The 142,881-nt window shown below is 47.0% G+C and overlaps 1 protein-coding gene, 2 long non-coding RNA genes, 1 other non-coding gene and 1 pseudogene across 7 annotated transcripts; 2 read left to right on the forward strand and 3 right to left on the reverse strand.

The window, feature by feature from the left end:
* LOC109568253 (large ribosomal subunit protein eL8 pseudogene) overlaps positions 1 to 221 on the reverse strand; it is a 796-nt pseudogene extending 575 nt beyond the window's left edge.
* A 14,825-nt stretch (positions 222 to 15,046) lies between these two features.
* Positions 15,047 to 46,015, forward strand: AZIN1 (antizyme inhibitor 1). 3 transcript variants are annotated; one of them, XM_019973756.2, is made up of 13 exons: positions 15,048 to 15,427; positions 20,460 to 20,597; positions 28,331 to 28,476; positions 33,787 to 33,984; positions 35,288 to 35,461; positions 36,618 to 36,790; positions 38,368 to 38,502; positions 40,093 to 40,174; positions 40,540 to 40,614; positions 41,204 to 41,366; positions 42,586 to 42,701; positions 43,277 to 43,491; positions 43,698 to 46,015. In XM_019973756.2, the coding sequence occupies exons 4-13, from the start codon at positions 33,883 to 33,885 to the stop codon at positions 43,807 to 43,809; spliced, it is 1,347 nt and encodes a 448-aa protein (XP_019829315.1). In that variant the 5' UTR covers positions 15,048 to 15,427; positions 20,460 to 20,597; positions 28,331 to 28,476; positions 33,787 to 33,882; the 3' UTR covers positions 43,810 to 46,015. The 3 variants fall into 3 exon arrangements, with proteins under 3 accessions (XP_019829316.1, XP_019829315.1, XP_019829312.1); XM_019973757.2 differs by lacking the exon at positions 28,331 to 28,476 and having other exon boundaries at positions 15,047 to 15,427; positions 42,589 to 42,701; XM_019973753.2 differs by lacking the exon at positions 28,331 to 28,476.
* Positions 46,016 to 63,226: 17,211 nt separating this feature from the next.
* Positions 63,227 to 83,890, forward strand: LOC109568672 (uncharacterized). The gene is made up of 3 exons (XR_011570644.1): positions 63,227 to 63,880; positions 73,699 to 73,912; positions 77,232 to 83,890. It is a non-coding gene; the product is annotated as an uncharacterized lncRNA (long non-coding RNA).
* An 18,018-nt stretch (positions 83,891 to 101,908) lies between these two features.
* LOC109568292 (uncharacterized) lies at positions 101,909 to 107,473 on the reverse strand. Of its 2 annotated transcripts, XR_002182222.2 has the most exons (3): positions 107,107 to 107,430; positions 102,548 to 102,706; positions 101,909 to 102,314 (listed from the first exon to the last, which is right to left on the reverse strand). It is a non-coding gene; the product is annotated as an uncharacterized lncRNA (long non-coding RNA). The 2 variants fall into 2 exon arrangements; XR_011570645.1 differs by having other exon boundaries at positions 101,909 to 102,706; positions 107,107 to 107,473.
* A 13,455-nt stretch (positions 107,474 to 120,928) lies between these two features.
* On the reverse strand, positions 120,929 to 121,000 carry TRNAE-UUC (transfer RNA glutamic acid (anticodon UUC)). Its single transcript has one exon. It is a non-coding gene; the product is annotated as a tRNA-Glu (tRNA).
* Between the last annotated feature and the right edge of the window lie 21,881 nt (positions 121,001 to 142,881).

A 142,881-nucleotide genomic window follows, 5' to 3' on the forward strand; every position in this document is an offset into this window, starting at 1 on the left:
GTCCAAGACCTGGCTGAATTGAATTAATCACAGGAGGCACTCTCAGCCGCTTATATAAGGTACTACATGTCACTGCAGCAGAATGCAGCAGGGTCACTTTATGAAGCGGGTGAGGTCCCTTTGGGGCTGGATGTCCAGTTCACTTTCTCAGCCTCCTGATTCTTCACGACAGCAGGGGCCTGGTCTATCTTTTGCCCCTCAGCCTTCTTTCCCCCCGGCATCCTAGTGGAGAGCCCTTGAGCTAATTTTGTCTATGGGATAAAGTAAGGTCCAACTGCATTCTTTTGCGTATAGATGTACAGTTTTCTTAGCACCATTTGTTAAAGAGACTGTCCTTTTCTCATTGAATGATCTTGGCATCTTTGTTAAAAATCATTCTTTCTGGGTTCTCTATTCTCTTCCACTGGTCTGTATGTCTGTCCTATGCCAGTACCATATTGTTTTGATTATTGCAACTTTGTAGTTAAGTTTTGAAATCCAGAGGTGTGAGTCCTTCAATTTTGTTATTTTTCAAGGTTTTTTTTTGCTATTCTCTTGAGATTCCATACGAATTTTAGGATGGATTTTTCTATTTCTGTCAAAAAAAAGTCATTGAGACTGATAGCAATTACATTTGAATCTGCAGATTGCTTTGGGTAGTATTTACACAGCATTTTGAATGTACTAAATGTCACGAAATTTATACTTTTAAATGGTTAATTATATCCTATGTGAATTTGAGCTCAATTAAAAAAAAAAAGATTGGGCAATTATATCTGAAGAGCAGGTATGTATGTGGCATGAGGCAGCTGGAAGGTAGAGGAGGTTGTGATCAGAGGGAGGAATGTTGGGATTAAAGGCCCCAGTACTGTATAGTTTAGAGCTGGTGAGGGCCCCTGGAGTTAGGCAGTAAAAATGGATAAGGTGATCCAAAGCTTATCTACAAAGACCCTGACTTCACAAGGTAATTCAAGACAGCAACTTCAGGAGCTTTCCTGGTGGCTCAGTGGTAAAGAACCCAGCTGCCAATGAAAGAGACGTGGGTTCCATCCCTGATCTGGAAAGATTCCACATGCTGCAGAGAAACTTAAGCCCGTGTGCCACAACAATCGAGCCTGTGCTCTAGAGCCCGCAACTACTGAACCCGTGTGCCACAACTGCTAAGGCCCTCGCTCCCTGGAGCCTGTGCCCCACAACAAGAGACGCCATCGCAACAAGGAGCTAAAGAGTAGCCCCCGTTCACCACAACGAGAGGAAGCCCACGCAGCAACAAAGACCCAGCACAGCCAAAAGACTGCAACTTCAGAAGGATACACGCCCAGCTAGGGATGGTGGTCATCACAGGAGTCGGGTGGGGACAGCTGGGATTATAGGGGAATTTTATTATTATGTCAATGGTATCTTTTTAAAGAGAATACTGAAAGCTTTTTGAAAAGCTATGATACAGGAACTATAATTGAGGAAAAGAGGACAATGACCTAAGTCCCTTTAAAAAAAAAAAATCATCGTGGGAGTGGCAGGAAGGTGTTATGTGACACATGGGTAGGGGTATGTGTGGGCCAGCTGGCTTCATCTCTTCTTTAGTCTGGCAGTAATACTGGTGAGCCGGGAAATCCCACCTCCCAACCCAGAAGTATGTGAGGCTTGGTAAACACCTCTCCATTCAAGACTGAGGCAAGGGAGGCTATGTTCTTATAAGTTCTTATAAGGGTTCAGTCAAGGCAGGAATGGGAGGCAGACTGGGGATGTGGAAGGATTTGTTCATCATGAAGTGGGGGTTCCAGAGAAAACAGAAAAATGTGAGAAGGAAAGGAGCAGCTGGGGAATGAGTGTGGGAAGGCACCAGGCAGCCTGGGGACCAGTGCACAGGATAAGATGGGTGACAGGAGGCATTAACATTTTGGCATTTATGTGGTATGGGAATAGCATAGTTCAATGAGGAATAGGCCTTTAAGGCCCAGCAAGACCTGTGATGTCAAGTTTAGTAACAGTGAAACAGGTCTCCTGGGATCCAAACAGGATATTGGACTTCAGCTGGGACAGTAAAATTTGGGTAGACAATAAAACAACAGTACAAAGTCACAGAGGCAGACACCAGCGTGGATAACTCTTGAGGGCCCATGAGCAAACCAGACAGACTGAAGTTGCAGGTTTGTGTGGGGGATTAGACACTGGCTCTCAAGGGTGGGGCTAGATTCTGAAGAGCTTTATAAGCCAGCAGAGGAGTCAAGACAGGATTGGTAAGAAAGTTTCATTATGAGTTTTTTACCACGAAAACAGCATCTAGGGAAGATTAGTACATCAAATGGACTTCCCAGAGGGCACAGTGGTAAAGAATCCACCTGCCAATGCAGGGGGTGCAAGAGGAGTGGGTTCGATCCTTGGGTCGGAAAGATCCCCTGGCGTAAGAAATGGCAACCCACTCTAGTATTCTTGCCTGGAAAATCCCATGAACAGAGGATCCTGGTGGGCTACAGTCCATGGGGTCACAAAGAGTCAGACACGACTGAGCACTCACTCACTCAGTATAAGAAATAGCTACACTAAGTGGATTGGGACAGGAAAAATTAGATTTGCCACAGATTTTGCAGTTATCTAATATGAAGAGATAATAATAATTTCAAAATAAAGATGAACAGAACTTGTTTTATATATGGGAGAAATAAAGAAAAGAAGGAACTGAAAGTTTTCAAGCATGGGCAGGGGAGACATGAAAGAGGAGGATCCGTTTAGTGGGATGGAATGGATGGTGATTAATTTAGTTTGGGACCTAGATTCATTTGAATCTTACAGCTAAGTGAGACTTTGCAGTTAACCACATGGAACAACTAAGTTTCATGTTTTACAGATAAGGAAATCTTGAGTTTGAGATAACAGAGGATATCCTAGAAAAGGTGTCCTAGAGGCAGTTGACCATTCATAGATGCATTTTTAATGATAGATCAAAACTAGTCACAACAATGTTGGAGCCATAGGCATATACCTGTCAAATAATTCTGTAGGAATGAATAAATTATCCAAGGCAGAGGACAGAAAGTGGGAAGAGAAGAGGAGACTAAAGACACAGGGAAGACAGCAGAGAATTGAATCAAGAGGTAGATGAGAGACAGGAATTTTGGCTTTGCTATTTGTTAGCTATAGGAACTTGACAATTTATTGACCTCTGGGTCTCAGACTGCAGTCATATCAAGGCTTAATAGAAGGGGGTTGGGAGAGCTGGGGAATCTTCTTCCAAGATCACTCACATGGCCTCTGGTCCCTAGCTGTTAGCTGGGACAATGTTATCTTACTATGTAGGCTTCTCTATAAGGTCACTTACAACATGGCAACTAACTTGTCTCTGAAAGTAAGTGAATGAGAGATGGTCCCAGTCTCTTACAACCGAATCTCAGAGCTAACATCTCATCACTTTTGCCAAATTCTATTCATAGAAACAAGTTAAGGGGGAAGAGTAATATAAGGGTGTGAATACTAGGAGGCAGGATTATTGGAGGCTGTTTTAGTGACTGCCTGCCATAATATCTAACAGTTATATTCTTAGACTGTTTTCTACTATTGTAGCTGGTTCACCCAAGTTGGTGACTCAAAAAATATTGAATCCACTGAGGTAGGCACAGGCACAGGTGGTGCACAAAGAAGGCAATTTTGCCTAAAAGGAAAAGCCACAGAAATTTCCACAGGAAAAATTATGCTTGCATTATTCTTAAAGGATAAGCAGGAGTTCATCTGGTGATAGCTGGACTAAAAAGGAAGGCTGAACGCCAAAGAATTGATGGTTTCGAAGTATGATCCTAGAGAAGACTCTTGAGAGTTCCTTGGACAGCAAGGAGATCAAACCAGCCAATCCTAAAGGAAATCAACCCTCAATATTCATTGGAAGGATTGTTGCTGAAGCAACACTGTGCAACTGAAAAACTTGCCTGCAATAGTTCAGAAATTTTCTTAAGGTTACAATTAATATGCTCTTGGGAAAAATACAAAGGCTATCCTCCCATTTTCAATGCTATTACTCTCTTACAATAAAACTGAAATTCTAGTTTTGTTTTTCATTGTTGACTTTACTAATTCTGTGAACTTTGGAGGCCCTCAAGGTTGGCACATTCTAGTGCCTTCTTGCTTTCTTCACCTACACATTCTCTATGTGTGACTGAATGTCAAGTAAGCTGGTTTGGCAGTTTCCCAAAGTGGCAAAAATGACAGAAGCCAAGGAGCTTTTCCAAGGACTTCTCTCCTCATGACTAGAGCTGTCACTGTAGAATACGTAGTCCTGGTTCTTCCCTGCAAGTCTGGAGTACTCTTCGGGGCTCTCTGATCACCCAAGCTTTGGTCCAATCCAATCTGACTCCCCAGACCAAAGCAACCAGAGGGCAGAACAAGCAGTGATCAGAGGCCCTAAGTAATGCCAGCTCTTCATATTTGAAGAATATTGATTTTGCTTTTTATGACCATTGTTCTCTAACAACTAAAAGGCTTGGATCATCATTTTACTGTGGTATTAGCCACCAAATGTTGGATCCCAGTGTTTGATAGTCATATAACTCTGCTGCCAGTGGGTACAGTGCCTGGGAAGTAAGAGGCATGCCACAACACAGACCCTCTGTGTTAAGCAATCTTCCACTCAAGGGTTGGCAGCTGGAAATTTGATTTAGGAATCAATGGTGCTGTTAAGCACCATTGTTTCTGTGCACAAAGAACAATGACTGACTTTTTTTTTTAAGCATTCTTGATGTTATACTATTATAGTAAACCCACATTTTCCATTCTTTCACTTTCTTTGAAAAGCAAACACTCTTTTTTTGGTAATTAGGCACACAAGTAAAAAAACACACCCCAGTTTTTCTTGGACAGCTTATCTCTACTTTATGACTACCATTTAAAATTAAACAAAATAAAACAAACAAACAAAAAACCCCTACTATTCAGTTCTCTCAAATTAGACAGGCATTTTCTTTTCTTCCTCCTCTATTGCAGACTACTGATTTTCTTGGAAAAGAGAAGGAATCAGTAATGGCTAATCACAGATAAAACACATCCTAATTTTAGTACGAGTAAATAAAGCATTATAAAGAAATAGAACTTCTTTATATGTTAATATGTAACCATCATATTTAAAGTTAAAGTAATGCTAAATTTTGCTGGTTTTTAAAAAATAATATTTAATGAGTAGTAATGAATATGTTCACTTTTACTTTGTCATTAAAGGAAGTGTCTAAGAGGTCCCTTTTCTCCAATATCCTCCCAGGGCAGAATCCCATCTGTATCTCCGAGCTAGTCCAGTCACAAGACAGCCTTTTGCGCCATGAGACAACCCAGGGCACTGCCAGTTAGTATGTTGTTAGGAAGTAATCAGAGGTCTACGTTCAAGGCACTGTGCTGAGTGTTCCATCAGATTAAAGAAAAAAGAATAAAATGCTTGCCATAAAGAAACTTAATACCCTGTTGGCAAAGTTCAGAAAATAATTACAATAACATAAGACAAGAATCTAAAGGGGCCATAGAAAGGCACAAACCAAACCTCTTAGAAACTCAAGGCTAGGAATGAGGTAGAACATAGCCAAGGGAACCCTCTGGACCTAGCTCTGCTGTCTGGACTGACACTGTGGTTTCTCTTGTCCATGTGTAGAGGTGACATATTTATAGATGAGTCAAAGAGGCAATGTAGTTGAGCAGCCTGAAGCTGGGTCTAGGGCATTAGACATCTTTGGATATGAAGCTGGACCTTTTCTTTTTTAGCTGCGTCACCTTGAGCAAGTTACATAATCTCACTATACTTCCAGTGTTTGTTATTTTTTTAAATATTTAGTTATTTATTTAGTCTGTGTCGGGTCTCAGTTGCAGCACATGGGACTTTTGTTTCGGCCCGTTGTTCCCTCTAGTTGCAGCCTGGGGGCTTGGTTGCCCCTTGGAATGTGGGATCTTAGTTCCCTGACCAGGGATGGAACCTGCATTCCCTTCATCGAAAGGTGTACTCTTAACCACTGGACCACCAGGGAAGTCCCTGTACTTCTGTTTTTTAATTTGTAAAATGGGCATAGTAAGACCTACCTGAGAAACTTATTGAAGAATTAAATGATAATATAAGGGACTTTAGAGTAGTGCCTGGCACCGGGTATATAAAAAAATCATAGCTGTTTGCTTTTCTGTTTTTCCAACCGCCCTCTGATTTTCCCATTTTTTACACTATATTTGACTATTAAATTTAATGCCTATACAATGCCTGGCTCAGAACAGATCTATAGAAAATGTTAGGTTAATTCCATGGGGACTGTTAATAACAGAATATCATAAAATGGACAAGCAACAGAACTTTATTTTTCGCAGTGCTGAAGGTTGGAAGTCTCAGATCAGGGTGCCAACATGGTTGGCTGATGGCTCCGTTTCAGGGGGCAGACTTCTTGTATCCTCACTTGGCACAAGAGACTTGGGGTCTCTCTGGAGTCTAACATTTTTATCACTCCTATTAGTATGCTGTTGTCTAGACCTCCTCATCTTTTTGGCTGTGCTGTGCTGTGCTGTGTTGCTTCAGTCGTGTCCGACTCTTTGCAACCCTAGAGACTGCAGCCCGCCAGGCTCCTCTGTCCATGGGGTTCTCCAGGCAAGAATACTGGAGTGGGTTGCCATGCCCTCCTCCAGGGGATCTTCCCGACGCAGGGATTGAACCGGCATCCCTGATGTCTCCTGCATTGGCAGGTGGGTTTTTTACCAGTAGCGACATCTGGGAAGCCTCCATTTTTATGGTTATCCTCCAAACTATCCAGTTTTCATTCTCCTGTATATTATGCTAGCTAGAACTTTATAACAGTAAAACCTTCCCTTCCCAAATTTACTATTTTCTGACCAAAACAGTAAACCAAACTGTTACCTTCCTTCTGACCTGTAATTTGTCAATGCATTAACTTATTGAATGTCCCAAATTATTGTATTCAGGTGTTTTTAGTTTTGGGTTTGTTTTTAGCAATTCAACCCATGCCTTATTGGTTCATGGCCAGTTGTGGTCAACTATCTTTTAGCATTTCTTTTTATTTTTTTAGGTAGTATTTAGATAATCAACAATCAGGTCTCTCCTGTCTTGTACTTATGCAATTGATTCTTGGACTCTAAATGAAGATCTTTTCTTTTCATTCTTTTGTGTAGGCCAGGATTCTTGGTTGCAACTAAGAGAAAACTAGTTGGAACTCAGGCAAGAAAAAACAAATTTTTCTGTTGGTATAGCTGAAGAACAAGAAAAATGGGACAACTGGATTGTTGACTATTCCTTTTTCAAGATGAGTGGTGGCTTCATTTTCTCACATTGCTTTCTCCTAGGACTTTTGTGCCAGCAGCTCCTGGTTCATACTGTCATGAGATCACAACAGAAGAAATGATTCCCTCATCCACTCCTCCTTCTTCCAACCAAGGTCTGAATCAAATATGTACCAATCGTTATTGAGCTGCCTCTACAATCAAGATAGGGTGAGAATCTATCAACCTGTAAACCAGTTACTGCGTCCCAGGAAGTCAGAGGGTTGAAAAGATAGTAGTGCCCAGCAGAGCTCAGGGTATGGCAAGGAAGATGTTCTCCCAAAGGAATGAGGAATACATTTTCTGTAAGCAATGGAGGTGGTGTGACAGGAGGGAAGAGGGCCGAGCACAACTTTCAAAAGAATGACACAGCCCAAGGACACAATATAAACTGATTAGAATCTAATGGGACAAAGACAGCAGACAAGACTCAATCTTGATCCTCAATCAGCAAGTGAAATGACACACCCAGAGGTGCCAAGACCAAGGAGTGGGTGGTGACCAAAATCCTGGAAATCTCCACCCGTTCCCAAAAATAGTTAAAATAATCCTCCCAGTTATTAGCGTATGAAATTACCCAGCCTATAAAAACTAACCATGCCACATTTCGCGGCCACACTTGCCCTCTGCGATGGCCCACACTGTCTGGAGTGTGCTTCTCTCTGAATCTAAATAAATCCACTTCTTACCTATCACTTTGTCTCTCACTAAATTCCTTCTGTGATGAGACATCAAGAACCTGAGCTTCCTGAAACCAGGTACTGTGGTTTTAGTACCTGTGGTTTCAGTACCTACTGTGGTTTCAGGTACTGTGCTTTCAGTACCTTCTGTGATGAGACATCAAGAACCTGAGGACATGAAACTAGGTGCTGTGGATTTTGGCTGGGTTTGAGTGCCAGCCACGTGGGTTCAAGTCCCAAGCAGGGTTTTGGCTTGGGTTCAAGTCCCAGCCATGTGGGTTCAAGTCCCAGCACAGGGGTTCAAGTCCCAGTCTGTGGTAAATGGTTTCAGCAGGGCTTCCCTGGTGGCCCAGTGGTTAGGACCCTGTGAGCACAAGAGCATGGCTTCTAACCCTGGTCAGGGAACTAAGATTCTGCAAGCCATTCACTGCAGCCAAAAGATTAAAAAAAATAAAAGCAGTGGCTTAAAATTAAATGACTTAGCTAAGAAGGACCAAGATGAAAGAAGGTTTTCAAATTACTACTAGCAACAATGAAGGTTGTTACAGATGGTTGAATGACACAAAAATATTAGTTATTTTTGTGAAATCAAACCATTTATGTTTCTTCTCCCTATTTTAGTAAAGAAGCAACTAATCTTTTTTTGTTTTTATGGCATGAGTTTTTCTCCTTTTCATTAGTATTAGGTAGAGCGAATTTAAATAGCCATATATGTTTATCACAGAACTTGCAAAAGTTCAAATTTTAAATGACAAAGGAACAAAATGTAGCCTGCAGTTACCACTATTAACAATCATTTAGGTGCTTATGTGGCAGCACCTAGGCTATTTATTTTAAAAAATAGAGCATATCATAATTAAATTGGACAAAAATACATTTCAGAGCTCCTATTTTCTATGACCTGTACCAAAAAGCTTAGGGTATCTGCCAGGCAGTTGTTTGGAGACAAGCCTATCTTGCTATGTATTACCCAACAAACAAAACACTTATCAGATAACACCTGACAGTAAAGTGAAAATGAGATTAATTTTCCAAGGATTTCCTAACTCCCAAAGATTAGAGGAAGATATGAGGGAGCAAACTCATGTGTCAGCCCATTGATTATTCTAGTCATGTGTGTTTCATTTAATTTGTAAAACTGGATTACTGCTTTGCCCTTTATTATGGGTTTCAAAACAGTCCTCTTAAATTAACGGTGAATAGTTTGTTATTTCTCAAAGTAATAAAAGATGTTAGTGTACAGCTTATGACTTGCTTATCTTAGAAACCACCCAGAATCACTTGGGAGATACACTGACCTGTATCTAATGACATACATAGCCACTGACATGAAAATAGAAATTCTTTCCCTTAAACTGGGTTTGTGTCTGGACTCTATGATCCTTTGCTTGCCATGCTTACCACTGTATAGTTCAAATTATCCTGTGGACAACGATATGCATGTGTGTGCTAAGTCGCTTCAGTCTTGTCCAACTCTTTGCAACTCTCTGAACTGTAGCCGCCAGGCTCCTGTGTCCACGGGATTCTCCAAGCAAGAATATTGGGGTGGGTTGCCATGCCCTCCTCCAGGGGATCCTCCCAACCCAGGGATAGAAGCTGTGGCTTCTGCACTGCAGGCGAATTCTTTATTTCTGAGCCACTGGAGAAACTCAAAGGACAAAGACTTGGGTGATATCAAAGATACCAGTGCTGGAATGCAGGATGCCTGTTTTGGGATGCCACAAAACCCTACTGACCTGATCCCTAAATTTTGTGAGAAAACAAAAACATGACAATAAAGTCTCCTTCCAAATTAAGTGAGTCCTCATTGGAGGTGAAAATCAACCTAGGTAAAGGAATTACAACTCTTAAGAGATTATAACAACAGATGCTTAGCAAATAAAGGATAGCATATATCAATTCTATTTGAAGAGAGAATGGTACATAATCTGAACTCTGTCTTCCCAAAGAAATTTACAAAGCAAGTAAATGATTAATTACTCATTTTTCAGTTCAGTTCAGTCAGTTCAGTCGCTCAGTCGTGTCCAACTCTTTGAGACCCCATGGACTGCAGCTCACCAGGCTTCCCTGTCCATCACCAACTCCCAGAGCTTGCTTAAACTCATGTCCATCGAGTCGGTGATGCCATCCAACCATCTCATCCTCTGTTGTCCTCTTCTCCTCCACCTTCAATCTTTCCCAGCATCAGGATCTTTTCCAATGAGTCAGTTCTTTGCATCAGGTGGCCAAAGTATTGGAGTTTCAGCTTCAGCATCAGTCCTTCCAATGAACACTCAGGACTGATCTCCTTAAAGATGGACTGGTTGGATCTCCTTGCAGTCCAAGGGACTCTTAAAGAGTCGTCTCCAACACCACAGTTCAAAAGCATCAATTCTTGAGCGCTCAGCTTTCTTTATAGCCCAACTCTCACATCTAAATGTGACTACTGGAAAAACCATACCTTTGACTATTGGACCTTTGTTGGCAAAGTAATGTCTCTGCTTTTTAATATGCTGTCTCGGTTGGTCATAGCTTTTCTTCCCAGGAGCAAGTGTCTTTTAATTTCACGGCTGCAGCCACCATCTGCAGTGATTTTGGATTTTTACTAGTCTATAAAAGACACAGTGCCAGATTCTTGATAAGCAAGTTGCTTTCATGGAAGATTATCAGTGTACAAAAAGATGTGGTGGACAACTGAAAAAGTGTGAATGTGTCAACTATTCAAAACCTATATATTTTGGTTTTCTATAAAATAAAGTGTACTCTAAGAATGTATCTTAGCAGTTGGTGACAAAAGCTCAGCTTCTCTGTACACTGGTGCTGAATCAAACCTCAGAGACAGAGTTTTGGGTGAAGCAGAAAAGTTAGCGTAATTGCTTTGCCAGGCAAAGAGGGACACAGCGGGCTCATGCCCTCCAAACTAGGTGTCCCAACTTGGGGAAAATAGTGACAACTTTTATAGTAATTATTCAAAGAGAGCATGATCAGCTTGTGGACATTCTTCTGATGGGCTGGCAGTGAGCTAACTAGGAGTCGGCATGATCCACCTTCAAGTCCAACAGGTCTGGGGTTTACATATCGGTAACTTCTCCCTCCCGGAAGGGATTTCAGTATCTACAAAATAGCTTGAAGATATTGCTGTGTATATCCATTGATGGGTTTCTCTTGTGGCTCAGCTGGTAAAGAATCCAACTGCAATGTGAGAGACCTGGGTTGATCCCTGGGAGATCCCCTGGAGGCTACCCACTCCAGTATTTTGGCCTGGAGAATTCCATGGACTCTATAGTCCATGAGGTTTCGAAGAGTCAGACAGGACAGCGACTTTCACTCACTCACTCATATCCATTGATGGGAAAATAAGACCTTGCCCCAAGGCTACTCTTGACTATTTCTCCCTGGTCTTGCATTCCCCTCCCTTCCTTAATTAACAACAGCTTGAATCTGCCTCCTGCACACTAAGGCAAGGTTATGGAGGCTAAATGAAGGCTGTTTTCCATAATCAAAGAAATGAGGGACACAGAAAGGCTCTGTGCCCAGGTGCTCCTCAGGGCCCTGCATGGTATCACAATAAAAATTCTTATTAAGCTCTTTTCAAACATTCCAATTAAATTATGATTTTCATGCTCAATTACCATTGGACTGTTTGTCACATTTACATATGTGACTACAAGATGTTTCTATTATAGGCTGATAATTTTAGGGTTACCCATTGTTTTTTGAGTGACTTGTCTTTATCAACGATCTAATTCATTCAGTCTTTTACATCTATTGGCACAAAAGCAAACAAGTTTGAATCAATAAACTAGGATGATCTAAGTGTGAATGGTATTATTTTATCTTAAGGCTCTCTATTTAATAATAATACTTTCTCTGGCACTACCTGTGATTTGTGTATGAGTAACCTGACTTGGCAAAAAACCCCAAACCTCAAACCCGAAACACAATTAAACACGCTGTTCTCATTAGGCAGCTATCATTCTGTTAAAGTTACTATGCTGTCTAGTTCATTGCAGTAGTTTTTAATGCTCTGTTATATGCAATCAAAGCTAGTATGATTTAGATTTGAATACACAAATACTAATTGTGAGAGTACATAGTTTGAATAATAAATTGTTGAGTTGCTTCACTGTATAAACAATGATGGAGTAGGGTTTAGTCCAGTTGAAAGAGTGGACATTCGCTGACTTCATCTCAGTTTCTCTTGACTCGAATCTCTGCCATGCGTCTGTACCTCTCACTGCACTGAAATTATTCAGTTAAAGGTCATGCATAACTTCTTTTCAGGCCCTTATCATTCTCCTACTGGATCCTTATAATAGCTTTCCAAGTGTTCTCCCTGCCACAAATATATAGTCCCTTTTCTTCTCACCCTTACACTCTCCCCTTTTCTAAAATTCAATTCACTCTTATGACAAACATTTTTGGCTAAGAATCCAAACTTCTTAACATGAGTTTGGAGTTTACCGATGACATGCCATTTTCCCAAATCAGAAGAATCCCTTTCAGGAATATGACATTCCGATCATTCATTCCATCTTGGAACACCCTCCATGAATGGCTTGACCTCACACTACTGTGATTCTTCTCCTACTCTTGGGCTGGTCCTCTTTCTCTCCTCTCTGTCATTTCTCTAAGTCCAGTGCTTAGATCCCTGTTCCTTTAGACCTTAACATTTCCTTAATTACCATGTCTAAAGGAGAGGGTCCCAAATTTACAGCCAAAAGGGCTCCAGATCTCTGTGTTTTCAGGGGCCTTTGGACCATTTTTACATGAATATCCTATCGACAGCTTGGACTATGCTCAAAGAAGGCTCATAGTCTTCCCCCCCAAACTGGGACATTCTATTTCTCTCTCCATTTGTGACTCCAGAATTCTCCCTGTTGATTAGTTTCATATCCCCAAATCATTTGATAACTTCTCCTCTCACTTCGATTTCCTTATAGCTCAGATGGTAAAGAGTCTGCCTGCAGTACTGGAGACCCAGGTTCGATCCCTGGGTCGGGAAGATCCCCTGGAGAAGGAAATGGCAACCCACTCCAATATTCTTGCCTGGGAAATCCCATGGATGGAGAAATCTGACAGGCTACAGTTGGTGGGGTTGCAAAGAGTCAGACACGACGGAGCGGCTTCACTTCACTTGCTCTCCCTTAACATTCAAAATTATCCCTTCTCTCTCTATGCCTTCATCTATGCCTTCCTCTCTTCTATTCCACATTTCCTGCTTCTCTTAACTATATAACAGTCGCCTTCATGGTCTCCTCTCTTCCAAACTTTCTATTTCCCATTGATGCTAGAGAAATCTTAAAAAAAATCTTTGAGTATATCATGTCCCCAATTAAACGGTACCGAAATGAAATCCAAGCTATGATCCCTACATTTCACCTCACCCTCCTTTTCAATCTCATTTGCAATCGTACCTATGTTGGAGCCAGAAAGCTAGTTCACAGTTCTTTGAACTGGCCCATTTCTGTGCCTTTTCTTAAAGTAGTTCCCTTGCCTGGAATATCTGCTCTCAAAGTCACTTATTTCCCATGTCTGGAGTGTCTGCTCTCAAAATCTCTACCTTTCTCCAGTAGCCTTTCTCTCACTGAGCTGCGGTTATTTCCCCCTTTCACTAGATTCCACACAGCATTTTCTCTGTTTACAACAATTACTTAGTTATTTGATGTAGTCTTAGTTCCCCTGCTAGACTGTTATCAAGATTCCAAGTGTATTCATTTCTAGCCTTCTTCCCTCCAGCAGGGGGTCCAGTAAAGTGCAGTGCTTGTAAATGTTCTGAAACGAAAAGACTTTTTAAGGAATGAAAGAGAAAACCAAGAGACAGCACAGTGAAATATGGAAATATGAAATCAGGAACAGAGTCCACAGCCTCTAGTTTTTACCTAGTACTTTCACCTCAGAACCTATATTCAGCATTGCTACCTTCTTACCCAGGGAAGCTCTCTCTTTCATATCTGATTTGTAGCAACCACAGTGCTACAAAGTAAACAGATGGTCGGGAAATGCCAGTGGAAAAAAGTCTCAGTCTTTATCGCAAAGATTTTGGAGTGTGTGTCAATATATATTTCATTTGTGCCGTTGCGTCTGAGTTGCAAGACATTAGCACGGGAGGACTCAGGGTTTCTGATGGGGAGCGCGAAGACATTTTAAAAACATGAGAATAAACTAAAAGCCATGTAGGTCGTCCTAGGTTCCCCAGTAAAAAAAAGTTTGCTCTGGAGTTGTAAAATTAAAATGACCGCGCAATGAGACGCAGGGAATTGAAGTACTGTGCCCTTGTAACGTCGGTAATGCCCTCTCCAATACAGGTCCTTCATGAATAAGGACCGGGTCGGCCGGCCTCAACCCTTCTAAAAACAAAGACATAAAAGCCACACGCCTTAAAAAAAAAAAAAAAATCCCTACTGCACCACACTGCAACGTGCGAACACTGGGGACATGCCCACGCGGTCACGAGCCCCTGCAACCACCCGAACACTGGGCCGAGCCGTTTTGGCCCTTAGGAACTCGCTTCCAAAAAAAGGAGCGCCGCATCCCGCGGGGGCTGAAGCTTCACCCCGGGAGGGCAGTCCCCAGGCGTAGCCTACAGAGGCCGCACAAAGCGGAGAGCTCTCGAGAAGGTAGGGGGGCGGGAAGCTCCGGGGGTGGCCCCTCTCTTTCACCCTCTTCCAGGCAGAGCAGGTTCCAAGCAGTGCAGGCGTCGCGCCAGCTTCGGGCCCGGACCGCGCTTGGCGCCGCGGCCGCCGGGCCCAGCTCCCAAAGCGCCCCGGCCCGCCTCGGGCGTGAGCGCAGGCGCCCGGGCGTCGGGGGCGCGGGCGACGCCGAGCTCTGTCCAGGTCACCTCCCTTCTCCCCCGCCCGCCCACGTCCGCGCAGCGGGCCCTCCACCGGCCGGGGAAGCGGCGGAGGGCGGGAAGTGGCCGAGGGCTGGGGGCGGGGGAGACAGGCACCTGCACCGCGGGGTCGCCCCGCCCCGCCCCCTTCGGCTCGCCCTGAGCCGGCCCCCTCTCTCTTCCGCCCGCTTCCCTCCTCTCCGCGCCGCGGCCCCGCGCCGTCCGGCTCGCGCGGCTGGCTGTGACGTCACCAAGCCCCGCCCCTCGATATAAAGCCTGGCGTTGCCGGCGCCGCCTTCCCACACTCGCTGGCTCTTCGCTGGGTTGCTGTGTGTTTCCTTTTTTCTTTTTTTTTTTTTCCTCCGCCTTCTCCGCCTCTTCTCATCCTTTCTCGCTCTCCGGCTCTGCGGTGTGACGAGGCCGAATCCTCTCCGCACCCAGCCCTCTCGCCTTTCTTCTTCCTCTGCCCGTGCCGTTGTTCCATTTCTCTCCCTCGGCCGCCGCCGCCGCTGCTGCACAGCTGGTGTCGGTGCCGCGCTTTTCCCCCCACGTCGTCCCCGCAGCCTATGGCCCAGGCCGCCTTGGGTATTTCTGCTCAAGGTAACCACATCCCTCTTTAAAAATTCCGCCGAAAAAGAGAAGACGCTTTACCCGACTCTTTGGGCCGTTATCTCACGTGAGTAGTGACCCTAGGGGCGCGGGCTGGGCCGGGGCCGGGGCGCGGGGCGCCGGGGGGTGGGTCGGCCTCGGGGAGCTGTCGGCCGCCTCAGGCTGGGCCCCGCCGACCGGCCGGCATTCCCCTGCAGCGTCCCCGCGGCCGGCCACCTCGAACATGGCGGCTGGCGGCGTGTGTGGCGGCGGCGGCCGGTGGCTCGGCGGCGGCGCGGCGGGCTGGGGCGGCTGGCGCGCCTCGGGTGGCCGCCGAGCCGAGCCCCGAGCGGCCGCGGTTGGGGCGAGGGGGCGTGTGCGTGTGTGTGTGTGTGTGGACTGGGGGGCGCGCTCGGGGGTCTCGCCGCCGCGGGGCTCGGCGTCGCCTCCCGGCGGCAGGCGGCCCCCACCCCGCTCCCGTGGTGCATTGCTGTTTCCGGGGAGGGGGCCGGGCTGCAGCCCCGAGGGGCCCTGGTGCCGCCGCCCGGCCCTGAGCGGCGCCGCGCCGCGCCTTCGTCTCGGGATCCTGGGCTGGCGGCGCGGCTGGCTGCAACCGCCGCGGCCTTAGGTTATGAATGGAGCGGGGCGGGCCCGGCGCCGGCCTCCTGTGACAGCTGCCGGGGGAGGACGGGTGCCTGAGGGTGGGGACAGCGCGGCCCTCCCCTCTCTGCCGGAGGAAAGTTGACGCCGCTAAGGGGCCTGGCGGCGGGGAAACCCGGTGTCAGGTAGCGAGCAAGAGGCCTTTGGCCCCTTCTGGAAGCCTCGGGGCTGCCGCCCCGCCCCCTGCGGCGCTGGCGATTGGGCCGAGTCGCCTTCACTCACCCCGGGCCGCCTCCTGGAGCCCAAGAATTAGTCACGATGGCTTCGTTTTCCCGTCCGCGCCACGATTCCTGGGCCGAGAGAGGGAGAGCAGTAGGCTTGGATGGCTTATCAAGTACTATTTTGGCAGTTAACGGTGGTGTTTCAGTACTTCCCTGGTTGCTCAGACGGGTCAAGAATTTGCCTTGCAATGCAGGCAACCCAGGTTCGATCCCTGGGTCGGGAAGATCCCCTGGAGAAGGAAATGGCAACCTACTCCAGTATTCTTGCCTGGAGAATCCCTATGGACAGAGGAGCCTGGCGGGCTACAGTCCTTGGGGTCGCTAAGTGTCGGACGCGATTGAGCGGCTAACAATTTCCACCAACGGTGGTGTTTTAATAGCCTTACCCAGAGTATATCTGAAACGTGTGTTTCTTAGGCTAAGCTACTGGTTCGGCAGCCTGAAAAGGTCGGGCGCACTGTTAACGGCCCCATGATATTTTAGCAGGTTTAACGGGATTTTGTGGTTGCATCGTGGACACAGTAAGATATTTTGTGTCCAGTCGTGTTTCCACCCTTCAGCCTCCAGCTTGGATGGGAACCTGAAGGCTCAAGGGAGAGAGTCGATATGTGATGAGGAAAGGTTGTTACAGATGAGCCTGGCAGAAATACGGCGAATGACTATAGGGCAGAGCCCTGCCAACCCGTTGATTTCTTTTACAAATATAGGAGAGTGCAGATACTGGTTATGAAGGCAAATAAGCCCTGAAGAGTTTAGTGGGAAAGATATAGGCTCCTGATGGTCATAGGTGGTAGTGAAAGGTACCGTAATCAAGTAATCAGTGCCGTCCCTCTTGCCACTCAGGTTTGACTTAAACATTTTCAAACATATAGAAGGAGTGAAAGAATTGTACCCTCACCTGGATTCAGTAAACGATTAACATTTTGCTTTGCTTGTAATTGCTCTATTCATTTATCAATCTTTATTCTGTGTATTTCAAAGTAAGTTGGAGACACCAGAACACTTTACCCCTCCAACTTCAGTATGCACATATCATTAGTCTAACACTGTTTAAGTATTTCTTTAAAATCGGGTAAATTTTACATAACAGCAAAATGCACATGTCTTGAATATACCCTTTGACGAGTTTTGACAAAAATACAGCTGTGTAATACAAACCTTTATCAAAGATGAGAAAAGTGCCATCAAACCCAGAAACTTCTCTTTTGCCCCTTTAAGCTCCATCCCTTACTACCCACAAAGGCATTCACTGTTCTTTTTATTAACCATAGATTAGTTATTATGGAAGTTTATTCTAGAACTTCCATATAAATGAAACTATATATTGTGTGAAAGGTTTCTTTAACTCAGAGTGTTTTTGATATTCATCCATAGTGCACTCACCAGTAAATTGTTCCTTTTAACTGCCGAATAGTAGTCCATTATATGAATACCTTGCCTTTTTTTTTTCTTTAAACAACTTTATTTTGGAATAATTACAGATTTGTGGAAAAGTTACAAAGATAATACAGTTATTACTTCATACTTCTCACCTAGTTTACCTTATAAGAGGTGGTACCTTTGTCAAAATTAAGAAACTGACTTTGATACATTCAGTTCAGTTCAGTTGGCCACTCCTGTCCGACACTTTGCGACCTCATGGACTGCAGCATGCCAGGCCTCCCTGTCCATCACCAACTCCAGGAGTTTACCCAAACTCATGTCCATTGAGTCGGTAATGCCATCCTCTGTCGTCCCCTTCTCCTGCCCTCAATCTTTGCCAGCATCAGGGTCTTTTCAAATGAGTCAGCTCTTCACATCATGTGGCCAAAGTATTGGAGTTTCAGTATCAGTCCTTCCAGTGAACACTCAGAACTGATCTCCTTTAGGATGGACTGGTTGGATCTCCTTGCAGTCCAAGGGACTCCCAAGAGTCTTCTCCAACACCACAGTTCAAAAGCATCAATTCTTTGGTGCTCAGCTTTATTTATAGTCCAACTCTCACATCCATACAATAAGACCACTGGAAAAACCATAGCCTTGATTAGACGGACCTTTGTTGGCAAAGTAATGTCTCTGCTTTTTAATATGCTGTCTAGGTTGGTCATAACTTTCCTTCCAAGGAGTAAGCGTCTTTTGATTTCATGGCTGCAGTCACCATCTGCAGTGATTTTGGAGCCCCCCAAAATAAAGTCTGACGCTGTTTCCACTGTTTCCCCATCTATTTGCCATGAAGTGACGGGACCAGATGCCTACCACCTAAACTCGAGATTTTCTTAGGATTTCACCAGTTTTTAGTGTCCTTTCTGTGTAGAGGCCAATCTCAGGTGCCACATTGCATTTAGTTGTCATGTCTTTGACAGTCTAGAGAAGTACCAGCCAAATATCCAATAAAATGTCCCCCATTTGAATTTGTTTGATAATTTTTCTCATGATTAGTCTGGGGTTTTGGAGTTTTGGAAAGAATACCAAAGTCATTGATAAAGGCAGTGTAAGGTGAGACATACTGATAACTGGGGATACTAAGTTTCTGGGTAGTTACTGTCAAAGTGATGGGAGGTTTTTAGTGCTTTTTATTGGTCACCTGCTGACTCAGTTAACTCTAGTTCTTTCTGTGCTATTTGCCAAGATAGTGTAGCAAGGGACATTCTCTTCAATCAGCTAAGAGATTTGATTGCAGTGTTGTACATGATCCAACTGATATAAACACCACTCTAAATGAGAAGAATTTAGCGTTCCCTGTGTCTTCTCCATGCCCCCACTCATATTTTTATTTAACCTCCTCTTATGGTTGGTTAATCTTGACTGTACAAATGAGCATTCTGTTTATCCTGTAAATAAATGACCCTGTGCCCCCTTTATTTATATTAAAATGTGCCTTTGGAAATTCAGAGCCTTCATTTCCTACTAGTGTCTTTTCTGTTAGATGGAAATGTTTTAGAGATACTACTGAAGAACATTCATGAATTTCTGAAGTTTAATGTCATTAACATTTCACAGCACTGCTCTTCAGTTGTGCTGAGCAACAACTGATATATAGGGGGAGGGAATATCTCACCTAGGATAATTATCCTGTTCCAAAGAATAGTTGAGAATAAACTCTGTCTCCAGTGGCTATGGCTTTTAATTTACTTAAATTACGTTGGTTTGGGGAGAATTGGAACCTTTGTTTTGGAGTATTTAGTTGGAATCTAATGTGATGTTAATAATCACTGTCACATGTTGATAGGATTCTTTTCTAATTATCCGTAAGTGTCATTGAGTATGTGATCAGGATACCCCTAGTAGATTGGAAGAACATTTTACTTCCCCTAAGGGTGCCTCTATCCTGGTTGAGATATGAGATATGCTGAAGATGTGTCTAGAGTGCTTCTGGAATCTTGGATTCTTATGATTCCTACGTTTCATCATTTTTCTGGTTTCATTCTTACTCCCTATCTTCTAGAAATACTGTCAGGTTATATTACTTTAAAATAGCAATGACTGAAGTACAAGTAGAAGTGTAGGTTTAGTTGTTTAGGTTAGAAGTGATAAGTCTGTTCAGTCAAATCTTAATAGGTAAAAACCATTTCTAAAACTTAATTATCATTTTGTAGAGGGCCAAGCATGTTTACATTCATATGTTGTTCCTAGTGATAGTAGAGTGACTTAGATGTAGAAGGTTAGGAATGAGAAGGAGGTAAACATCTGTTACTTGTCAGATATGTAAGGCAGGTCTCAAAAGTTATTTCACAGGTACACATAGTATATTAGCTAAGTCACAAAAAATGTTTTTCTTTTTAATATGTAGTAGGATTTTATACTTAAGCAAAGAAAAACTTGGAATTTGTAAAGGAAAGGTTCTGGTTAGTTTCAGATTATTAGATACACATAAAATCTTGCATACATGTTAGGTTAGTGAGAGCACTTGTACATTTAAAAATTTTAGGCCACTTACAAATATGGGTTTTGGAGTAAGTAAAAGCAAAACTGAAATTGGGTGAAGCCTGGAAACTGAGTGAGGTAGATAGAGCAACTTGTAAGGTGACCATGGTCTCAAATTCAGTTTTGTATTCCTGCAGCTTGGAAATGCTTACTGTATAAAAACAGCATTTGATACTATGATAAACCCTTTGAAAACCTCATTTTGTGTAATGTGCTTTAATGAAACACTTCAAACTGAAACTTTTTCCTGAACTTAATCTTTACATCAACTTAACCTTCTTGAAGCACAACCTAGCATTTTTTAACATATGACTTATATATTTTTATTTTCTTTAGGGCGAACTTTCTGACCAAGTATACAACTACCCAGAGGGCCTAGGAGAAGTGCTGTATAGAGAACAGTTCGACTTCAACGCTGAGCCACCTTGGGAACCTAGCTGATGATAGGGGGGTTCCATCTCCTAACTTGTCCATGTAAGTATTTTCACATCTGTGCAGAGGGTGAGGGAGGGTCTTATAGAAGTAAAGGAGAGTTGTTGTTCAGTCTTTTCAGAACTCTAAATTGTGTTTACCACTTACTCCCTCCCCAACTATTTTTGGGCCATACATTGCAGCTTGCGCCGTATCAGTTCCCCTGACAAGGGGTTGAACCCAGGCCACGCCAGTGAGAAAGCCTGGAATCATAACCACTAGGCTACCAAGGAACTTCCCTACTTACCCATATAGTTGATTCAGTTGTGCACATTATTACTATATTTAAGTATATACTGCAGGCTAAATTTCAATTAAATCTTATTAGTCCAGATTTTAATATAAGTTGGAGAGATGGTTTTTTATTTTTTTAATTAAATGTGGGTGGTAACTTATCACACCATTCAACCATTTAATTTGGTAGATTCAAGTATTTGGGCTTAAGTCAGAAAAGAAAGTTTATTTTTAAATATAGTAAAAGATTCTACTCTCCATTCTACTCACCAGAGCACTGGCCTAAAGCATTGCATTTAAGAGATGAATCTTAATTCTTGTTTTCTGGTTATGAGCTTCTTGCCAGATACAATGTGATTTCTAGAGTTGATATTCTTTTTCACAAAATGACTGTATGCTACTCATCTGGTGGAAAAACTGGTTGTTTTCAAAGGTCTTACTGAGAGGTGATGATGCATGCTTAGCTCCCAGCATATTGCCTTACCAAGAGATTTTTAAGAATAGTTTTTGACTTTGCTTACTTGATTTTCTGTGTGTGGATTTAACTTTGAATTAAACCTCGGTGCAGAATGCAGTTTCATAGTAAAGTGTTTGAATGTGTGCTGCTAAATTTGTGTGGGTCATTAATTAAAATTGTTTTATTATTTGTAGATTTTTTTAGCTGTTGAAATTTGGGTTTAGGTGTTGAGATTTGGGTGTTTTTAAATGGGCTAGAGAACCTAGAGGGAGTAACACAAGAAAATTTCAAGAAAGAGATCTAATTGGATAGAGTATGTTAAAGGAAACCTTTTCAACACATTTACTGTTAACCTCAAATTACAATTTTAGATTTTTTTTTTTAAGTCTTATACAGAGAGAAAAATGATTTCTGAAAAGTTCTACTGATTTAAAATCCAGATTGGGGGGTTTCCCATACTGATCTTCTAGCTGTGTGAATTTGAGCAAACTGCTTATTTTTTAAATCACAGCTGAGAAAATCAAACTAGAACAGTTCCTTTAACCCTAAATAGGTTGATTTCTCTTTCTTTGAGTATTTTAATCATGCTTTGTTAATGCAGTCTCGTCTTTGGAACATTAGCATAACCTAGAATAGAACTGCAGACACTGGATTCCACCCAGACCTGAATCAGAAATATGCATTTTAACCAGGTGGCTTGTATGCATATTAAAAAGTATAGTTGTCACCAATTCAGTGCCAAGCCAGTTAGTTCTTACATTTTATTAGTCATCTATTCTACTTCCAGCATATCTGATATTTTCTCCTAAGTTGGCTTGAAGATTTAAAACTTTTTTGGGTGGGATATACTTGATTCCATAGTCAGAAGTAGATTCTAAAGTGGAAATTTCATAGCAAATTTCTTGTTTTAAGCAAGACCATATTAAAGGATGACTTCTTTTATTTCAAGTCTCTCTTAATGAAAACTTAACTTTGCATTATATGTCATATTTCTAGTGGTATTTCCTCTTAGACTTGAAAAACCAATATCATTGAGCTCATACATTGATAAATGATTCAGCTTAAGGAAAAGTCTGTAGGGTAATTAATACTGTAGAATTCAGAAAGTTATAATTTCCTGCCTTTTTATATGTGGAGGTGTTGTGGTTATAGGCACAGATAGAAAATGCTAACAGTATTCATTCTGCAGGTTCTGGCAGCCAGAGTGACTGGCTTATTCATTCTGCCCAGGTACAGTATATATTAAGTGAAACTTTTAACTCATAGTACTTTGCTACAGCCACTATCTCTTAATCATACAATTCTAAAATCAAAAGGTTAAAAAAAAAATTTATAGCTTCCTTGATATGACCTAACCTGATTTGGGAACAAAAAGTTGACCTGAATCTGAGCTGAATTTGAAGCTATTTTTATTTTGACTTATCCCATTTAGTGCTAATATTCCTGAATTTTGCTGCAGAAGTATTCTGATAAGCATGTTGACTCGTAGCCTCATGGAGACTGTTAAATAATATATTAAAAGTATATAGATTAAATTGCTATTCTAAAATCTGAGAAATTTTGAAGTCAGAAAGTTGTCTATCCCCAAAGGTTTCTTGACTAGAATTAGTAAAGATGGCAAGAGAAATTTTACATTCCAGAAATGTCCTTAGATATCAATAGCAGTTTTGAGGTGCTAGACATTGAAATCCTGAGATGTCTCCTGTGGAGCAACAATATTATTTGAAAAATTTTAAGTCATTCAAAAGACTTAACACACTGGCCTTTGTGGAAAACAGTTGGCACATAGCACTGCAAAGTGTATAGTTAAATAAGCTCTATTTGAACTGCATTTTACTCCCAATCAGAGAAGGAAATGGCACCCCACTCCAGTACTCTTGCCTGGAAAATCCCATGGACGGAGGAGCCTGGTAGGCTACAGTCCATGGGGTCTCGAAGAGTCGGACACGACTGAGCAACTTCACTTTCACTTCACTTTCATCCATTGGAGAAGGAAATGGCAACCCACTCCAGTGTTCTTGCCTGGAGAATCCCAGGGACAGAGGAGCCTGGTGGGCTGCCGTATATGGGGTCGCAGAGTCGGACACGACTGAAGCAACTTAGCAGCAGCAGCACATACTCCCAATATTCCAATAGGATTTCTTTGCAGGTGGTCTAAGCTCTAGGATTGACTTTTAGAGTTAGGTTTTCAAATCAGGTTTTCAAATCAAGTCATCTGAATTTTTAGATAGTAATTAAGTATCTAGAAACTTTATAAATTGCTTACATAGTAAAGTGTTTTTTTGAATAGTGTGTGGTGGTATGTGTGAGCACTGTAAAGATATCTTAATGCTTAACTAATATCTCTGATTAATGAAGGGCTCAAATTGTAGAAAAACTTTGTGGGGTGCCTTTTAAATTTCTTAGACTCTATGCTGCAGTAGTTTTTCAGTGGGCTAGATTTTTCAAGTTATTTTAACTAGAGCTCTGATTATGATTAATAGATTAGCCCAGTGCAAAAATTCTAAAGACTATTTCAGAAAACCAAATTCTCCTAACCAGCAGCTTCTATTAGCAGATCTAATGACGAAGTCAGATAAATTATTAGTATATTCCTTTTAATGTTTTGTTCCTGTTGATAAGAATGGAAAAGGGATTTGATTAATTGACTTATCTAGATGGAGCTTTCTGTTTGTTAATATCTGCCTGCTTTATTTAAAGGGGCTGCCTTACCTAAATTGAAGTTATTTTAAGTAGGGACATAAAATGCTCTTTATGAATTTACTGTGTAGAGCTGTTCCTTTGTGTTTTACTGTTGTCAGTAGGAAGGGCAGGTTTTTGGCTCTTTATGGAGAATAGATAGGGTAATTTAAAGATTCTGTGATGCAAGTCAATTCAGAATCTTTATTAATGATTGTTGATAGTCATCAACAATCACAGTGATGAATAAAGCTATCATTGAAACACACTAGTTTAGGGACTAGTTTTTAAAGTAAGTGTATCCCCTTGGCATGCAAACAGCAGTATTCAGTGGTATCTTATTGCCTGTGTAAAGTAGTGCCCCCAAAAAAGCATTCTGTATAAGCCCAGTGGGAATAATAGCCTGTTACTGGATAAAACAGGGTTTGGGGGACATGGTACTCTTTCTTTAGGCAAATTTAGACTTTCCTGGGAGGGCCAAATAGAGCAGCAGGCAGTGTAGACCATTCTTAAAAGGGAATAAAAGGTTCTTGCATTTATTACAGAAGATAGTTGAGCTGAGAAAATTAAAGTCACTACCAATCTGTGTATTCCATTACATTCTCTTTAGTCTTAATTTCAGAGTTTTTGAGTTTGGGGTTCTTTGCCCTGAAAAAAAGCATTTTGAGATACTTAATTCTTCTGATTAGGAGTAAATAAGATATTGTTACTGTAAACTGTGTCTTATAAACTATAAAATCTAGGTAAATTGTAGGCTGCTTTTAGGCTGGCCAATTGTTCAGACCAGCATAAGGAGCTGTTGCAAGTGAAATGCTCTCACCTACTAGAAAACACAGATCCTTTTGTCCTTCACCTCCATTCCAGGGTCATCTGTGCACACTTAATTAAGCAATTTGTCACAAGCTAACTGAAACAGCGATTTGGCCATCCTTTTTTTCTAATCCAGTGAATAATGTGAAGAACATTGTGGCATGAATAGAAAATACTTGTACAGCATGCTGAGTTTCGAAGGATTAGGCCGATGATGTTCAGTCTGCCCAAACCATACCCAGCCACCACAAGGTCTTCAGTGCCTGTATCTGAGTGACTTGTAGCAGGACCCAAGATGATAAACTCTTCCGGAATGCTCTGCTCTAAACTTTTCCCACCTTTATTATCTTATGTAAGCATGCATTTCATTTCTCTAGGATTTACTTGGTGTGAAGTTTTGACTTTTTTTCCTTTATTGTCTAGTTTTGTAAACTTGTGAATTGAAATCAGTTGTTCAGATGCTCGATGCATTTGAGTGCTTGGGAACTATATATGACTAATGGCTATTGTTTTGGATGGTGACAGATCATCACAGAAAATTCTATTGGACAGCATCATTGAGTAGTATTAGTTGTATTAATCTTAAAATATCTATTAGTAAGAATCATAGGAATTACACACTCTCATCTTTCTCCTTAGATTTGTCTAGTAAAAAGCTATTCCTCAACTGTAGAGGCTTTTCAGTCTCATATTCTTGTTGAAGAATTCTTGCATTGCCTAGCATGTTCTTAAAATCAAGCTCCCTGCTGCCTTCATGTGCTCATCAGACTGAAATTAATATTAGGCTTACATTAAATATATGACTATGGGTTATTGTTTGGCTACACTTTTCTTGCGAGACCTTTGTTCCCTAACCAAGGATCGAACCCATGGCCTCTGCAGTAGAAACAGTTTTAAACACTGCACTGCCAGGAAATTCCCTATCTCTTGTTTTGTATTACAAAGATCCTTCAGTGCCAGTTTGTAAAGAGCTGCTAAATTAGTATATCTTAGCAAATCATCTGGGTTCAGTATGATTGCCATGTGATATTTGACATGACCAAAAGCAGGATGGGATGTCCTAGTATGTTCAACATGGCTACTGATAGCAAACTAAAACTCAAAGTGAGATTTGCTATCCTAAGTTCTGGAAGAGCTCCTATAGGTCAGTAAGAAAAAGGCGAAGAAAAGAAAAAGACATCCCCCCACCCCCACCCCACACACAAATAGGAAAATGAACAAAAGGCTTAAAAACAGTTTTTCTGTAACAGACTAGCAGTTTCACTCCCAGGTACGTGGCCCTAGACTGCAGCACCTAGACTGATGCTCCCTAAACTCCCAGTCGGTAACATAGACTCTTGTTGCAGAATGTCAGGTGGCACACTTCTTGGCTGTTAATTTGTGGACCAGCTAGTTTGCAGGTAACATTTTTTTTTTTTAAATATTTATTTTGTTGTGCCGAGTCTTAGTTGTGCCAGTTGCAGCATGTGTCTAGTTCCCTGACCGTGGATTGAACTTGGATGCTCTGCATTGGGAGCACAGACTCTTAACCACTGGATCACCAGAGAAGTCCTATGGACTGTAATTTGAGTAACGCTCCTCTTGGGTACATAAATAATCGCAAGAGATTATATGGTGTTTAGGGCTTCCCTGGTAAAGCGTCTGCCTACAATGCGGGACACCCGGCTTTAATCCCTGGGACGGGAAGATCTCCTGGAGAAGGAAATGGCAACCCACTCCAGTACTCTTGCCTGGAAAATCCTGTGGACGGAGGGGCCTGGTAGGCTACAGTCCGTGGAGTCGCAGAGAGTCAGACCCAACTGAGCTACTTTACGTATGGTGTTTATAGACAATATAGCCCATAGGTCCTGTTGTACATCTATAAAGAATAGTGCACAGCAGTGAAAATTAACAGACTCCAGTCCTGTCTGTCTGTGTGAAGGAATTGAAACTTCAAGTTGAGCAAAAGAAGTTATAGTAGGAAAACAGTGATTCCATTCATGGTTCAAAACCAATAAAGCCAATGTTTTATGGGCATATAGGGGAATAAAAAGATTAAATAACAGGGGAATGATGATTAGAAAAGTCTGAACATGTTTATTCTATAGGAGATGAGGGGATACAACCACAACTGCCCAGTAATGATGTACAGGGGCTTCTAAGGTATTCAGTCCTCTGCCTGGTGTGTAGTGCAGTAATTGTAATGTACATGTGCTTTGTATAATAAAAATAAGTTTTCCTCTGGGTGAGGTGGCAGTGAGATCTGCCCTTGGGTATTCAAAACAGTAGTTCAGTGCATTTGTTTAAAGGGAATTTCCCCGTGCTGCAGCAGGAAAACTAGAAAGCTCGGAATTAAAATGATTATGTATTTGGTGCTGTTCATGTTGCATTACAATAGTTATTTGCAGTGTTACTACATTTTAATTACCGTAAGGATTTACATAGTTTACTTCCATGCAGGTACACACTTGCTCTAGAAAAAAATTTAGTCTTCACATCAAATAGTGAAGACACTTTTTTTTATTAAGGGAGCCTAATCTTGTCAATCACTTGCAATAGTATATTGCTGTGAAATTCTTTTCTCATTAAGATGTATTATAGAATTTAATGGGAAGCATTTTGCATTGAGCAGCCTTTACCTGAGCATTTCAAACTTAGCCTGTTGGGCTAATTTCCTTTAGGATTTGTGTGTCACCTCCCCCTTTATCTACCTCCTGTTCATTCTTGTTCTTGTCTTCTGGGTTTTGTTTTTTTTTTTTTTTTTAAGTAATTCTTCAGCAGTCACCTTAGTGTTCTTACTCTAAAGTTTTTTTCATCCTTATCACCTGAAAAACTGAAGGGTATTTATTGTCATTACTGGCTTTCCTCTTTAACTGTCAATGAAAGCAACCCCTGTCTTGATATCTTAAGTACTCAAAATAGGCTGTTACTATCCATCACTTTTTTTTTAAATCCATCACTTATTTTTGATCCAGCATGGAAAATTTTTATATGGGCTTATGATCACACAGATTTATTGGCACTTCTCACCTACCAGTTCTGGTGTGTGGCTTCCTGGAGCTCCTTCCTGGAGGCCTGCTCCAGATCTCATGTTTTTAGTGCCAATGTCATCCTTCTGCTCTTGTGACCAGTTATTTCTAAAGGTATGCTGTGTGATAAGTAACATTTTTTTGTGGGATGTAGAAGGCAAAGGTGATTTTTGACAGCTTTTTTTTTTTTTTTGCAAGAGAGATCTTAGTTTCCTGACTAGGGTTGGAACCTACACTCCCTGCAGTGAAAGTGTGGAGTCTCAACCAGTGGACTACCAGGGAAGTCCTGCATTGTGTCTAGTATTAAAGCTGTGAGCTGAGTGCTAAGTCATCAAATGCCTATGCAAAAAATAATTAAAAAGGTAGAAATAGCCTTAGGCTTCTCCAGGGTAATAGTAGTAGTGTAAATTTCAAAATATCTTACATTCTCATTTTTAATGAGTAAAACTCCTTTTAGAAAACTGGTGATGTGTTAAGGTTGGGTTTCCTGCTTAGATGTCTCTGAAACAGTACTCTCAACTTTTCAGCTCTCCCTGTTCTACTTCCAGGGAGGTCTTCACTTCAGAAATCCGAGACTCATATTCATCCAGCTTGGTGTCAAGTGGGCTGTTGCTGCCAGAATTATCTTGTGATTATTTGAGAGATGTATCAGTTTCTTCTGAAGTACCATCAACTGTAGAAGCCTTTGTAGCAGGTGTGTAACAAAGCAGGTGCCCAGCTGCTGCAGCCACTCCTGTTGGAGTTTCCCTCTCCATGACATGAGGAGTCATGAAGGCTCTAGGGAGCAGTGTGGTTCTTGGGAGCCTTTTCTTTCCTTGGCAGCTCTTTGCCTAAAAAATGTATTATCAAAAAACACCAATATAAAGGTGTAAATAAGGACTGTTAAACACTTTTTTCTTCCCAGCTATGATGTCCAAGAGGAAATTACTTATTATAAATGTAGTATTGTGATTGCAGCAGTTGTATTGGTGTAAAATAAGCTGAGCTTTCTTTCACCATATATTAAGATGTTTGCTTGTCAAAATAGCCTAAAGGCTGTTGTGAGTAGAGAGCACGTTCTAGAGTCTGTTGATAATAATAAATTTGGGAGCGTCTATTAAAAATGGATTTGCTATTAAGTTACAAAGCATTTTAAGGAGAACCTAAGATTTAAATGGAGTAGATTTCCTAAAGTTTAATGTGAAAATAAATCAATGTCCAGCAACACTAGGCTGTAGTATATAGTGGTCTATAACATGCTAAAATGAGTAAATCAGTTCTATTTCTGATTTATACAGCATTTTAAAAAATGGCACAGTAAGTTGTGTTGGATCAAGGTGAAGGAGTTTGGTATCACTTGGGTTTGAGTCTGCTGCTTTTTTTTTTTTTTTTGGACCTTGCACCTGGCTTGGAGGATCAAACCGAGGCCCCCTGCAGTGGAAACACAGAGTCCTAACCACTGGGTCCTCAGGAAAGTCCTTAAGTCTGCACTCTTAACAGAGAGATTCCTATAAATTCCCTGTTTTGTAGATTAACTTGGCCGATCTGGCATAGAGTAAACTCTGCTCACCCCCAGCACATACAGACTTATTTTCATTCTAACTCCCTAGAACATGCTGTGTCAGATTTTTGGTTTAATGTTATCACCAAGTAACTATATGCCTCTTGAAAATATTTCAGTCAAATATTTCTTTACTTCAGTGTCTTGTAAAGCAGAAATGTAGCACATAAGCCTTTTTGCAGCAGTGAACTTTAAACTATTTTTGCTTACATGTGAAGAAAATTGCAAGCATAGACTTCTGAGGGTATGATTATGAACTGCTTTTTAGGACTGCTTCAGTGAGATTGGGCATAGGAAAGACTCAAGCAAGATCAGCCTACGCTTATCCACCTACTTAAGCCTTTTCAGTTGTTGGAAATACTGGGCTTCCAAGTGAATGTTTCTTTTGAGCACAGGGTTTGTTGGCTTAAAATTTGTTAGAAACTAGCTTTCCTGAAGGTTTTTGTGTTTGGTGGATTCTTTTGAGGAAACAGTTTTTTCCGGACATAGCTTTTAGTTTTTAACTGACTTTTGCTTTTACATGTGGGTCACTTGTGTATATCAAGGTTTTGGCTCCTTTTAAGATGTGAGAGATGGACCTTTTTTTCCAACACACTATAGGGCATTCCTTGCTGTTGCCACCACAAACTTTAAGTTTCAAAACTCCCATTCTTAGAATCAGTTGTCCTTGGTCCATCTGTTTGTCAGCACCTACCATGCGCCAGGAATCTCAAGACCTTCCTAGGGAGCATCTGAGAAGATAAACCAAGATGGAGCTCCACATGTACCATCTTTTAAGGATAGATGTTATTAGATTGGTTTTAATCAACTGTTACTGCAGCGCTCAGTATAATTAAGGAAGTAAAAAATACTATGTTAACACCTGTTTTAGTGGTCTCAAGTGTGTTAGTCCCCAAATCCTTTTTGTCAGTCCTGCCAATGTGGCAAATTGTATTTTTTTGTCACAGTCCTTTTGTGAGTCAGATTGGGATTGGTAAACTAACCCTATGGTTACTTCAGAAGTGAGAGTTCTATTTCAGTGATGGGAATACAGCCACTCTACATGCACTCTTAAGTCTTTCCTTTAGAGCAAGGAGTACTTTAACATATTTTTATTTGTATTAATAGTACATTTATTTGTCAGCTGTTTTAGTTTGACCTTTACTATTTATATTTGAAATTATTGCACTTCTACAAGAGTCTGTAATGATAGCAGATGTTTGCCTGAGGTGGACAAAAGGACATGAAGAAATTTATCTTTATGATAGTGGTGATTATACTGGTATATACATTCGTCAGAATGAGGTTGTACATTATTGCATGTAAACTCTTGATAAGATTAAAAAAAGGAAAAAGTTTAGGGTTTACCTGAATTTAGGCAAGTGATATAGAAGGAACAAGGTTGTTATGTAGGAACTAGTCTTAAGAAAGGTGTGAAGACTGTAAGAAGGCATGATAGGCTGTTTTGGTACCATATATGAATATAGTGTAGAGTTTATTAACAACTGTGGGAGTTCATATGTCTGAGAAATGGTTAATTGATTTGGGGATGTCATTGTCTCTATCAAAGAGCCTGAGAGTTGTGTTGGATTTATTACACTTGGCAAAGGTTGCATTTTTTATACATTAAAGGTTTGTGGCAACCTTGTTTTTGGCAATCTGTTGGTGCCATTTTTCCAAGAGCATTATTTTTTAGTTAAGGTATGTACATTGGGGTTTTGGTGGGGTTTGTTGTTGGTTTTTTTTTGTTTGTTTTTTTTTTTGCACACTTGATAGACTATAGAATAGTATAAACGGAACTTCTATATGAATGGGGAAACCAAAACATTTATGTGACTTGCTTTAATGATATACTCACTTTATTATAATGGTCTGGAACCAAACCTGCAGTTTCTCCAAGATATGCCTGTAATTTTGTCATCAGCATCTCCCAAGCTAGCCTGATTTTTCTGTGCCTCAATAAAATGGAATAATACTGTCATAGTGGTTTTTGAGGGTTAAGAGAATATTGTACAAAGTTTTTGGCACACTGCTATAAAAAATGTTTGCTTTTAGATTAAGCTAGTTTAGCAGGCAGTGAGATTTGACTGAATCTGTAGATTATATAGTTTGAAAATAGTTTGAAAAAGTCCTTAGGAGAACCCTGGTTCGATCCCTGGGTTGGGAAGATCCCGTGGAGAAGGGAATGGCTACCCATTCCAGTATTCTGGCCTGAAAATCCCATGGACTGTATAGATGGTCACAAAGAGTTGGACACTACTAAGCAACTTTCACTCACATAACCATAACCTTACTTAATCTACAAAAATTTGTGAAGAATGTGGGCATTCAGCAGATAAGACTGGGATGAATGGACCTGATGTTTTTGTGACTATTTAGGATCATAATGTCGGAGGAAAATTAGCCTGTTCAGTCATTCAGTTGTGTCCAACTCTTTGCGACCCCATGGACTGCAGCATACCAGGCCTCCCTGTCCATCACCAACTCCCTGAGTTTACTCAAACTCATGTCCATTGAGTCGGTGATGCCATCCAACCATCTCTAGCTGAAGGAAATTGAGGTTCTTCTTGTCCTGACTTTAAAAACTAGAACTTTACTTGGTAGCAGTTGCCTGTGATGGTCCATAGTTGATAAGGTTCCCAGGTAAATACTGCGTAGAGAGTAGAAACTCCTTAGGAATCTGATGAGCTGAAACACTAGGCTAAAGATCTTGATTAAGTATTTTTCATTATTAATAGGATAAGTGATCTTTTTTAATGTGTAACCTTTATCGTTCTGTTTGCATTAGTGCAGTTGAATATCCCCCTAAAATTGATGTTCTGATTGGTCTTACATTGCTTAAAATAAACATGTATCCTCAAGCCTAAATGTCTACTTTATGGGCACAGATTTAAATCATTTCTGGTATAACAATTTTAAGATTTTCTCAGTAAACTGAATATAGTTGACTCCTTGGAAATACAGCTGTTGCTGTTTTTAAAATATTGTGTGTATTTCATGAAAATGACTAATGCTGTGGCTTATTGACGAATTGTTTTGGTGCAACCAAAAAGCTGATACTTTTGAGAACCATTGAAATGAAGTATATTTTTAGGACAAGGGCCTCCACTTGAGGTGAACTCTGGCATAGAGCATGGGGAGGGGAAGAGAAAGGGGGTAATCAAAGAGGCAGGAAAAGCTGTGTATGTTGCCAGGATCTGGTCTAAGTCCATTAAAATTAATGTGGCACCCAGAAATCAGTCCCAGACAAGGAGCGACGACAGCATCTGTCTCGAGAACTTGTTAGGTTTATAGACTTTATGTTAAAAGAAATCTTTGCCTAAAGTAACCTTGTATGTGTGTGTGTGTCAGTCACTCAGTCGTGTCTGACTCTCTGCGACCCCATGAACTGCAGCCTGCCAGGCTCCTCTATCCATGGAATTCTCCATGCAAGAGTTATGGAGTGGATGCCATTTCCTTCTCTGGGGGATAAGGACCAGTAAGTTCAGCAAAGAAGATAGACTTAGGCATGGGCTGCTCCAGAGGTGATGTGGGGAAAGAGGGAAACTTTATTTGGGGAAGAGTTGGATTCAGTATGATGCCTTTTTAAAAATCAGAGTTCTTAGTAAATAAATGTTCATGATGTATATATAGGTCCCTAACTTATACCTAGTTTCAAATTGCCGTGACATTCTTGGATTTCTGGCAGTTAGCTCTTTCAAGTCAGTACTTAAACAAGTGATTGTAATTTTTTTTTTTAACAACAGTTTTTTGAAGTAGTTGACCTTGGATTGCACAGCTATTAAATGACAAAGCCAGGACTAGGTTTTCTGACTTATGTTCCAGAAACATTTTCACCAAATAAGCTTACCTCAAAGAGACTTAATTGTTAACTTGATTGAACTAGTTCTGTTGTAGCTTGTGGTGTGGGATCCAGATCAGAGCTACAGATGTCCTCCTGAAGTCAGCCTCCACTTTTACCCATTCCTGTTGCTTACACATCACCTACTCTAGAATTTTACTTAGAAGACGTTTATCTGCAGTTACCTGGTATCACACTGGTTACGTGACTGGCAGTGTATTGAAGTTCAGACTGTTTTGATTGCTTGGCTGCAGATATTTATTTCGCTAGCTTTCTTTACTTAAAATGAGTAAAGTTGTTTGTGTTATATGGGAGAACCACAAACAAGATGAATAAAAAGACTGGCTCTGCAACTCTATGTAAATAAGGTGATGGTGTTGATTTGTAACATTCTGCATGTTTCAGCTACCTTCCCAAGAAACTGTCATGTTAAGCTTGTCTTTTTATGTATAAATTCACATTTGCTTTAAAATGGGCACTAAGGAAAGGATTTTGGTGATCTAGGGTTTCTGAAAATGGTAAGTGATTACCCAGATTCTTCACTAAATTAGGTTCCTCTTATTAGCACACTCCAACTGACAGCTCATATATTAGGTTTAACTAATGAAATAATACAGACTTTGAAATAACTTCTATTTTGACAGTTTGTTGCATATTCTAAGGACCCAGACGTAAGGCTTGGTGGCCCGTCTCTTGTTTTTCCTGGTTTATGACTTTCGGCTTTGTGGAATACGGCTGAGATGAAAGGATTTATTGACGATGCAAACTACTCCGTTGGCCTGTTGGATGAAGGAACAAACCTTGGAAATGTTATTGATAACTATGTTTATGAACATACCCTGGTAAGTGTGTCATATTGGATTTCTTAAAATACAGTGTTTATAATAATTTCTGAAATATGAAGCATCATTACTGCTACTTAAGATCATTTTTGTTTTGTACTTACTGATACAGTAATTTTTGTTTATTGCTTTACGGAAAGAATTTGTTTTTGTTGGAGCTAATTTCCTATATTCCCCAAATTTGAAGAAGTTTCCAGGTTAGTGATGTTCAGTAGCAGGATACCCAAAAAGCTTTCTCTTGACCTCTACAGGTATGTTTAAGTCTTCTCTCACACCAGCAAAATCCTGCTGCTCTCTTCTGTCATCGGAATTCTTTTTTGGGGGGTGAGGAAGAATGACACTTGTCCTACCATTCAGTCTATTCTGTAGCCTCTCATGTCACTAGTCTTAGTCAATTGTACATTTCCTGGGTCAGAACATTAGGGTGGCAGCCTGTCTTTGGTCAGTATATTCTAATAATGTGGATTATAGAAAACAGTAATATTTTCATGACATTTCAAATAATATCTGAATGTTGTATGTTTTAAATAAAGATTATTTTGTCTGCCATCTAACATTGGGTAATTTATTCTCTGGATGGTATGTGTAGTCATCTCTCTACCTCCAGGGTAGCTCCAGCTTCAGAATCAATCATGATCTTTTCCCAGATCATAATTAAAATCAGTTTACTTTTTCTTTCTTTCTTTCTACGGCTTGTGGGATCTGAGTTCCCTGACCCAGGGATTGGACCCCAGGCCATGGCAGTGAAAACTGAGTCCTAAACACTGGACTTGGATTTATCTGGCATTTAGTGTACTTCCGTATTTTTAAATTTAGTTTTGTCACCTCTACAAATACTACCAACTTACCTCCTTAAAAATTGATTTCTTTTGTTCCCTTTTACTGTCTTTAACTGCAGTTCATGTTGGGGATACAGCTTTTTGTTTAGCATTCCTCATTCTACTCACCTTTTTAGGGAATTAGATCCTGTACTGTTAAAGTAGGTTTAAACAATTAAGGAATGCATGGAACGATATAAGTAATCTCCTTCCCTTCCACTCACCAGAAGTAAAATTGGAACAGTTCGGAAGTAGAAAGTCACTCTAATTGACACTGTTTTTTTTTATTTTTTTAATCTAAAAGAATATTTTCTATGTCAGCATAGCACAGCAAACAGTCAAGTTTAAAAAGAAACAAGCCTTAAATGTGATGGTATGTTAGTATTTATCTTGGCTCATTTGTGGAGGAAAAGGGGAGTTCTTTCCTACTTAACAATACTCTGTTTTCAGTGGTTCTTATGTTTCTTTTTTCATAACTATAATAGACAGGGAAAAATGCATTTTTTGTGGGAGATCTTGGAAAGATTGTGAAGAAGCACAGCCAATGGCAGAACATAGTGGCTCAGATAAAGCCGTTCTATACGGTGAAGTGCAACTCCACTCCAGCTGTGCTTGAGATTTTGGCAGCTCTTGGAACTGGATTTGCTTGTTCTAGTAAAGTAAGTCATTTTCATTACTTTGTTATTGAACTGCAACATTTTAAAATTGACCGTGTTTGGTGGGGCTTCCCTATTGGCTCAGTGGCAGAGAAATCCACCTGCCAATGCGGGAGACTTGGGGTCAATCCCTAGGTTGGAAAGATACCCTGGAGAAGGAAATGGCAACCTGTTCCGGTATTCTTGTCTGGGAAGTTCCGTGGACAGAGGAGCCTGTTGCAGAGTCAGACATGACTTAGCAACTAAAAACAACATTTGGTCACCAGTAGCAGTAGGAGAATTGGAGGAGGAAATGGCAGCCCACTCCAGTGTTCTTGCCTGGAGAATCCCAGGGACAGGGGAGCCTGGTGGGCTGCTGTCTATGGGGTCGCACAGAATCGGACACAACTGAAGCAACTTAGCAGTAGCAGCAGCAGCAGCAGTAGGAGAACAATTGCAAGGAAGTTTGACTTGTGGATGCATTTTTTAACTTGTTTAAATTTGCCATTTAATACTGGAAATTTACAAAGTTTCAAGTATACCAATGAAAGGAACATTACGGTGAGATGAGACTTTATAAGCTTTATCTTTAATCAGAAACTTTTATTTGTTCCTCATTCTTAGCCTAGAGCTAGTTTGATCAAGTTACTTCTGATGACAGCAAGATAATATCCTAAACTGGGAGATTTCTCTGATGGTAGTGACAGGCGTACCTCAGAGATGCTGTGGATTGAGTTCCAGACAACTGCAGTAGAGCGAGTCCCGTGAATTTTTTTTATTTCCCAGTTCGTATAAAAGTTATGTTTGTACTATGTTGTGGCCTATTAAGTATACAGTAGCGTTATGTCTAAAATATAATGTACATACCTCAAAAAAGAATGCTGTTGAGAAAAATGGGTGCCTGCAGACTTACTCAACACAGGGTTGCCACAAATCTTCAATTTTAAAAATGGAATTCTCTGCAGAGCACAATAAAATGAGATATGCCTGTATACCTTTTAAAAGGTTTTTAACAGAGTGTAATATAGCAAGCATTACCAGAATATGAACTGTGATATACGTAATCCTAATTTAATCTTACATAATTTGAATTTAATCAGAAAATAAAGGTATATGGCAGTGATTGAAAAGTAATAGAAAGCTTACCTTTTAGATGACACTGTTTAAAATCTGTTTTTAGACTGAAATGGCTTTAGTGCAAGAATTGGGTGTATCTCCAGAAAACATCATTTACATAAGTCCTTGCAAGCAAGTGTCTCAGATAAAGTATGCAGCAAAAGTTGGAGTTAATATCATGACATGTGACAATGAAGTTGAATTGAAGAAAATTGCACGTAACCACCCAAATGCCAAGTAAGTGTAAAAATTAGGTACAAAGGCATATTTTTTTACCTAGGATTTGGGGTTGTCTTTAGTCTGGGAAAGGGAGGGGGCATTTATATAGAGCAGTGGTTATATGTTGTAATTATTGCAACTTACTACATGGAAAATACTACTAGCATTTTTATTGGCTACTTCTGATCCTTCATGGGCAACTAGGATGAGATAAGGATATGTTGGGATATTGTGTATAATCTTTAATTCAAGGAGGAAAATCTGGTTGGTAGAATGATCAAATTAAAGCTATGGCTATATTTTCACAATTATATGAACCATTCTAGTTATTTGTCATATTAGGAACAGAATATGTTCTGCTCAGCCTTTTTCCTTTTAACTGAGGGTTTAATCTGCCCTTAGCCTCGGTTTCTTAGATGGTTGTCCTTTGTGTCAGTGTCTTAGGAAACTAGTCCTTAAGTCCCTTCTCCTCAAACAGGAAGTTTAACGTTTTTACTTGTATCCTACATGGGTCCCAAGATTATTTTGCAACTAAAAACTTTACTGTTTAAAAACAAAACTTTGGGATTTCCCTCGTGGTCCAGTGGTTAAGACTGAGCTCCCAAGGCAGGGGGCATGGGTTTAATCCCTGGTTGGGGAATATCCCACGTACCACACAGTGCAGCCAAAAAATACATAAATAAAATGTAAGTTCGCCATGCTTTAAACAAAAAACAAATTTTAAGGCAAAATAAATATTACCATGAACTGGTATATCAAGAAGATTTTATATGCCTATGCTAAAAGTATACTAGTACACAGTTTGCTTTTCAATAAGTTACTGTGTGTTATATGTTACCAAAAATGTGTATCATGTCCATATTTTCCTTATATTGATAATTTTCTTACTGACTTTAATGGTATTCTTTGAAAGGTATTCTATAGGTAGAATAATTTTGCTTTTACAAATAACAGTTTTGTATAATTGTTTTTTTAAGTGATTTGTGGTTACTCAGAGATTGCCTGACAGTCTTGATCACTTTGTCATGGTTGTCATGGTTTGGAAGGAAATACCAAATATATTTGAATCAGTAGTCTAAAAGGCTGCTGTTAAGATACGTTAAAAAAATTTTTTTTTCTTGTTAGATCTATGTGATTAATTGGAGGAATGGTTCCGAATAAGTGGTAGAAAGTTAGCTAGCTAGAACTTTTTTAGGAAGTTTGAAGCGTTTAAAGCCCTGATCGTTTTTACTGAAAGACAGTAATGGCATTGCTATTCAATTTAGTCTTTCTAGGTGGATTTATGGACTGATGGACTTCATTTGAAAGTAATGTCGTCTTTCATTACAGAGCCCAACCAACTCTTGCTGCTACAACAGAGTCTTAACTTCCTGCATTTTCCAAATTCCCATCCTTGTAAGCGTCATGCTTTAGTCCCTAATTGCTAGTTTTTTCTCTATACAGGATTGTTTCTCATTAGGTTCACTTGATTCATCCGACGCTGGATTATGGAGCACTGACAACATTATCAACACACTTCCTACAATCTTCAGGCTTCACATGTGCTGATGATGATGTAAACCAACTCTGCCCCAATCATCTTCCCCTTCTCTTAGGGTCTTACTACATATTGCAACAGAAGATAGTATTGGAGGTGGAGAGGGTAACATGAAGTTTGGCACTACCCTGAAGAACTGTAGGCATCTTTTGGAATGTGCTAAGGAACTTGATGTCCAAATTATTGGAGTTAAGTGAGTAGTTGTTTTAAACTTCATTTTGTTGTGATAATCTTAGTCTTTCTGTTTACCAGTTTAAGTTTTCTTTTGTATAAACATTAATAGATTAAATTTCTGATTTACGATACATAGTTTTCTTAGTTTAGGAAAATAAATGTTTATCTTTATACTATTTTGTACTTGTATGTACCTCTCCTTCACCTAGTTAAGAGAGGAAATAGTAAATAACAGTTCAGTTAGTAATTTAAATCACTTCTTTTTAAGTTGAATGGAAGGATTTACTAGAATTCTGATGAATACCAAAATGGTTGTTGGACATGTCATTTCAGTTTTTCTTTTTCCCATCCCAAGACTTTTTATTTTCCCCTGTTTAATCCCTCAGAGGCACTTCAAAAAATCAGTAGACTATTTTATCCTCTCAGTTTTTATGTATGAGGAAACTAAGACCCAGAGAGTTAATGATTTGATAATAGTTTCTGAACCATGATCTGAATCAGATTTGGAGCAGTGACTGCCAGATTTTAAAATTGTTCATAAAGATGGATAAAGAATCACCACTGTTAAACTTAATTCTACCTTAGCTGACAATATTGACAGTATTTGAGAGTTTTCATATTTCAGTTAATTTTATTGTTAACACACAGGACAATTGATTTGAGGTGTATTCTGTGAATTTTAACGTTTTTGTAACCACTGCCACAATTGATACGGAAAGGACGATGTTTTAATTAAACTTTTAAATTTAATTTTATTTAATTTTTGGTCTTGCAGCATGGCTTGTCAAAGTTTAATTTCCCGACAGGGTTCAAACACAGGGTTCCACTGCAGGGTCTGCAGTGGAAGGGCAGAGTCCTAACCACTGGACCACCAGGGAATTCCCTCAAATTTAAATAGTCCGAATCTTTGATAAATACCACTATTAATGAGCAGTACTAACAATTATCAGTATTGCTCAACTGAATTAATGTTCACTTGTATTTATTTCTCAATAGATACTTTTTTTAAAAAAAGATTTGTTTGGCTACACTGGGTCTTTTGCTGCAAGCTGGCTTCCTCTAATTCTGGAGAGTGGAGGTTACTCTGGCTTCTCTTGAGGAGCACAGAAGACGCGTGAGCTTTAGTAGTTGCAGCTCAAGGGCTTGGTTGCTCTGTGGCATGTGGGATCTTCCCGGACCAGGGATCAAACCTGTGTTGGCAAGTGGGTTCTTAACCACTGGACCACCAGGGAAGTCCCACAATAGATTTGTATATTTTCAGGTAATATTGTGCATTCAAAATTGAAGATTTTGTCACCCAGTTTTATTGGGTGATTGTTACTTTTAGTAAAGTAACAATTTATCATTACTTTACCATATGAAAAGCGTGTCCCTGTCTGATAGCTGTGAAATATAACTGATAACTTATTATTAAAAAAATTATTACCCAAACACTACCTTTTCTAAAAGGCTGGTATTGTAACTTGGGTAATTAGAGGTTCATGTTTCTAAAGCTTTAAATATTGAGTAAAGTTAATGTGAATACTTTTTTGTGTGAATATGGTGAGTTAGAAAGGAACGGCCTCTAAAATTTGCTGCAGCTTCAAATTTATTACTCTATGTCTTTCAGATTTCATGTTTCAAGTGCTTGCAAAGAATCTCAAGTATATGTACATGCTCTATCTGATGCGCGATGTGTGTTTGACATGGCTGTAAGTTTTTCGCTTAAATTATTTTGATATTTAAGCCAAGATGTTATTTAAGACAAATATTCAGCTTCTTTTCTACTTCTAAAGTATTCTGATCGTACTTATTTAAGACATGCACATTTTAAAACCTGGGTGTAGAGAGAGGCAATAGTTAACTTACTTGTATGTGTCTAAAGACAGTACAGAGAATAGCAGGAAAATACAATGAAATAATCCGCCTCTGTTAGTAGAAAGCAATAAATTTACTAAAGGTCAGAACAGAGATTATTTACCTCCCTTAGAGGATTTTTGTGTGTGTGTGATGTCCCTATATGCATTACAATTTGGAAAAGCGTTTAAAGATTTTTTTTCCCCTCCTGCATCTCTAGGGAGAATTTGGCTTCACGATGAACATGTTAGACATTGGTGGGGGCTTCACAGGAACTGAGTTTCAACTGGAAGAGGTAAACATTGTTCAGTGGGTCGACATCCTGGACTGATCTCTCTTTCCTTTCTACTTACATGGTGGATATGTAGACTAGAGTTTTCAGAGCAGAACTAAAGCTGTAACATTGTGTAAAATTTGTAAGAAAATGAAGAGCTAATGGAAGACCTTGGAAAAGTTTAAACTCTGTAGCATAATTTTATCATGGAAAGTGTGTTTTCAGTGCTTGATGACAATGATTCATTCATTCATCACTTACAGAGCTTGAATTGTTTTATCCATGTACACATCAGTTCTCACCTTCCTCTGGTATAGAAATTGATTGGAAATTTGCTCCTTCATCACTAGTTATTGAATATAGCTATAAACAATGACTTTTCAATCACCAGGAGCCATTTGCCACTGGAATTATAACTTTTTAAATTAATGCCATTCTGATAGTTAGAAAATCAACTTGGATGACTTGAAAGCCTGCTTTATTTCTAAGCGTCATAGTCTATAATTCAGCTACTTAATTTTCCTAAAAAATTTAATTGCTGTTAATCTCTTAATGTTGTGAATTAACCAATCCAATATTAAAACCATAATATGGGTTTTAAAATCCATAGGTTAATCATGTTATCAGCCCTTTGTTGGATGTCTACTTTCCTGAAGGATCTGGCATCAAGATAATTTCTGAACCTGGAAGCTACTTTGTGTCTTCTGCATTTACACTTGCAGTTAATATCGTTGCAAAGAAAGTTGTTGAAAATGATAAGTTTTCCTCTGGAGGTAAGTTACAAAGTTTATAGTTTTCTGTTAGTAAATAATTCCAATTAGTTTGAAGATGAGTTCATTAGATACTATCACATGTAAATATAATTTTGGACATTTGATGGGTTTTGATGTTATGGGTGTTCTTCATCCATCTGTAGGGAGGAGCTAGGGAGCTTTTCAAAAAGCTATAGCTTTTGAATGCCATAGCTAACATTCCACTCCATCAGACTCTTCTCGAAGCTGATGTTTAGATAGGCTTATGTTAGATAAACTTCCACAGGTGATTGATTCCCTTTAAGAACCAGTACAATCTTATCCCTATCAAAATAAAATAATTTTCCTCAAAGCTGATGTTTAGATAGGCTTATGTTAGATAAACTTCCCCAGGTGATTGATTCCCTTTAAGAACCAGTACAATCTTATCCCTATCAAAATAAAATAATTTTCATATCTTAAAATTTATTTTAGTTTTGTTCAATTTTTATTATTTTTGCAGCATAGATTAGTTTGGACTGCCCTTGAACTTCTTGTAAGTGGGATCATGTATATTCTTCTGTTTAAGACAGCTCAGTATAATATTTGGTAGAGCATTTCATTTTACATTTATTGCCAATTAATATTCCACTGTTTGAATGCATATACTTTGTCTCCAGTCTCCTGCCATGAATATTTGATTGTTTCCAGTTTTTGGCTATTAAGGGCAGAACTACTGTTACTACATTATTATACAGTACTACAAGTATTGTGGACATTTTTCTTAGGTGAATGATGTAAGAATAGAATTGCTGGGTCAGAGGGTAGGTGCTCACAAAGATTTCAAAATGGTGTTGCTATTTTACTCCTCTGCTGGCAATGTATATATGCAAGTTCTGATTGCTCCCACCTTTGCTAATTTCTTTTTTTGGTCATTGTTAAATTTTATCCACTCAGTAGGTGTGTATTATGGTGTATCAGTGTAGTTTTAATTTGCATTTACCTGGTGAGTAATGATGTAGAGCCGTTTTTTTTTTTTTTTTTTTTAATGTGTTCATTGGTTATCCTTGGTGAAGTGTGTTCAATATTTTAAGTTAACAGTTTTAAGTTATGTCAGTATATATCAGTATATTTTGAAGAATGTGAAACCTATGAGTCAATTCTATAAATACTAATTCAGACTTTGATGTGCCTTTTAGCTGTTTTACTGTAAGTTCATCTTTGCTTTTCCTGTTTTTGTGTTTTGTTTTTTTTTAAACAGTAGGAAAGACCGGAAGTGATGAACCAGCCTTCATGTATTATATGAATGATGGTGTTTATGGTTCTTTTGCAAGTAAACTGTCTGAGGACTTAAATACCATTCCAGAGGTTCATAAGGCAAGTTTTATTACAAATATTATAAAACCTGCTTATTTGGCAGTTTCTGAATGGAGCTGTTATTTTTAGGATGCATCCCAGTTTAAAAATTGTATTTATTTTTGGATATGCTGGGTCTTCGTTACTGCACAGGCTTTTCTCTAGCTGTGGCAACCAGGAGCTCCCAGGCTCTAGAGCACAGGCTCAATAGTTGTGATGCACGGACTTAGTTGCTCTGTGGCACATGGGGTCTTCCCAGATCAGGGATCAAACCCGTGTCTCCTGCATTAGTAGGCGGTATTCTTTACCACTGAGTCACCAGGAAGCCCTCATCCCAATTTCAAAGAAATATTTTAGAATGGGGGAAGGTTGCCCCTTTTTTGAGGGTTTGTATTTCTCTGAGTCCTATTAAGTCTTTTGTTCTCTAAATTGCTGCCTTACATGGAGTTAAGGAGGAGTATCACTGCCCTTGGCTCTAGGCCTTTCTTCAGGGCCACATTTGATTTGAAATGGTGAAAAAACGCTCTTATCCACCTTCAAGTTCATTGCCTGCTTGAGTTAAAAGCTTAACAAAAAAATACTTTTTTGTCCTACAGAAATACAAGGCAGATGAGCCTCTGTTTACAAGCAGCCTTTGGGGTCCATCCTGTGATGAGCTTGATCAAATTGTGGAAAACTGTCTTCTTCCTGAGCTGAATGTGGGAGATTGGCTTATCTTTGATAACATGGGAGCAGATTCTGTCCATGAACCATCTGCTTTCAATGATTTTCAGAGGCCAGCTATTTATTACATGATGTCCTACAGTGATTGGTAAGACGGATTATTTTTTTAAAGCAGATTGGATATTTGAGGTGACAGGGTTTGCTGGTTTTAATTCTATAATGAATGCACAACTTAAAAGTAATAACAGAATGACCTTTTAAGCGTAATTGGAAGACTAGTTATTTTATAGTTCTTTTCATTGTCTGTTGTGTGGTCTTTGTGATTAAACTCAGATGTCTTGATTTTTCCCTTAGGTATGAGATGCAGGACGCTGGGGCAACTTCAGACACAACAATGAAGAGCTTTTTCTTTGTGCCTTCTTGCATTCAGCTGAGCCAAGAAGACAACTTTCCCACTGAAGCTTAAGCAGGCGTTAACGCTTCTGTAGATCTGAAGTTGCAGGTTAATAAGCTTGTCTGGTCTACATTCCAGTGTGGAAAAAATTTGAACAATCTTATTCTGTTAATTCTCTTGGAAACAAAAACTACTAGTAATAGCTATTTGGGACCAGACAAAATCAGCTCTATAATTCACTGGGGGTAATTGGGAGATTAAGATAATGTATCCAGATTTAAACCTACCAGTTTGCCCTACCCCTTAAGCGTTTAAAATAAAATATGCAACAAAATGGATGACTTAGTGGAGATGGAAGCCCATTAATTGGGTTCCCCATTAAACCGTTTACATACAAGTACACAGTTTTTATACTAAGGATTCGTGTTAAAAAGTCTTGTAAAGTTAATGTCTTTCACCCAGATATATCAAATGTCAGTGGAAGACCAGTGTAACTTCATTAGATACGTTTAGTGTATTTAGAATGTGTAAATTTGTGCTTTGAACTGTAGTTTAATAAATGTAAAATTGCATCATAGTATTTGTTGTATTTGACCTAATGTAACCCTTGTATGATTGCAATAAAATTTTGTGTAGATTTTACTGTTTTTTCAGGCTAAAATTTTGGGAAAGGGGCTAGCTAGCAAAGGTAGTTTTGAAATAGATATGTATCTGGGCTGTTTCGAAGGTTATTTTCCTTTATAGCCCATTTAAGTTTAGTTTGGCTTAGTACATTTTTCAGTTATTTAATTAGTAATTTAAGTAAAATGTTTGGTAAATCATTGTGATGTTCAGATTCATTATGGAGAGTTGATGTGCAGTAAGCATGATGTTTAACAATTTTAACACCAAAAATGTTAATCCTGCATAAACCAATTGTAATAATTAATAGGTGTTTCTGTATAGATAGAATGCATAGAGTACCTTAGTAAATCTTTGAGTCGCAAATCTTTTGGCTGAAATGGAAGATTCTATTAAATACTTGGAATAAACTTTGGGGAGGGAAATGCAGAAAACTCTGCTGCGCACTAAATCTTAAAGAAGGGCTACATCTATATCCAGAAACCTGATGCTCCTTTGCACGGAATATTATTTAAATTCAGAGTTGTGAGGGGGATGGGGTGAAGCACACCTATTTTCAATTTCTCGATTGCAGTGATTTCAAACTTAGGATTTGTTTTGTTGTTCACTTAGTTTCCTGTTATTTCCCATTTGTTCAGCAGCTTAGTGTAATTAGTTTTCATTCTTTGCATACTAGAATTTTATGGTGATTGGGGAAGTGAGTTAAGAGTCACTAACCTGACAGTTGTTGCCAGGCATTGTTCATGGCTAGTATATTAGTAATCCTAGATCTCAGAATCACAATAGTAATAAAGTAAACAACAGGGGTCATTTTTTCCTAACTTGTTCTATGTTCAGATGTGGAATTTCTGTCTTCCAAGAGGAAATGTGACTTCACTTTGGTGCCAATGGACAGAAAATTCTGCATGTGTTACATAGGAGAAGTTTGGAATGCACTTAATAGCTGGTTTTTACACCTTGATTTCAAGGTGAAAAGAAATTGATCATGAATCTAATAAATTTCAATCTCTTAAACCAGTAGGTGCTTAATATTTTTGATTTGATTAATTCCCATTTGAATTTTATGGGTTCTATTAATTGAAAAAGGACTCCAGTCCATTGTCATCTAATTACCCTTGGAATTTTCCAAGGTATAATGTGGGGTTTTATGCAAAATTCCAAGCTACCATGCAACTTTTTTTAACTGTAATGAGGAGGAGGAATTGCTCCTAACCTTCTTTACATGTTGTGCTTTTTGGTTCAGAAATGCCAAATCTTTTAAGAGATGGTACAACTTTGAGTCCTTGGCTTGACTATACAACTTTGAGCTTCATGGCATGTCAGTTTTGCCGTATTTAAAGGAGAGCTATTCTGTGTGTAACAGCTCAGAGTTGCAGGTACCACATGTGAACGATACGGTAACTTTAAAAAATGTTTGTGTTGTATTTGAAGACTGTTTGCCATAAATCTAAAGTTTGATCTTAATGTATTTCAATTTGATATGCTAAAAAAAAGTACTGAATTAATGTAACAATCTTTTTTTTTTAATCAATATTGTAAGTTCAGAATTTAACTGAAAATATAAAACCCAAATGATTTCTATATAGTAAATTGAACTGTAAAGGTAACTTGTGTGTGATTCTGAATACACAGATAAAATGTTTTTAATTCCTCCTTATGTTTTAGTTCTGCTTTGGCTTCTGTTGCGAAAGAGTTGAAATTTTACTTATCAGCTTTGTGTACATTGACTTGCAAGCATTCTTTCAGAATCTTACTTACTTTATTACATAGTAACAAATTGAATCTGATAAAATGATTCTGGGTATTACATATGGAATACTGAAGTCTTTGATAAAATCAATATATATATGTGGTCACAAAGATTTTTCTAGGGTTGCATTTTTTTAGACACATTAATTCACCAGCTTCTGAACAGTGTTTAGACTTAAATAGTTCTGTATAAATTAAGCTAGGTATTCCTTCTAAATAAGATGGGCACTGATATCATTGAATGCAAATTTAGATTTAAAAAGTCACACCAGTTGTCTTTTTGTCCCTTTCTGGGGAGTTACTCTCAATTTCCTCACAGTAGTTAACAGGTAGGTAACTTGACCAATAATATAGTGAAGAATGCTTGCTTAATTGGCTTGGAAGAGTGAAAGAAAAATTTCTTAGTAGTTTTCCATATTCAGGTTGTGAATAAATCCTGCAAATACTTTAATCCCTGCTTCATCCATCCTGAAGTAGGAATAGAAGTATGGTGTACAGTCCTTGCACTTGCAGGCTTTTGTGGGAACAAACCTGGTTTACGATTAACAAACCACGACTAGTTGTAGTCTAGCTTTTGCTGGAGGCTGATCTCTTCCTACTTAAAGGAATAAGCTCCCAGCTTTTGTATGATGCTTGGAGCAGGTAAGCACCATCTGACTGCTTAATTCCTTGAGCTGTATGGCTTCAGTTTCAAAGCAGTTATATTTTAACGATCTTTCAAATCCCAGTTCTGCCATACTACTGCTCATGCCTGTCAAAACCCTTTGCAGTTGATGGCTTAGTGAGAAATTTAGCACTGGGTCAATTATGGGAAATTGGAAAGTTAATCCACAGTTGACTAACAGATGAAGGGATAATGCATTGGCAATAGAAAAGGAGTTGCATAAGAGTGCAAGAGAAGATCCTCTGGTGAACTAGCAGGCTTTGATTTTGATTAAATTTAGTCCCAGATTCTAGTTAAAGCTTTTCCTAAGTGACGGTGCCAGACTCCATCCTGTGTGCCTGTGCCCACAGCTCTCACCACTCACTTTTTAGCAACAGTATGCAGAGGAAGGGGGGACACAAAACTGAGCTAAAGTTCAGAAAATTTTTAATTCTCTGGATTTCACTGATTTCCTCTCATCTATTTTCTGTTTCTTAAATTACTTTCTGTGAGATTTTCTCAGCTCCATATTCCAAGTCTTATTTTTTAACCTCTGAAATTTTTACAAGCTAATGGCCTCCAAGAATTTCATAAGTTCCCCTCTAACCCAGTCCTACATAGTCTTTTTGTCTCTGTTTTTGGGTTGGACTGTTATGTTTTCATCATTAGAGGCATTCTTCAGATGTGTAGTAACCCTTCTGAGTGGGGACTACAAAGCTAATAGGAAGCTCTGAGCACATGAGTGTGGCTTGTCAGCTCAATGTGCTGTGTCCTAGTGGAGCTGCGGGGAAACCTCTTACGTCACCCTGAAGTCTTTGCCCATTCTCAGTGAATACTTTGCATATCCCCTGCTGGAGGAGTAATGGGCCATCTGCCAGCATTCTAGAAGACAAGTGGGGTTGAAGGTATTGGGCTTCTGTGTTTAGTGTGCAGTAGGGGACTACCCCTGCCCCCAGCAGTGCTCCGTGTCCATTATTCCAGAGGCCTATTTGCCCTCTTGAGACAAGGACTCTCCAGTCTTGATGAATGAGTGGGCTCTTGCCCAGCTGTGCAGTGTAGGAAAAGGGATCCGGGAACTGAATGCTTAGACTTGCAGACCATCATTTTGCTCCTACCTCCAGATGGATCTGCTGTCATTTTCTCTGCAGTGTTTTGGAATTTGAGGTTGTTTTTTTTTTTTGGTCTCTCAACTCCCTGCCACCTCCCACCCTGTCCCTGGTTTGGGATTCTGGTTCCTGCAGCTGCTAAATTATTAATCTGTGCACTTTCCAACTTCATCTTCTCATGTCTCCATCCTTGTTTTTGCCTTAGTTAGGAAGAAACATGTTTGACATCACCATTGTAAACATGTCTCAATATATTCTACATGCATAGACATAGTCAAATTAGGAGACCTTTTAAATTTGGGGAGATTAAACTATCCATCTGCTCATGGAGCTAAATTTTGGGGGTGGCTTAAAGTTTCATACTTATTTCTGCATTTATCTAAAATTCTTTTAAGCTTACAGGGGTGCTCTTAAAATTCTTTTAAGCTTACAGGGGTGCTCTTAACTTAACAATTTGTGCAACATATAGTCACACACTCAGCTTTTATTGCCCAACCAGTCTTAATGCACTTAGGCAATTACCTTGTATGACTGCTCAGCAGTGCCCCTCAGCTTTAGTTACTTCTGTGACTTAAATTTACTCTCTTAATAGTCTTACTGTTCTCAACAGGAATAAAGAAAGCAAGGGCGTTTTTGAAGTTTGGCTTCCTCCTCTGATTCTACAAGAATACAAGTAAAGAGCTTGCTGGGAGAGGGAGGAGAACTTTAGTGTTGTCCAAAAGAAAAGCATCATATTGAAATGTTTCTTAAAAATTGGTTTAGCTAACGCTACCTTCATGTTCTCCCAGTTGGAACTGGGTTTAGAGTATTTTAGATTGGTGTCTTGGAGGGGGTGTAAAACTTCATTTGAGAACATATGAAAAGTTCACATTGTGGAAAATACTGCCCAAGTGGCACAATGCTACCGCACCACCCCCCCCGGCACCCCTCCCCTGCTTTATGTACAGTCAGTTTTGCTAGAACTTGGCACACGCTTGCCTAAAAATCTTTACACTGTGAAATCAGTGTAAAGTAATAGGTTGGGAGTGCTCACGCTGTCAGTGAACCAGTACAGTATTGATGGTAACCACTTTTAAATGGGTGTACAGTTGTACACATGTTAAATACACAGATAGTACAACCACTGTATCACTACCTTGAAAAACACACATGTTTTGTGGACATGGAAGGGTTGCAGCTTGTGGATTGTGAAGGGGTGGGAATGTGTTAGTCGCTCGGTCATGTCCAACTCCTTGCAATCCCATGGACTGTAGCCTGTGTCCATGGAATTCTCCAGGCAAGAATACCGGAGTGGGTTGCCATTCCCTTCAGGGGGTGTTCCCGACCCAGGGATTGAACCAGTGGCTCTTATGTCTCCCACATTGGCAGGAGGGTTCTTTACCACTAGCGCTACTGGGAAGTGGTGGGAGGGGTTATCTGAAATTGGAAGGTTGCACCACCAGAAGCAAAGAGAAACTAAAGAGCCTCTTGATGAAAGTGAAAGAGGAAAGTGAAAAAGTTAGCTTAAAACTCAACATTCAAAAAACTAAGATCATGGCATCCAGTCCCATCACTTCATGGCAAATAGATGGGGAAACGATGGAAACCGTGACAGACTTTATTTTCTTGGGCTCCAAAATTACTGCAGATGGTGACTGCAGTCATGAAATTAAAACATGCTTGGTTCTTGAAAGAAAAGCTATGACCAACCTAGACAGCATATTAAAAAGCAGAGACATTACTTTGTCAACAAAGGTCCATAGCAGTCAAAGCTATGGTTTTTCCAGTAGTCATGTATGGATGTGAGAGTTGGACCATAAAGAAAGCTGAGCACCGAAGAATTGATGGCTTTTAAACTGTGGTGTTGGAGAAGACTCTTGAGAGTCTCTTGGACTACAAGGAGATCAAACCAGTCAGTCCTAAAGGAAATCAGTCCTGAATGTTCATTGGAAGGACTGATGCTAAAGCTGATCAGCTCCAACACTTTGGCCACTTGATGAGAAGAACTGACTCATTGGAAAAGACCCTGATGCTGGGAAAGATTGAAGGCAGGAGGAGAGGATGAGACAGAGGATGAGATGGTTGGATGACATCACTGACTTGATGACATGAGTTTGAGCAGGCTCTGGAGTTGGTGATGGACATGGAAGCCTGGCGTGCTGCAGTCCATGGGGTCACAAAGAGTTGGGCCCGACTGAGCAACTACATTGAACTGAAATGAACCACCAGTTGATGGGTGGGTGCAGCTTGTTGCACCCTTGGTGAACCGAGGTAGCTGGTCCATATGTGAGGAGTGTGTATTTTGCATATTTGTATATTAAGAACCACGAAATTCATGTTACCTTAATGTTGATCCCCAGTGAACCAGTCACCCTGGAACAAGCAGTTTCAAAACTGACTTCCTGCGTGCTGTTGAATAGGTTTGAAGAGTGTATCAATAAAGGATTACACTAGAGTCTTCACTATTGCAAGCCCACTCATATGACAGCAGTTTGATGGCAATTAAGCAAAAACACAGGACACGGTGGAATTAAAAGCCTACCTAAGCCATTTATTTGAGGGCCAGCATCTCCGAAGCCTCATGATACTTCTGTGTGACACACACATAAGCGGTTCAAAGGGTCCTAGAAATAATTTCCTCTGATTTCTTCATTCCACATTTGCAGAAATGGAGACCCAGATAGGTTAAGGAATTTGCCCCCCAATTTTACAGCGAGGATGTATCAGAGCATGGATTTGAACCTAAGACTGGACAAACCTGTGTCATTGTCTTAGGTTGGGTTCCCTGGACACAGATGGAGACAGAGCTGCCTGCAGGTTGATTGGAAGTGCTCCTAGGAGATGACAAGCAGGAGTGGGCAGAGAGGGCAAGCCGTTCTGTAGTTCCAGTGGAGGCCTTAGCTGATCTTATGTAGGGCTCTGGAGCTGGGATGGCCCTTCAGAACTGGACCAAATGGAGAACTGGAGGCTGCGACCTGGTATCCCAGTATTAGCCAGTCATTGGCTACAAGCTGCACCTTGGGAAGAGACAGAACCTTGGGCAAGCAGCTCCCCTCAGAGGTGAACAAAGTCATGAGCCAGTTCCCAGTGAGGAATGCAGCCCTGAGCCTTCAGCAGGCTGGTAGCTGGGGGTGGGTCCACCAGTCCTCAGAGCTTCTTGGCAGAGTTTCTACTGTACTCAGTGATTAGAATAAAACAGCTGTATCATGTTCAGTGTTTAAGAAGGTCAGAACTACAAATTCTGCTAAGTTGTGTATCAGGGTCTTCCCTGATGGGCCTGTGGTTAAGACTCCAGGCTTCCATTGCAGGGGGCTGGGTTCAATCCCTGGTCAGGGAACTAAGATCCCACATTGCTGTGTGGTGCAGCCAAAAAAAAGTGTATCCATTTACCAGGGCTGCTGTAACAAAGTACCACAGACTAGCGGGGCTTAACCAACAGAAATTTGCTGTCTCACAGTTCTGGAAGTCCCAGATCAAGGTATTTCCTTCTGAAGGCTGTGAGGAAAGAAAGGGTCTCTTCTAAGCCTCTCTCCTTGGCGTGTAGACCGCTGTCTTCATGTGGGCATGGCCTTCTCCCTGTAGGTATAAGTCTGTCTCCACACTTCCCTTTTTTATAGGGACACAAGGCATACTGGATTAGGGTACTCCCTAATGACTTCAGATGAAATTTCATCATGTCTGTAATGATCCTATTTCCAAAGAAGTTCACATCCCTTGGTCCTGGGGATTAGGCCTTCAACATGTGAATTTAGGGGAACACAACCTATAACAAATATGTATTGTAGCTATTTGGAACCAGGCATTAGCTTGACCCTTGACCCCTGGCTTGATTGCCCTGTAGGTACCTCCCTACCCACCCCATCCCCCTACAGTAGCCCCTACTTCCTTCTGCCCTCTCCCTTTCCTTACTTAGCACATTTTCAAACTTTCCCGCTTTCTTTATCTTCCCTTTTCCCTACAAGGTTAAGGGATTTTTTTTTTCCTATTATTATAAAATTCTTATAAACTAAAAAAAACAAAATTCTGACCAAAAAACCACCTGAAAACTCTCCAGCAGAAAGCACTGCTTTTACTTTTCTGCAGCACTGCCTTCTAGATACCTGTGTTCATTTCATATTTCCACCCCTCTTTTCCTTGTGGGAAAAGTTTGACCATCTTGGACACTGTCCAGCATTTTACTTCTGCCACTTCCAATCATCTTGAACTTTTAATCTCAAACAGTACAGAGAACAGGCCTCAGGTCCTGCAGGGGCACCATGACTCTTGAGGGGAACATCCGGGGAGACTGTCTTGAGGTCAGTTCACCCCTCCGGTGAGACTTCAGGGGCATCTGCAATGCCTAGAAAGGGTAGATTCAAAGGGATGTGGAGACTTTGCCACCCTCCAGATGGTTCTCTCGGGGACATGAGTCTGAGGTCAGGCCTGGCTCAGAGGACACCTGGAGGTGTGAGCATGTCCAAGAAGTAGCTTCTTCAACCCGAATGAGCCTCCTCCCCCTCCTTTTTTTAAATGGCCCCATCAGGTGGCATGTGGGATCTTAGTTCCCTGACCAGGGATCAAACCCATGCCCCACACAGCATGACCCAGAAAATCCGCAGCGCCAAACTGCCTCAAGGTTGCGGCAGGGCCCAGAGGCAGCCTGAGACCGAGATCTGGGGCCTTGCCACTTCTCTTTGACCTGGACTATTATATGGTTTCTACTAGTTGATCTGCTACCAGTGTCTCCCCTTTGAGCCACCATCCTTACGGCTGCAGGGTGAGCTTCTGAAACTGGTCTGATTAAATCACTCATCTGCTTTACAGTCGCCTCCGCAGTCCCGTCTGGGACCTGTGCTTTCTAGGCCCTGGTCAGCCTTGAAACAGACAGTGCTATCTTGCTACACATCGCATGAGATCCCACAGCGCTTGCTTCTCAGTGTGGCTCCTTCACACCGTGCCCGGGGGTGAGTATAACTTTATCATTCATTCTTTCATTTGCTTGTTCATTCTCCAACAAATATCTTTTGACATTTCGAGGCCAGGAACTATTCCAGCATCGGGGTGGCAATAAACAAAATACGCCCAAGCCCTAGCCCAGATTGAAAGTGTCTTTCAATGGGCACTTTCAATCCAGGAGGTGTCCTAGAGCCTTTCAACTCCCGTCTGAATTCTGAGAGCGAGGCCAGCCCCAGCGTCATCTTCAGGCCTGCTACAGTAAGTGGTCTGACCCTCCAGGGCACCCCATATCCCTCATCCAGCACGCTGGGCTGGGCAGGAGTCCACAACTGTGAGTCACAGACCCCAACTACACACCAAGCAACCGCAGGTGGCTCAGTGCTGCACAGCTCCCCAACTCTCTGCTGCTTCCTCCTCCAGCCTGTGACATTGAAACAGAGCTTTGTTTCTGCTTGCTGGCCTTGCCTACTGCCTGACTCAGAGTTCATGAAGCTGCAGTCAAGCCTAGTGGTTAAGAACATGGACTTGTGGCGTCCTAACTCCATTTCTACCACTTACTAGCTGTGTGACCCTGGACAAGTTATTTAACCTCTCTGATCCTCAATTACCTCTTCCATATATTGATGTAAAACAAATTGCACTCAAACTCTGAGCTTCATGTCTTCACCTATAAAAAACAGGTTATAAGATTCAGTGAGCTTTTACCTTTAAAGTAAAAGACACTTGCTTCTTTGGAAGGAAAGTTATGACCAACCTAGACAGCATATTAAAAAGCAGAGACATTACTTTGCCAACAAAGGTCTGTCTAGTCAAGGCTACGGTTTTTCCAGTAGTCATGTATGGATGTGAGAGTTGGACTATAAAGAAAGCTGAGTGTGGAAGAATTGATGCTTTTGAACTGTGGTGCTGGAGAAGACTCTTGAGAGTCCCTTGGACTTCAGGGAGATCCAACCAGTCCTTCCTAAAGGAAATAAGTCTTGAATATTCATTGGAAGGACTGATGCTGAAGCTGAAACTCCAATAGTTTGGCCACCTGATGTGAAGAGCTGACTCATTTGAAAAGACCCTGATGCTGGGAAGATTGAGGGCAGGAGAAGGAGATGACAGAGGATGAGATGGTTGAATGGCATCACCGACTCAATGGACATGAGTTTGAGTAAACTCTGGAAGTTGATGATGGACAGGGAGGCCTGGCGTGCTGCTGTCCATGGAGTCACAAAGAGTCGGACATGACTGAGCGACTGAACTGAACTGAACTTTTACCTTTAAAGTACTTAGGAAAGTGCTCAGCATGTGGTAAAGGTTAAGCATGTGTTTGCCATTGTCCCTCCTGGGTTCCTGCTTGTTGAATCTCCCTGGGGCTCAGAATCATCTCACTCCTGATGACTCCTGGATAAGATGTTTTGGTCATGGAGACTGCATGGAATTACTGATGACTCCACTTTCTTCCAAAAATTCTTTGAAATATCCTTCATATAAAATAGAAACTAGAGGGACTTCCCTGGCAGTCCAGTGGTTAAGAATCCACCTGTTAATGCAGGGGACACGTGTTCGATCCCTGATCAGGGAAGATTCCACAGGCCACAGGGCAACTGAGTCTATGTGCCACAATTACTGAGCCCACGCTCTAGAGCCCAACTCTGCAACGAGAAGCCTGTGCACTAGAACTAGAGAGTAGCCCCTGCTTGCTGCAACTAGATAAAGCCCATGCACAGCAATGAAGACCCTGCGCAGCCAAAAAAATAAGCGATAATATGGCACAAAAACTGTGAAACAACTTTAAATAAATAAACAACTTAAAATAAAGCAGAGGTAAGGTTAATCCAAACGTAATCACCACTTTTGGTTCTGCTAAGGTTTCACCCCACTTTGTCTCTTAGGTTCCTAGCTGCTGCTGCTAAGTCGCTTCAGTCGTGTCCGACTCTGTGCAACCCCATAGACAGCAGCCCACCAGGCTCCTCTGTCCATGGGATTTTCCAGGCGAGAGTACTGGAGTGGGGTGCCATTGCCTTCTCTTAGGTTCCTAGCAGCCAGTGTTAAAAGGGAAACACTTTAAATTCAAATTTTAGAACTGTTTAACAAAATTCAAAGCATCCATAGGATATGAGTGAGGCTTTCTTTCCACAGTGTAGAGCACAACGCCAGGGGCCATTAAGCCCAAAATGTTTTTTTTCTAGCAAGTGCCCAGATGCAGGTGGCTGGCTTTCCCTGTTGGTGGGAACCCAGCAGGCTTCTCACGCAGCTGCCGCTCAAGGAGGGCTCAGGGGTTGGGCGGCAATGGCTGCTCTTCCCACTAGATGGCGCTCGTGGACCATCATTACTCGCAGAGCCTCGAGGTTGTAGCAAGCAGTTTTTCCGTTTTCTTAGCCGATTTCACGTGGTTATTAAAATCGTCTGTTCTATCATGTTTCTAATCACACAAACCTCCACCTCTCTGTCCTTTGCACTGTCACAGTGGGTTTTGAGGTTGGGGGGCGGGTGGGAGCCAGGAGGAAGAGAGGATTCTTCCTCACTTTCCCTCCTCTCCTCCATCCACCCACCCTCATTAGCATGAGCTTTTGCCACCACAAATCCCAAACAAAGTACAGGTTTGCAATTACCATGACAACTGCTGGAGCTGCGCCCACTAACAAGTTACCATGACAACTCTTAGACCAAGGGGGAACCCTTGTTCGTGGGCTGAGACAATACAACCAAAGGCTAGAACATCTGGACGCTCAAGAAATGTGGTTAACATTTAGCATTCGGCTTTTTCCTTCAAGTTGGGGTGTCAGGCCCACCAATGACATGCCTATGTGACACAAAGCCAAGTTTACTTACTCTAATGCATACAAGAAACCCACACACCAGGCAAGCCATTGGAGCCTCTCGGTCTTTGAGGTCAGGGTGGGTTTTTGTAGGACCAAGTGGTTGAGGTCAGCTGGAAAAACAGGGAATGATTAGGGCTGGCTGGTGGGTTAGGAGATAAGGGACCGTTGATTGGTTCAGGTTCAAAGAAGGAATCTATTTTTCTTTGGTGAACATTCCCTGTGTGGCTACGGCTTTGCTAGATCCATGGGTCAGTTGTTAGAACTTTAAGATCAAGGCAGTTGGTTAGCTGGTTTCTCAGTCTGCCATCTTCCAGTAGCGCTTGAAGACACGGGTGTATCATATTCATATTCCCAGAGTGTGGCACATACCAGAACCTCTTTGAAGGGTAGGTGAAGGAACTCAAAAACACCCCGCTCCTTTTTGTGCTTCCAATTCTTCCTCCTGGGCTTGTCCCATGATAGGTGAGCAGACAGGGAAGTGGATTCATGGAACACACAAATTCACTGAGGCACTTACTTTATGCCAGGCACTGGGCGAGGTCCTGGGAACACCGTGATGGGCAAGCCAAACAGGACTGTGTCCTGACGGAATCAACATAAGACAACACAAAACAGCCTCAGCTTTAGGGAGCAGCACTGATGCTAAAGAGCATATGATGGGGAACATGGCTTGGACAGATTTCCTGGGGAAATGATAGTTGCAGTGAGATGTGAACAAAGAGTGAACCTACCTCTTTACGTAGGTAAAGAGATGGAGGGAGAATGTTCCAGACAAGGGGAAAGGCAAGTACAAAAGTTCAGGAGATGGAAATTCACGGGTTAAGAAAGAAGGCCAGTTTCCCTGGAGGGCAGAGCCTCAGAGCACAAGCATGGTGCAGGACAGGGCCAGCCCAAGCAGGGCTCTGCCGGCCTTTTTATGGATTTCTATTTTTATCCTAAGAAATAGGGAGGTGGCATTACTGTTTTTATAGCTAGGGGTGGGGTGTGTTTTAGAGACATCAAATGATTTGGCAGAAATCCTAAGTGAAGCCATGAATCTTGGAGCTGCTCCTGGGAGTGTGCATAAAGTAACTGATTTTGTGTTTCAAAGGGATTTGTCTGGCTTCATTCTGGAGAAAGGACCTGAGGGAGGGCAAGAATTGACAGTGGCAGCTTGATGAGGCTCTGGCATTGGGACCAGATGGTGCTGGCACAGTGGAGGGTTGTTGCATAGGTAGATGGGCAAAGAGCCGGATAAGGACAGGGGGATGGAAGAGGCACTACGTCTCCAGCTTCTGTGACTGGATGATGTGCTTGGTCACTGACACGTGGGGCCCCAGAGAAGAGGACCAGGTTTTGAGGGGAGGTTTGTGAGTGTGGTCTTGGACAGGTGGCATTTGAGGCGACTCTGGGGTGGGGATAACAGTAGGAGGCTGGGTCTCCAGTCTGGAGCTCAGAGAGAGGCCCAGCCTGGAGGCCACATACGGTCTGCGTACGTGATAACAGCACAACGGCGACTGTTAATTGATGAGTATCTCGGTTCCCATGCCCTTCTGGGGACATTACTGTTGTCACCTTCTGGTCATAGTAGTGCTTTAGGTGGGTGGGGGAGTTTGGGGGGAATTTAGCTCTCTTCCAGAATCCCCAGGCAGGCTCCACTGGGACGAGTATGGCCCTGAAAGTGAATCCAGGAAGAAACAAAGGCACCCACACAAGTGGTGACAACTGTTGGTTTGAAGGTGGCAGCCTGGAGAAGCAGGTGTGACCACACCCAAAAGTCTAACCCAACCATATCTTACCCTTTCACATAGCACCCCATGTTCACTCACATCGCATCAGCTGGCCCCTCAGTTACCTGAGGTTACTGAGGTAACTACTGGTAAAGAACCTGCCTGCCAATGCAGGAGTCATAAGAGACATGGGTTCGATCCCTGGGTTGGGAAGATCCCCTGGAGGAGGGCATGGCAACCTACTCCAGTATTCTTGCCTGGAGAATCCCATGGACAGAGGTGCTGGTTGGCCTACAGTCCATGGTGTGACAAAGAGTCGGATATGACTGAAGTGACTGAGTGTGCGCACGTGCACACACACTGAGCATGCAGTGTGTAAGAGACTGAGACAAATGAGAAAACACAAACTCACAGCAGAGACTCACATCTCCAAACGCTTGTGTCCAAGATTTCAGTGCAGTCTCTTCAAAATGTTCTGGAAACTCGAGTTTTTTGTTTAGTTTGGTGTGAACTCATTTGGCCTCATAACCTGACAGAAGGGACGTGAAGATGTTTATAGTCTTTATTTACCCTTTTTGCTGTAGGAATGTGGTGTGTTTGATTACAGGGTGTTGTTCCAGAGCCCACAGCTAGTGGTGGAGGTGGTGGGGTTACCTTATACCTATTCCGTGAAAAATCTAAATTCCAAACACATTCCTTCAGATTCTAGAAGCGGGCTAGTGGACTATTTTATCATCAATCTTTTACTACTCAGGGGAGCATACAAGAAAACGTAAGCATGCTAAAAATGAAGATCCTGAAAGTGTGAAAAACATAATCTCATGTTGGTAGAAACAACAATTGGTTTTTGAGCACCCAGAACACTGCTAAACAATTTCCTAGACACTGAGGAGAGTAAAGTGAACAACATAACCTTTATACGTTCACAAAACTGACAAAACTGTATTTTTAAAATTCTATAAAGGATGTGCACACAGATTAGCAGATAGGAAGCTCTGAAAGAGCAGACAGTACAATTGTAAGAGCGTTTCTTGATCCAGGCAATATGAGTAATTTTTTATTCTTCTCCACGTTTCCAAATTTTCCTCCAGTGCTCAGGACTTTTTTTTTTTTTTTTAAAGAGAATCAGTTCAGTTCAGTCTCTCAGTCGTGTTCGACTCTTTGCGACCCCATGGATTGCAACACGCCAGGCCTCCCTGTCCATCACCAACTCCCGGAGTTTACCCAAACTCATGTCCATCGAATCGGTGATGCCATCCAACAATCTCATCCTCTGTCGTCCCCTTCTCCTCCTGCCCTCAATCTTTCCCAGCATCAGGGTCTTTTCAAATTAGTCAGTTCTTCGCATCAGGTGGCCAAAGTATTGGAGTTTCGGCTTCAACATTAGTCCTTCCAATGAATATTCAAGACTGATTTCCTTTAGGATGGACTGGTTGGATCTCCTTGCAGTTCAAGAGTCTTCTCCAACACCACAGTTCAAAAGCATCAAGCCTTCGGCGCTCAGCTTAAGTCCATTCTCTTTAAGAGAATGGTGGTCTTTAATTACCCAGCAATAGCAATGAACTAGACCAGATCCGTCTTGCCCCTCCGCCGTAGCTGTAGATTCGGGTACGAGGCTCGGTGCAGTTCTACAGCGCAGCAGCAGAGGGCGCCGCGCCCGCGGAGCTCCGAGCGGGGCCGCGGCCGCGCTTTCCTCCCCAGCAACACCGGCCCGCGCGCCGCTCCGGAGGCGCGGCCTCCCGGCTTCCCCCGCCGGGCCTCTCCCTCGCCCCTCCTCCCGCCCTCCTCCAGCCCCAGCCGGGCGGCGGCCTCGCCGCGGCGACCTCGCCTGCGCCTCGCCCCCAGGGCCGGGCCGACCCGGGCGCGGGTTCCCGGCCAGGCTCCTGGCAAGACCCGCCCGCGTCGCGCGGGAGGGCGGAGAAGGCCCCGCGCACCCCGGCCGTCGGCCCCCCTCCGCCCCCGGCACCGCCCTTCCCCTGCCCCCGCCCCTCCGCGGGGTCGGCCGGGCCGCAGGCTGACTCGTACTTTGGAGCCGGATGGGGAGACGTGACCGCCGGGACCAGAGCTGCGCCGGGAACAGGCGCGGGGGCGGGAGGAGGAGGCCGGGTTTCTGGGCACCTGGCGGCCGGGGCGGGGAGCGGCCAAGCCCTCCCCGCGCGCCGGGTTCCCAGGGGAGGGGGAAGGGACGCGCGCTCCTCCCGGCGCCCGCGGCCCCCGCCCTGCGCCTCGGCGCGTGTGTGCGCGCGTGCGCGCCGCCTTCGTCCCCGCGGCTCGTCTGTCCCCCGGCGCCCCGGGCCGCCCCGCCGCGGGGAGTCTGGCCTGGGAGGGCGGCCAGGTCACCAGTCGGGTCCGCCGTAGGTGGTCAGGTAACCCTCAGGGACCGGGGAAGGAATTTATGCCGTCAGAACACAGCCAGCATCGAATCCCAACCTCGGCCCTGCTCGGTTTCCTCGTCTGTAAAATGGGAAAAGTCGGTATCCATCTTCCATTAGGATCGCATCGGGACCAATCAACACTGGTTACCCTTCATAGTTTTCTTCTCAGTGGTGAGGATTGAAAGGGCGACGAGTGCACAAACATTTCAATGACCCACCTTCTCCTTGGGTTAAATGCCTCAGCTCTAGGTTTTTAAGTGTGGCCTTTCTAGGACTCGGATTGCGAACAAGGCTTGATATGAAAATCCCAGGATCTTAGAATCAAAAAGCGGGGAGGGCTTGCCCCACTACATTTAACTGCTGGTCTTTCAGATTCCAGCCCCAGCTCTCTGCCACTTGCTGTCTGTGGCTACTTCACCAAGTTCTTGAGTGTCACTCGGCCTCGGGTTTCTCAGCTGTCAAATGGGAACACTGCTTGGTGGTGACGGGGTCGGGTACTCAAGACTCATCTCCTACTTTCACAGACTCTCATGCGTCCTTTTGGCAAAGTTGCCCTTTGTCAGGAAATTGTGGAGCTGTAGATCCTCCCCAGGCTCAAGGCTATATATCTGCTTCTCTGTCCCGGCAGAGGACCGTTGGTCACCCCCTTGTTAATCGATGTCATTTCCCTTGTAGGAGATGGGCCACTGCCAAGCTCCTCAACCTGACCTTCCTTTATCCCTGACCTTAGCTACGGTTTCAGGGTCCTCCTCCAATCCTGGGGAGGTGGGGGTGACAGATGCTGAGAAAGCTGAGAGGCCCAGATAGGAAAATTGTCCCTCAATGTGTGAGTTCCTAGCAAAACAGGAAGAAAAGAATGCTTACTGAAAACTAGCCCCATGCTGGGGTGATTTATTTGAAGGCTCTGAAGAACCTTGGGGGCGGGAATCATCACCTCCTTTTTGCCCATAAGAAAGCAGAGGACCTGTTGCCTGGCACTCCCAGTCTGTCCTTAGCTGGATCCTCCTCCACCTCTGAGGACCAGTGAGTGTTACAGGAGGTGGTGCCACCTCCACCTAGGGCCCCTTCCAGCTGCTGTGTGGCATTGTCGACGGGAAATGGCTACAGTTCCTATCACTGCCTGGTCCTCCCACCAGTGAGGTTCCCCGGTGGGTGGTTATCACTGGTTTGAAAGGCCAGTTGGCTCTTGGGAAACAAACAGAAGCCTCACCCTCCCTTCCTGTTGGAAACTTTGGCCTCAGCTGCAGGGTGGATGCTTGGGAAACACATTTCAACTCCAGCCTTGGGGGATCCAACTGCTCCTGGAGATCTTTGTCAGTGCGGCTCTCAGGGCTTGTTGGACTTGGGAAGTCTACAGGCCTGGGGGCCCCTGCTCTGAGTCTGAACCCTCTCGATGGTGAGCATCTGCATCAGCGGTTCTCACCCCTGGCTCCCCAGGAAAAGAATGCTGATGCCTGGGATACCCCAGACCAGTGAAATCACCTGGAGGGAAGGGGGCCCGTGCTGCAACATTTGTGTGTTCTAAAGCACCCCCAGGTAATTTCAGTGTGCTGTCGGGGTTGAGAAATCCTGAGGGAAATCAATACAGCGTGTGATCAAAGAACAGAATAGGAAAGTATTTGAAATCTGAACAAAGGAGGATTTGCATCAGAGACCAGCTAATAAAAGCCGTCCAAGGCAGGATGGCTCCTGCAGCTGTGGCTGACAAATTCTTGGAAAGAATCCATCCGTCTAGGAACTGGCATGACTCGGTGCCCCGGGGGGCAGAGGATGGGACCCCGAGGCTCCAGGTCCCCTCTGGGCCACGGGGCTTGCTTCTCAGATCCACCTCTGTGCTGCCAGGCCCTGATGCTCTGTGAGCCTCTGTTCTTCCAGTCCAACTGGATTGCTTGCTGTTCCCAGAACTCGCCCGCTGTCTCCCCCTCCAGGTTTTGGTTCCAGGCATTTGTTTCCATCTGGAATGTCCTTTCGCCCATCTGTTCAAATCATTCCTGACTTCAAGGTCCCTGCCCTCATGCCAGCTCCACCAGGAAGCCTCCCCCTGGGGGCTTCTGTAAGCGCCTGTCCCTGCCACCACCCCACCCCCCAGCCCCACTTCCTGGTCTGTCACTGCCAGGGTGTGCCCAGGGTCGTCTCCCGGCTAGGCTGTGGATGCAGGAAGGGCGGGGGCTGTCGGCACAGGGACCCTCTGTGGCTTCTTCCTGCCCCGCCTGTCCCTGGGGGTGGGGGTGCCTTGCGTGGAGGGGCTGCCCGCGTTTCCTGAATGCGACAGAAGTTGGCCCTGTTCCCAGGCAGGGTGGACAGTGACACAGATCAACCCTCTCCGCTCAGGCCCCTTGCTGCTAGTTCCGTGGTCCGGCCGCTCTATTTCCTGAGTGCCAGGGGGGGCTTGTGGTTAGCCGGCAGCGACAGGAATGAGCCGAGGCCAGGCCTTGACCCAGCACGTGGTGTCCCCAGCACCGGAGCAGCTCCCTCGGGGGAGGGGCGGGGGACGAGGGCGTGGAGGCCTGCATGCTGGTGCGGTCTCTTCCCACAGACACCCCTGCCCCCCACGAAGTCTTAAAGAGGGTGGGGGGGGGTGGGACCCCGCCACTTCGGAGGGCCGTCGGGGGTCAGCGCTGGTGCCGCGGGGCCGCCTGCTCCTGGAGCCCACCCCCACCCCGGGTCCCGCGCCGCGGGATGTCCACGCCGCGATCGCGGAAGGGGAGGGGGTCCCGGAGGCGGCCCGTCCAGTGCCGGCGGTTGGGGGGCCTTGTTCCTTCCTGCGGTCGCCCATCGCCGGCTCACGCCGCAGGTGACCCCGGCAGCTTGCCAGTGGTCCCCGCTCCCCTCGGCCGCGCCCAGCCCAGCGCTCCCCCTGCCGCAGACGCCTCCTTGGGGTTTTCCGGCTCTGAGCGCCTCAGATGACCTCGCCGGCCGCCGGCCCGAGCCGCTCCCTCCTCCCGCCCTCCACCCCCCGGCTTCCCGCCTCCCGGGCCGCGCGGCAGGGCTTTCTGATGAGTCAGCGGGAGCTCGGGAGCCTCCAGCCGCGCCGAGGCATCTGCTCCGGTGACGCACCGTGACTCACGGGCGCCCGGGCAGCCGCAGTCCCCGAGCGCGCAGCGCCGAGTCGGGACGCCGAGCGCAGGCCCCCCACCCCCACCGGCCCCGGGCGGACCCCTCTCCGCGCCCCGCGCGGGGCAACGGGCTCCTCCCGCCTCTAGTTCCCTCCCCACCCCACCCCCGGTTCCCGCCCGCCTGCGGCGCTCTCCTCCCCGTGCCCCTCCGATCCTGGCCCCAGTCCAAGCTGACATCAGACGCTGGCCGCCCGGCCACCCTCTGAGTCAACAGTTTCCGAAGCCGAGCCCGCTGCCAGGGGCGGGGAGAAAGCGCTGCCTCCGGGGGAGGCGGAGGGGGCGGGGCGGCCGGGTCCGGCAGCCGCGGGAGGGTGGAGGTGGGTGGGGACCAGCGAAGCTTTTTTTTACAAGAAGTCACGGGGGTTGGGGGTGCGGGGGGCGGTTAGGGGGAACCGAGAGGGTGAAAACCACCCTGCAGAGCGGCCGGGGCGGAGAGGAAACCTGCGCCCAGAGCCACGTGCTGGAGCCGGCGCGGGGTGGGTGGCTCGCGGAGGCGTGGGGGAGGGAGAGGCCGCTGCTGGGAAAGGCCCCAGGCCACGTTTCTGGGGGAGGAGATGCGCCGCGAGTGGACACGCTCGGCCCAAGGCCAGCCGGGGACCTTCGTGTCTGGAGAGGGCGGCCCAAGATCCCTCTGATGGGAGCAGCTCTGGCCTAGCCTCGGACGGACGGCCCTGCCTGCTCAGGGATGGCCTTGCATAAATGCCCTGGCCTAAAGGAAATGGCAACCCACTCCAGTGTTCTTGCCTGGAGAATCCCAGGGACGGGGGAGCCTGGTGGGCTGCCGTCTCTGGGGTCGCACAGAGTCGGACAAGACTGAAGCGACTTAGCAGCAGCAGCAGCAGCAACCTGGTTGCCTCCTCTGACCGCGGTGGGATGGGGTTGAGGTTGAAGGGTCTTCTATCTCACCCCGCCCCTGCCCACCACCACCTCAAAGAGGATATCTGTCCAGGGGTCGAAGAATTTGAGAGACTGAGTAAACTGGGGGTGGGTGGCCATCCAGTGAAGGTGAGGAGAGTGGTAGGAAGAAAAAAAGGAAGCACAAAAAGAAGGAAGGAGAATCTTAAGAACCTGCCAAGGACGTAACTGCAATCCTTGGAAAGGTGAGTTTCCTGTTACCTGAGGTACTAGGCCAAAATCCTGAGGAGAGAAAATGGATTAGCTGCAGAAAGGAAGGTGGAGTCTGGGCTTTTTTTTGCTCTGGGTAAGAGGCTGGGCGATGGTCTGCCACTGTCTGGGTTCAGCAATCGCTTCGAGAGGCTGCCTCCTGTGGTTCTAGGATGTGAAAGTGAAAGTCGCTCAGTTGTGTCCCACTCTTTTCGACCCCATGGACTATGCAGTCCGTGGAATTCTCCAGGCCAGAGTCCTGGAGTAGGTAGCCTTTCCATTCTCCAGGGGATCTTCCCAACCCAGGGATCGAACCCAAGTCTCCTTCATGGCGGGTGGATTCTTTACCAGCTGAGCCACAAGGTTTTTAGGTTGCTCAAGGACAAAAGATCTTTTAAAGAGCACCCACTTGCACCTAGAAGTTCCCTGACCCTTTGCCCCGCCCTTGTCAGACAGGAAGGAATGGAGAGGAGCCAGGAAGACAGAAAGCCAGCAGACCTCCACAGGCGCCTGGGTTTCCTCCCCTCTGAGTCCACCTCATCTCACCCCACCCTATACAGCTGCCATGGGTGGGGGGCTTCCAGCTGGAATTCATTCTCAATCTCTTTTTGGGATTTGACTTGCCCTTCTTTCCAAAGCCACGGCTCAGCAAGTGATGCCAGCCCCAGGAGGGGATGTCCGGGTCTCATCTTGCAGCCAGAAGGAGCACAACAGCTGGGTGCCCAGAACCCATCCGGGTCTGTGCAGAGCTGTTTGTCAGTGCGGCCTCCCAGGACCACGTGAGCTGCCTCTCACCCTGTATGACCCTCTTTCAGACCCAGGCAGAGCAGAGCTCCCGGCCCCCTTCCCCTCGTGCCCAGCCTTCTCCCAAGTGTGCAGGCGGGTGGCTCATTCCTGCCGGGTCAAAACCACATTGAGCTGGACTCCTGGGAAGTTCTCTCTGGACCTCTGTAGAAGAGGTAAAAATGACAGCTTTTGGGAAACCAGGGGGTCTCATTTGCTGAGGTGGGTCAAGATGCAGAGCCCTGTGGCATCCAAGAGCAGAAGGACTGGCTGGGGATCCTCATGGGCGCTGTTAGTTAGGAGCAGAAGGTCCTGGGCCCTGGGTGTTTGCACTTCGGGGGAAGTTGGTGGGCTGGACCAATGGGGGTTTATCCTGGGAGCTGAGGCCAGGTGCAGCAGGGTGCTCTGGTCGGATACTGAAGTCAGAAACACTGCAACCCCCAACTTCCACTTTTTTTTTTTTTTCTTCATGCTGAGAACGCCCTTGGTAGGGGCTGCCTCCTCCACTGTTTCAGATTCTGCTTTCTCACGTGTGTGTCAGAGAGGCAGTTATCACCTCTGTCAATCTCTTTTCTCCCACTCCCTGATCTGTGTGCCTATGGCCCTTGGCAGCTGCACTGTCACCCTTCCCACGCTCTGCTTGGCCTGAGAGAGAGAGGTTTTGCTGTCTTCAGCTTCCCTCTCTACCCAGAGGCCTGCTGAAAAGGCCCAGAGTTTCATCTTTGCAACTCCTTCCTGGTGGAACGCGTGAGGAAGTGAATTAGCTGTCAGCTCCGTCCTCTTCTGCCCCACGCTTGGCCTGGCAGCCTCTTTCGTGTCTGAGGTCGCTTCCTGTTTGCTGTGTCTGCTGCCTCCATGAGATCCTCATCCTGAGTTTTGACCCACCCTGCCCTTTGCCTCACGACTCAGCTCAGCCTTTGTGACCCTGGCTTGTTCACCTGATGGACCCCTGGAAGCTGCTCAGCAGGAAGAGCCTATGTGCCTCTCCTTAGAACCTTCCCTATGGGCTTCTCTGGTGGTTCAGGCGGTAAAGGAGTGTGCCTGCAATGCAGGAGACCCGAGTTCAATCCCTGGATCGGGGACCCTGGAGGAGGGAATGGCAACCCACTCCAGTATTCTTGCCTGGAGAATCCCAGGGACAGAGGAGCCTGGCAGGCTAAAGTCCATGGGGTCACAAAGAGTCGGACACGACCGAGTGGCTAACACTGTCACCAGGCAGAGGGTCAATGGGGCCTAAGTGTACCTCACTAAAGGCAACCCGCCCACTGACTGTACCTGCGCACCCAGGAACGCGGGTGGCCCTAACTGAAGCTAACATGTCATGTGTAAATTCCGCAGTGCTACAACAGACAAAGTAGGGGCTGCCTTCCTTCACAAAACGTTTTCCAAGCGTGTTGTTGAATATGAGATTCCTCGTATGCATTTGGAGGACTCATTTTCCTCGCAACTTGTGGGGAATGGATATATTGAAAGTGAGATACGAAATTAGGAGACGAATTGGCAGAGATCAGTCTGTTTTCAGGGAGTCATGTAACCAAGTTCTGTATCACTGCACATGCCAGAAAAGTTGGAGAGGAAACCGAGCCAAACTAGGAACGTCTGCCTCAAAGGATTTGGCATAACTCCTCAAAACATCTGGCACCGCATGGTAGCATTTGTCATGCCACTGAAAAGCTAACCTCCAGTTGTCCTTGACCAGTGGAGCAGAGGGCCAGGAACCCTCTGTGTGAGAAAATGTGGTTCTAGCTTTGGTTTTTCTGTGTCTGAGCTCTACTACCTTGGGCCACCTGCTGATCTGTCTGTGCCTAGGTTTCTTCTGTAAAATAGAGATCCTTATACCTACTTCTTAGGGCTCTGTGGAGGACCAGAGGAAGTAGTTGACAGCTGGTGGGTGCCCAGTGTACACCTGAAACTACCACCACGTTGTAAACCAACTATACTCCAATAAAAATTAAGTGGTTTTTAGCTGTTGGGGGTAACAACTTCCTGAAGTGTATAATCTTCTCCTTTGGGATCCTTTAGGTCTAGGTTCTGTCCAGGGTCAAGAAAGTCAAATTGAGAGAATGTTGAGCTATTTTTCAGAAGCCACTGGCGCAAAAAGACCAACATCTCTAGGAGAGGTAAGGAATTTAAGAGCAGCACAATCTGCCAGCCAATGGTGGATTTCAGGCCTGAGAGAACCTGATAATGAATCATTCTGAGGCCCAATCAGTGACAAAGATGACCTTTGCCCAGACATTGGCATGTTTGAGCCTTTAATGCAGGAGGTGTTGAAAGAACCTAATAAATGCTTATTCACTGAGTAAAATCCAAGTTGAAGGAAAAGTGAAAAATATATATTCTGGGTATCCCTGTGCCAGGTGAGATGTGACCCTGAGGGAAAACACTAAATCAGACCCTGCTCCCGTGGGTCCCAGAGCCTTACACTGGGCCCTGGAGTCTTGCTTCTGAGAATGGGAGCAGATCACATTCCCAGGAAGGACAGATTGACGGGCTGCATTGAGCACCATTGGTAGAGGGAGTAAGAACTGCCCTTTGCACCTCACCTCAACTCTTTCTGGGCTTCCCTGGTGGATCAGACAGTAAAGAATCTGCCTGCAATGCAGATAGACCCAGTTTTGATCCCTGGGTCAGGAAGATCCCCTGGAGGAGGGCATGGCAACCCACCCCAGTATTCTTGTCTGGAGAATCCCAAGGACAGAGGAGCCTGGCTGGCTACAGTCCATGGGGTGGCAAAGAGTTGGACATGACTGAGTGACTAACACTTTCCCTTTCAGCTCTTTCTAGCCCATCTGACACCAGTCCAGAGAATGTATAGTATATTCTCCTAGGACTCCATAACCAAGGAACCACAAACTGGGTGTCTTAAAACAACAGAAATGTATTTGCTCAGAATTCTAGAGGCTGGAGTTATCTGCAGGGCCCTGCTCCCTCTGAGACTCTGGGTAGAATCCCTCCTTGTCTCTTGCAAGGAAGGTCCCTCACGCGAGTTCAGGGCCCGGCATGAGGCTCTGGAACCCATCACCCACTGGAGCAGGGTCTGACTTAGTGTTTTCCCTCAGGGTCACATCTCACCTGGCACAGGGGTACCCAGAATATAAACTCTGCACTTTTCCTTCAAATTCTTGGATTTGACTCAATGAATAAGCATTTATTAGGCTCTTTCAACACATCCTGCAATCCTTGGCATTCCTTGGCCTGCAGCTACTTCACCCCATTCTCTGCCTCTGTTAACACATGGCGTTCTGTGCGCATCTTCACGTGGCGGTCTCTTTATTAGAACCCCAGTCACACTGAATAAGGGCCCACCCTAATAGCCTCTTCTTTGTTTTTTTTTTAATATTTATTTCTGTTTATTTGTGCATGCTAAGTCGCTTCAGTTGTGTCCAACTCTGTGCAACCCTATGGACTGTAGCCCGCCAGGCTCCTCTGTCCGTGGGATTCTTCAGGCAAGAATACTGGAGTGGGTTGCCATGTCCTCCTCCAGGGGATCTTCCTGATCCAGGGATCGAACCCACGTCTCTTATGTCTCCTGCATTGGCAGGCGGGTTCTTTATCTCTGGTGCCACCCTATTTGGCTCCACCGGGTCTTAGTTGTGGCACACAGGGCCTTTAGTTGCAGCATGTGGGATCTAGTTCCCTGACCAGAGATCAAACCAGGCCCCCTGCATTGGCATCACGGAGTCTCAGCCACTGGACCATCAGAAAAGTCCTCCAATCGCCTCTTCTTAATTTAATTACACCAGCAAAGACCCTGTTTCCAAATAAGGTCACATCCACAGGTACTGGCCGGGGGGAGGGTGTTTAGGATTTCACAGTATCGTTCTAAGGGAAAACAGTTCAGCCTGTAACATGTGGTAAGAGTGATGCCTTTGATAAACGGGCTGCTGCACAGGCCAAGAGGGTAGTCAACATGGGTGTCTTGCCCTGTGCCAGCAAGGGGGCAGATAGAAACAGCAAGTTAGCATCCACCTGTCAGGAATCTCAGGAACACTTATATCCTTTAATCCAGCGATGCACCACTAGGAATCCAGCTGGAGAAAAGCATCAAAAATGTCGTAAAACTTAATGCACAGAGGTCTTCTCAGTGTTGTTTACTAGAAACAACTTCAACGTCCAACAGTTAAGGATGGTTATTAAAATAAGCCGCATCCTACGTGAGGGGGTGCTAATAGCTTTTAGAAATGATATTTCCAGGAAAAAAATTTTGAAACATGGAAAAAATGAAATGATATATTCCGTATGTTGTCAAATTTATTTAAAAAATGGACACGGAAGAAAAGAATCAATATAATGTTAACAGTCTCCCCCCTTCTTAGGAGAGATAATGAGTGATTTTTTTAAAAATTATTATTATGGAGCTATATATGTTCTCTGCATTAGCTTGATAACCAAGGAGAAAAAAGCCCTAATGTTATTTTAAAAATAGATATATAAATAGTTTCCTGGAATATACATTCCAGGAAAGTTCTAGCTGGGAGGAGAGTAGCAGCTGCTGGGTGTCCTGCTGATTTCTGTGTTTATAAGCCACAGCCGTAACCTCTCTAGAATTTCTCAACATGTAGCTGGATGGCTCCTTGCCTCAGAATTACCCATGATGCTTATTTAAAAATGCAGAATTCTAGGCCCCACCCCAGGCCTACTAAACTGGGCCCAGGAATTTGCATTCTTACAGGCTCTGCGCACTTGAGTTTGAATTCCCTTTATCTTAGAGGCTAGGGATACCCACTCATCAGTAATCCAGCATGGATCCAGCATGGTTTCTCACATCAGTCGTTTTGAGGAATAAAACCAAATAAACAGGGAAGTTATTCTTTTTATAAAGTTCACTCTTGGTTCTCCCTAGAACAGGAAGCTGCACACCAAATATTCAAAACAATAGAAAATTCATAATTATATTTTATTTTGGAATTAAGCAACAGCAGGTGGTGTGTCTTAATTTATGTTAGGCAAATAATGAAAACGAGTTAACATTCCAGACTCTAGCCTGGTAAGTGATTAAGTGTTAGTCCCTCAGTCGTGTCCAACTCTGCAGCTCTGTGGATTGTAGTCCGCCAGGCTCCTCTGTCCATGGGATTTCCCAGGCAAGAATACTGGAGTGGGTTGCCATTCACTTCTTCAGGGGATCTTCCTGACCCAGAGATTGAACCCAGGTCTAACCGGCATTGCAGGCAGATTCTTTACTGTCTGAGCCACCAGGGAAGCCCCTGACCTAGGATGGAATTAAGAAAAGCAGTTGCAGGAGAATGCCGGCCCACAGGAAAAGCTTTGCCCTATTACCAAGCATGTATTCCACATGCCGTTAGTTCAGCATCGTAATTATAGATGTGATCACTTTTAACTCACAACCTGAAGCTGAAGCTCTAATACTTTGGTCACCTGATGGGAAGAACTGACTCATTGGAAAAGACCCTGATGCTGGGAAAGATTGAAGGCAGGAGGAGAAGGGGACAACAGAGGATGAGATGGTTGGATGGCTTCACCGACTCGATGAACATGAGTTTGAGTAAGCTCCGTGAGTTGGTGATGGACAGGGAAGCCTGGTGCGCTGCAGTTCATGGGGTCGCAAAGAGTCGGATGCGACTGAGCGACTGAACTGAATGGTTTAGGGGAACGATATTAGAAGACGGAAGGTTCTCCACTTTGAGGTGTGTGCCAGCTTAGGGCAGGGGCTGGCTGAGAACACCCTCCGGGTCCTGTAGGCTGTGACTTGTCCAGACCCAGAGGAGCTGTAGCTTCGGGTGGGGGGAGAGAAAGGAGGCAGCTGTGCAATTAGCCATCTTGTCAGTAGGTGAAACTCAACACCACAGGAGGCAAGCATTCAGGGTATTAGTCCACACTGTTGCTTCAGGGAGAAAAGATGAGCCACCGGGAGAACGAAATATCCCGAGAATGAAGACAGCCATGATTAAAAAAAAAAAGGAACTGAGAGCTCCAGCAGCTGTGGAGCTCTGCCTCAGCCTGGAAGGGGCGTGGCCCCTCCCAGGGCCCTCTCTAGAATGATGGCTTCAGGAAGCAGGTCGCCCTGTGCCTGACCCGACCTGTTTGGGTGGGAGGAGGGCAGAGGTTGGGGGGGGTGGGGCGGGCAAAAAAATCGGCAAAGTGCGTGGCCATCTTTCAATAACACCTTCCGATTGTGCTGTGTCGTAATCCCCAGCGCTCTGGCCTGAGTGGATGGGAAATGAGAGCTGGGTGGGCAGGACCCTCGTCCACTCACCAACTCTGGTAGGCCCCCAGCCTTCGGGCTGAGAGTAGGGCGCTGGGGAGGCCGGGCCAGACAGACCTTCTTCCCTGCGGCAATGGGAGGGAGCGCAGGAAGTCCTCCGAAAGGGTTAGGGCCCATCGAGGGAAAGAAATGTCAAAGGAAGCCCTGTATCTTTCATACAACGTGTAATTAACTCTCAACAGAAAGTGCCACGAATTCATAATGGGATCTGACAGCGAAGGAGGAAGACTCCGACAAGCATGAGATTTGTCGTGGGTTTTTTTTTTTTTTTTAAATTTTTTAAAGGAACACGAACGGTTGCAGCTATAATCGTGGACCTCCTCCGGTGATAGTGTCTCCCCAGCAACGAGCCGGATGGTGCTGTGTCCTGCCTGACCCGGGCAGAGTGAACAGGAAGCGACGGTGCTCAGGGGGTGGGGGCCGTCCGCAGCCACCTCGCTGTCTGCCTGGGGAGCCAGCCCCAGAGCCCTCTCCTGGCCAGGAGCCGTCCTCGGAGTCATCCCAGGTCTCCAGCCAGCAGCTCCTGAGGTTGCCCTTCCGGCGGAGCCCAGGCCTCCTCCCTAGTGCCCTGCCCTCCGCTGGGCGGCTGCAGGCTGTGAGGAAGGGTGGGGCAGCTAGAGAAGAAAGGCAGGGAGCCCCTGGGTGGGGTGGCTGCAGGTGGGCAGGGCCTGGGCAACCGCCAGAACAAACCAGGGCCAGCGTTCTCCCCCCTGGGCACAAAGGGCTCAGTGTGAGGGACACACCCGTCCCGTGTGCAAGCGGGAGGCTCACGTTTCCTGACAGAGGAGGAGGCCCGTTCCCAGATCGTCCTGGGTGTGGCCTGGAGGCTGAAGCCTGCTGGGCAGGCGCCACCCCCCAACCACCGCCCCACCGTGGACTCCTGGTGACCCGTCTGGGTGGCTTCAGCCCTCCTTATCCTCTGGTCTGCACATGAGGATGGAGAAAGGCCTGGACAGGCCGCTTAACTCCACAGGACATGGGCATCTGCCTTTTCTTCCTCTGAGAAAGAGCCTTCTTAGGTCCACTCCCCTCCCCCACCACAGACACACTAATGTGTGCGCTCACACACACACACACACATTCATTAGCTCCCAGTTTAAATGAGAGAAGGTCCTGCCCAACCATACTCGACTAGTCAACTCTATTGTGCAGACCCTTCCACTTCCCCCAAGCCATTGCCTCAAGAAGTTAAGACTAGGCCCCAAAGAAGTCAGGCCTAGCCACATGTAACAAGAACCGTTGTACTGACCACAGTACATCTTTGCTGATGCTCACAGATCCCCTGGGGCGGCTATGCCTTGCCATTGAAAAGGATGGGTCACTAAGTTACTGAAATCTTCCCTGGGCCTGGTGGGCTTTGGGTTTTACAATGAAAGAGTTGGTAAATCAACTCTACTCCAATAAAAAAGGTAAAAAATCAAATGAAAAAAAGTTAAGAGAATACTTTTTCTACGCTCTCTCATCAGTCAGTCAGGCCAAGAGCCACAGGGTCGCAGGGCGGTCCGCACAGCTCCTGCAACCCTACTGCATCGGGTGGGCCCTGCGGCCTCTGCAAGCAGGAGGGGCGGGCGTGGTCCTCTGACCACCACTGAAGCCAGTAGTAGTGGATGAGAAGCGGGCAGTCTTGGAACGCAGGGCTTTTCTCTGTCCTGTGTTGTGAACTATGAAGAGGACATTCATGTACTGAACATATATTTCTTGGGCGCCCATCTAGGTGCCAGAAAAGAAACAACAGTTCCTGCTCTCAGGAGCTTACATTTGACACAAAAGCCTGGGAGCTTCTCTGCACTCATTTCCTATAGCTGCTCTAACAAAGCACCACAGATTGGGTGGCTTAAGCAACAGAAATGTTATTTTCTCACAGTTCTAGACATTAGCTATCTGAGATCAAGGTCTTGGCAGGGTTGGCTCCCTCTGAGTCACCCCGATTTCTTTCTGCGTCTTCACACGGCGTTCTCCCCGTGTGTCTGTGTGTCCAAATTTCCCCTTTTTATAAAGATACCACTCATATAAAATTAGAGCCCACCCTAATGGCCTTCAGAAAAGGCAATGGCACCCCACTCCAGTACTCTTGTCTGGAAAATCCCATGGATGGAGGAGCCTGGTAGGCTGCAGTCCATGGGGTCGCTCAGAGTCGGACACGACTGAGCGACTTCCCTTTCACTTTTCACTTTCATGCATTGGAGAAGGAAATGGCAACCCACTCTAGTGTTCTTGCTTGGAGAATCCCAGAGACGGGGGAGCCTGGTGGGCTGCTGTCTATGGGGTCATACAGAGTTGGACACGACTGAAGCGACTTAGCAGCGGCAGCTGCAGCAGCTAATGGTCTTACTGATTATCTCTGGAAAGACTTTATCCTCAACCAAGGTCACGTTCTGAAGTACAAAGGGTTAGGACTCCAGTGTGCTTTCTTCTCTGGGAGGTGGACACAATTCAATTCATAACAACCTCTACAGAGACGTATAGGAAAGTATGAAGGCGAGTCAGTTGCCTTTGAGGTGCCTGCAGTCTCCTACTTCTTCAAGGTCTCTGGTGAATGTATCTGATTGGTGGAACCTGGGTCATGAACCTGTTCCGTGCTGCAGGGCAGGCTGGGAAATTCAGTTTCTGGCTTCTCATCTTGGGGAGGATGGGCATCTAATGTGGGATTTTACCCAAATACAGGAAGAGCATTCAAAGGATTCATGGAAAAGTGTCCACAAAGCACAAGAGGAATCTACTATGTAGGTGCTTTCAGATTTCCTCCAAGGGGACCCGAACGCAGAGGATGAGAACAACCATGTTGCTGTTTTGTCTCCCCTTTAGTGCCTGGTGTTGTGTGCTGCCCACTGCAGAGACCAAACACTGGTGACCACAGAAGACATCTGGCAAGTCTAGAAAATGGTGAACAGCTAACGTTTAGTAAGCATTTACTATGTGCCAGGAATTTTTCTGAGCTCCTTACATGCTCCTTACTTGCCTCATTTCATCCTTGAAGCAGCCTTAGGAAGCAGAGCTGATGATTACCTCCCTTTCACAGGTAAGAAAATGGAGATACTGAGAGGTCAAGCAAGCACTTGGTGAGAGAGTCAGGGTTAGAACCCAGCTATTTCAATCTCAGACTGGGAGCTTAGCCACTTTGCTCCCTAAGAGATGGAAGAAGATGATGCAAGATGGGGGAAAACCTCCCGGCTAGGCTGTGGGGCAGGTGGGTGAGTGCTATTAAGTCATTTGCCCAGGTGGCAACCTGGAGGCTCACCAGAGCCACCCCTGGGTGGCAGATACATTGTCTCACGCTCTCTGTGAGCCAAGGTGGGTGTGATGTCGGTGTGAGACACTCCTGACAAAGTCCTCGGGAATCCTGGGAGGGAGGCGTGGGAGGAGGCAGTGGGGAGGAGGGAGGGAGTGGTGCAGGCTGGCCCAGGAGGCCCTGCCTGGCGTGGCTGAAGACAGCTTGCGTCAGAGGATGCTGGGCAGGGCAGGCACTGGCTCCCCTGTGAGGCAAAGAGGCCCCAGGCTGGGCCCTTGCCAGGGTGCTGCCTGGAGAGGACTGGATGTTCCCAAAGGTTCTTCCCCAGGGACCCAGAGGAACAGATGGGTCTTGGAGGGGCCAGGGGGCTGCCAGGGCAGACCCTCAGTGTTAAGAGCCTCTGTATTGCATTAGGGGCTTCCCTGGTGGCTCAGACAGTAAAAAAATCTGCCTGCAGTGCAGGAGACCTAGGTTCAATCCCTGGGTCAGAAAGAGCCCCTGGAGAAGGGAATGGCAACCCCCTCCAGTATTCTTGCCTGGAAAATCCCATGGACAGAGGAGCCTGGCAGGCTACAATCCACTGTGTTACAAAGAGTCGGACACGACTGAGTGGCTAATACTTTATCAGGTCCCTGCCGGGCTTCTCTGGTGGCTCAGATGGTAAAGAATCTGCCTGCAGTGTGGGAGACCCTGGTTTGATCCTTGGGTCAGGAAGATCCTCTGGAAAAGGGAATGGCAACCCACTCCAGTATTCCTGCTTAGAGAATCCCAGGGACAGAGGAGCCTGGCAGGATACAGTCCGTGGGGTTGCAAAGAGTTGGACACGACTGAGCGACTAACACACACTCAGGTCCCTGCCGTGATGCCCAGAGGCAGAGACCTGGAACCTCTGTACCTATGTCTACCCCTGTGCCATTGGATGTTGCAATGTTGCTACTTGGAGTACTGTGGGTAGGGGCGGGGTTGGGGGTTGTGGGGAAAGGAACAGGAGACAAAAGTGAATGAGACACATTTGCAAAGCCCCAAGCATGCCTCACTGGAGATCTTCTCTGACCCTGGCCCTTAGGACATTCCAAGTCCAGAGAGTAATTTCAACAGTGTCCACACACAAGGGGTGTCTGTCATTCACCTGTGAGCTCCCCTTTTGAGAGAGATGGGACCAACCTAGCAGCCTCCCTTTTCAAAGGGAAACAGGGTACATGGTGGAAGGTGGGCTTTTCTTAAAAGCAACAGAAGAGAAAGGTAAAGAGTATTTTCCTTTAGCACCGATAATAAGGTAAGAATAGGATGCTTTCCTATATACTAGCAGGGCATTTCCAAAACATACCAGAGTAACACAAGTAAGAAAGAAATGTGCAGGTAAAGAAATTATCCATTGGAAGTTTTTGATTTTTAAAACTTTTTGGAGGTTTTTATTACAGTAGGTGACTGTGAGATGAAATCATTTAGTCATGTCCAGCTCTTTGTAACCCCCTGGACTGTACCTCTGTTCATGGGATTCTCCAGGCAAGAATACTGGAGTGGGTTGCCATTCCCTTCTCCCAGGGATCTGGGTCTCCTGCATTGCAGGCAGACTCTCTACTGTCTGAGCCAGTTAATAAAATAGATGAGCTTCAAAAATGTTTACAAACATCAGTGATATTCCAGAGTTTTAAGACCAGGTTAAATCCACAATAACATGAAAAATAACCAGGGTGCCCTAAGGTTCAAATATCTCCTCCCAGATAAGAAGCAGAGAAGGGGGATATTCGTAGAATTTGAAGAATGAGGTGGGGCCGGGTTGCCAGATGAAACACAAGGAGGCCTGTTGCATGTAAATTCTAGATAATACAACGAGCATTTTGTTAGTATGAGAGCATGGTCCAAATATTGCATGGGACAGACCTATATGAAAAAAAAATATTCATTGATGAACTGAGATTTAAATTGAGCTGGCCATCATGTATTTTCAGTTGCTCAATCTGGCCACCTTGGATGGGCCTCCCATCCACTCCAGTAGGCGAAGGCGGAGAAGTGACTTCTGGAAAAGAGCCTGGCTTGTTTGCCTGGTGCCTGGTGTCGGGGACTCCAGGGAGACCAGGCCTCTGGCTCCAGGCCTGCCTCCCAGGGCCCTGGGAAAAGGCCCTGGGCCTCTTCTCGGAGCTCTGGCTCCCTGGAGGGAATAGGCAGGGCCCAGCAGCTGCAGAAGGAAGCCTGGAAAACAACCTGGAAACAGTTCAGGCTTCTCTGGGCAGCTGCCAACACATCTCCAAGTGCGCCAGGGCCCCCGACCACACCGCAGGCCACCTCCCGTGGGCCTGAGAGGTCGCCCTGACCCCCTGGAGTAGAGTAACACTGAGCCACACCGCAGCTGACCCGGCAGACGGGCCAGCCTGCACTGACCTCTCCTTCAGGCCCGACGCTGACTTGCCCCCACGTTCTCTGGGGCTGAGGTCATCGAATGCCCGTGGGCCTTTCCTGCAAGGCTGCCATGCCAATCTGTAGGCATTCACTGGGCGACTAGTTGTGTGTGCTGCCCACAGGTACCCTGGGGAGGGGTCTGCTCCCCAGGATTCTGGGAAACCCCTGAGTGAGGGTCCTGTGATCTCTCCTCTGAAGGTGAATGGAGCCTGCCTGCCTGAGGCCTCTGGGCCAGCCAAAGACCCTCCAGCCCCTCAGGCCCCCTGCTCTGCTAGCCCTGCTCAGGGGCCTTCCTCCCAGAGCTGTGTGGGAGCGGTGTTTGTGTCCTTTCCCAGCGAGCAAGGAGGGGAGAGGGTGGGAGGAAGAGGGGCAGGCCTGCCTTGGGAAGTTTAAGCTTGAAATGTTGGATGGGAGCACTCCCTGGGGTGCTGAGAAAGGAAGGAATGGACAGCTTATGAGAGAGCCTGGCTTTGCTAAGTATCTCCTGTGAGGTGCTTTTAGTCCCATTTTTACAGAAGATGAAACTGAGGCCCAGAGAGGTCATGGAATCTCTCTCAGGTCACACAGAAATGCCAGCCTCAGGATTCCCAGCCAGACCTCTCTGAGTGTTAAACCTGGGTCCGTTCTGTGCCTCTTTGCAGCCCGGGAGAGTTCCGATCTAGTTCAGGAGGAAATATCTACTGTCAACTCTGTTTTTCTACTGTGTTAGGTTCCTGCCTCCTCTGCTACCCCCAAGACTTGGCTCATGACTGAAATTTCGACAAGAAAAAAATGCTGAAAGGAAACAGCTGAACTTCTCTGTGTCCACACCAGGAACCCCATCTCCTGGGCTCTCAACCCTCCTCTCACAGAGCCAAGTGACCTCTTGGGCAAGACTGTGGTGGTCTCGGCAGTACTTTGGGGATTGTCCCTGGTCCCTGCTCTCGGATGGCTCACTTGGTAATTCCTGACAGACTGCAAACCAGCCTCTCAAACTCAGCCTGTGTGGTTGGTTGAGTTTGGTTAAACTGGAGGATATAGGCCGCCATGATGCCCCACGCCTACCCCCCCAGGTGACACTGTGACTTGTCCCTGCCCCCTTAGCCTTTCTTAGATGTCTCCCATAGAGGGCTCAAGCCTTCATTATCTTGGGCATTTCTCAGAGTGTCTCTAGCACTCCAGCCCCCTTGGGCCACCATTCCACCCCCTCAGCACCTCACAGCAGTAGGATGACAAGAAACGTCTGAGTATGGTGGGGAGAGCGTGGGGGCTGGGAGGTGAGAGGGAAGGCTCTGTTTCTTCCAGTCATGAGCTTCCTCTATTGACTCACGCATATGTGTTGGCTGGATGGGGAAACATGGGAGGAGATGGAGGCTGGACGTGGTAATACCAGCCCAGTGGCTCTTGGCTCCAAGTCTGCTCACAGATGTTTGTTAACCAGACGTCGTTAGAAAGGACTTCCAAGCTCTACTTGCACCTCCTCTGCTGAGGGTTGACTCAGTAGCATTTCTCAGAAGCCCCTTTCTTCTGTCACAGCTTGCAACTCCTCTGAGACTCCAGAAACATCCAGCCTACGCAATGTCTTTTCTTGACTGAAGTGTGGCTGTTGGAACCGTACTGCCTGGGTTCCCATCCTGGCTCTGAACCCTCTCAGACTTGGGGGTGATCCTCAATCCCTCTCTGCCTCTGATCCCTTGCCTCTAACCTGGGGATGAGAGCAACTATAGCCTGGAGTTGTTGAGATTGCAATGTTGTCAGCTGTAAAAGACTTAAAATAGTACCTGGTATATGGTAGGTGCTATGGAAGTATTAGCAGCTGTCTTATTATTACTATTATGATTATTTTTCTGTCTCCTCTGCCCTTTCCTTCCATGTCTCCAGTCCAGTCTTTATCGATGCACTGTCCTCCAAAGCCTTGGCGGGCTGGCTGGGCAAAGCTGTCCTTACGGGTGGTGTAAGGGCCTTGGAAGGCTGGAGACTCTCCCATGGAGATGAACATGTGCCTCTGAGAAGGTGTGGGGACCCCTGCAGATGGTTCTGAGGTGGGAAGGAGCAAGTCACCCTCTGCTGTACTGAAAGGAGTACAGCTGCCTAGAGCAAGGGGCGTGTCTCCTGGTGGTGAGGGAACTTTGGTTTGGGTCCAAATAGTTCAGAGAAAAACGCATCAGTCAGAGGACTTCTGAGTGTATCCAGATGGAGGTGAAGCCACACACCTGGTCTCACCTGGGATGAAACTGTGGAACTCCGATGGAATTCCAACCCAGCCCAAACTCTGATTGAGATTTGAACCCATGAGCTGGGACTTGAACCCACTGTCTTTTCATTGAAATCACACACCTGGTCTCAGGACTTAATGAAGATCAGGTTCTTTGTGTCTCGGTGTAGAAAGAATTCATTGAGAGGCAAAGTGATAAGTAAGAAGTGTCAATAGATTTATTGAGAGAGGTACACACTCCACAGACAGAGTGTGGGCCATCTCAGGTGGCAAGAGGCCCCAAAACAAGTGGTTAGTTTTTATGGGCTGGGTAAATTCTTAGGCTAATGAGTGAGAGGATTGTCCAACCGTTTTGGAGAAGGGGTGGGGATTTCTAGGAACTGGGCCACGGCCCACTTTTTGGTCTTCTGTGGTCGGTCTAACAGTCACAGCAGCAGTGGGTGCGTTGTTCAGCATATGGATATATTACAGTAAGTGTATAATGAGGCTCGAGGTCTACTGGAAGTCAAACCTTCCACCATTCTGGGTCTAGTAGATTCTAATCAGTTTATGTTGTATCCACAATGACTATGTCATTCTCTTAAAGGTTATATCCTGCCCCCTTCCCTCCTGTTTCAGAGGTTACAATTAAGACACTCATACAGTAGGACTCTAGTGGGTTGGTGGGTGGCTCCCCAAGAAATATGTCCATGTTCTAGCCCCCAAAACCTGTGAATGTGACCTTGTTTTTAAAGAGTCTTTGCAGATATCATTAAGAATCCTGAGATGAGGTCATCCTGGATTATTTGTCTGTGTCCTAAACCCAAGGACAAATGTCCTTGTAAAAAGTAGAAGAGGCGAATTCGCAAACACAGAGGAGAAGGCCAAGTGAAGACAGAGGCAGAGTCTGAAGTTCTGCAGCCAAAGCAAGCTTGGAGCCACCAGAGGCTGGAAGGGAAGCTTTGGAGAAAATGCAGCCCTGAGGACAACTTGACCTTGGATTGTTTTTTGCTCCCAGAACTGTGAGAAAAATTCATTTCTGTTGTTTAAAGCCACCCAGTTTGTGGTAATTTGTTTCAACAGTTACAGGAAATTAATAACAAGGACCAACTGCAAACCACAGCCTATCTGTACCCCAAAGGGAAAGGAAAAGATAAGGGGCCATGGTTTGAAGTGGTGAAGGCAGAGAGAAATGAAACTCAAAGGGTCGATGAAGGACTTTGGTCGACTGCCGCATGTGCTGGAGCAGGTTGTGCACCGCACAACCGTGGATGTTATATACCACATGCTTGTAGATCTGAGTATCTGCTTGGTTTTTCCCTGCAGTGGTCAGTCAGGTGTCTTAAGGAAGGGGTGCCTCTTACTAAAACATACAAAATTACCCTATGGCCTTGTTGGTGTTAGTGAGAAACATCTAGATAGCCCTGTCCAGTGGAACTTTCTGCAAAGATGGAAATGTTATGCTGTAATTATTGTTGTTCAGTCACTTGGTCAAGTCCAACTCTTTGTAACCTCATGGACTGTAGTACACCAGGCTCCTCTGTCGTCCACTGTCTCCCAGGGTTTGCTCAAATTCATGTCCATTGAGTCAGTGAGGCTATCTAATCATCTCATCCTCTGCTTCCTCCTTCTCCTTTTGCTCTTGATCTTTCCCAGCATCAGGGGCTTTTCCAATGACTCAGCTCTTCGCCTCAGGTGGTCAAAGTATTGGAGCTTCTGCCTCAGCAACAGTCCTTCCAGTGAGTATTCAGGGTTGGCTTCCTTTAAGATGGACTGGTTTGATCTCCTTTCAGTCCAAGGGACTCTCAAGAGTCTTCTCCAGCACCAAAGTTCAAAAGCATTAATTCTTTGGCACTTATGGGACCATCCAATAGCACAGCCATGAGTCACATGTGACCCTTGAGTACTCTGAATGTGGCTTGTGGAACCGAGGAGCTGAGTTTTATTTTAGTTAATGTAAACTGTAAACGCCACATGTGGCTGGGGGCTACCATATTGGACACGCAGCCCCAGGTCAAGAAAATGGAAGCTCCCTACTGCTCAGTGCAGAATTTAATCACCAAAAGCAGGGCCACTATTCACTTAATACTATCCATGGGTCCCTCTGCAACTTAGTCCCTGTTGCGTGGAGGCAAGGGAGTCAGTCAGGGACCAAGGTGGTGGGAGAGGTGGTGACAGACAGTGAGGAGAGCCTGGGAGTATGACAAATACCTAACCAGACTGAAGCAAGGGTCCAAAAGCAGACGGGGGTCTAGAGAAACGCCTGCCCAAGGAGGTTAAGAGATTTCTCTCTAAATTGCTGTCTTTCCCTACCCTTAGTCACCCTTCATGAACTTGTCAGTCCTGAAGTTAGCAGAACTCTTTAGAACCTTTTTTTTTTTTTTTTTGGTTGCACCAGACAACTTGGGAATCCCCTGTAGCTCAGATGATAAAGAATCTGCCTGCAATGCAGGAGACCTGGGTTCAATCCCTGGGTTCAATGTCTGGGTCAGGAAGATCCCCTGGAGAAGAGAATGGCAACCCATTCCAGTATTCTTGCCTGGAAAATGCCATGGACAGATGAGCCTGGCGGGCTACAGTCCATGGGGTCGCAAAGAGTTGGACGTGACTGAGAATGTACAAACGCACACTGCGAAGGAAGAAAACAAATCTCAAATTCCGTTTTTTAGGTAAATGTGATACAAATCGATAGAGATGATAAAGACTGTGCAAAGAAGAAAACCAAAGACCAATATCACTAATGGATGGGTGCAAATATACTTAAAAAAGAAAAAAAGCACATGAGCCTACTCTCACAGGGCTTAGTTCAGTTCAGTTGCTCAGTTGTGTCCGACTCTGTGACCCCATGAACCGCAGCACACTAGGCCTCCCTGTCCATCACCAACTCCCGGAGTCCACCCAAACCCATTTCCATTGAGTCAATGATGCCATCCAACCGTCTCATCCTCTGTCGTCCCGTTCTCCTCCTGCCCCCAATCTTTCCCAGCATCAGTGTCTTTTCTAATGAGTCAGTTCGTCACATCAGGTGGCCAGAGAGATATAGAATCACACAGGAAATGGTATTAGCATGTCTGTAGCATCCATACAGCAGGAGATGCAGCTGTTGAAAAAAATTTTATTAAGAGGTTGTTAATTTGACAAAAAGCAGATCATAAAATAGAATTATAGTCTTTCATTTTTTAAATAAAAATATATCTATAGTCAAAGAAAAAAATGTCTGGAGGGATATATCCCAACGTCTATGATGTCAGGGCTCATCAGCCAAAGGACGCCAGGAACACATGTGTAATGGGGTTTATGGGCAGTGAGGGGCATCTCAAGAAGAAGCTGCTAGAAAGGAATTAGTATCAGGTTTCAGCTTGTGGTCATTGCCTTGGGGGATGGTTCAGGTAAGCGGGGCTTTGCTCTGGACTGGATGCTGCTGGGAAGTGGGGGTAATTTTATGACTCGTCTTAATAATTCGCATCAAGATGAATGGAATGAGGTTATAATTGGTAATAACAAAACAAAAACAGCAGGGACTTCCGCAGTGCTCCAGTGGCTGACTACACACTCCCAATGCAAGAATCATGATCCCTGGTCAGGGAGCTAGATCCCACATGCCACAACTAAGGAGCCCACAAGCCGCAATGAAGACCGAAGATCCTGAGTGCCGCGACTGAGACCCGGCGCAGCTAAATAAATGAATATTACAGAAACAAAAACAACAGAACCTATAAGCCAGAATAGGGGGGTGTTTGGTTATTTTTGTGGTTTGGATGATGCTTTTGTTTCTGTCTCGTGCAGACACGAGTACAGAGTGGTTTTTTTCTTGATCTTCACAGTGGCAGTGGCCTGGGCTACTGTGGGTGTTCTGTGGAGCTGGACATGCTCAAGAAGAGAATGGTAGGCGACATTCTTTGTCCCCAAGACCAAGGCCCGGTTGTGAGAGTGTTGCCAGCTTTGGCCAGCAGGGGCTGGTTTGCCACTTTGCTCTTTCTTAACGGTGTATCTTAATGCTCTGTGTGTTGGGGTTAAGAGTGATTTTCATTTTCTACTTCATATTCTGGAAAATGTTTTTGTTTTTTTAAATCATGTATTACATTTATCTCGATAAAAATAGCTCTTTTCTTTCTGAGCAAAACCAAACCAAAACAAAACAAAAAACCCAGCTGCATAAGAAAACGCTAAACTGGGTAAACCCAACATTTGGTGAGACAGGTAGACAGCCCCGCTGGATGCCCAGAACAAGAGCCACACAGCTGTTCACGCCACATCCTGCCGAGAAGCTCCACTCAGACGTGTCCCCAGGAGGCAGGCGGGGCGTGCCAGGGTTAGAGTTTAGATTAGAGGGAAATTGAGGTTGCTCAAGACCTCACTCCAGGGGCCAGGTGGTGAGAAACACGGCTGGCTTCACCACTGGGTGGAGGTCACCTGGATACCTTGGACACCTGCTCCGAGGCGCTGCCAGGCCAGAGGCGGTCACATGGCCTAGAGCTCTGGCTCTCAGCTTGGCCTGTGCTTCAGAATCACTTGGGTCAGTTGATACCCTCCCACACCTCCAGGGCTCAGCCACCCTGACCAGTTAAATCAGGATCCCTGGGGAGCAGGGCCCAAGTGTGAGCATTTCTTGGCTCTGCAGGAGGTTCCTCCAACTAAACCCTGCTCCTCCAACCCTGGTTTCATTCTCCTTTTTTAGTCTCTACCCTCATCTTTTCCACTCCCTTCACCTCTACTGAAGCTCAAATCTTCACTTCTCTCCCCTAAATCATCCCTGTCCTCCACTCTCCCTGACTGATCTTTGTAAAAAAAATAAATAAATAAAAATTAAAAAATAATAGAAGTCACTGGTTCTCATCTCTGGCAGGGTATTTGAATTGCCAGGGGAGGCTGAAAAAGCATTCCTAGTGCCTGGCCTCTCCTTTAAGAGTTTCTGATTCCATCGGTCTGGGGTGGAGCCCAGGCACTGGTATTTTTCTTAAGTTTCCCAGGGGATTCTGTTGGGGAGTCAGGGCTGAGAACCACTGCTGTAGGTACTTTTACTCCCCAGCCCAGCAGGCATCAAGTGAAGGAGCTAACCCTGGAAACAGAGGCATAAGAGTTCTTTAGGGTCCCTCTAGGGGAGTCTGTCACAAAGGAGAGGAGCCCTTGTCCACAGCTTTGCTGGAGAAGATCACCACGTAGCTCTGTTTGCATCTGGGCAACCACATGGGGTGTTGGGGGAGGAATTCAGCAGCTACGGTGATAGCACCTAGTGATGAGGTGGTCCCTGGCAGAGGAGGACTGGAGAAAGAGAAGGGAGAAAAAGACAGGAATTTTGTCCTAGCTGATGTCCTAAATGCCTTGAGGGGAACTTTGCAGAGGGCTGGCTCCCCCTGGAGTAAAGGGTGGGGAGGGGGGCAGAAACTGGGGAAACAGGGTGGATCTCAATGAACACTTGATTGTTAAGAGCTCTGAGCCTGGGAGGCCTATGATGGATGCTGTGGGTCCCACTCAGACCCCCTTGCGGGGCCCAGGCACTTCACCCCCAGCTGCAGGAAGCTTGTCTGCTGACTGCTCACAGTTGAGTCCTTCCCCAGGAATTGCCCTCTGATGAAGGGAGCTGCCAGGTGCAAGGCTGTGTCGTCTCCGCAGGGCAGTCTGCATACAATGACTAGTCAACAAGGAGGGGCACAAAGACCCAGGCGCCTTGCCTCCTTTGACGACACCCCAGCTGCAGAGCTCCCCACGGGATCAGCTGACGTGTCTGATGTGAGCACATCCCAGTGCAGCCTTGTCTCTGCCTAATCCTGCTTCCCTCATCCCCCTTGCAGTGCTGCTCTGACTTTCTCCCCATAGGCCTCCCCACATGCAGATTCCCAAGTCTGTTTCCAGGGTGCCTGACCTTAATTTATGTGTGTGGGTCCAGAGAGGAATGAAGTTGGGTTGCGTTACAGCTGCTTTGGGGGCCTCATGGAACATTTGTAGGTTCAAAGAACATAAAAATTGCAACTCTGATCAGATATGGGCTCTGCTTACAATTCCTCGGTGACTCCCTACCATCTCTGTGATAATTTGAGAGCTCTTTCGCAATCCAGCCTGACCACCACTGTGGGCACCTCCTCCTCTCCCTGGCTCTCCAGGCAAGGAAAACTGTGATAAAATACATGTAAGATAACATTTATCATCTGAACCATTTGAAAGTGTACAGTCAGTGGCATCTAGTATATGCACAGTGCTGTGTAACTCACCCTATCTAGCTCTGGAAGATTTTCACCACTCCCAAAAGAACCCCCTATTAAGCAGTCACTCTTCATTATCTTCTCCTCCCAGCCCCTGTGTGCATGTGTGTGTGTGCTAAGTCACTTCTGTTGTGTCTGACCCCTTGTGACCCTATGGAATGTAGCCACCAGACTCCTCTGTCCATGGGATTCTCCAGGCAAGAATACTGGAGTGGGTTGCCATGCCCTCCTCCAGGGGATCTTCCTGGACCAGGGAAGGGAAGCCCCCTAGCCCCTGGCAGCCATCAATTTATTTTCTGCCTCCAATAATTTGCCTACTGTGGATATTTTATGTAAATAGAACCATACAATGCGTGGCCTTCTATTGTCTGGCTTCTTTCATGTATAGTGTTCATCCATGTCATAGCATGCATCAGAACGCCATCCTTTTTATGATTGAATAATGTTCCATTTGGAATAACATTCCAAATATATCACATTTTGTTTACCCATTCATCAGTCAATGGACATGTGGGTTATTTCCAGCTTTTTGGCTTTAGTGCTGCTATGAACATTTGTGTACAAGTTTTTGCTTGAACATCTGTACTTAATTCTTTTGAATATCTATCTATATACATATATTAGAATTGCTAGGTTATATGGTAACTCTCTGTTTAACTTTTTGAGGAACTGCTAGACTGTTTTCCATAGTGGGTGCCCCATTTTACATTCCCATGAGTAACGTAAGAGAGTTCCAATTTCTCCATATCCTTGCCAACCCTTGTTGCTTTCTGGTTTTGGGATTGTAGCCATCTTCGTGGGTGGTGGCTTTGACTCGCTCAGTGCATGGTTTTTACCCCCTACCGTGTGGCAGGCAATGGACTAGGCACTGGGGATCCTACGGAGAACACTAAGGCTCTGCTTTGATGGCAGTTCCATCCTGGTGGGGGGATGACACAGGAGAATGCAGTTAGGAGACTGAACCGTGTTCGTTAGCAGGGACAGTAGAACTGCAGCTGGGAGAGCAGGGAAGTGAGCTCTTTGGGCTTCTTGTGCCTCTCCTTGCCCTGGTGGGTGGAGCAGAGGTTGCAAACTCAAAGGCTTCGGGGGCACTGGACATGGCCAGAGGAGGGAACCACAGGGGTGAGCACACGTGCATTTGTGTGTGTATTTTGGGGGGTTGGTGCTATGACAAACTAGAGGGTACCAGTCCTGCCTCTAGGGGCAGATGCTGCTTTAGCACTGGTTTCATACTGGTGAATAGAACTGGGCCTGGCCACACCGGATCAAAATAAGATTTTAACATGAAATCTATACTTTTTTTACATGATGGCACTTTAAAAACATTGTCTGGGGCCCATTTTGATGAACTGCCCACCAGTCTGATTCTGACAGGGATGTGTTTCTCAGAGGCAGAGCCTCATTCATAGAGGCAGCATCTCTGGGCCACCCCCCTCTCCCCGCCCCCCCCCCACCCCGCCCGACCCCCACCACCCCCACCCCCCGACCTGGGAATCTGCCTTCTAGCCTCCTCTCTGCCCCACCCACTCCCACCCACTCCCAGCCACCCCCCAACCCCCCACCCCGAGGCGGCCTGAGGCAGCTGGAGTTTGAGAACCACCAGGGGATGTTGTAAGGAAGGCCGTGGAGGGCTGGGCAGGCAGGATCACGTTCCCTGTTTGCACAGGCACTGGAACGCCCGTGGCCTGGGCCCAGTTTCTCAGGGCAAACAGCCGTCCAGAGTACATACTTCCGTGTGCCAGGAACAGGGGCGTGGCGGAGAGGGCCCTGCAGGGGGAGAACGCTCCCTCCAGCCTGCCTCTGGCTGTCTGCAGCCCCACGTGGTTGGATGCCCGGGCCGGTGGCTTTTACCTCAGTGGGCAGTAGCCCCTGCCCAAAGCCTGTGGCTTCCCCGTGAACTCTCTCTGTATGGACGCCATTGCGGAGGTGGTGCCAATAGAGATGTCAAGTTCGAGAAGAAGGCAGCTGCAGTTCTCTGGTAGGGGTGTTGGTTTCACAAAACCGCAGGCTCCTCTTCAACATCTGTGAACCGCCTGGCCGCTGTGCGGTGTCTATTCCGAAGCCGCCATGACACCGCAGGGTTTGCCTGGTGACCCGGGCGCTCAGTGGGATTGGCGTTCTAGGCCAGTATTTAGAGGTTCCAGAACTATAAATGCCTTCCTCCCCTCGCCATGTCCCTGTCAGCTCACTAGTGACCAGACATATGGAACCAGCAGATACGGAAGAAGAAATAAATCTGGGGTTCGTCTTTATGGGGATAATCATCAAAGGAACCCATTCCGCTCACCCCACCAACCCCCAAAATGCTCGTTTACATATTGTAGCTAAAGAAGGAACTTTGGTTGATTTCCCCAACAGGCAATAACAGAGAACAAATTAATAAGCTATGTTTCTATGTACATTTCTATCCCTAAAGGGTCCATTTAAACAGCATCTTCTGCCTAGATTACTCTCAGCAAATAATTTTAGTTGTTAAGAACTATAATCAACATAAAATATAACTGCTGTAAAACTATATAGTAGTCTTAATACCTATAATAAAATATCACACTTAGTAGAGATTATGGGTGCTAAGAGCAAGAGCCAGCGTCTACCGAGCTCTTACCACAGGCTGGGTTCAGTCCAAAGTGCTTTACTTGGATTATCTCAATCTTTACAACCTTGTGAGATTTAATCCTCAAAACCACTCCACCAGGGAAGTAATATCACCATTTTACAGATGGGGAACCTGGAGTCTTGGAGCTTGTATGTGCTAGGTGTTTTCCAGGGTTCCTATCATATCATCCCTAGGCTGATCCTGCGAGATTCCCCTCCCAACAGGGAAAGTATCATTTTCTTTTTAATGGATGAGGGAAGAGTCAAGGGCAGGTTAAATATACCCATGGTCGCACAGCAGATGTATTAGGTAGAGGAGACGGGGTTTGAACCCAGGGATGTAGCTCCAGAACCCGCCCTTTAACCTCTAAGTTACCTCAGGCTGTGAAACAGTTTTGAGGCCCAGAATACACCCTATGTCCACTGTGTCAGTGTTCATAGAGGGGAAAAAGCTGGAAACCACCCAAATGTCCCTCAGTGGGCGAAGGTCACCCCAGTTAGGTTGCAAACATTCTAGATGGTACAGGTAGATATTAAAAGGACTGCTCCTTTTAAAAACCACACGTAAAGTGGATCTTATATGTGCTGATGTGGAACAGCATACATGATATATAAAGTGGAAAAGACTAGTTGCTAAATAATATGCATAGCATAATGCCACTTAAAAATATGGGGCTACGCTACATTGTATCAATCAGGGCCACACTCTTACTGGATAATTCGAGGAGAGTTTAATAAAAGGAATACTTATAGAGCTGTGGGCAGCATACAGTGAGACCAACAGGCATGGCGCTGCAGTACCCTAGGCAATATAACACTGGGGGTTCTATCACTGCGTGCTGGAAGCCAGAGACAGAACTGTGTGGAGGGGTAACCCCCCAGGAACTGAGAGTCACCCACTCTGATAGCCAGGGAGGGAGAAGGCAAATCAATTCCCTGACCTCACTCTCTTCCCGCCAGTCTCCACCTGCTATTCCGCATTTGCCAAAGCCACCTGGAAGCCAGAAGGTCATCACTGGGGGGGTCAGCCTACTGGGGCAGGTGGAAAGCAGGTGCAGAAGTGTGGACAGGGGACCTCAGGGGCCGGTGAAAAGTTGCCAGCATGTTAAGGCTTCTGTGCATATTTGTAAATGCTTCAGAAAAGGATCTGAGAGGACGCAGATCAAATTGTTCAGGGAGGTTTCCTCTGGGTGGCAGGATACAGGAGGATTTCCACCTTTTGCTTTAAGGTCTGTATTGTTTGAGTTACCACAAAAAAGAGGCACGGTGGGGGTGAGACAGCAGCGTCAGCCCTGGCTCCTTTCCTGTTTCTAGATCACGCAGCTGCTGAGCAATGCTGGGAGAAGGGCAGTTTCCAGAGGCCGCGCCTTTCTGCGTCCCGTCCCATGTGCTCGTCTGACAGTGTGACCCCGGCCCTCCTCCACAGGGGGGGAGTGTGTTTCATCCCTCGCACCTGGGCGGACCTTTGAGATTCTCTTCATCAATCGAGTGCTGAGGAGGTGGTGTATGACTTTCAAGATAAGATCATAGAAGGCAATGCGACTTCCATTTGTCTCTCAGGTGGTGTCCCCTAGAGCTGTGAGCCAATGTGGAAGAAGTCCGGTGTCCTGAAGCTGCCAGGCTGGGGAGGCCACGTGGAGAGGCCTCAGAGCAGTGCCGAGGAGAGCTGGCTGTGACCCACCCCCAGCCCAGGCAGACTGTGAGCACAGGGGTCTTAGAGGTGACCCAGCCCCGGCCGTGGTGGGACCACGAGCCCGTGAGAGAACCCCTGCCAGAGTCACCGGGTCCAGCAGCCCCCAGATTCCTGAGTCTCAGAAACTGAGAGAATAAACAAACACCATTGTCAAGCTAAGTTTGGGGGTCATTTGTTATCCAGGAATAGTCCCATTCAAGCTGGGAGGAAGGGTGAGGACTAATTGCCAGCAGGCCTGCTGATGGACTGTGGAGCCTGTTGGAGTAGAATAAAGAGTGGCTTGAGGACTGCCACTGGCTCCTCCCCTTGACCCGGGAATCCAGGCATTTTGTCCTTTATATTCACGCGTCCTCTCCCAGCCTGTCTCTGGGCCCTTATTTTAACCAGTGTCCATGCTTGACCTCCCCTTCCCTCCTCTGCTCCCCCCACCCCACTGCCTTCCAGAGCAAGCTGTCTGCTCTTTGTAGTTTCTCTCTGCCCCACCCGGCTGCCCCAGGAGCACCCAGAGGATTCTGACCACTATGTTTTGGGGGCTGGATTTGGAGGCTTTTCTCACTCCCATCGGTTGGGCTGTGGACGTTGGGCACTCGGGTCCGGAAAAAGACTCTACCCGCTTCTTCTTAGAACTGGCACCTCCCACGGCTCTGAGCAAGAATTGGAATAGTAGAGACCACTCTGTGATAGATCCCCACCCCTTGCCTGGCGCAAGCACTGAGTCAGCAGGCCAACTGGCCATTTCTGGAGGCTTCTAGCTTCAGAGCACAGAGAGAGGGCACTGAGGGTAGCTCCCCTCTGTGTGTGGAGGAAATCAGGCTGAAATCAGGCTGCAGTAGATGAGAGTTAGTCCAGCTTCCAGGAAAAGAGGGACTAAAGACCAAGAAGGGGAGTCCTGTCATCGGTCTTCTGAGCCTCACCTGCACCCCGCCTCTGTATGACTGGGATATGGGGGCACAAGCTGGCACAGACCTCTTTTTGCTTGTTTGATCTGAAGAGGCAGGAAAAGTATAGGAGGAACCACATTACTGAGGTTTTTTTTTTTTTTTTTAAATGAATGGAAATTTCTTTTTTTTTTTTTAATTTTATTTTATTTTTAAACTTTACATAATTGTATTAGTTTTGACAAATATCAAAATGAATCCGCCACAGGTATACATGTGTTCCCCATCCTGAACCCTCCTCCCTCCTCCCTCCCCATACCATCCCTCTGGGTCATCCCAGTGCACTAGCCCCAAGCATCCAGTATTGTGCATCGAACATGGGGAAATTTCTTTTTTTAATTGATTTTTAATTGGAGAATAATTGCTTTACAATGTTGTGTTGGTTTCTGCCATACAACGTGAATCAGCCATTAGTATACATACATCCCCCCTCTTGAACCTCCTTTCCCCTGCATCACTGAGTTTTAATCCTGGCTTGCCAAGCTCTGTGACTCTGGGAAGGTTCCTCAGTGACTCTGTGTGTAAGATGGGGACAGTAATAATTCCTTCCTCATGGAGCTGTTGGGAGGAATAGCAGTTAAGGTATAGCAGGCTTAGACATGGCCTGATGACAGTGAACACTGTACAAAATTACCTTTTATTACTTTTACTGGAGGTGGGTTTTCTGTCACTTAGCCAGTAGAGTCTTGATCAAGATAAAAACCTTTTCTAGTTGCCTCTGGGTTAAAATGTTCCCAAGCACCCATATGTCCTAGGAGCAGGAAATTACCAAGCCAGATAGGTGTACCAGGAAATGCCAGTCAAGCATTTGCCCTCTGCCTTGCTGTGCTGCCTGCCATCCATAACTGATCTGTCCTGTTCCCACATCTGGAGAGGGTGAAGTCGCATAGCTCTTCTTCTTGCCCTATGGCCTACTCAGGCTATTTACAGACTTCTTCCCTCTGATTTGGAAACCAGCCGCCTTCCTTCCTGGGTGTTTGCCTGGGCTGCAGTCTGGCCCTGCCTGAGTGTCTGTACCCACAAGAAACCAGATGTGTAGCTGGCATACGGAGGAGTGAGCAGAAAATGCAATCTCTCAGAATATCTGTTTCAGTTTCTAACTCTATCAGCTTATCCAGTTACTCACTTCTATTAAATACTTGTGCCCATCACCACCCAGGTAACTAGATTACAGGCAGAAGGGGACTTTTGGAAAGAGAGAATAATGAAAGGAAATTCAATTCAGTGGGGATTTGCTGGCCACCTAGTGTGTGCACATCCTTGTAGGGAGGTGTTGGAAACCACGGATGCAGTGACTGATCAACTGTCCATAGGATAACCTTCCTCTACTCCTAGCTCACCTCTGACTTCCAGGAGGGGCTCAGGGTTTTCTTCTGGGCCTGGGGCACACTGAGAGCAAGGTTGGGGAGCAAGCAAAAATGACGGGCAAATGCCAAGGCTGAAGTGGCGAACTCAGGAGAAGTCTGGACAATTGTGCTCAGATCTGAATTATGGCCTGGGAGCTCCAGCCCAGCTCAAATAGGTCAGATTGAAAGAGCAGAACAAGGGCTAAGCTTTCAGTGTGTGATATAGAGATGCTGCAAGGGCCAATAGGCTAAAGTAGGAGCCGAGCCCAAGGGACCCTAGCAGAAGACACTGTCTGGCCAGACTCAGTTCAGTTCAATTCAGTTCAGTCGCTCAGTCGTGTCTGACTCTTTGTGACCCCGTGAATCGCAGCATGCCAGGCCTCCTTGTCCATCACCAACTCCCGGAGTTCACTCAGACTCACGTCCATCGAGTCAGTGATGCCATCCAGCCATCTCATCCTCTGTCGTCCCTTTCTCCTCCTGCCCCCAATCCCTCCCAGCATCAGAGTCTTTTCCAGTGAGTCAACTCTTCGCATGAGGTGGCCAATGTACTGGAGTTTCAGCTTTAGCATCATTCCTTCCAAAGAAATCCCAGGGCTGATCTCCTTCAGAATGGACTGATTGGATCTCCTTGCAGTCCAAGGGACTCTCAAGAGTCTTCTCCAGCACCACAGTTCAAGAGCATCAATTCTTCAGCGCTCAGCCTTCCTCACAGTCCAACTCTCACATCCATACATGACCACTGGAATAAACCATAGCCTTGACTAGACGGACCTTAGTTGGCAAAGTAGTGTCTCTGCTTTTGAATATGCTGTCTAGGTTGGTCATAACTTCTTCCAAGGAGTAAGCGTCTTTTAATTTCATGGCTGCAGTCACCATCTGCAGTGATTTTGGAGCCCCCTTAAAATATTCTGAAATGCCTAGAATACAGAGAGATTCTTGACCCTTGAGAATCAATAGCTCCTGGGACTACAATGTCAAAAGTTGATCTTTCCAAACCCCATTAGACAGTGGAAAGAGGAAGACTGATGCTCTCCTTTGCTGTTTCAGGGATGCTGGAGGTGGGTAGGGCTGTCTATAGGGATTTGAACGCTCTTGTGGGCTACAGGGCTGGGTGGGGGCTGGGACAGGGATTGATACCTGCTTAGCAGTTTCCAAAACCTGGTTCATAACCAAAAGGGGGGTGAAATGAGTAAAGGCCACTTTACTTTGCTTGCTATCTTCCGTTAAATACCTGGTTTGGGCTAGTTTATTTATTTTTGGCTATGCTGGATCTTTGTTGCTGCGTGTGGTTTTCTCTAATTGCAGGGAGTTGGGGCTACTGTCTACTTCTGGTGCACGGGCTTCTCATTGCGGTGGCTTTTCTCGTTGTGGAGCACAGGCTCCAGGGCGCTTGGGCTTCAGTAGCTGTGGTGCATGGGCCTAACTGCTTCAGGGCATGTGGGATCTTCCAGGACCAGGGATTGAACCTCTGCATTGATAGGTAGACTGCTAACCACTGAACCACCAGCAAAGTCCTGGGTTAATTTATCTTGAAGGTCCCTTTCACCATTCATTTATTCATCATGCATCATGATAATTCAATCATTATTCATTCACCTGTCAGGTCTTTCTATAACGTAGGGATGCAATTTTGCTCTGACAATCTATGGATCTGTGTGTGGTCATTTATCTATTAAAATAAATGTGTGCCCACTTGTGTGCCCACTGTGTGCCAGGCCCTGTCTTAGGTGCTGAGAAGAGGCCCAAGTCCCTGCCCTCCTGGGGCTTGCTCTCTGGGGAGAGATGGATTAGCAGGAATCCAATACACAAGTGAGATCATTTCAAGTAGCGTTACAAGTGCTCTGAAGAAAGTCTCAGGGGATGTGCCGGAGGGGGTGGGTGGGTAGGGGCTGATGACAACCGTATCTTCTATAGCTCTACCTGTCTTCATGGATGAGTAAGAAGGAGGCTAGAACACCCAGACCTCTGCTAAGTGGAACTTTCAGGCTAGTCAAAGTGTGAACTGGGCCAGGAGATGTGAGAACCCATTTGTGCTGCTCCACCAAGGTGGTGACAGGTTATTATTTATCACAATAAATCCCCAAAGCATGAAGTGCTTGGCTGGTTCTGGAGGCTGGCAGCTGTCACAAGGGTTGTGCTACAGAAAACGTGTATTGCGAGTCAGTACAGGGTTATAAGCCCTTCTGAAAACATTTGGGTAACTTTTAAAAGAACATCTATTTTATTTTTAAAAAGGCAAAATATATATACAGTACCAGATTTGAAAGATAAAACAGTAGACATTGCAAAGTCAGTCCCCCTCTGGTCTCTGGCCCACCCCTCTCAGTCCACCGCCCAGTCTAGGTTCCGGTAACCTCGAGGGGTCTGTGTGCTCCCATGCTGGTCCATGAGCTTCTTATGCACTTATTTGTGGATGGATGCTCCTGAAAATTTGCAGTCCTCGGCCTTCCCTTCTGCCAAAATATATGCCTGCATCTGGAGCAAAGGCCCAGAATACAACTCCAGAGAACCCCTTTGGGAGGCTCTTGGAGGGAGGGGAATAGAAGCAGGTCCTGTCTGAGGCAGGTGGATCCCGGAGTGGCTGAGAGCATGGGTCTGGAGCCAGCAGACCCAGGCACACATCCTGACTCTGCCTCCTTCTCGCTGAATGACTTGCGCAAGCGAAGGAATCTTCCCGAGCCCAGGCTCCTCCTTCATAAACGGGGGATAATCCTTACTCCACTGAGATGTGAGGATTACATGAGCTAAGGCAGGTAGGCATTTGGCCCCATACTTGGCACAGAGCTGAGTGATAAAAAGCAGCTGCTGTAATTATCATGGGGTGGTTCCAGGTACCCCCAGAGCCCATATTTGTATGCAGACAAACTCAGGTCATGGGAAGTCTTGTCAGGGCATGGAGGTCACAGAGGATCACCTGCAATATATGTGCATGCATATGCTTGTGTGTTGGGGCTGGAAGTTGAAGTTCAGTTCTGCTGGCTTTGCTTTGGTGGGTCCCAGGTTCTAACCCTAGTCGAGCCACCCACCCACTGTCTGGTTTCGTGCATCTCACCTGGCATCTCTGGGCCTGTCTGTTAGATGACAGGACCGGTTTGGGGCATCCTTAGGCAGATCCGTGTCAGGACTCTTTGCTCAGGATAGTAAGCTGGGTAAGGGCCCTCATGGCTGTGGCCTTCAGGGACATAACCCACACTGGATACAGCCTGGCCCACTGGTGTGAGGAACATGGGTTCTGACTGCCTTCTCAACACTCTCTCTTCTCCGGTGTTTTCTGTAATGTTCTCTTCCCGACTCAGTTCCTGGGAATGCGTCTACATTTCCCTAGGCCCTGGCTTAGTGAGGGGAAGTTTCCGAGAGCTCAGGCCAGGCTGGGCTCCGAAGGAAGTGGAGTCAGCGGGGTGTGGGGATCAATCGGACTCAGACTCACGAGGGACAGGAACAAACACGCCTTGCTGGCACTCGTGGGCGGGCAAGACAAAAGCCACTGCGGCAATTCATTGACCATACCTGTCATCCTGCAGCTGGGCCCCAGGCCGCTGTTGTCAAGAACAGGGAGGGTTGCTATGAAAATAAACCCTCTGCAGCTGGCAGCTGTGTGCTCCGGCCCAGCTGTGCTCGCAGGCAGGCAGCACGCAGACCTGCACTCTTGTTTGACCGAGCCTGCGCTCCCGTCAGGCGGTGAAGAGGAAACATCCTGGCAGGCACGGAAAACTCCACAGAGCCTCCAGGAGAAGGAGCACCACAGGGAGCCACCTATTTCAGCTGACGTGACAGGAAGCTGCTGGAAGGAGCTTTATTGTGACTGCTCCGGCAGGGTGAGACTCACTGGGGGATCTGGGGACACAGAGTGACGAACTTGCTCATTCTCCTGTGATTTCCACGTCCAAGTGAGAGCTCCGAAGCCAAGGAAGCGCCCCAGTGGCCCGTCCCTCATGCTGCGGCCACTCTGCCTTCATGCCTGTGTCTTCACACAGACGGGAAGCCATAGAAGGCAGGAAGCAAAGCAATACGATAATACCTCTTGGTAGCAAACTTCACCCTCCTCCCCAGCCCAGCCTACTTGCCTCACAGTCTTCAGGCCTCATGAAAAAAGACTGTGGATAGATGTCTGTTCTCAGGGACGATGGAGAAGCTGGAGCAAGACCCATGGCCATGCCAAGGCCACACTTCTCCAGCAGATGAGGAGCAGAAGCCTCCTGTCTGCCCCTCTGCACCACCTCTCTCTACCTCCCAGTGACCAGACAATGCTGACCAAGACCCCCTCAGCCCAGTCCCCAAACCCCCAGGGAAGACACAGTGAGTCTGTGCCCACCCAGGCCCTCACTGCCGCCTGTGGAGGCTGAAATCTGAGGGAGCCCTGTGAGAGATGCAAAGCCCTTCTGGATGTCTCTGAGCTTCCACGTAGTTCTTGTTCCAGGGCTGCTGTTTCTCCCTAAATTTTCCTTCTGGGAAGAAGGGCCTCCTGGAAAGGTCCCTCAGAGCCCCAGAGGAGGTAGTGAATTCTTTCAGCTCTTGTATATCTGAAAAAGTCTATTTCATCTTTGTGTTTGAAATATATTTTATCTGACTATAGGCTGACAGTTTTTTTTTCCCCCTTTCACCATCTTCTGACTTGTGCTTCCAATAAGAAATCTACTGATATTACTATCTTTGTTTCTCTGTGAGAAATGACTGTTTGGAAATGGCTGGCGAGTGGTAACATGAACCATTTCTGATCCTGTGTGAGTTCTGCAATTGCTCTGACTGATCCATTTTAGTTTTTTTTTTTTTTCTCCCCCAGACGTTAGATGGTTTTCCTACCTTCCTCCACGGATCAGTACTCAGCTAAAGACTTGAGGGAGACCTTCCTCAGGGCTCCAGAGTGTTCTTTCTGTGTAACTCTCCCTTTTCCAGTATTCTGCCCCACAGTTCCAGTCACGCGGGCCTCCCCAAGCCTGAAAGCTGTTTTCTTAGCTCAGGAAAAATCCCAGGCTCTGTTTGGGTACCCATTCTGTGTTTTGTAGACAGAAAAGTCTCTTTAAGCAGTAAGCTAAGAAAGTTGCAGGGCTCACCTTGTTTGTTTCCTGTCTCTATGCTAGCTGTTTTCCAGGACTTAATGCCATTGTCCCACATGTTTTGTTCAGGTTCTTAGTTGTTTAAGACAGGAGGATAAATGCACCACGCCTGGAAGTAGAAGCCCTTGATCTGTTTCTTTGGAGTGTGCTAAGAGGTGTCGATTTATTCTGTGAGAATAAGAGATGCAAATAATCTGTGGCAGTGCATCAGAAAGACATGTGCCTCTGTGGAATTGATAGAGATGTGACATTTATGTACCACAGCCATTGCCATTTTGCATAGCAGTTGCTAATAAGGGATAACACATGGAACATATCATGAAATGTCACTGAATATAACATGCATTGAAACATATTACTAAACCACTTATTATGTATATTCACTTCTGTTTCCACATCTTATGGCCGCCCTAGTTCGAAAACTCCAAGAAATTGACTTTAAAAGAAACAAGTCACAACCTAAGTGAAAACTAGGCGAGGTATATGAACAAACAGTTGACAGAAAGGAAATACAAATGGCTCATAATTACATGAAAATATTTCTCAACTACATTCATAATAAGAGAATGCAATTGAAAACTATGAAATACCATTTTCACCCATTGCTGCCGCTGCCGCTAAGTCGCTTCAGTCGTGTCCAACTCTTAGCGACCCCATGGACTGCAGACCACCAGGCTCCTCCGTCCATGGGAACTAGACTGGCAAAAATCCAAAAGTTTGGTCGTATACTCTACTGGCAATTCTGGGGAAACAGGCACTCTCACACACTGCCGGTGGTTGTATAAATTGGTACAACTCTTATAGACGGCATAGGGCCTCTGCGGCAGCCATCCCTCCTTCAGAGTCTATCTTACAGAAATCTCTGCACAGATGGGAATAACGAATGCTATTCTCTGGGGTGGTGTCTCAAATAAAAAGAGATTGGGAAAAACTCAAGTGTCCATCAGCAGGGGATTAAATAAATTCTGGTATATTCACAAGAGCAAATATTATGCAAATATCAAAAAAGACAATGCTGTTTTCTGTGTATTATAAAGATCTCAAATATATTAAGTGGGGAAAATAAAATAACAAAGTGTAAAACAGTATCTATAGAACTGAGTAAAAAAGAACAGAAATAATAATATTTATTTTGTTTATGTTGTAAAAAAAAAAACTGGGAAAATACACCAAATCTAATAATAAAGGTTAGCTGTCAGCAGTGGAACAAGGCTTTTGTCTGAATACTTTCTAATACTTTTTATTGTTAACCATGAGAATGCATTTTCTATTAAAATTTAAATTAAAACCTGCTTCTGGGCTATCTCCTCCCCCCTTTACCCCTACCACCACTGCCAGAGGTCCTTATTAAATCTTGCTTAAAGTAGGAAAAGAGCCTCCTGGTTGTTTGCTCTGCTCCTGTCCAGTTCTGGCCCCTTTAAGTGGACCTGGGGCTCCTGCAGTTCCCTCTAAGAGTGCATGAAGAGCTGCTGGGAGCCCACCTAGCTCCAAAATTGGTTCCGCTCACTTCCTCTTTGCAGCCCTGCCACTCCTAGCTTTTAGTTTTTCCTTCTTTCCAGTCTGTACTCCCCTCCCAACTTCCCCTTTGGGCCTCCATCCTTGACAACCAGCCCTCTGGACGGATGACTCAGTTTGGGAGCTGCTGGCCTGACCCTCAGCACATCTCTAGATACTGGTTCTGGCATCTGCTGTCTGACTGTTGAGACCCCTTGGCCCCCAAGCTCACTTTAGCTCTGGGCTTCTCTGCCTGCCCAACTGACAGGGGAGGGTCTTGATGATCAGAGCACAGTTGCTCCCCAACGCTGTACCTATCTCCACATCACTGCTGCATGCCAGTCACAGGCACAGCTCCCTACCTGGCGCTCCATTTCTCACTGTGTCTAAGAATGAAGTCTACACCTGAACCACGGGTGTAGACTCACCTCCTCTCCAGCCACTGCCTGACACACTATCCCCCAGTCATGCTGGACTAAATTCTTCAAAACTGGCAAGTGCTTTCCTACCTCCACCCTTTGCTCTTCTTGCTCCTGGAATGCCCTTTCTTTGGCTAGGAAGTTTCATCTGTTTCCAGTACCTCTGTACATGAGTGCACATATATGACTTGCATTTCCCTGTGTGCTCAACGTGCAAGTCAATACAGGAGTATACTCAAACTGTTTTCTAGCAGCGTTTCTAATTACTGCTCTCTTGCTTTGGTTTGAGCTCCCTGAGTGCAGGAACTGTGCATTGATAAGACCCTAAATCTAGACAACCACGAGGTGCAGAAATGTAATTCAAACTCCTGGAGAGACCTACTAGGAAGGAAGGATTTGGGGTAAAGAGCCGAAGACCATGGTTGACTCAGGCTGGGTCTGGTGGAAGCCCTGGATTGATGCACTAGGCTGGGATGTCAGAGAGGCTACCATGGGAACCAAAACGATGCAGGTGGGGTCCGAGAAGGGGAGAGAAAGTTGTCAGAAGGAGGGAAGAGGTGTAGGGTGTGGCTTCCGGGCAGAGGAAAGGGCAGGTGTCCATTACTCCTACTCTGGCACTGGGAGACCAGGTGTGTCTCCTCCCTGTCTGAGTCTCATCCGTGACTCATTCCAACTCTTGCCTTGTCATTCAGCTTCCCGAATTTCAAGCCCTCTCCTCACCTGCGCGGGGTGTTGGCTAATTTGCCTGTCTAGAATCCCTTGCAGCTCCACCTGGTTTTAATGAATGGTCTTCTTTTCCTTTCGGGAACTAGGCCCTTTGACCTGAGCTGCCAATCACAGGCCCCGCCCCCCCAGGGATGACACCGTGGCCCAAGCTAAGCCAATCAGTTCCTTCCTAAGAATTGGCATCCTGGGGGAGGCACTCAGAGCTGCCGCATTGACGGCCCCTATCTAGAGACCTCTAGAGTTCCCAATGGGCTCTCCAGAGCTGCCCGGTTCTTATCCTTCCTGTGGGCAGCCGTTCCTTTCATTTGGGAGCCCACTTCGGGAGATGGTTCTGGATTTCTCCAGCACATGTGGTCACATCCTGTCTCCTAGCATTTTGTTCAGATCTGCCTTTTAGTATTTGTCACTGACTTGCATATAATTATGTGCCAACTCAGCTCCATTCATTCAACCTGTATTCACCATTATTCACACACTGATTATGTATGCCCGATAAATTCCTCTGTTTGTTCAAGTTAGAATTGTATTTTGTAGCTTGGAATCCCCCAAAACCTGAACGAATATACTACCCGAGGCCCAGCAGAGCCAGGAGGAGGGCTGCTGCTGCCATGCGCCCGCCCTCCTCTCTAGCCTCGTCATGCATGACCCCGTCCCAGTGCTGGACCACCAGGAGGCCATCCTTGAGCTGTGTTGCTCACCACCATCCCTGCGTGTTTCTCCTGCCTCTCAGCTCCACTGTGAGCAGTGGAGTACACACACGGTAACTTTTACTCTCAGCCTCTAGGGGAGAGCTGAGCTCAGGCTGTGCAATCCATCCATAGCTTCCTTCAGCTTATTTCCATGCTGGCCACCATGGACCCTTCCACCCAGAGAATCCCCTACTGCCATCAAGGCAGAACAGACGGACAAATACCAGACTGGGACCACTCCTTCCTAGAAGCCTTCACGACTTTCCCATGGCTACCAAGGTCCAACCCCCCACAGGGGGCCAGTGGGGCCCCTCTGCAGCTGTACTAGCCCCCGGGTAGAATAGTTCCTTCTATGGGTTGAGAGAATCTGTTCCAGGCCTCTCTCCTTGCTTCTGATGGTTTGCAGGCAATCTTTGGTATTCCTTGGCTTGTGGACATATCATCCCAATCTCTACCTTCATCCTTTTTTTTGGCCATACTATGAAGCATGTGGGATCTTAGTTCCCTGACCAGGAATCAAACCCATGCCTCCTGCAATGGAAGTGTGGAGTCCTCACCACTGGACAAATAGGGAAGTCCCTCTGTCTTCATCTTCAGGTGGTGTTCTTCCTGTGTGCTGATCTGTCTCTGTCCAAATCTCCCTTTTTTGGAAGGACACCAGTCATATTGGAATGACCTCATCTTAACTTGATCATCTGCAAAGACCCTATTCCCCAAAGAGGTCACATTCACAGGTACTAGGGGTTAGGACCTCATATCTTTTGAGGACACAATTCAACCCATAACACCAGCATATTCCATGCCTGCCCTTCTCCCACCATTCCCCAGCATGCTGCTGTGTTCCCCCTGACTCCCCAGCTGTGAGCACACTCTGCACTTGGGTCTTGACTTGCCTGTTCCCTCAGCTGACTCCCTCCCTCCCTTCTCACTATACTGAGACCCAGCCAGGCCTGAGGTTTAGACCAAACCCCACCTTCGCATCCCTCAGAAAAGCTTTCCTGATTTCCACCCATATGTGACCACTTCCTGCTCCAAACTCCTCGTGGTTTTGTTCAGATCCCTCTTTTAGTATTTGTCATAATCTGTCTCCTGCATTATTTGCCTATTTATTCATTTACTCTACGTTTGTTCAATATTAGTCAACATTTTTTGAGCATGTTATACATACCAGGCACTCTGCTAGGCTCTGGAAACTCAAAGGTCAAACAGAAAACTTACTCTTTAGGAGTTCCTACATGGGGCAATTAGCATGAACAGCAGTCACACCAGAACGAGGTATAGACTGCCAGGTGTGCAAAGAGCAGAGGGAACTCTGAGTTACAAGGCCACTAATTAATTGCATCTTAAGGTACAGTGAGCCTGTCACTTCCTAGGTGATCTTAGAGGCTGTTTGGCAAGACCATAGGTATGGAATCAGGCAGCACAGGTTTTAAATCCAGCCCTGCCACTTAGAGTTACCTGTAACTAGCCATGCCAACTTCAATAATATCATGTAAAATGGGGTGCTAACAGTACACACCGCACGAGGCTGCTCTGAGCACTTAGGAGTGATGAATATAAAATGCTTAGCATAGTGCCCGATACTTTGTAGGTCCTCAGTAAATATCAGTTGGGCTTCCTGGTGGCTCACATGGCAAAGAATCTGCCTGCACTGCAGGAGACCTAGGTTCAATCCCTGGGTTGGGAAGATCCCCTGGAGAAGGGGAGGACTACCCACTCCAGTATTCTTGCCTGGAGAATTCCATGGACAGAGGAGCCTGGTGGGCTACAGTCCACAGGGTCACAAAGAGTCGAACACAACTGAGCAGCTAACACACACAAACATCATTTATTCATGACGCTCCATCTCGAAGACTTGGTGCCTTTGGAGGTAGGGGTGGGAAGGGAGGAAGAACATCAAACGTCATGTGCAAAGGCATCAGGGCAGGCATCAGTGGGATTCTCAGTGAGGGTGAAGGGTGGTGTAGGGAGCACAGGGAGAAGATGGAAAGAGGGCAGGGCAAGGCGGAGAACCCAGTCTCCCTCGGGGCAAAGATGGAGTCTTTCTCACTCTGTACCTTGTACCTTGGGCAAGCTCATAATCCCTCATTTCAATGTTTATTAAAATGAATTCAGTGGTTGGATCCAATCCTTTCCAGGGATATACTCACTTTTCAACTGAGAAACTGTGAGCCAGCAAAAAGAAGGAAAAATAAAAAGAACTTCCACAAGTTTAGCCCAGAGAGATGCGTTTAGAACAGAGAGCTGCATATGGAGGCCGCCTCCTAGGGCTGCTCTCCAGCAGTGGGCGAGGCTGGGCACCGGGGCCCCCGGCGGCCTAGACCCTCCACCTGCCCTCATGTTCCCGTCTGTGCCCTCGTGGGATCCGAGCAGCCTGGACGAGGGATGGGACGTTGTATGAGAAACCAACTGTGCCACTGGATCCTCTTCTGGAGTTCAGGCTCCTGCTCTAGCGGAGTCAGCTGAGGACACGTGGGAATGTCTCCTGGTTTTCCAGCTCTTTACTTATCCTCCTTCTCAGGCCTCTTAACAATGCCATATAGCCAAGACAGGTGAGTCAAAAGTCCCCGGGGCCTATGGCAAGCAGCAATTATCCTCCCAGTCATGTTTTGTTGACACCTGCATACCCAGAAGTCTCATCCTGCAACACTCAAGCTGGTTTCTAACCACACCCCTTCCAACAGGATGGACTCACCTCTGCCAAGGTTATAGGATTTGCCAGAGGTCAGAGAGCGGGTTCTCCAGCAGGCAGGAAGGCTCTGAGACCAAGCCACTCACACCCTGCCCTGGGTGATGCGGTGACCTTTCAGGAGTTTGCTTCAAAACAAAGATACATACGAACAGGTCTTCAATCCTGATTTTAAAAGAAAGAAAGAAATCCCACTAAAACTTGAACTTGCCATGCAGTGTTTCCTGGTTTTTGATTCAGCAGGGCCCAGAACACTTAAGTGCCCTGTAATAACAATCCGAGTAACCAACACTTCCATAAGCACAGAGGTGCAGCACTTTCCCAAGTGCTGTTCTCTAGTGAGGAGAAGGGGATGACAGAGGATGAGATGGTTGGATGGCATCACTGACTAAGTGGACATTAGTGTGAGCCAACGCTGGGAGATAGTGAAGGGCAGGGAAGCCTGGCGTGCTGAGGTCCATGGGGTCACAAAGAGTCGGATGCAACTGAACGACTGAACAACAACTCTCTAGGCTACTCAAGGGCAGCCCTGCCCTCGACCATGCTGAGCTGGGCTGCCTGCTCTGTCACCAACTGTGCCTTCTTCTACGGAAAGTGAAAGTGACTCAGTCGTGTCCAACTCTTTGCGACCCCAAGGACTATACAGTCCATGGAATTCTCCAGGCAAGAATACTGGAGTGGGTAGCTGTTCCCGTCTCTAGGGAATCTTCCTATCCCAGGAATCGAACCCAGGTCTCCCGCATTGCAGGTGGATTCTTTACCATCTGAGCCGCCAAATGTCAAAACCTCAGCTCAGGAACAAGCTAGGAAAATAAGTTTTGCTGTTAGAGACTGAGGACCTGGATTCTAGTCTCCCCTGGGCCAAGTAATTAGCTCTGTGACCTTGGCCAAATTATTTAGCTGCTCAGAACTTTAGTTCCTTTCACTGTTGAGTGGACTTAATCATTCCTGCTGGGTTCAGCTCGTGGTGCAAGTGTGAGGACCAAACAGGAATAATATGTGGGAGAAGCTCTGTGAATGGGAAGAGCTTACACATGGCAGCTTTGTCATGAACTCCTGCTGGTCTCCCTGGCTAAGGAATGGGGTGCCCCTGAGATGTGAGAGTGAGCCGGGGGACTCTAGCCTTCTGAAACAGAACCCCCGGCGATCCCAGTCAGGGTGTCCCAGTGGATGGGCTTTTGTGTGCTGGATGGGGAAGCTGGAGTTCTGAGGTCAGATCTGAGTTCCCATCACACCTCTGCCCCTTAGCAGTGACAACTCCGAAGCCCTTACTCTCGTATAAACTCTGCTTGTCACCTGTAGTAGGGGCAGGTGTATATGGTAGGTTGGGCTTGTAGAGGTTCTCAATGCAGGCTACACACTGGAGCCACCTGTGGGACTTGTAATAAATTCTGCTGCCCGGGACCCAACCCAGGCCAGTGAATGCAGACCTTGGGGCGGGGGCCCAACTGCTGTTGTTTTTGCAGCTCCCCAGGTGATTCCTGAGGGCAATCAGTAGGGAGGGTCTGTGGGCTGCACGGTGGAATGTATCCACTGCCAATGCTAGGTCTGACGCCCCAGCTGGCCCCTACTCAGCCGTGCCTCCCTCCCTTCCACCCAGTCCCTCCGAAGCTCAGCTCTGCCGGATAGTTGAGCAGGGCAAGAGGAAACCTGCAGCGGAGGCCGCAGTTTTGCACCACCCCTGCCCCCGGCCCAGCCAGCTGATGGCGGATGCACAGATTCTGTAGAAATAGGCTCCTGACCCGGGCTGCTCTGCTGTTCTTTCTTCCCTCCCAATCTCAGCAACAGTGCAATCACTCTCTCCTCTCCACCTGCCCCCACATCCTCTCTTCTCTCATTCATTGCACATTTCTTGAGGACTTGCTGCATGTCAGACACTGTGGGAAGCGTTAAGAGTTTCAGACCCAGATAAGGTACTGGGATACCGGCCATGAGACGGAGCCAGTGAGGGAGATGGGTGGAGACTGGGAGAGCGCAGGGATCCAGGAGTCAAGCAGAGCTGGCTCCAGTCTGGATCCACAGAATGGCCCTGTTCACATCACTTAGCCTCTCCGTGAGCCTTTAATCTACAAAATGGGGCTACTCTTCCCCTCCTTCCCAGGTTTGTTGTGAAAATCAAAATAAATGAGGGATGTAGAGAGCCTGCGCACTGTAGGTGCCCAGTTATGACAAGAAGAGAGGCTGGTGTGGGGTGCCCCGGATGCCCGCAAAGCCCAGTGGGCTTCCTCCGTGTCCTCATTTCATCTCATCTCACTGCCACTCCCTCTCCTTTGCCTTTTCTCCCCTTGAATCCTCTCTTCCCTTTCCTTGAACAACATAGGGCATGACCACCGCCTCTCTTCTGTGAACACTTGCATAGTGCAATTGGCAAACCTTCATTGACTAGCTATTATATCTCTGCTTTCTATTTTTAAAGCACATGGCTAGAATTTAGTACCCTGAACTGCTTTGTGAGTGTGCATGCCTGCTTGTGCGTGTGCATCCTTGCCCAATGTGGCTGCCTGATCAGAGAGACAGGGTGGTTTTCTTTCCTGGGGCCAGAGCAGCTGCTGGGTAGCCTGAATTGGAGCCGCTGAGCCTCTTGGCTGCTGGGGGGGTGGGGGTGGTGGTGTCAGCCTGAGAAGGGAGGACGGAGGGGCTGGTCAGGGTGAAGGCCAGAGGCGTGGGGATTTGGAGCTCTGACTCAGCTCCCCTCGAGGCCTCTGCCTCTGTTCCTGGAGTGAGGCCATCACACAGGCCTGGCGCTGGCTCCCATCCGAGGCCCCACCAGCCCATTTTCCCTGATCACAAGGGAGCTCGCCCTTGGGGCTGAAGGCTGGGGCCTGCTTCCCAGTGACTGTCTGGATTATAGACTGTTGCTTGGGGTGCTCCCAAGTGGGCCTCACTGTACATCACCCCCACAGCCACTGTCCCCTCCCAGCTGCCTGACTTTGCTCCCTCCCGGCCGCACTGATATCACCCACATGGGCCGGCAAAGGCCTGCTTGCTCAGCACACACCCTGCCCCCTGCTCCTGCCCCCCCCACCAGAGGCCCAGATTCCTGTGGAGGAGAAAAGTAGCAGCACTCACTCACCAGGAAGCCATACAGGGAGCCTCACCTGCAGACTCCCAGGCCCTGGGATAAGTCTGCTGTGGGAGGAAGCTGATGCTCATATAGAGGTTCAAACCCAAGGGCTGGGCTGAGAATCATTACACGTAAAAAGTCCCCCACAGCCTGCAGCTCACTTCTGAACTGCTGACTGGACACACAGATCTTTGCTCCTTTACTCATTAAACTGCTTGTTGTTGTCTAGTCACTAAGTTGTGTCCAACTCTTTTTCGACCCCATGGACTGTAGCCCACCAGGCTCCTCTGTCCATGGGATTCTCCAGGCAAGAATACTGGAGTGGGTTGCCATTTCCTTCTCCAGGGAGTCTTCCAACCCAAGGTTGGAAACCACGTCTTCTGCTTGGCAGGTGGATTCTTTACCACTGAGCCACCAGGGAAGCTGCTTTAAACTGCTAATCCTTCCATAAAATATAACTCCACCTTGTCGACTCCCTTGTTCAAGCTGGAGGACTGCAAAAACAAATATAGTAATCTCGGGAAATGACAATGTGTCAGGCCTTAGAACTTAGGTTTATCTGTGGGAGACTCCCAGGCAAATCTATCCCTAAATGATAAACTAGACATGCTTCCAGAAACTTCTCAGCCTCAGACAGGCACAAAGAGATAGGGGTCCGGTTCACAGTCTGTCTCTTTTAAGAGTCATCAAGTGGGCTCTGAGCTCTTCAACCACAGAAAGCTACCTTTCTAGTAAGAAGATGGTGGAATTTTTGTTTATCGCTGTTAGTAGTTGAAATAGGAGTGCTTTCTTTTTAAGACACATTTGGAAAATAATCATCTCGAGTAAAACCAAGGAGGTAAGAAGGAGTCTATCTCAGATTTTCAGGAGACAGAATTTTTAGGACTGTTCTTCACTGAGATGTCACACTCATAGGACGGCATAATAAATACGCGGATGGCCTTCTTGTGTCGGTGGGCCACCTAAGTGCCCATGTGGAGGAGGTCAGTACTTGGCCATCTCTCCAAGCTCCCAGAAGTCCCGCCCCTATCCTAGTTACTGTGTCTTCCATACCTGGCTCCTTGTGCCCTGCCTGAAGCTTCTTGGCAACCTTGGTCCTGTAATCTTTTCCTTCCTCACCTCATGCCCACTGTGATTACCTATCTCCCAAATGCTTTTCTGATTAGCCTGGATGTCCCCCATGGAGGCAGCAAGCTTCACGAGGTCTGGAGCTAGTCGTCTGGCTCACTGCTGTGCCTCCAGTGCCGAGCTCAGAGCCTGGTAAACATCTAGCTGCTGAATGAGTGAGTTGAATGGCCTTAGCTCTGCATCCCAGTTCTGGTTTTCTGTGGATGTTCTGCTTCCACAGCCACCTTGATTTCAGGCACTTTGATTTATTTCCTGATCAGAGAAAGGGTAGAACTTGGGAGAAGCCCATCTCAAAGGGCTAGTGTGAGGATTACAGGTGACCGTTTCTGGTGTATTAGTACTTAAAGGATGTTAGAAAATCATATATACTTACTGTATTTAGAAGTCAACCCACTGGAGCTGTTGCCACTGCTCATTTCAATGGTAGGATCCAGGCTGGGCTGCTGTGATAAAACAACCTCCAGACACAATGGCTTAGACAAAATAGAAATGTATTTGCCTGCAGGTCAGCAATCCAGAACTCTTAGGGAGACTCTACCATTTTTCTTGCACAGATTCCACCTCTGGCTCCAAAGCTGCTGTAGTTCTTTTGATCTCCCAGGTGATGGTAAGGAGGAAAGGGAGACAAGGAAATGCTCACCCAATCAAGAGGACAGAAATCATTTGTGCTTATATCCCATTGACCAAAACTCAGTCACATGACTATACCTAGCTGCAAGGGAAGCTGGGAAATGTAGTCTTTAGCTGAAGATTCATGTTCCCACCTAAAACTATTATTTTAAAAGAAGGGAAGAAGAGACATCAGTGACTATCTAGGAGACTCTACCAGAGCAAGGTTATAAACCTGGTGAGGTCAGAAATTCCGTGTGTTTTTTGCAGCTGCTCATGATATCCTGGGAAGTGTGATGCTGAACCCCGCCTGGCCTCACACACACTTGTTTCCACCATTCAATCAACAAGCCTAATTCATGCTCCAGTGAAACCTGAAATTGCAAGAAGGGGAAAGAGACAAGTCAGTTTTCAAATAATAATTGCATGAACAGCAGTGGACTGTGGAAAAGAAGACAACCATTATTGGGAAGCCCAGGGCTTCTCAAAGTGTGGTCCATGGAAGCATGCTATTCTGGGACATGTTTGTCACCAGTCTGCATATGAGAGAAGTACAGAGATTGAGACTTTGGAAACTTTTGTAGCTATTTGACAGAACAACTTCATATTGGTTGATATAATATTTAAAAAGTGGAGCTTGTATATCTTTCAAAATTTAACTTTCCTATTAATTTATTTTTATTGTATCTTAAACAAATACTGCAGGTCCACTGCAGATGGTTTGACAGGCACTGGTTTAAGCCCCAGGAACTCTGTTAAACTTTCACACGTTACTTCATGTAGCTCTAAGGGAGGTGTTGCTAACTCCATTTTGCAGATGAGAAAATGGATGCCTAGAGATGGCTAGAGATGGCAGAACTGGTCTGTGCAGTCCTGTTGGCTGAAGACCAGGAGCCCCCTCAGAGCTCTTGAGGGCTGAAGGACTGGCTTTCAGGCCCCTTGGAACCCAGGCTGTCCAGGCAGTGACGGCCAGACCCAGCACTCTCTGGAGCACGCCCTGGGAACACAGAGGCAGTGCTAGGCATGAAAACAGGCTCACATGTGACATTATCCTAAAGGGCTGCCCATCTGCACATACAGGGCCGCTCGGAGAACAGACTGTGGCTGAGGGCACTGCCAGAAGGAGCTGGCATGAGGGAAGGGAAGGGGACAATGAACTATAGTCCCCACCTTGCCTCTGGCCTTGGATTCCCAAACAGCAAGCACAGTTCAAGACCACCGAAGGGGCTAATGAGAAACAGGTGCTTCAACGAGAAGCAGTGGCCTCGTGGCTCTCTTTCTGGCACATGCAGTGATTTTGCTTTGGGGGATCTCACCCCGCCTCCTCCCTCCCTGGGTTTGGTTTCCCAGCTGCAGGACTTGTTCAGGAAGGAGCAGACGACCCAGTTCAAGCCAGGGAGACACAGGGAGGGTGGAGCTGAGGCTTTCCTTCTATGTTTCACCCTGAGAGGGTGTCAGGCTGGAGCCCTCGTGGCCAGCTTGCCAACCCAAGAGAGGAGTTGTTTGAAAATGTGAGGAACCTCAAGGAAGGCAGCTAAGAGCTGGAAAAGGGGACCCTAGGCCTTGCCAATATTATTTGAGACCCTAGATCCAGGGCGAGAAGTGAGTGGAAGAGTGAAATGAGAAGGCCAATTGTTTTCTTTGTGCTTTGATGGAGTTGGGTTTTCTGTAATTTATAACCTTCTTGTCATTCCTGGCCTCACCAAGGCTATACATCAGGCCTTGATAAGAAAAGGGACGTGTGGGAGTCGATAGGCTGGTGGGATTTGGGGATCTGAGTTCTCTCCCCATCCTCACTCCCAGGATCCCTCCAAATGCATTCCAGAAAGCTTTCGTGCTGGAGGCCTGCAGCCCAGCTATTCATCCACGGAAGGATACCAATCAGACTTATGCAGAGCCCCTTTCAAACCCACCCCACCTAATCTTCACAATGTGCCCAAGAAGACAGGTATTATAATCCCTGTACTACGGATGAGAAGACTGAGGCCAAGGAAATCCAAGACTGTGTCCCAGGCTCACAGAGCAGGACTCCTCATGTTTCTCCTCCCACATCCCTGCAGTCTCTGGGACTTCCTGATGTTCCAGCAGCTCATGCTAAGCGTGGGTCCCCCCTCCCTCCTCTGTCAATTCGTTCCTCGTAGAAGCTAACCTCAGCAAGGCAGTGCCCTGCTGAGATCCACTGCCCTCAAGCTGGAGCCCAGCCTCTCCGTCCCAGCCGCACAGAGCCACTCTTAGTCTCCCAGATGTGCAGTGAACACGCAGTCTCTTCCATCTGCTCTGCTTCCCTTTCTCTGGAGCCCCCCAGCCTGGATGCTCAAGCCCACCTATAAGCTCCCTTCCCCAGGTGAGGCCCCTTCCACAGCTGGGCTCTTGAACTCCAGTCCAGGTTCTTGTGTATACCTGCCCCCAGGTCATCTCCATTTGGAGGCCCTATGGTGAAGGTTATGGTGAAGACACCTTAACCCCAAGTCCCAAATGGGTTCATGGCTTCCCTCCTGCTCAAACCAGCTTGCCTCCTGAATCCCTGACACTGACCCCACCTCTCTGCATCCATCCACCCAGCAGCCCCAGGCAAAAACCTGGGAGTCACTTTCTCTCCTCCTTTTCTTTTAATCTTGTATCTTCTCAACTACCTGGTCCCACCCACAATTCCTAGTCTGTACGTATTGCCATCCCCTTGGCTCCGATCATCAGCAGCACCTGAATTCCTGCAACAGCCCCTCACCCTAGCTGGGTCCCAGTCTTGTCCTTCCTGTCCATTCTACAGACGTCTGTTGGTTCTGAAAGATGGCTTCAATAAGTTTCTTCCTTTGTATTATAAAACCCTTCAGTGGTTCCTCACTGTCCTGGCTCCTACTTACCTGCCCACCTTCATTTCTCCTTGCTGGTTTATTAAGTGCTGCTGCTGCCGCTAAGTCGTGTCCGACTCTGTGCGACCCCGTAGACGGCAGCCTACCAGGCTCCTCTGTCCTTGGGATTCTCCAGGCAAGAACGCTGGAGTGGGTTGCCATTTCCTTTTCCAATGCATGAAAGTGAAAAGTGAAAGTGAAGTTGCTCAGTTGTGTCTGACTCTTCTGGACCTCATGGACTGCAGCCTACCAGGCTCCTCCGTCCATGGGAGTTTCCAAGCAAGAGTACTGGAGTGGGGTGCCATTGCCTTCTCCACAAAGTGTTGCTAGGCTCCCTCTAACATAATCTGTGCTTCACCCCAAGGTACTTCCCATGTTTGCCTGGCCAAGCTCTAGGGCTTGGCTCGCTTGCTGCCTCCTTCAGGAAGACTTCCCTGAGCACGTGGAGGTGGGCAGGTCCCCTCACGCACACCCCACTGTGTTCCCTGCCCTGCAACTGTGGGGAGTGGATCACTGTGTGTTTCCTTGTCCACCTCTTCTTAGTTTAAAATAGGGAGCTCCTTAAAGGCTGGATTATTCACTGGTGGGGTGGTGTGTTCAGCTTCTAGCTCAAAGTCCAGTTCAGAGAAGATGCTCCCCGCATGTGCTTTATTGAATGAATGAATGATCCTGATGCTGGGGTTCCCAAACTGCAGGGCCACCTGAGGGTGCTGTGGGTGGGGGGAGGCTTGGGGGTCTCCTCCACCTGGGGGACCAGGTAGTTGAGAAGATACACGATTCCTTCATTTCTCTTATTTGTGGCTCTGGGCTGACTCACCTTAGGACGAATTGTTCTATGGGACACCAGGGCCCCACTTAGGGAGAGTCCTTGGCCGGGAGGGCTGGGGGCAGACCCAGGCAGTGGTGGGGGAGAGCGGTTGGAGGGGTCAGCAGGTTCAGAGCAGGCTTGGGTGGACCGGGTAGAGGGAAACTAGAGATAAAGGGAAGCCCAGCTCAGACACCCCCAGAGACTTCACTGCTTGAACATAAGTGCAAGGCAGAGCCTCGGGTGCTGAGAAGTCCTGGGGAGTGGGCACCAGGCTGGAGCAGGCCCATCTGTGCTCCTCGACCGGGTCCGCAGGCTGGCTGGAGCAGGCCCTGCCCTGGAGGTAAGAGCTCAGTGTCAGGAATGGGAGTTGCACACCTGGGAGCCAGGATGCCTGATCCTGTGGGTCAGCTTCCTCCCTGCCCCCCAGCCTTTGCCTGCTTCTCAGGACCATGGCTGCCACACCATGACCTGGTTAGCTTTGCTCAGAGGTCTGAGACAGAAATTAGGGTGACCGCTTAGTGGACGCTGTGTGCCAAGCACTCTCCTTGGCGTCTGAGTGTTTGTAACAGAGTCCATGTGATCTCAGTCATCGAGCCAACACAGATGCTGCCAGGATTGTGACTGTCCTTTGTAGGTGCTCGTCCAAGGCCACCTGTCTGGGGCAGGCTGGGTCTGTCTGACCCCACAAGGCATGCTCGTCTTCCAGCCCAGGGTCGCTCCTCTAGCTCCGCCCTTCCCCAGAGACCAGGGCCTCTACAAAATCTGGAGCCAGCCTGTTTCCTCCTCAGGGAATTCCACAGCCCACCCTCCCGCCTCCCCGCCTTGCCCCACACTATGGCTCTTTGCCAAGACAGAGCTTCAGTCCAGCCTATCCTGTGCAGGGCAAGGATGGATAGATGCGCCATCCTATAGCTTGACGTGGCTACCATGTGCCGTCGCTACCATCCTAGGACACAGAGCAGTCTCCCCAGAGATTCCAGCTTTGCCTTTTTTGTGAAGGCCACACATGCTCCCAGAACGGCAGGAATTTCTGAACTGAGGCCTGCACCTCCTTTTTTTTCCTATGAAAGACAGACCCCGTATGTACGCTTAGTTCCAGACCTTGTTATTAAGAAGAGGTTTGAATCCTTATGAGTTTGAGGGCTGTGCGACCCCAGGCAGGTGACTTGACCTCTCTGATCCTGTTTGCAGAGTTTTTAAAAATGGTAACACAGCTCAAGGCGCCCGTTAGGAGGATTAAAAGCGGCTGTGCATGGAAAGTCCCGAACAGTCCTGGCAGTCAGTAGGTGCTTCATCCGTGGTGGCCCTCACAGTTCTGACTGTTGGCTACAGTGCCTCTGCCTACCTCTTGAGAGTTGCATGCTCCTGGCACGGGCACTACTTTCTCTTCTTGGCTTGCCTCTCCTTTCTCTTTTTAAGGGCATTTGTGCAGCAGCCGGCTACAGCTCCCGCTCAGCTCAGACCCTCTCGGAGTCCTGAGATCCTGCCAGCAATCATGGCCCCAACCAACCTGGCTTCTCTGCTGACATTCCTGTGAACCGTAGTCAGGATCTGCCCCAAGGTCCGCTGGGGTGTGTCTGCGCCGGGAGGGAGGAGGGGGAGGGGAGCAGCAGCTGCTCCTTTGTTCGCCAGCCACCCGGGCGGGTGAGCCAGGGCACAGCCTGTCCAGGCCAAGAGCAGGAAACAGGTGGACTCTGCGGAGGCCCAGACAGGGCAGTGGGACGTGAGGAGGCCCACGTCTGGGCCACGGGGAGGTGTGCGGCGAAATGGAAAGGGCTCCCTTCTGAGTTTCCAGGCTGTGGTGTCTCAGGCCCTCAGCTGGGTTTCAGGTTGCTCTGGGGCAAGGCAATGAGCTGACTCATGTAAGTGTGTATTAAAAACTGTTTAGTCACTGCCTCTCTGTTAGGGTACAGGATAAGTTGCTGTAACAAAAGGACATCCCCCCACCCCAAAGACAACAGAATACAGGAGGCAGGATTGTAATACTTCCTCCTGGGACAGTCTGGGGGCTCCCCGCCGACAGGCTGGCTTTGCCGCAGGTGGTTTATTTGGGAATGCACTTTTCTTCCATCTTGTGGTTCCACCACCTCCAAAGACAGATGTTTTAAACCTGGGATCTGCAAACGGCTGGTCAGAACTCAGGGGCTCTCTGAGCTTGCGTGGGCAAAAATGACATCCTGATTTATACCAAGATCCATTGAATACTTGAAAGGTAGCACTTCTTCCCATTCTGACAAGAAGCCTAACAGGAGTATTGGCAGGTATAGTATCTGCAACAAGTAAATGTGACGGGAAGATATCTGTGATTTCTGTTGTGAATCAGTGTTTATGCTTATGAGTATTACTTTGAAAACTCAGTAGCTATCAGACCCATTGTTAGATTATTCTTTAATGTGTTAATAAGAAGTATGTACCTACTCTTAGAGTGTAACTTTTTACTGTTTTTGTGATATTTCATTGCAGTTGTTTTTCTTGGCAATCTTCTGATTTTATGGCATGAAGAACACTATTCAGCGAAGGGTCCGCAGGCTTCACTAGACGGCCAGAGGGGGCCCAAGACAGGCCAAGCCAAGAAGCCGCGGCTCACGTGTTGCTCCCTGTGCTGGTTGAAGCTGAATCGACATTCTGGCAGGGGAAAGGGTACAGGTGCAGGCAAACAAATTCCTTCCGGGTCAGTGGTGTGGAACTTGCACACTTCACTTCTGTCACCTGCCGCTGGCAGAACTCAGTCACGTAGCTGCCCCTGGCTGCCAGGGCAGCTGAGACACAGGGTGTTCCCCGGGCAAGGACGGACCCAGCCAGACTCTATAGTTATGGAAGGAAAGGATCAGTTTGGGGGGCCAAATAGTGATCTGTCACCATCTCCAACAACTCTTCTTCCCTCCTGGAAGAACCCAGCACCTTTCCACTGTCCCTCTTTCTTGCTTCACAGCGCCACCTCTTACCAGCCCTCATCTGCTTCTTCCTGCATCCTCGACTCCCCTATCTTCTTTCATTTTGTATAAGGGTCTAGGACCTCATCCTTCTTTCCTAACATTATGGGTGCTCCTATCTGAGGCTGACACTCCCGTGTGCCCCAGATCCCAACCCCTCTCATGGACCCAAGCCCACCCCTCCCCCGATTCTATTGTTTCTCTCCTGTACCATTGATTCCCCCACCTCTATTGAATCATCCCCACCAACAAGGAACCACTTTCCCATCATCAGAACCCTTGTCTTGACCCCAATTCCCTCACCAGCCTTTGTTTCTTTCTTGTCCCCACCCCCTCACCCCCAAACTCCTCAGGATGGTGGTCCGTGCTTGCTGTCCACAGTTCCTCTCCTCTCTTCTGCTGCCCTCTTAGATCAGCCCATCAGTTTCCCAACCCCATCACTCCATGGAAGCTTCTATTGGCAAAGATCTTCACGACAGTAACCCATTCATCACTGCTTCCATCTACCTAACCCACTGGCAGCTTCAGACCCAAGGATCACTCCCTCCACCTGGAGACACCACATTGTCCTGGGTCCTGTTACCCTCCCTAGTTGTTCCTACTCAGCTCTATCCCCCCACCCCCGCCCCCACCAAACACAGGCAAGCCCCCTGAGGTCGGATCTTGGCCATCCTCTCTGTCTGCAGTCCCTTAGTGGGCCCATTTAACCTTACAACCTTGACACCCAACCACTGTGAACGACTCTCTATTTCTCATCTTCAGCCTAGACCTCTCCCCTGACTCTCCCCTGACTCGACTTCAAGAAACATCTCAAGCTTAACATGCCCAACCCCCCAATCCTAACTCAGCCCCCAAAGCTTCTCCTCCCCTTGGCTTTCCCATCTTGCTAGGTAGCTAGACCAGAGACCTTGGAGTGATTTCTACTCTAGTCTTTCCCTTACATCGTCCTTCTCATTGTCTTTGTCTTCAAACTCAGAAGGCCATTTTTGTTTTATAAATATTACAAAATCAGATAGTCATATATATGTATATGAGGACCTTCTAAATTGTATAAGTGTGAGACCCCACAAAAGCTGAATCTGCCCCTGCATGAGATAAAATGTGGAGTGCTCCACAAAGATTCTGCCATCAGTTAATAATGAGCAACGTGAAAAAAGCCTCATGGGGGAGGCGTCCTTGGACCTGGGTCTTTATGGAGAGGTAGAGGTTCACTAGGTTCCAAACAGGATACTAAGAACATAAGCATCTCCAAGATTTTGCAGGTCTGTCTCCAAGGGCCTCATTAGAGACTTCAGGGAGTGCTCCTGTTGGAGTAATAAGAGCAGCCATTTTGCATGCACCCTTGATGTCCTGCTGTGGTATGACAGATCTATTTGGTCTTCGTCCCTGGTTCCCGGCACAGAATTCCTAAAACCCTCGTGGTTTCCCGAGTGAGAGGGATGATAGGAGTCTCTCACACAGAGCTCCTAAATCCCCTGGAGTTGCCAGGGTGATGAGAGTTTTGGGGAATCCCCTGGAGGTCCAGCGGCTAGGACGCCACACTTTCACTGCTGAGAGCACTACTTTAGCCCCCCATGGTGGGCTCCTGGATGCGGGCTGGTTACCAGAGAGATCAACCATGAGTAAAAGCTTGGCACTTCCAGTCCACTGCCCATCCTCGGTATAGGGCAGAGGCCAGAGATCAATCGATCCTGTCTATGTAACGAAGGAGCTGGAGATTAATCGAGCCTGTCTAGCTTCCCAGGTGGTGCTAGTGGTAAAAGAACCTGCCTGCCCATGCAGGAGACATAAAAGATTCGGATTCAGTTCCTGGGTGGGGAAGATTCTCTAGAGGAGGGCATGGTAACCCACTCCAGTATTCTTGCCTGGAGACTCCTACGGACAGAGGAGCCTGGAGGGCTATAGTCCATGGGGTTGCAAAGAGTCGGACATGACTGAAGTGACTTAGCACAGCACCCAGCACATGATGAAGGCTCCATAAAACTCCCTGACCGTGGAGAGCTTCCAGGTTGGTGAACACACCCTTTCCCCCTTCCCTTGCCCTGTGCTATCCTCAAAACTCTTCATCTGACTGTTATCTGTATCCCTTGTCACATTAAAAAAAAAACCCAGGAAATGTCAATAAGAGTTTCCCTGAGTTCTGTGAGCCAGGATAGCAAATTATCGAACCCGAGGAGGGGTTGGAGGAATGCCCACTTTATAGGCAGCTGGTCAGAAGTACAGGCGACAGCTTGGGACTTGGGACTGGCATCTCAAGTGGGGGCGGTCTTGCAGGACTGAGGCCACAACCTGTGGGGTCTGTGCCGGGCAGTTAGTGTCAGAACAGAACTGTAGGACACCTGGTCATGTCCGGATGTTAGAGAACTGCCAGACAGTTGGAAAATGCCCACATGTTTGGTGTCAGAAGTATTCTGTGACAGAAGAAACAGATTCTGTGCAGAAGAAACATTTTTCCCTTTAAGATGTTCTAAAAGCTTTCCCTGTATTAATTTATTAATCTTCACCATAAAACACGTGGCACATCCTCAGAGGTACAGAGAGATTGGAGTATCTGCTCAGGTTCTCACAGCTGTAAGTGCACGGCTAAGACTCCAGCTCCCCTTCCAAATACAGCCTCCAGCCCTGGATTTGCCTGTGTATGCGGCTCCTGGAAGTTTCGTTTGCCCACACGGACCCCGGTTTTCCTCTGGGCACCCAGCATGAACTGTTCCCCGGGGTCTCCCACTTCCCCAGGGCCCTAATTCATTCTCATCCCGCCTGAGGAGGGAGGCTGGGGCTCCCCCACCCGCGTCCCCAGCAGCCCGCCCTCCTGGCTGCTGGCAGACGTTGGTCACCGCCCCCAGTCACAGCGCAGCGCCTGCCACAGCCCGCTTGCAGAGGGCGGGGGCGAGGCAATTACTCGGAAAACCGCAGGCAAAACTCCCACGGAGCCACAGGGAAGTTTTTATTTTTTTTTTTTAAAGAGAAAGCTCTGATGTGACAGTGTGGTGGCAGGAATCTTATCCAGTCTCATCTTCCAACTCCCATCACAACCCACCCCTGAGAACCTGCTGCCCGGCAGCTGAGAGCACGGTTTGCACCACGTGAAAATGAGAGTGAAACCCCCGAGGGCGGCTCGCTGAAATATGTGCAAAATGAAAGAAGCCCTCCCCAAGGCCTGCAGCGTTTCTCCCTTCTCCTCTTCGATCTGCAAAACACCGGATTTCACTGCTGCCAGAGAAAATACCGGGGTCAGCGCCCCGGGCCCTGGGCCCTTCCAAATGGATCATCCTTCAAGTTAGTCACAGTTGCCTTGCACACACTCCTGTATTTCACAGGTACTGTCTAGAGGGTAGCATTTGGAGACACACATGGTTTCCTTTGTGTCTTAAACCCTCACCCCACAGAGACTCAGCTGATCAGAGTAGAAGACAATAAGAAACCAGGTGGGGAGAATCAGAACTCCCTTGCGTGTAAATGCATTCTGCAACTTACAAGTGCCATTGTCCCATTTGTGTAGACACGGCCCTGTAGTGGGTGAGAAAGAGGCATGACTTCTCAAGGTCACCGGGCTGATACGTGGCGGAGCTAAGGCTGAAACTTAGGGAGTCTGGCTCTAGATCCAGCTCCCTTCATGGAATAAGGCATGGCAGGGGTGTGTGTGGGGGGTGGGGTGTGTGTGGGGGGTGGGGTGGGGTGGGGTGGAGGGGGTGTGCAGAGAGGGACAGAGCCCTGATCCCATCAGCCCCCAGGGCAGGCCCAAAGGAAGGAAGCAGAGCCTGTGAGGTGGCATACTTGACAATTAGTAGGTTTGACGTGGTAATTTACTGTGGATTGGGGTTATTGCCTAGTACATTTTTAGCCTGGAGCTATGAGTTACGTGTGCTCCAACAGGCCTCTCATGGGAAGACAGGAGACCTAGAGGGTGACGTCCACATTCCACCAAGAACCCCATCCAGCAGGGAGCCCAAATCCAGGGTTTCCAGGCTGCATCAGGCCAGCACTCATGTTATGTTTGGCCCCAGAGTATCCTTTAAAATGTCAATTTGGGGCTAACATTTAAAATGAGAAGCGTTCACAAAATAATTAGTGTTTCTGGCATCTCTTTAAAAGGTGAAGATTAGGTGATATTAACCTTACTGTTCCAGGATCCCAGCAGGGCTGCTGCCCCTAAAGAGGTGTGTGGTCTCCAGGGCACCAGGTCTACAGCCATGCACAGCAACCTCCTGTCTGCACCCTGTAGGCACTGGGGATTCTGACTCTTGCCACAGAACTGAGGCTCTTAACTTTTTGAAGGTCATGGATATAATTCAGGGGATCCAGGGACTTGGATGGGTAAAAATGACACCTTGATTTTCACTAACCCCTACCAAATGCTGAGCATTTCCTTCCACTAGGACCATAGGCAGAGACCACGGTAGCAATGGGATCTGTGACTTTGTCACTAGAAGAAATCACAGACAATTTCATATCACATTAGACTTTCATAGATAGCTCCCAATGTCATTTATGCTCATCACGACTCTAAAATCAGAGGGTGGCAGAGGATGAGGTGGTTAGATAGCATCACCAACTCAATGGACATGAGTTTGAGCAAACTCCAGGAGACAGAGAAGGGCGGGGACGCCTAGCATGCTGCATTCCATGGCGTCACAAAGAGTCAGACACGACTTAGCAACTGAACAATAGCTCTAAAATCATGACCGATTGCCAGATGTTGTTCTTTAGTGCATTTGATAAAGAAGCATGTATGGTATGATATTAAAGGTTCGGTTTTAAATATATATATATAATTTTCAATATAATTGGTTTCATTGGTATTTTACACACTTACTCTGAGAAAAGATCCACAGGCTTCATCAGCTTGCCCAAAGGGTCCAAAGCACAAACTTGGACTCACATCTTTAAAAGATGGTTGTCAGGTCCCTTCGGGTTGGGAAGGCAGTTTTCTAGACTTTTGGAGAAGTGAGGTGGAGGGGGACTAAGTGCCTCCATTCAGTCCCTCTCTGGTGGTTTCACACTGGACTCCCCACTCAGGGCAAGAGGCCCTCTGAGGTCCTCCCAGAGCCCAGGAAGGGAGCCCGTGGCCTGCAAGTAGGAGGCTGTGCAGAGGTCCTGCACTCAGTGGCACCAGCCCTGGGTCTCCAGGGTCCCAAAGCAATCCCAGGGTGACCTTGGTGGGAGAAAACTTAGCTCCCAGGCCCTAGCGGAGACGCCAGGGCGAGGCCGGCCGGGAGCCACAAGCCACGTGGGCGCTGACTCATCCCCGACGGTCCCAGCCCAGCGGTGCGCACCCCCCAGTCCCACCCCCGGCATGCCCTTCCCCCGGCTTCCCCACGCTTCCTCCCAGGCTCTGCCCAGGTGCCTGCAAACCCACGTGCGGGCTCCCCTGGTCCACAGCGCCGCTCCTAGCAACCGCCCCCCTCTCTCCCTGCCAGATCCGGAAATGTGTGGTCTCGGCTGGTTTCCTCCTGAATCCTTGAAGCGCCCACTCAGCCTCTGCCTGATGCTTCGGCTCCCATGCAGTTTGCTGAAGTCACCCTGCTGAAGGGCGTCAGAGCTGGAGGACAGGTGGCCCCGGACCTCCCACTCCCGCCCTGCAGAGCCGCCTGATGCTTCGACAGCCGCCTCTTCCAGAACCAGTGGACACGCTCGCTCCGTTGGTTTCCATGACACTGCACTTTCCCACGTCTCCTCCGGATTTCTGACAGCTTGTTTCCTTGCTGGCCTGCGTGGTCTCCTCCCGGCTTCTCGTTGTGGGCGTGTCCAGGGCGCTGCCCTCGGCTCTTACCCCAACCGGTGCCCACCGCCCCCTCTAGAGGGCTCTCCTCCCGGTAGCCTGATGCCACCTCCCACCACTGTGGCCCCTGGGGCCTTGGCTACCCACGGTCCCCAATCCCACACGGCCAGCATTCACAGAACTTCTTGTCCTACCTCCTATGAATCAAGTCCTAAATCACAGGTCAGACTGGAGGGGCGTGGGGGCCGCGGGAGGGCGGAGGGGTTTGAGTTTGGGTTGGCCAAGCAACCAGTACCTGGGGGATGTTGCTGAGAAGACTTAACCACACCCCTGAGCCTGGGCTACTGTAGGTCTGGAGAGGCAAGCTTGTGCAAGGCTAAGGATATAGGACTCTGGGAACCCACTGCCCAAGTTCAGATCCTGCCTCTGCTACTTGCTGCTGTGACCTCAGGCAAGTTCATCTATTTGTTCATTAATTTATTTAACAAATGTTAATTGAGCCCCTACTGTGTGCCAAATTCTGCTGAAAACACAAACAGAAACACAAAAGGACTCCCCACACTCTTGATGTTTGGGCTTCCCTGGTAGCTCAGCTGGTAAAGAATCCACCTGCAATGCAGGAGACCCCAGTTCAATTCCAGGGTCGGGAAGAGCCCCTGGAGAAGGAATAGGCTACCCTCTCCAGTATTCTTGGGCTTCCCTGGTGGCTCAGATGGTAAAGAATCTGTCTGCTATGCTGGAGACCTGGATTCTGTCTCTGGGTTGGGAAGATCCCCTGGAGGAGGGCATGGTAACCCCCTCCAGTATTCTTGCCTGGAGAATCCTCATGGACAGAGGAGCCTGGCAGGCTGCAGCCCATGGGGTCACAAAGAGTTGGACACGACTGAGTGACTAAGCACAATACAGCACTCTTAATGTTTAGTTAGACTCAAATACTATCCAAACAAATGCTAAATTATGACTGTGACAAGCAAAGTGAGGGAGAGATCCAGCCTGCTCTGAGAACTCAACTGAGGATGGTCTTATCAGAAGGGTCAGGGGCGGCTTCCTTGAGGACATGACCTAAAGCTCAGATCTGGACCTTAAAGCTCAGATCTGAGGGATGAGTGGAGTTACAAGATGTGGCTGGCTGAATAATGGTCCCCAAAGATGTTCATGTTCTAATCCCTAGAATCTGTGAATATGTTCCTTTACATGGCAAGAGAGATGTGATTCATTTAAAGGCTTTTTTTTTTTTTTTTTTTTTTGGCCACACTGTGCAGCTTGCAAGATCTTAGTTCCCTGACCAGGGATTGAACCTGGGCCATGGCAGTGAAAGCCCCAAGTCCTAACCACTGGACCACCAGGGAATTCCCTCCAGTTAAGGATCTTAAGATGGGAGATTCCCCTGGATTATTGGTGTGGACCCAATGTAATCACAAGTGTCCTTATAAGGAGGAGGCAGAGGGTCAGAGAAGATACGACAGTAAAAGCAGAGGTCAGAGTAATGGCGTTGATGGAAGGGGGCCATGAGCCATGGAAACCTCTGGAAACTGGAAAAGGAAAGGAAATGAATTCTACTCTAGAGCCTCTAGAAGGAAGGAAGCTTTGCCTACCCATCTTGGACTTCTGACTCCAGACCTGTAAGCTGATAAATCTGTGTTACTTTAACCCACTAGTGTGTGAAAGTCTGTTACAGCAGCAAGAGGGAACTAACACCATAGGAGAAGAATAGAAAAGTGTGTGCCAAGGCTGGGGATGAGAAATGGGTTCCTGTGATCTAAAGAGAGAAGATATGTATGTGTGGGTGTGAATGGGGGTGGGTGGTCAGGGGTGGGAGCCAGGAGGCTGGACAGCTAGGCAGGGGCCAGACCATGATCAACAAGCAGCTCCTGTTTGGCTAATGTTATTAACCCCTCTAAGCCTCAGATTCCTCACTGAGTAAAATGATGACTTCGTAGGCTTGTTGCAAGAACGAGAACTGAATGAGGCCGTGTACATGTAGCTCTTACTTAGTAAGTGCCTGTTTCGATCTCACGGTTTCGAGAGTGGGCTCCTGGAGCCCTGGGAAATCTGTGAGATTCCTTTGGGGCTGCTGAGGATCCGGAGGGAAAGAGGGGGCAGTTCTGCCTTCAAGCTGAACTTACATTTTTTGCCCATTGGACTTGGCTTCTGGTTAAGATCGTGTTTGAATAACAGTTTCCTCAGCTAAGACGCAATTTGAGAGCTGCTACTCTAACCTGCGGAGAAGGCAATGGCAACCCACTCCAGTACTCTTGCCTGGAAAATCCCATGGATGGAGGGCCCTGGTGGACTGCAGTCCATGGGGTCGCTAGGAGTCGGACACAACTGAGCGACTTCACTTTCACTTTTCACTTTCATGCATTGGAGAAGGAAATGGCAATCCACTCCAGTGTTCTTGCCTGGAGAATCCCAGGGATGGGGGAGCCTGGTGGGCTGCCGTCTATGGGGTCACACAGAGTCGGACACAACTGAAGCGACTTAGCAGCAGCAGCAGCACTCTAACCTGACTCTGCTTCTTCTGGGTGAGGAAACCATGGCCTGGGGTTGCCCATGGCTAGGACTGCCTCCGAGCCAGCCAGAGAACCCAGCCCCCAACCACTGATGCCTTGATTCTCTGTGGTCCAGGATTCTGGGCCTTAGGGTCAGACTGGCAGCTTTGTAATTTGGAGTCCACTTCCCTCCCCAGCCCTGCTTCCTGCGAGCTGCGTTCTAGGTTCACTCGCATCTTCTTTGTTTCTTGTCACTCTCCCTCCCAGGACGCTAAGGTCCATGGGGGCAGGAACCTCATGTTTTGTTAAACACAGGATCTCCAGGGCCTGACACTGTGTCTGGCATGTGATAGTCACAGGAGACACTTGGAAAATGCTCACTCTCAGGCACTGTCCAGTGTTGTCTACACACATTCCTGGTTCATGCATGCAGGTGTGCTAAGTCACTTCAGTCGTGTTTGACTCTTTGCGACCCTATGGACTGCAGCCCGCCAGGCTCCTCTGTCCATGGGATTCTCCAGGCAAGAACACTATAGAGGGTGGCCATGCTCTCCTCCAGAGGGTCTTCCTGACACAGGAATCACACCTTGGTCTCATGTCTCCTGCATTGGCATGTGCGTTCTTTACCGCCAGTGCCACCTGGGAAGGCACTTCCTGGTTCACTGGTTGTTGTTCAGTTGTTCAGTTGTGTTTGACTCTTTGCAACCCCATGGACTGCAGCACGCCAGGCTTCCCTGTCCTTCACTATTTCCCAGAGTCTGATCAAACTCATATCAATTGAGTCGGTGATGCCATCCAATCATCTCATCCTCTGTCGTCCCCTTCTCTTCCTGCCCTCAATCTTTCCCAGCATCAGGGTCTTTTCCAATGAGTCAGCTCTTCGCATCAGGTGGCCAAAGTATTGGAGTTTCAGCTTCAACATCAGTCCTTCCAATGAACATTCAGGACTGATTGCCTTTAGGATGGACTGGTTGGATCTCCTTGCAGTCCAAGGGACTCTCAAGAGTCTTCTCCAACACCACAGTTCAAAAGCATCAATTCTTCAGCGCTCAGCCTTCTTTATGGTCCAACTCTTAACATCCATACGTGACTACTGGAAAAACCATAGCTTTGACTAGATGGACCTTTGTTGGCAAAGTGAGGTCTCTGCTTTTTAATACACTGTCTGGATTTGTCATAGCTTTTCTTCCAAGGAGCAAGTGTCTTTTAATTTCATGGCTGCTGTCACTGTCCACAGTGATTTTGGAGCCCAAGAAAATAAAATGTCACTGTTTTCATTGTTTCCCCATCTATTTCCCATGAAGTGATGGGACCAGATGCCATGATCTTAGTTTTTGGAATGCTGAGTTTTAAGACAGCTTTTTCACTCTCCTCTTTCACTTTCATCAAGAGGCTCTTTAGTTCCTCTTGACTTTCTGTCATTCCTGGTTCATAATTACCTCTAACTCACAGCGTCCGCTCTCAAGGCATTGACAAAGCTTCTTATCACTTGTGCGCCTGAGTGAATTTCTTTGCCTCTTCTGTAAAATGGGGGTCTACAACATGAACGGTGGTGACAGTGGGGGTGAAGTGGCATCGTGACGTCTGCCTGTCGCCTGGCTTTGGGTCTGGCTGCAGCAGCCACTCAGGAAAGGTTGGCTGTTGAAATGACCTCATTGCACAGGGTGCCAAATTGCTCTGGTTCCAGCCACCCTGTTTTGATAGGGCCACTGCTGCAGCCTGGTCCCCTGAGCTGCGAAGGATTGCTTCCCTCCATCGGCCAAGTTGCTTCCTGCCAAGTTTCTCCTGCCCACTCCTCCTCCTCTTCCTCCCCTGGGCCCAGACCAGTACATCTGCCCTTCTGGGCTCCAGCACCTTCCCACTGCAGTCACCTCTGCAGGACTGCTTCCTCCTCCACGTCATTCCACTGCTTCCTTTCCTGAAGATCTCTGCAACCTGTGTCATCAAATGGGACCCTGCTGGGATCCTGAGGACAGCGTAAGGATCCCTGCTAAGGGAAACACACTGACTGAAACCGCCCACCCTGGCCAGGTACCATAGTAAGCATACCTGTAAGTGATTTTACAACAGGAAGTCTCGGTGAGGAATACGGAACTAACAAGCCACCAGCAACTGGAGCAGTTTAAGAAAGGTCACGTGTCCTGCCACCTCCCAGAATCCTTCTCGCTGGCATTCAGCTCAGTTGAGCAATGCGTGCACCACCAGGAAGGGCCCTGAGTCAAAGTGATTGGCCGAAGAAAACCCAGAAACTAATCCCATCACCATAAAACCCGAGACTGTGAGCCACATTGCAGAGTAGTTCTCCTGGGTTCTCTTATCCTCCTGCTCTCCCCCAGGCGCCCCTTCCCAGTAAAATCTCTTGCTTTGTCAGTGTGTCTCCTCGGACAATTCATTTCCGAGTGTTAGACAGGAGCACCCTTTCGGGCCCTGGCAGGGGCTCCCCCTTCCTGCAACATGCCCATGCCCTGCCCCATGGCTCCCAGACCTCCACTAATACCCCCGGCAGCAGCCACTACCTGTGGCCTGGCCCCACCCCCACCCCCAGCCTTTGCTGAACCTCTTCCTCTGTACCCCTCCAGCACCCCTTGCTCCATTGTTGCCCGTCTTGCTGGGTCTGCAAGTATCTTTCTTGCATCTAATGTAAGACCCTGAGGACAAGGACCAGCTCCTGTCCCTTTGATACCATTCCCTCCACCCTAGTTGAGGCCGCCTTGGCCCCACACCTGAATGATCACAAAATGTCATAGTCTGTCTGCTCTGGCCTTGCCCACTCCCATCAGGCATTGCGGTGACCTTCGAAAGCACAGATGAGTTCACGGCACTCTCTTTTGGGGCACCTGTGGCCCTCAGGGGAGCTCTTACCACCAGTTACCACTCCTGGCCCCATCTCACTGGATCTAGACAGGAGAGCTGATTTGCACTGGCTTGAATGGAGTAGGCTCTCTGGGAGGTGAAAGGTTCTTCCTTCTGGCTCAGACACTCTCTGCGCTCTCTGCTCCTCCCCTTCTACCCATTGGGCTAATTCCTGTCCTTACCCAGATCTCAGCTGAGATGTACCTCCCAGGAAAGGGCTCTCCAGCTACCTGAAGCCTTGGCCCCGTGCCTCTTCAGTGAGCCTAGAGCACCGTGTACATTCCCTGCTTTGTTGGAATTATATCTGTCTGTTGCTCATAGCCCCATTTGCCTGTTGGCCCTTTTGAGAGAAGTGCCCTTGTGCCCACTGCCTGGAGCCTAGCACAGCGGCTGACACGTTGTTGTTTAGTGTCTCAGTCGTGTCTGACTCTTTTGCGATCCCGTGGACTGTATCTACCTGGCTCCTCTGTCCGTGGAATTTCCCAGGCAAGAATACTGGAGTGGGCTGCCATTTCCCGACTCAGGGATCAAACCTGCAGCTCCTGCTTTGCAGATGGATTCTTTACCTGGGAGGCCCACCTGGCACATAGTAGGTACTTAACAAACACTTGTTCCGTTGAACTGAAGTGCTCCAGAAGCTCAACCAGGTTCCCCATCTTTCCAGATCCTACCGGCCGCTCCTGATAACAAGAACAATGCTGACGCTTGTTAAGTGCTTGTTATGCTCCTGGCACTGGGTTAAGTGCCTCACTCACATTGCCTTTGCTTATTCCTCAACAGCCTTGTGAGGTCAGAACTACTTTACAGACGCGAAGGCTTAGATAGGCAAATGAACCACCCTAAGGTCACACAGCTAGAAAGGGGTAGGGCTGGACTGGTATCCACTTGCTGACTTGGAGTCTTTCTTCTCAACCCCAAGATGACACTGTCCTCCATGCCTGCTTGTTCTCCACCCTCTCCATGATCCCTGTCCTTCCTCTGATCCCCTCAGGGTCTCTGCCTTCCCAGATCCTCCTACCACATCATCTATGCGTGCAGTTTCCTGATTCCACACTGCCCTGAAAGATTCTTTAGCACAGAGGTACTTAACCAGTTAATCTCTCTGACTAATGATAAACTCCCCGAGGTCGAGGATTATGCTGTTTCTTTAGGAGCCCCCAGGATAGCCAGCACAGTGGTTTGTTCTTGTTGTTCAGTCACTCAGTCGTGTCCGATTCTTTGTGACCCCATGGACTGCAGCCAGGCTTCCCTGTCCTTCCCTATTTCCCAGAGCTTGTTCAAACTCATGACCATTGAGTCAGTAATGCCATCCAACCATCTTGTCCTTGTCATCCCCTTCTCCTCCTGCCTTCAATCTTTCCCAGCATTAGGGTCTTTTCTAATGAGTAGGCTAGCCAAAGCATTGGAGCTTCAGCTTCAGCATCAGTCTTTCCAATGGATATTTAGGACTGATTTCCTTAGGAAGGACTGGTTGGATCTCCTTGCAGTCCAAGGGACTCTCAAGAGTCTTCTCCAACACCACAGTTCAAAAGCATCAATTCTTCTGCATTTAGCCTTCTTTATGGTCCAACTCTCACATCCATACATGTCTACCGGAAAAACCATAGCTTTGATATAGCACAGTGCTTGACACCCAGTTGATATCCTCCAGTTCACCAGTAAAGCAAAGGCCAGGTCCCCAGGTTCTCGTCCATCTGAGGAGGTGGCTCAGGAGGTTCTGAGCTCTCCTCTTCTCTCCATGATTCCGTTCTGGCTTCTGTCTAATCCTTGGTGTTTTGGGACATTATGAATCACAGAGACCCACAGAACTCAGGGGAAGAGAATGCCAAGATTTCTTAAGGCCAAATGTGTGATCAGCATATCCAACTTCATTTTCCTGTCTAGGGAGTCCCATTTTTTTTTTTTTTTTAATCATAATATGTCTCAGGAAACCATGTCATAAATCAGATTATAAAAAAAAAAGATTGTATTTAGTCAGCAAAAAATGTAGTGTACTGAGCACTTTTGAATACACCAAAGTCTAGGTGATGGAAGCTAATGTGACAGGGCTCTGCTTTGAGGGGTCTCATTGTCTTACTGGAGTCACGAACCAACTCATCATAGTGAAAGACCCCTGAGCGTCACACTCTGGCTCCTGTCTGCTCTGCAAAGTCTCCCCAAGTGTTTCTAGAAGTTTCCTGCAGTGTCTCACATGGGCTCAGGGCTAAGTTCAGGCATGGCCCCCGAACACGTGATTCCAGCGGTTGTTTTCCTCCTCTTCCCTGCTCTGGTCTGTGCCCTATGGACTGCACCCCTTCGGGGCACCCGTGGCAGATAGAGAAGCAGGTTGTGGACCTGGGGTGATGTCCCAGGGCACTCCCCTCCCCGCCAGCGTCACACCCCATCAGGGATCATAAACCACGGCTGGCGGAGCCCCTGTCTTACAGTCTTGTAGTGAAACGGCTCTGCAGTGGCTGACATGGCTGTCTAGGACCACCTTCACACACACACACAGCTCAGACCCGATTCCACAGGTTCTGAGGAATCACAGAGGCTTTCCCCCTTTCCAGTCACCAAAGGCTCTCTCACTGCCTGAGGGTCTCCACCCTGGGATCTGTCTCCCCCAGAAGGCTCCCTCTTCCCCTCTCTGCACTTCTCAGCAGCATCAGCTTCTGGCAGCTGCCTCACCGTTTCCCCTACACAAGCCTAGGCATGTCCCAGTTTTGCCTCAAGAACAGCACTCTAGTCCCACCTGTTTTTCTTACACACGTGCTTCTTATTCATGCTCAGATATAGAAAAAAGACAAGAAAAATACTCCAAGATGTTTTGACTCTGGGAGGTTTTATTTTCTTTTTCATATTCTGCTATGTTTTCCAAGATTTAAAAAATAAGCCTGCGTCCCTCGTGCAATACCCCCACCCCCACAACAGTAAAAACTTTTATTGTGGTGGATGTTTTTGTTCAAATAGAAAATTAACAACACAAGCTGTAGAAGCAAAGTGGAAAAAGAAGGATGAACTCCAGAGTGTTAAGGGGAAGTAGAAAAGCTTTCAAAAGGAATAATGTTACAACTGGAGGTTCCTGAACAAATGAATCATAGATACAGCCAAGCATATACCATAAGTCAATACCATAGTAACTGTAAATCTCCACAGTTACTCAAAGGAGTAGAATTATTTTCCAAGCCCTACAAAAATATATGTATCACTTTTATTATATAAGGGGTTGCAACAAACTTTCAAGTGTATCTATCACATATTAAAATGCACACACAACTCTTACAACATGTCAAGGCATAGAAGGTTGGCTACAGAAAAAGTACACATCTAATTGACAGTCATTTTGTTCACCTTTGACTTCAGAAGTACACAATGCTTGATCTCACGCCTTCCTTTTCTCTGAACCAAACCAGAATATTCAAAATCACTCCTTGGAGCTCTGCGCTGGGCTGCTTGAGGATGAGGGATAGCGTTAGGTATCTGTTACCGATGATAACGATGCTGTCTCTTTGACTGAAAATCATTTTAAATATCCAGAAGGGCTGACGCAGCATCCTCTTCTTCCTCCCCGTCCGTGTATTAAAAGCCACCAGGCAGGGTTTCAGGGTCAGGGTTAACATGGTCTCCAGGAAGGCTGCTGCAGCCTCTGAAGACAGTCCTCCCCATCTTTCCCTCCACATGGACCACTGAGCAGCTGTGATTTTAACTGGCAGCCTTCAGAATACAGAACTGGGGTTGGTTTTCCTCATCTGGGACAGTGGTAAGAAACAGATGGGGGTTGGGTACTGAGGTGTGGGAACTCATCAAACCCCAAGTGTGGATCACAGAATTAAAGTACACCCAGGATGGAAAAGACCTCTGCTGTGAACTGCTCCAACTTCTAAGCCGCCACCACTGACCTGAGAAAGCACCTACTCTGTGCCTGAAATTACTACAGAGATGGTTTTATTTCATGTAATCCATACAACCCTGTGGAGTAAATAATAGCAACCCCATTTTATAGACGAGAAAACAGAGTCTCTATGAGCTTAAGAAACTTACCAGTGTATTAGTTTGCTGGGGCTGCCATACAAAGTGCCACAAACTGGGTGCCTAAAACAACAGGAAGTGTACTGCCTCACCGTTCTGGAGGCTAGAAGTCCATAATCAAAGTGTCAGAAAGGTTTCTGGGGGCTGGGAGAAAGAATCTATTCCATGCATGCCTTTCTGCTCACTTCTGATGGTTGCCAGCAACCCTTGGCATTCTTCAGCTTGTAGACGCCTCACCCCAGTCTCACCCTTCACCCTTTACGTGCTATTCTCCATGTGTGTGTCTGTGTCTCCAAATTTTCTCTTAAAAGAAAAAAAAAAAGCCAGCCTTTATTGAATGTGTAACAGTGTTGCTTCTACTCTTTTTTGTGTGTGTGTGGACATGAAATCTTGTTACCATTTATTTGAGGTGGTTTAGTTCCTGACTCTTTGGGACCCCATGGATTGTAGCCTGCCAGGCTCCTCTGTCCATGGGACTTCTCAGACAAGAATACTAGAGTGGGTTGCCATTTCCTTCTCCAGGGTGTTTCTATTTTATGTTTTTGGCCCCAAGGCATGTGGGATCTTAGCTCCTCAACCGGGGATTGAACTCACACCCCCTGCATTGGAAGGCGAGGTTCTAACCACTGGACTGCCAGGGAAGTCCCAGATTTTCCCCTTTTCAGGGACAGCAGTCATATTATAGTAGGGTCCACTCTAATGACTTCATGTTAACTTGATTATCTCTACGAAGACTCTATTTACAAATAAGGCCACATTCTGAGGTCCTGGGGGGTCAGGACTTCAACATATTTTGGGGGGAGCTTTGGGGTCACAAAGAGTCAGACACAACTAACACTCTGGGGACTTCAACAATTCAGTCTGCAACATAAAGACATCACTTCTGATAAATGATGGAGACAATATTAAAAACCTAGACTATCTGACAGCAGCTCTTAACCAGACCCCATCCTGCCTCCTATCTGGCTCTTCCTGGCTGGCTGGCTCCCTTCTGTAGAACATATCTAGGAATAGAGATTGGCAACCACACAGGATGAGCCCACCTACCACGTCTGAAGACTTCCTAAGTATAATCTCTTATTTTCTATGCTCACCTCTGAGAGATATACAAATACCACAAGGATTTTCTCCATGCAGATGTTGACAGACGTTGGCTTTGATAGAGAAACGTTCCCATCTTCATCGACCACTTTTGCAGGAACCACAAGCTCCTGGCCAGTGCACTGCCGACCCCTATGGCCCTTCCTCTAGAGAAGGGAAAGGGCGCCTCTGTTTTCATGCTAATGGGTGTGCGACCCCTCACTTTCTGGTTCTCACAGTGACATCTGACACGAGTCATTCCATGTGCCACAGAGACACAGGAGGAGGTGCTGGAGGAGGGAAGGTGGGTGAAATGCTCAATGCTTCATTGTGATTCAAGTACCTGCGCCTTCATGCCCCCACCCCCGTTTCTTAATTTAAAGAGCACCATGCGTACGACTCAAGTTTAGTCAGGCTTTGTCTTGGTTCTTTCACTGGGAGCTGGTCATCTCTGAACGAGTGTGTTAAACCTGGCCTGAGTAACCCCAGGACTCAGGTCATCCTGGATCTTGGTGACCCCACAGGTGGATGAGGTGGTCACTGGACAAGGCAGACCCCCTAGGGGTCCTGTGATAGAATGGCTGAGAACCTCCAAGAAAGGACTTGCTACCCTAGCTGAGAGGGGTACCTCACTGCATCCCACCCAAGGGCTGGCCCCCAGCCAGTAAGGCCTAGGTTGGGATACTGAAGGCCTGCAACTTGGCCTCACGTAGGCAATTCTGAGGGGCCACCTCAGCTCCAAAGCCCTCTGTGGGGTCGGCTGGGATTGTCCTTGGGCCTAAACCACAGCTTGATGTCCGCCCCTGCCCCCACCCTCCCTTCCTCAGTGTTGCTCCCTAGAGTCCTCTTCAACCCTCCTCCACTCTAACTCATCTCAGAATCTGCCTCCCAGGAACCTTCCTGGACCGGCTTCTCCAGAGACTCAAGTCAACACTTGGTCGTGGGACTTCCCTGGTGTTCCAATGGTTAAGAATCTGCCTTCTTATGCAGGGGACACAAGTTTGATCCCTGGTTGGGGAACTAAGATCCCACATGCCACAGGGCAACTAAGCTGATACATCGAAAAAAAGACCTAGCACTGCCCAAAACAAACAACACACGGTCCTGAAACCACAGAGGAGGCATGAGAGATCAAAGGCCTCTTCTTTCTGAGCCCCAAACTTCAGTTTTCACAAGGCACGACCAGGAGACTCATAGGCCTGCCCACATACTTAGGCCCTTCTGTTTGGCACCATCTGAAATTAGCTGGCCAACATCTCCCGCCTACAAAGATTTATTGAGCATCTACTATGTGCAAAGTACTATTCCAGACTCTGGAAATATAGCAGTGAAAAAAGAAACAGAAAAATCTTTATCTGCATGAATCTTGCATTCCAGTAGGGGAAGCAGACAATCACCTAATAAATCAGTAAAATACTATCACTTGGTGATAGTACTATGGGGAGGAAAAAGCAGGGCCAGATGGAGGAAATAGAGTGAATAGGGCAAGACTCCCCGAAAAGGTGAGATATGAGCAAAACCTGAAGGAGATAAGGGACTGAGTCATGACGTTACTGGGGGAGGAGACTTTCAGATGGTAGGAACAGCAAGTGCAAAGGCCCTGAGGCAGGAACTTGCTGTGAGTTTGCAAGGACTAGCAAGGAGGCCAGTGTAAGTGGGTCAGAGCGCAAGAACAGTAAGAAGTGAAATCAGAGTCCACAGTGGGAGAAGGGAGAGAGGTTTGTGGGATTGTGGGTGTGGAGGGTCTCTTGGGCCAATGTAGGGACTCTGGCTTTGACTATGAGTGAGATCAGAGAAGGCGATGGCACCCCACTCCAGCCAGTACTCTTGCCTGGAAAATCCCATGGATGGAGGAGCCTGGTAGGCTGCAGTCCATGGGGTCGAGAAGAGTCGGACATGACTGAGCGACTTCACTTTCACTTTTCACTTTCATGCATTGGAGAAGGAAATGGCAACCCACTCCAGTGCTCTTGCATGGAGAATCCCAGGGACAGGGGAGCCTGGTCGGCTTCCGTCTATGGGGTCGCACAGAGTCGGACACGACTGAAGCGACTTAGCAGCAGCAGCAGCAGCATGAGTGAGATGGGACCCACCTGAGGGCTCTGAGCACAGAAGAGACAGGATCAAAGGGACTGTTTTAAAGGGCCACCCTAGCTGCTATGTGGAGAGAAGGCAGAAGCAGGAGACCTCCTAGACCGGTTCAGTAAATTCAGGTAGAAGGCGGTGCTGTCTCAGCAAAGGGGCTGTGGTAGAAGTGGTCGGATTCTGGAGATTTTTGGAAGGTTAGAGCCAATGGGATTTGTTGATGATCCTTCCAGGAGAGCCAGCACTGTGCCTGGCAGGATCACACATGTGGGTGCAGCCAGCAGTATTTCTCAAGGCGATAAGCACCATGCGGTGGCTTTGGAGCCAGACACGCCTGGGTCTGGATCCAGACTCCATCCCTACTAGCTGTTCATCTTGAGCAGTTTACATCAACTCTCTAATACTTTGTGTCTTCATCTGTCAACTGGGGATGACAATCTTTGTATCATAGGATTATTATGAAGATCAAGTGAGATGATCTTAAAGAAGAGCTGACAGGAGAATGACTGTGATCGTTTTAAATAATGCAGTCTCCTATGAATTTTGGAGCGGAGGCCTGAGGAGGGGAGGGGCGGGCTCTGAGGGTGGAGGGAACATGCGGGAGGGGTTGGACAAAGCTGGGAGCAGCCAAGACCACCCAGGAATGCTGGTGTGGAAAGAGAACAGGAATCTTGGGCACACAGTGGCCTGCCCAAGTGAGTCTGGGGGATTCCAACACTCGGGCAGGTTGGGGTAGGGTGGCCTTCAGAGAAAAGATGGCCAGAGGGGAACTCCTTGGCTGGCTGAAGGTGGAGCAGTGGAAAATGGGAACATCCCCAAATTCTAGAGGATGAGGTCATCCCAGCTGAAGCCAATCAAAACTCTCCCTTGGGGAGGCAAGAAAGGGTTTGCTAGGCCAAAAACTGCAGCGGGCTCTAGCGGCTGCCAAGAAAGGAGGCGAGGCAAGGCGAGCCCTGGGCCCGAAGCCATGAGCTCTGGAGGCCCCACCTTGGCTAGAAAAAGAGACTAGGGAGAGCTGGGGGGCGGGGGTGGGGCAACCCAGAAGCGGGGGGAGGGCGGGGGCTGTCTGAATTGTCTGGTGGTAATGGGGCACGCTCCTGGAAAAACTGTTAAGTCCTCAGAGGCAGCCAACAAAGCTTCGCACACCAGGGCTCTACAATGTTTTTCCCTTAACAAGGACAGAAAGCATTCCTTCCATCAGAGATGTTCTGTTGATTTATATGCACGTTTCGGGATTCTGAACTTTTCCTCCTACCTAGAGAGAACATTGACAATGAATGACGTGGGTTCAAATTCCAGGGCAGCAGTCGACCTTGGGCAGGATGCTTGACCTCTGGGTCTTGTAAAATGGGGATCACTGTACTTCACAGGTGTCACTGGGACCATCATCTCCATTCGCCGCCACTCTCCCCATCCCTGGGTTCAGAGAATAAAAGAAAGCCTACTAAATGAATGTGAAGGCAGACAGTCAAGTGTACAGAAGGGTCTCTCCTGCGTGGGCAACACCAGGGGGCTGGTTTCTAGGGGCCAGAGGGGACAGGTGGGGTCTGGAACTTGGGGAGCAGCGCCCCCAGTCCCAAGGTGGAGACCTGATCCTTACCCGATGCCTCCCAGTTCAAACTCCCTCTCTCCTAAGGCACCACCATCTGTTCCCATTTCTCTCAGACCCTGAAGAAGTGGTACGCTGCACTTGGAAGAGGAGGCATCCTTTCCCCAGACACCCCAGGGGCTAGAAATCCCCCAGGCCCGACGCCCTCCGGAGGCGCTGACGTCAGCCCGAGCGGCGGCCGCGGAGCGTTTCTGGTAAGTCTCCCGCCAGCGGCCACCTCCAGGAAGGACAGGGCTGGGCCCAGGCCAAGTCCCGCAGCTGCTCAGCGCCTGCCCGGCCTGGGGAGGTTTCCGGTGTGCCCACTTGGGCCGCAGCAATCCTGGGGCCCTAAGGGCGTGGGTGGCTGGCCGCCGTTCCCGGCCTGTCGCCACCCTGTCCAAGAAGTCAATCCAGCCCACCGACCGCAGATTCCTAGAGCCTGCGCTCGCTGATGGGAATGGAAACGGAAGTACCTCCTTCCCCCTCCCCTCCCCTCCCCTCCCCTCCCCCATTCCTGCTCTCCCCCCTTCCCCCATTCCTGCTCTCCCCTCCCCCATTCCCCCTCCCCCCTCCTCCCCATTCCCCCTCCCCCTCCCCTCGCCCCTCCCCTATTCCCACCCTTCTCCCCTCCCCTCCCCCCTCCCCACCCTCATCCCTCAAGACTGCTCTTTCCCTGTTCTTGTCACAGGCTTTGACAGCCATTTGAGACTGCTCAGGGAGAAGACAGGAACTCTGACCCTGGCCCCCAAATCAGAGGTTTTTAGGCCAGCAAGTCATAGCGTTTTAGAGCAGACAGAAGGGTCTCTCAAGCCAGGCCAGTGTCCTTTGAGTCAGTGGTTTCTGGATGCCAGGCACAGCACTCCCAGCTTCACGGGCATTAAAACCCTGACGCCTGCACTAGGGAGACACTGCTTGAGCTGCAGTTGACAGGGGGAACATGGACACAGTGCACAGGACTGAAGCAGCCTGCCTGAGGCCCCACCTCGGAGCCTGTGTTGGGAGCCAGGTCTTGTGACTGACTTCACAGCTGAATTCTGCCACCGTGTTACGCTTCTCCACGCGTGTTGGTGGATCACGTGTTCCTGTCCTAGGTCTGCCAGGAATGAGAGAAACCTGTGGTTAAGCAGGCCTGGGGTGGGGGTGGGGGCAGGGAAGTACCCTAAATTCAGTTCCACTTCATGGAATGTCTTGGAGCATAGTGACAGATTAAAGGCTCTGACAAGTCCTGCAGGGAGTAAATCTGTTTAACTCTCTTTAACCTAGTGTTTCCCAAACTTATATGCATCTGGGAACCCCACCCCCTTTTTAAAAAATGGGAGATTGTTACCATCCTGGAGAAGGTGCTCTGGGAGCTGCTACATGAGATCACACCACCTGTCTTGTTCATATAGTGCCTGGTATATATTAGGAGCTCTGTAAATGTGGGTTGGGTAAAATTAACATTTCCCCCATTGCTGGTCATCCCAGCCCATTCCCCAGGATTTCTCTCCCTGAAGAGTCCTTCAGCCATGGAAGATAAACCCACTCCTGCTGGTGCCCCTGTGTGGGTTTTCTGGGCTGTGCTGGGGTTACGTGAAAAGAAAAGTTTATTCAGGCAACTCCTGTGGCCTCCCCTGTTTTAGCCTCCCCTCAGAGGTCCCTACTCTTAAGGACAAAGGGAAAGTTCTGAGACACTTCCATTCAGTTTTGGCATAGGAATATGGGTGTGGATGAGGGTGTAAAATGTGCTGTGCTGTGCTCAGTTGTGTCCAACTCTTTGCGACTCCATGGACTGTAGCCCACCAGGCTCCTCTGTCCATGGGGATTCTCCAGGCAAGAATCCTGGAGTGGGTTGCCATGCCCTCCTGCAGGGCATCTTCCCAACCCAGGAATCAAACTGGGGTCTCAAATCTCTCGCCTGCATTGCAGACGGATTCTTTACCAGCTGAGCTACCAGGGAAGCCCAAGTCCTTTCAAGCCCCCGAGCCTGCCCAAGCAGGACTGCGCAGGCCCTGAGGGGTCCTCCTACCCCGTGCTCACATCTCCGTTTTCACCTTTCTTGGCACCCTGCCCGGTCACCCCTCACCCCCTCCCTCTACTTTTTACACCCTGTCTCTCAGCCCCTCTTACTTCCTACCCTCCTGGACTCGGCTTGAACTCCAGGCTCTATTGGAATCAGATCCTCTCTGGGGACCCTGAGCACACAGCAGGCCAGGCCCCGGCTCTGAGATTCAGGGGTGACCGCCGTGGGATGGGTGCAGGCCTCCCTTTAGACACAGCCAAGTCAGGAATGACAGATGCTCGCCACGACCCAGCGCCCTTCTCCCCACCCTTTGGTGGCACCCCCTTGGCAAGCCTCCCAGCCTGGAGCCGGTGCCAGGCCTCCTCCCTCTCTTGGATCCTGAGCACTGCTGGGAAGGGCACCACCACAGTGCTGGCATCGCTACAGGCTCAGACTCCCAACTGGGTACCACCTGCCAGCACATGTAGCAGCCTTGGGTCTAAACCACTTACTATTCTGGGCCTCCATCACTCTCTCCACATGCTCCCTTCCGACCCCGGGCCTAATGCTTAGCTTCTTGTCTCCTACCACTGGAAAAACAAATTGAGGCCACTGGGATCACATGGTCTCCATCAAATCCTTCCTCCCTACCGAGTCTGCTTCCACGCACCCCCCTCCCACCCCCGTACCCCACTGCTTTCCTGTTAATTTTAGAAGCAGGCCAAAATCCAGGTCAGATCCCCCAGCCGGTGGAGTCGGGCTGCCGGGGTTCCAATCCCATTTATATCCCTTCCTGGCTGTGTGATCTTGGGCAGATTTCTTAAGCTCCTCAGTGCCTCGGTTTCCTCATCAGTGAGATGGGATGGTACTTGCTTTTACCTCACAGAGTTGATGGAAGGATTATATGAGAGAGGCTGCACAGAGAACTTGGCACAGGCAAATGCTAAGAAAGGCTAGCTATTGCCGCCTGCCTCTCTGCCTCCTCTAAACCGTGTTCCCTCATTATGAACATCTCCTGGTTTCTAGCTCATTCCTCTCAGCCTATACAGACACATCAGTCTCTCCTGTCATAAAAAAATCTCTTCTTGACTCTGCATTCTTGATTTCTCTTGTGCCTTCTCGTCCAGACTTCTCAGCAGCATCCTGAGAAGCAATCTGCCTGTTGCTTTCCTTATCTCCTTTCTGTTCCTCAGTCCACTGGGGACATGGCTTCTGGCTCTACCATACTTCTGACGTTTGTCGGGGGTCACCAAGGACCAGGCCAAGACCAGTGGGCACATCTCAGCCCCTGACCTCTGCCTGCTGCACTGACTGTATTAGTCATTTCCTCCTCTGTGAAATGATGGATGGCTTGGCATCCGTGCCTCCTTATCAACCCCTTGGTCCTCCTTGTACTTCTTTGACCTTTCCCTCTCTGTTCTCACAGGACTCCTTATCCACTGTGGGCCCCAGGGGACTGGTCTGCTGGTCCCCAGACTGGGGACCCTGAATCTGTCCTTGGTCAGTGGGTCTCCTCTGTCTTCACACTCCTTTCAGGTGATCTTAGCAGCTCTTAGCTTCCCAGATAGCTCAAATGCTAGAGAATCTTCCTGCAATGCGGTTCGATCCCTGGATTGGGAAGATCCCCTGGAGAAGGGCATGGCAACCCATTCCAATGTTCTTGCCTGGAGAATTGCATGGACAGAGGAGACTGGCGGGCTACAGTCCACGGGGTCACAAAGAGTCGGACATGACTGAGTGACTGACACTTTCACTTTCACTTAGCAGCTCTTATGGCCTCTACTTCCACTTGATGGTGGCTACCTGCTATGGACTGAATTGTGTGTGCCACCCCCTCCCCAAATTCATACATTGAAGCCCTAATCCCCAGTGCTAGTGTATATGGAGACAGAGACTGTAAGGAAGTAATTAAGATTAAATCAGGCTATAAATTCGGGCCCCTAATCTGATAGGTTAGATAGCATCACTGACGTAATGGACATGAACTTGAGCAAACTACAGGAGATAACGGAGGACAGGGAAGTCTGGCGTGCTGCAGTCTGTGGGGTTACGAAGAGTCAGACACTACTTAGTGACTGAATAATGACAACAATCTGATAGGATCAATGTCCTTATACAAAGAGGAAGAGACACCAGAGATCTCTCTTTCTGGGCTCACACGAGGACACAGCAAGAAGGCCATCTGTAAGCCAGGAAGAGAGTTCTCACCAGAAGTTAACTCTGCTGGTACCTTGGTCCTGGACCTCTAGCCTCTAGAAGTATGAGAAAATAATTTCTGTTATTCAAGCTACCCTGTCTGTGGCAAATTCCTAAGCATGTAGGCATCCTAAGGCACCTCATCTGACTCTCTGTGACCCCATGGACTGTAACCCACAAGGCTCCTCTGTCCATGGGATTCTCCAGGCAAGAATACTGGAGTGGGTTGCTGTGCCCTCCTCCAGGGGATCTTCCTGACCCAGGGATCGAACCCAAGTCTCTTATGTCTCCTGCACTGGCAGGTGGGTTCTTAACCATCTGGGAATACCCGTTTCTAAGTGTACCAGTAAGTTTTTCCTGCAAAACAGACTATTCCAAAATTTGGTGGTTGAAAACAACCACTCATTTAGCTTATCTTTCTGCAGGTCAGCAGTTTGCTCTGGGCTCAGGTAGCAGTTCCTCTGATCTTGGATCTGTGGTCAGCTGCAGGTTTGGCTGGGCACTGGTTGTAGCCTGGCTTTAGCAGGATGGCTCATCTCTGCTCCACAGAGTCTCTCATCTTCCAGGAGGCAGGCCTGGACTTGTTTCCATGGTGATGCAGCAAGGTTCTAAGAAAGCAAGCAGAGTGGAGGTTTGGAAGGAAAAGCCTCAGACTCTGCAGACATCCAGGTCTGTGTACTCTGCATTCTTACCTGGCACTCTGGGAGTTGACTTCTCAATATCAAGACATCTTGGACAATGAACTAGGAATATAGAAAAGTAATTACACAAGAAAAAGAATGTATGTGTATAACTGCATCACTTTGCTGTGTAGCAGATAACACAGTATTGTAAATCAATTCTACTTCAATTTTAAAAGTACTTTGAAAACAGAATAATAATTAAGTAAACTCTGGAAAGGCACTTAACATTTTAAGGTATAATTGACAGGAGTTGCCAGATGTAGAGTAAGGAAAGACGAGGAAAATAGGCCTACAACTGGGTAGACAATCTTTGTGCTTCCCTGGTGTTTCAGGCAGTAAAGAGTCCACCTGCAATGCAGGAGACTGGGGTTTGATCCCTGGGCTGGTAAGATCCCCTGGAGAAGGGAATGGCAACCCCCTCCAGTATTCTCACCTGGAAAATCCAATGGACAGAGAAGCCTGGTGGGCTACAGTCCATGGGATCGCAAAGAGTTGGACACAACTGAGCGATTAACACTTTCACTTTGGGTAGACAAATTGCTGGGCTAGATGGAGGGTGAAAAAAATTTGCTGAGCACTTATTATTTGCTGGACACTTTTCTAGCCCATTGGCACACAGAAAATACTAAGGTGCTTGAGAAAATGTTTCTGGAGCCAGACTTGGCTATAGAGACTATATGTATTCTTTTTCAGATTCTTTTTCATGATAGCTTGTTTTAAGTTATTGAATATAGTTCTCTATGCTATACAGAAGTCAAGTGGGCCTTAGAAAGCATCACTACGAACAAAGCTAGTGGAGGTGATAGAATTCCAATTGAGTTATTCCAAATCCTGAAAGATGATGCTGTGAAAGTGCTGCACTCAATATGCCAGCAAATTTGGAAAACTCAGCAGTGGCCACAGGACTGGAAAAGGTCAGTTTTCACTCCAGTCCCAAAGAAAGGCAATGCCAAAGAATGCTCAAACTACCCCACAATTGCACCCATCTCACACGCTAGTAAAGTAATGCTCAAAATTCTCCAAGCCAGGCTTCAGCAATATGTGAACCGTGAACTTCCTGATGTTCAAGCTGGTTTTAGAAAAGGCAGAGGAACCAGAGATCAAATTGCCAACATCCGCTGGATCATAGAAAAAGCAAGAGAGTTACAGAAAAACATCTATTTCTGCTTTATTGACTATGCCAAAGCCTTTGATTGTGTGGATCACAATAAACTGTGGAAAATTCTTCAAGAGATGGGAATACCAGACCACCTGATCTGCCTCTTGAGAAATCTGTATGCAGGTCAGGAAGCAACAGTTAGAACTGGACATGAAACAATAGACTGGTTCCAAATAGGAAAAGGAGTCCGTCAAGGCTGTATATTGTCACCCTGCTTATTTAACTTATATGCAGAGTACATCATGAGAAACGCTGGACTAGAAGAAACACAAGCTGGAATCAAGATTGCCGGGAGAAATATCAATAACCTCAGATATGCAGATGACACCACCCTTATGGCAGAAAGTGAAGAGGAACTAAAAAGCCTCTTGATGAAAGTGAAAGAGGAGAGTGAAAAAGTTGGCTTATAGCTCAACATTCAGAAAACAAAGATCATGGCATCTGGTCCCATCACTTCATGGGAAATAGATGGGGAAACAGTGGAAACAGTGTCAGACTTTATTTTTCTGGGCTCCAAAATCACTGCAGATGGTGACTGCAGCCATGAAATTAAAAGACGCTTACTCCTTGGAAGGAAAGTTATGACCAACCTAGATAGCATATTCAAAAGCAGAGACATTATTTTGCCAACAAAGGTTCGTCTAGTCAAGGCTATGGTTTTTCCTGTGGTCATGTATGGATGTGAGAGTTGGACTGTGAAGAAGGCTGAGCGCTGAAGAATGGATGCTTTTGAACTGTGGTGTTGGAGAAGACTCTTGAGAGTCCCTTGGACCGCAAGGAGATCCAACCAGTCCATTGTGAAGGAGATCAGCCCTGGGATTTCTTTGGAAGGAATGATGCTAAAGCTGAAACTCCAGTACTTTGGCCACCTCATGTGAAGAGTTGCCTCATTGGAAAAGACTCTGATGCTGGTAAGGATTGGGGGCAAGAGGAAAAGGGGACGACAGAGGATGAGATGGCTGGATGGCATCACTGACTCGATGGACGTGAGTCTGGGTGAACTCCAGGAGTTGGTGATGGACAGGGAGGCCTGGCGTGCTGTGATTCATGGGGTCGCAAAGAGTCGGACACGACTGAGCGACTGATCTGATCTGATACTATACAGAAGGTCCTTGTCATTTGTATCTAGTTTATATATAATAGTGTGTATCTGCTAATCCCAAACTAATTTGTCCCTCTCTCCCCTTCCCCTTTGATAACCATAGGGTTATTTTCTATGTCTGTGAGTCTTTTCTGTTTTATAAATTTCGTATCCTTTTTAGATTCCACAAATAAGTTATTGCATATGGTATTTGTCTTTCTTTGACTTACTTCACTTAGTGTGATACTCTCTAGGTCCATCTGTGTTACTGCAAATGACTGTGTTTCATTCTTCATTATGGCTGAATAATATTCCATTCTGCATCTATGCTGATCTTCTTTATCCATTTATCTGTCAGTGGACACTTAGGTTGCAGAAGCTATGTTCTTAATCACCACTTCCTTCATGTTCCTCCACCTACCATTCACCCACAGGAAGATAACCTGTTTGGAGTTAAAGATAATGAATTTGGTTTTAAATATAGATGTGGAGCTGCCTCTAGGACAACCGGGTAGAGACTTCTATTCAGCAGTTGGGTTTGTATGTGGAGTATAGGAATCAAAACACTGTAGACAGACAAGGATTGAGCCACGAGTGGATAACATCATACAGGGAGATGGTGCGGAGGGAGAGCAGGGGAATGCTGGGGGCACGCTTAAGGAGAGGATGGAGAAGAAGGACCCCACAAAGGAGCCTGAGGATGAGCAGCCAGAGATGGGAGAAGGAGGTTTTGGAGGCAGGGAGGACTGTAAGTCTGAGCTTGCCTGAGGGAGTCTTGGTTTAGGACAACCTGGCATGATAATTAATGCATGCCCCCTTTCACTTTAAACAGTGGCCCAGTTTGGAAGATGGATTATATATATTCACCCTCCTTAGAAGGCCAAGGAGGAGAAAACATTAAGGAGAAGGAGACGTAGATGTGAAATGCTGCCAAGAGGACAAAGAAGGTTAAGTTTAGAAAGTGGGTTCCATTGGGATTGGATTTGGCAAACTGATGACCTTGGTTGGAGAAAGGCTTCTGAGAAAAAAGGTGTAAAATGGACTGGATCACGCTGAATCTAGATAAGAAACAAGTAAAGATAACAAATTGCACAAGTCTTTCCAGAAGCTTGGCTGGGAAGGAAAGAAAGAGACAGAGGGACAGCTACACGGAACAGAAGGGGACACACCCTCCCCACCGTTCTCTGCAGGGGCGGGTTGGAGCATGGCAGACCCAATAGGGACGACTCCAATAGAGACTGCCAGGGAGTCAAGGAGACTGCTTATGGGTCAAGGTTTCTGGGGAGCCAGAAAGTACGAGGGTCCAGATAAAAGGGAAAGAGCCTTGAAGAAATAAAGGGGGAGATTTAAGAAATAGTGGGAAAAGTCCCAAGGAGGTGGGTTTCTGGGCCCGGAACTGATGAAGGGGCTGGCATCACCTTGCAGACTTGTTTGACCACAGCAGACCATGGTCAGTGATGCCTGGGTCTTCCCTTGGCCGTAGACTCTTTACCCACCCCACCCCCCGAATGCACATACCTGCACATGCATGATTTCTTCACACAGGTCAGGAGGCTCACAGCAAGCTGATACCCACAGAGGAGTCCAGACCACAGTGAGGAAGTTCTGCTCCCTGGAGTACTTTCCCATTGCTTGGGGGTCCTCACACCAAAGTCTATTCTTTCCATCTCCTCCGACTGACCCATAAATGCCCTAACATCCATGAAGGCAGGCCCTTCTTCATTTTAAAAGGTTTTCATAACATGCTACGACTCCCAGATTTGCAGGTTACTTTTCACCAGTTAATTCACACCCAGCTGCATCCAGATACCTCAAGGGGAGAGGTTCCTTAATCCCATAACTGTGGTTACTAGAAGTCTCCTCCTAGAGAGGGTCCTCCTGAGGATCCTTCCAGGAAACCTACAGGCTGGTTCTAGGAGTCTGGACTCCCCTCCCAGCTCTGGACCTCAGGTCACATGACCCTCTGGGCACTGAGCCTCCTATCAAGGATGCTCCCATCACTCCCAACCCATGGAAAGACTGTC

This window comes from Bos indicus, chromosome 14, assembly GCF_029378745.1.
Source record: "Bos indicus isolate NIAB-ARS_2022 breed Sahiwal x Tharparkar chromosome 14, NIAB-ARS_B.indTharparkar_mat_pri_1.0, whole genome shotgun sequence".
NCBI lineage: Eukaryota > Metazoa > Chordata > Mammalia > Artiodactyla > Bovidae > Bos > Bos indicus.

Coding starts and splice junctions, on each gene's coding strand:
- AZIN1 (XM_019973756.2), top strand. CDS start 33,883: ATGAAAGGATTTATTGACGATGCAAACTACTCCGTTGGCCTGTTGGAT. Junction 40,615..41,203: donor CTGAGTTTCAACTGGAAGAG/GTAAACATTGTT, acceptor TAAAATCCATAG/GTTAATCATGTTATCAGCCC. Junction 43,492..43,697: donor ATGATGTCCTACAGTGATTG/GTAAGACGGATT, acceptor TTTTTCCCTTAG/GTATGAGATGCAGGACGCTG.